Raw genomic sequence first — 141476 nt, 5'->3', positions numbered from 1 at the left:
TTTAAACAAACATGGTTAGGACTTGGATTTAGATTTGGAGGTTTGGATATTCAAAATGATATGGTTCGGGTTAAAGAAATACACACTGTCACACACAACAGTTCAATGCTCACTTTCCTATCACATGAAGCTATGCTATCCAACACAAAACATCCCACGAAACCATCTGTCAATTTTCAAGCCTGGAACTGTTATGTACTGCTATGTATTGAGCTAAAAGGAGTGTACAGGCATTACTTTGGCACTGTAAAATGCTGTAAAAAAAAAAAAAAAGCTACTTCCTCTTACTTTTATGTATAATATAAATGTGAATGTGTACGCTTCTGAATCTTTTGGTATGCTTATGTTATAGCAACTTTCAGAAGGACAGTGGCTCATTCATAAAATAAATTTCCCTGGCCATTCTGGATATTTTACTATACAAATCAAACTTCCAGAGAATGGCATACGTTGAGTAATTTTCATATTTTGTGCAGCCCACATCAGCCACTCGGCACAGTTGGTCATCACAGGTCAGGGCATCAGACTGAGGCCAGTGAAGACGGGGAAACGGAATGTAAGTCAAGATCTGTTATCTTACTTTGGATTTTAAGTTGATTTAGTTTACATAATGTACATAAAAGTTTCTATAGTTCTGAGAAATTCTTAGACACTCTTTTAAACCCTTTAACCTGATGCAAATGGTGTCTTGTGCAATGCTGAAGTTTTACAAGAGCGTGCTTTGTATTTAATGAAAATATGGAGCCTATGTCCCCTGAGGAGAGTAAATACAACCTGCTCTGTCAGGGGGTTGGCAGTTGACTGGTGTATCTCAGGCAGGAATCTCAAACTCCGGTCCTGCAGATTTCAGATGTTCCCTTGCTCCAACACACCTGATTCAGACTGATGCCTCATTAGCTGGTTTGAACACTAACCGCTTGTTTTCCTTTTCTCTAATGTTATTAGCCTGTTACACACCTTTTTTTAAACAAACGATTTCTTTGAGAGGTTTAGCAGTGGGTGTATCCCCTAAATGCAAAGCCAAGTAATTAATATAACTGCATTTTCTCTCATCAGTTTAGAATATAAGCTCCATCCAACGGAGAAAAGATGCAGCTGAGTTTGTTTCTGCTCATTCAGATGGGTAAGTGGATCTGCAGCAATGCTACAGCTGAACACTGTCTAGAATGTAGACAAAAACGATGCAACCATTTGTAATTTCAGAAACTGATATTTAATTTGTGGCAGAACTTGGAAAAAAAAAATGCTGAAAGCGAGACATTTGACTATTTTATGCAAAACATTAGCTCATTAGTATTAGTTGTCATTGTGAATGATAATCTGGGCAGTTTTGTTTTACAATCAGCTCCAATAGGTTTTTTTTTATGTGCTTTTAGGTCTGTGGTGTTTCGCCACATGTAAACTCTATGATTATCACGTTATTCGACAACAGAAGAATTGGTCTGAAGCCCAGAAACACTGCAGAAAGAAATACACCGACCTAGCCACAGTGTCTAACATGACAGACATGGACAGAGTCCTTGAGGTCCTAAAGATAAACAATGGAAAGGAAGCTTGGATAGGTCTGTCCAACCAAACAGATGGCAACAGGACTTGGCACTGGTCTCTACCTGGGATGGAGTTCAATGAAAGTGAAGTTAATTGGAAACCAAATGAACCAAATGACATAGGAACTGAAAACTGTGGGCTCATAGACGTAAATCTCGCTTGGTTAGATGTGCCCTGTCTGATACCACAATACTTTATCTGCTATAATGGTGAGAATAGTTTGCCTAATATGTAAATTCAGCACTGCACCACGTAAAAGTCTTTAATAGGCATATTATTTTATTTTCACATCTTTTCAGAAATTCAGTAACTGAACCAAGTAATGCTAAGATGAACATTTCTGTCACACTGGTATCACAGGTAGAGAATTTGACCTTTCCACAATCCATAAGGGTTTGTTGATGCCAGTCATGACGTTGCACACTTTTTTAACTGCTGTGTAGAAAAAACAAACAACATGTACATTACATTTGAGTTTGTCTGTTTACTCCACCGCAAGTAACACAACTGAAAAATTCCATCATTTTGAAGAAAATAAAAACTGGTGGGAAGCTCAGAGCTACTGCAGAGAGAATCACACAGACCTGATCAGCGGACTGCACCAGGTGAGTGATGAGAAACTGAAAGGAAAGAAGTATTTCATCGGTCTGTTCAGAGACACCTGGAGGTGGTCAGATGGGAGCAGCTTTTCTTTCAGACACTGGGATCCTCAGGATCAAAAGACGAGAAGCCCAGATGGGAGCGCTGACATCCTTGAAAACGAGAAGCAATGTGCTATGACCCAACTGGATGACAGAGGCAGGTGGAAGACTGATAAATGCAGTGAAAATAAACACTTTATCTGTTATGAAGGTAAGATGTTTTTCTATAAATGGAGACAACACTTAAGGTCTTCCCATTGGCCTGAGTTTGGAGTAATGAACTGAACAGAGTTTTGATGTTTTGTTTTGTTTCTGTAACTTCCACAACAGACAACGTGGTCCTGATCCAAAAAACGATGAGCTGGGAGGACGCCTTGTACTACTGCAGAGATTACCACCATGACCTGGTCACCGTCAGTAACCTTGACGAGCAGAGATGGGTCCAGGAGAAAGCCAAGGGAGCCACGACTCCTTTTGTCTGGACGGGACTGCGCTACACCTGCACCCTGGATTTCTGGTTCTGGGTCAGTGACGAGGCGGTCAGCTATAAGAACTGGGCCTCGGGTGAAGAGATGGATGAGTGTAACATGTCTGGAGCCATGGAAACGGGAGGACAACATAAGTGGTTCAAAAAGAATGATGCTGAGGAGTTTAATTTCATCTGTACTAAGTCTTAAATCCCTATCTGCTCGCTGGTACCAGGTTTGTTATTCATTTATTCTGTGTGTTTTGGGTTGTGTGTTCCTTAAATTTCTTTTCAAGTTGTCTGGGAAATGTAGAAATAATGAATCGAAGTGGTGCCAATTCAGTCAATAACTGTAGAGTTGAATTTATAGGTTAGGCTTTATTTTCCATGCGTATATGTTCTTATGTCATACGTGTGCCCTCTCAAAGCAATGAGGTAAAGTTGTTTGAGGGAAATGTACTGATGGATATTTAACTATAAATGTTTGCTAATGTTAGTTAACTTCAGTCTTATATTTCTCTGTTGCTTTTTGAGCAAGTTTACTTTATCCTGGATTATATATTGTATAAACAAGACAAAGTTCTTTGTGGTGTAAAGTCAGTTACAAAGTTTTGCATTGTTAGTGAAAACAATCTCTACTGACCATTAAAGATTATTTTTTCAAATAGTCATTTTATCTTTTTGTCAAAAGTGTGTACTCAGTCGGTCAAGTTGTTATTTGTATCTTGCGCAATTCCAAATTTGATGTGTCTTTGATCTTCAATAAACCTTTCAAGCATGGAGTGATGCTCTCTTATTTTAATGGAGCTGTGGCATACTATAGCCAAGACCTCCCCACACACTCCTCTGCATAGTCCTGTTGCTGCTCAGCTAAAGTGTATTTGTGAACAATGTCTCCCTCCTCAGGCTTCATGAAGAGCAGTGATGGATGAGGTACTCCGATTCGACAATGATTAGAAGTAATGTGCTCCATATTCTGCTCAAACAGAACAGGAATGGACCTCAAATAGGATAAAACTTTCTATAATGTTTTTTTTATGTCATCTGTTGAGTTGAGTTACCACCTTAGATGTGTATTTACATGAAACCTGTAAGTTGCATGAACAATACATCTTTCCTCTTTATACAAGCCATTTTGGAGGTCTCTTCCTGTTAAAAGGGAGTTCTTCCTCTCCACTGTTACCCACCACCACATCTATGCTCAGGACAGGGTAGCAATCCTTTTGAGTGGCAGTATAGATGCTTTAGTATCATGTGCATTATGACGGGCCTAATTGGGTACCTGTGGTAGCCACTCGCTGCAGGTGGGACGGACTTAAAATGGGCCAGTTCCCTCCCGCATCTCTGTCTTTGCCAACACCTTGCTTCCGGTTGGAAGATAGTGGCTCTGAATAGAGCAGCGCCAGTAGCAGAGTGCGTCGCGCACTCTCCCCCTCCCTCTTGTTGCATCATAGCTGATTGAGCTGTGACTAGAGTGACGTCACAATCAGCTGGCCGCTGCTGTTTTGTCTCTCTGCTGCTTCGTTTCTGTTTTGTCTCCGTTTTTGCTGTCCCGTTCCTACTACTTGGCTGGATCGCTTAATCTGCGTTGCATAGCCTCTGCCACGTGTCACCACTGCCAAAAATCCCATAGTGGTGGGATTTTTGTGTCACCGGGACAATTCTGACTGCACCGGCCCAACTTTAGCAGAAACAATGTCTGAAAGACAAATATATCTACACAATCTTAGAATAAGAAAAAAATCGCACATTATCAAAAGTGTTTGTACCAATGTGATGTGATTATTTTTCATGGCATTCCTTCCATAGTTAACTCACGATTAATCTCCATATTAAAAATATAGTTAGAATCAAATAAACACAAAATGTTTTTTATCTTTTATTTCTTCTTTCAAATAAAAAAGTGCATTGTACTTGACTTGACTTGTCTATTTAAAAAACACAGCACATAAAATGCCACAATGTGGTCTTAAAACTGAAGAGGTACTAAACAACAAACAGGGTCTAAGGACAGTTAAATGAATGAAAAACTGCAGTCATTAGATCAATCAGATTCAGAACTCTGAACTCTTTGTGACTTTTCTCATATTTATTAAGCCAATTCCTAAGGCTGTGATTAACCACGAAAAAAAAACGAACACGTTAATGTTTTTTTAATTAATCGCATCGCGATTAACGCGTTAACTATGATAGCCCCAGTTGTAAATATGTAATATTTTAACTGGTTGATGAAGTTTAATAGGGAAAGCATCTTGGATACTTTTCCTTTCAACTTTACACCTGAGCCGTGTTCCTTCCTCTGTCTTCAGGTTTTGCAAGTTTTTCATTAGAACAGTCTTCATCAACAGTCCTAACCTCTGCTTACAGTGGCACACTGAACTTTATATATGATGCTCCAGTTTGACCACTGATGGCACGCCACATATTTGAATTGTGAAGCACTGCATTTGCATTTCAGGATCTTAATCACTGACAGGAAAAGTGTCTTTAGACAGCAAAAGAAACTCAATGCCCTTTAGAAGACTTGTAATTTAATTACACAGAAAACAAACACACACACACACTGTATTACACAAGTCAAAAAGTGCATTTCAATGAAATCTGAAGGAATAAGTCACTTTTCACTGTGCAGAATTTCATATCCTAAAGTGATCAAATGCTCCTTGTACTGAGTTAGTAGAACTGTTATATCAGATTATTACATGATTTCATATTTCAGACTGTTTCACAGCCTTTGTGCATGCAAACTTCCTAAACTCATAAGCAAAAATTCTGAGATTTTCATAGCGACATAAAGCATTTCAAATAAAGTTCAAATGAGAAAAGAATTCAAATAAATGAGCAAGTAGAAAAGAAATGCAGATGCTTCCACACAAGCACAGTGCAACTCTGACTTCTTTCATTTCTGTGAAAATGGCACTGCAACACTGCGAGAATAGCTTTAGAACATGTCATACAGCATGTAACATATACATACACTAATACGTCTGTAATTTGAACCTCTTTGTTTAAACTTGAATAGATTTTTGATTTCTTTTTTCAACATTTCCAGTTTCTCTACCTTGGTGGGTTTTGATGGATCGTACAGATTCCTGCAGAGACTTTCCATCTCACTAATTAAAGCACTAAAAAAACTGGGAGGAACGCAACAAGCAAAAACATCGCCAAAGCACCTGGGCTGCCATCTGCTGTGACATCAATTGTTTTCAAAGGGGGAAACTGGGAGCATAAAGCAAACATGACTGTAGACTGTAGTCCTTAAACTCCTCATTACAGAGATTAATTTACATTTGAGAGTTTTGGTGCAAAGCCATAAGCATTGGTCAACAGACTATACAATATTATGGCCAAATGGAAAAGTGCAAGAGTAGCACACATCAAAAGAAAGTCCCAGGCCTGAACCTCGACCCCCACAGTTTTGAGATTTATGCCGCTGATACGCTGCATTTGTCATGGTTTGAGTCCCGTGACGGGAAGGGTCACAGAACCTAATGATTATGTATGAGGACACATTTCTGTCCTGATGGAAGTGGTCTCCACCAGGATGTCAGCGCTCCCATCTGGGCACAAAAGGTCACTGATTAGCTTAATAAATACGTATCTTCTGCCATCAGAACACTAAAGGAGGGCGTGTCCTTTTGTTAGAATCATGTTAGAATCCAGTATTTTTATAATATATTTATATAAATATATAAATATAAAATATTTATATAATATCCAGTATTATATAAAGCTATGCTTTATATACTAAGGCTTTCACTGATGCCCCATTTCTACCCATATATTGACAGGAAATTTTGGAGCGTTCCATACTATGGTTCAATACCACTATCAAAATCAAAGTCTTTTCGTAGAAAGTTCTCTTTTTGTGAGTTTCTGTGAGTCAGTCAGAGATCCATGGAGCCGTTCAAAGGGGCTTGATATCTTTGAACACCCCACCGAGACGCTGCCTGATGATTTTTGTTACACAGGGGACTGCAGATGCTGATGTGGGCCTTGAATTAGTGAACAAGCCGGTCTGTATGATCAGTCAGCATCCTGGAGAATCATTCTTCTTGGAAGAAAAATACCGAATGCATCTTGTATCACTTTCAATTCCACTTTCTGTCAGAGGAGCGTCCCAGGATCTTTCTTGGTTGTTACAATTGTTAATAAGGGCAGACCAATTAACATGGCACAAGCATTTGCATCATGCTGATTAAAAATCCTCTGGACAGTGGCACAATTGTAAATAGGTTTGTGCCATATTTTACTGGCATATTTCTTTCAGTCTTTCTGTAACAGCTACGCAAAATTTGGTTGGTGGTTTCTCTCGAAATCCACTAGGAATCATCAAATTCTTTGACTGAAGCAATCCGTTCTTGTTGAGACTTCTTCAACTCCTCCAGGTTGGGCTTTACTGGCAGTAGAAAGTGAGGACGTTCTGCTGGTTTCCTCGTATCAGCACTATGGGGCAGTGGAGGCCACAGGTCAGAGTGTCCAGCCAGGCCATGTACAGCGCACTGGGGCAGTCGCTGTGTGGCACAGGAAGGCTCCTGGAAAATCACACCACATTTACATGAACATTAAAAAAAATGGCACAACAAGAGCAAAGATTTGTTGCAAACATATTAAAAGAGTGCATGCTGTCATCTGATGAATAGATAATATATTGTATATGTTTGTATACTCACTTTAATAGTATCAGAGCAATATGCCATTTGAATATATGCTCAATTTGCAAATAATATGTTGATACTTCACAAGCCTTTGACAATAGGAACCTTTCTGATAATGTGTACTCACACAAGTACAAGAGCAGTGTGTTGAGAATTCCTCCGGATGATTTCATTCAGCTTCACTTTTCTCTCAGACTGTAAAAGGAAGAAAGCAAAGAGCGCATCACAAAAAGGAAAAGAGATGTTTGTGGCTTAAACGCATGCACATAGACGGTAGTGGATGACATCAAAATCCCTTTGATGTAAAACCACAGTGCAAAAGAATGATGCCTAAAACACACAAACACACCTTAAGTTTGAAGGCCTCCAGCTCTTTGTCAGATATTTTCCACGGAGCACTTTGCCTCAGCTCCTGCACTGAGACTCCTTCCTGCTGTTCATCGTACAGCCTGAAGGGGGCGACATTGTCCATAAACCTGCTCAGACTGCAAAGCAACAAGAAAAGCAAGTCAGTTTTCCTTAAAAAAAGGACGACATTAAAAAAAAGGCTAAAATGTCACTGAATTAGTCTGTTGCTTATTTCTTAAAACATTTAAGTGAAATTTCCAGAGCTGCGGACGTTACTTACATTAATCTTCTGATGAATATATTGGTTTTTATGTATTTATTGCTAAAGACTCTCATTGTCTGAACATGCTAAACAAACACTTAAGATAATAGTGCAGACATTTTGAAACTCTCCACTTAGAGATTTCTTTGTAGAATTAAAGCCACACTTACAATTTTTGATTGACATACTTTCACTTGACCATCGTACTTACTTCTTGGCTTGAGGGCGCTTCTCGCTGTCCGTCATGACTATAACATCATTAAAATCCAGACGAAACCTCTTCAGCAGAGCGATCATTCTAAAAGAATCAAACTCTTCATTGTCAGATCATCCTTACAGATCATCACTCACCCGGTTTATTTGTCCCTCATCCAACAAACACAACACAGTTAGGTGCACGTGTTATCATTTATCAGGCTATAAAGATTTATTTATTTTTGTTCACTTTGTATTCCTGTCTATATTCTCATTCAATGCATAATTTCCCCTTCTTATTCAGAAATTACTTAGCCTAGAAGCTACATAACTTAACATAATCTTCCAAACATTTTTTCTCCAGTTTTGAGAAATTCCTGAGTGGAAAAAACACGGAATCTTACTCATTGCGGCCTTCCTCCATGTTTTTTTCATCCCCCACGATGAAAACCCTGATCTTACATCTGCTCCAGCGTCTCCTCCTGGTGAGCAGGTAAGGCACCAGCAATGTCAGACCTTAAAGGAGAAGAAGGACGGTCAACATTAAGGCAAGGTCAAATCTACTTCAATTTATTTTTTTCTTTCTTTTCTTCCGGTCCATGAAGTGAGTCCGAAACTAAAGAAGTACATACAGGGGTTGTACAAAATAATGTTGACTCGGTGATAAATAACTTTTGCCGTTAATAACCAATTCGATGCAGAAGATCAGTTTTAATCCACTTCTCAAGTAGAACCTGTTGACAATGGGAAATGGTTCCTTATTTGCCACTCATAATCACACCAGAGACATTATATTATCTTCAGATGCAGTGACTGTTGGAGTAAAGTGTTCCACATCGCTGCTGTTCTCTTTTTAGTTGTGTAAATCTGCACATTATCATCCTGTAGCACGGCACCCTCATTGGGAAACAAGTGGACACCCAAAATGGATGAAGTAACCCTACCATGCAGTTTGATCACAGAACTGAAAGAATTCCTTATTCAAAGGATTCTTCGGATGTCCCCCATACTTAAATTCTTCCTATACAATGGAAAAATGTGAAGGATGATCAGTCAGAGAAGACAACATTCTTCCACTGTTCCGTTTCCTTCTTCCTGTGGTCTTTGCACCACTTTGCTGGGGGAAAAAAAAAGTTTCGTCGACGTCAGCCTTTCCAGGGTATCCAGCTGCATTGAGCTTTACTTGAACTGAGCAGGCGAGATGTAGATATAGCTCTGGTGTCACTTAAACATCTGTGGTTCTGTGATTTCTTAAAATTTACCTAATGAAATGAAATACAGGGTTCAAAGTGTCGCCTACTTCCTTCTTTTATTCAACTTATTCATTGGCCAACCCGTGTAACTGAGAATTTAAACCGTGTAAAACTTTTGAAAAACTGAGGTTTTATTTCATCAATCAGTCCCAACACTCTATGTTTATTACTACACTCTACATTACTCACCTCCATCATCTGCTATCCAGTAGACGTCAATGGTCTTCTTCCCTTGGTCGTTCTGAAACACCGTCTTGATCTGATCAGCGTTGCCTTTATCAGAGATGTCATCGGCTGAAAAATCCACGTGGAAGAGATTTATCAGGGAGGAGGAAATGCACCCTGAAGTCTGCCAGTGTAATAACGAATAAATCTGATGGTGGCAACACTGGGAAACAATACCATGATGCAATGTTCGGTTTAATCAAGAATCTAAACATGCCATTAACATTCTTTAGAGTGCATTTTTGTACCAGTAACATAACCAAGCATAAGAATTACTGATGGAACCTGGAACCCTCTCGCTGTGAGGCGGTAAAGTTAGTTCTCACCGGTTTCCTCCTCATGAGTTTGCTGGTCATCTTTTTCCACACATTCGTCCGATTCAAAGCCAGGGTTTACTAAAGGACACACATAACAGCATCAAACCTTTTTCCCTTTGGTTTGGTCAGGTTTATCTCGATATGTGGTGTTGTAGCGAGGGAAAAAGAAAATAAAAAAATTTCAGGATCGCACCTCCCAATTCAAAATCATTCGAAACATCCAGTCCATCCATCATCCTCAAGATGCACAGACAGTAGTTGGAGTCAAACGTGTCGCTGGAGAATGGTGAGAGAAGAAAACTGACTTCAGGGGGAGGTTTTAAAGAAAAGACCAAATCGGTCTGATCTTGTAATTACTTATATATTCATTCATTTCACATCTTAGCAGTATGCCTGTGGTTGGACTGCATTATGAAGAAATTGTTTTTTGTTTCTGCTAAAATTTCATCAGCAGACATTCTTGCTGCATTGCACATGGGAACGTATATAATAAAAATAATTGTTTAAGCTTTAAAATGCACAGTAAGTAATGACCAGCTTACTAGATGGTGTTGATATAATCTTCAATGCTTTCAGGAGCACTCTCCCTCCAGTTTGCCTTGAAGCCCAGGACCAGAGTGTTGGGTTTCAGCTTTCCAAGACCAGAGGCCTGATCCAAAAAAATAAGAAAAATTCCATGTCAGAGAAAAATAAAGCGAAATAAGACAAATCAAAACATCCTGTGTGTAGATGATCAATATCAACAGTCTTAAATGTTATTACAGCAGGTTTATTCAGAATGGACAGATTTGCACATATAATTTTCATGTCAACCTTGTAAACTCTGACATACATTCAGAAACTCTGAAGGGTTAATTAGTCTGACCTTTGTGGAGGAATAAGGCTGCCTCTCAAATAAAGGGCATACCTGCAGGAGGTGTTGAGCACCGGCTCTGAGGCTGTCGGCAGTGAAAGGGGTGTAAAACGATCGCACTTTCCTCTTGTTCATCCACTTAACCAGCCCATCTGTAGCATCCTGCGGTCGTGTCTTCCTGTCCTCCTCCTTGAAGCGTCGGGAGAATTGATAATGTCTTTAGAGATTCAGGAGCTTGAGTGCAGGACTTGCTCACATGTGCTTATCCTGTTTCCTTTTTAAAAAAGCGTATCGACTGTCACCTACCATGATGATGTCTCCACAGACCATGAGGCTAATGTGTTTTGTGAAGGCGCCAACAAAGTCCACCAGTGCAGGCCGCTGGTTTGGGGGCCCGGTCAAGGCGAGGCACTGTGGCCTAAAAGAGGACAGAAGAGAGCAAAGACTTCTGTAGAAATCTCCATTATCAGTTCTAATAGAAAATTCAAATAAGCACTATTCTAAATACAAGATGTAGTTAATATCTGTAATAGTATTTATGCTCAATATACCTAAGATATTAGATGACTTACCTAAAATTCTTAACATGATCCTCCACACCAGACAGAGAAACAGAGTATGACAAAGCCATGTTGTATGTACCTGCCTGGACTGATGAACCCCAGTTTACCTCTGTGACATGAGACAAATGTTACAGAAAAAACAAATGCTTAAGATTATTCTGACTTATTTCACTGTTTGAGCCAAGCCTGCCTAGCCTGTTGAGAACACACAGTTGGCCCTAAAAATGTCTGGAAGCATTTTTTGGTTGCAAGCTGCAAATCAAAACTGCTACAACACTTGGAATCAAGTTATGATCTATTACCCGTTTCATTTAATTTAATTCATGAATAAGTAACAAAGGAAGAGACCACACCAGTCCATGAAACTGCTTTGAGTTAATTGCCTACTTGCATCTAAATCCGCTGAAAAACAAGAGAGTTCTACACACACACTGTGTGAGATCTCACACAGATTGGAGGAACATATGTTCTGCAAGCTTATATTAATTTATAGAATTTTAGCTTGGAAATGTTTTTTTTAATTTTTTTAAGTGATGGTTTTTGACTCACTTGGCTTGTTGTAGTTGACATATCCAAACAGGAAGAAGATTATGCAGAAGGTGGCGAGAGCAGCCCACCAGGTGAAAAGGAACATCAGGACAACAGAGATCACTGCGCCAAACAAAGCCGTCCATTTGCTGTAGTAGTGAAATGACGGCCTCCATCCTAAAAGAAGCAACGAGAGGGTTCTGAGGTTGGCAAAATGCACAACTCAGTCCAACCAGAGAGCTTTGAACAATTTTGTCCAGTTGAGGCGATTGAAATGCAGGTACAGCCATTTCTTATAGAACTTTTAGATTAATCGAAATAGGATTATTCCCGTGGTCTATTAAAGATTATTAAGGCCGACATCTTACTCATCATACAGAGTAGGATACTAAGGTTTGCTAGAGCAATACACTTCCCATTGCAACATTATTAATAAAAGTACATTTTAAATGTTGCACTTGAGTTGTCTGTAGTTGTTGAGGAAAGGACGCGCAGATGTTGAGGAGAGGAAAAACGCTCTCATGTCATGTAAATTTATTCAGAATGCATCTTACTGACAAACCAATCTAAAATGATTGCTGCATCAAAAATAAGTCACCTAGTCGTAAATCGTTAGAACTACTTGTTATTGAATTCCAAATTCACTTTGTCGGCCTGCTATTTCTGTCTTCGTCAGCTTCACTTCCTGCTTAGGCTCAAGCAGCTGTGTTGCTTTTCATCCAGCAAGAAATATGTGATTGTGAGTTGTCACCCGACGCCAACTCTGTCTGTAAGTAACTCACCCGGGGAGTTTGTGATAGACGCATGGAAGCAGCTGAAGTTTATGAGGCAGTAGGAACACAGGAAGAAGTTGGAGATCAAGGCTGCGATGATGTTCAGTTCGGCTGTGATGACACAGAGGAGAGAGAGAGAAAAGGAAAGAGGAATAAAAGAATTAAAACAAACATCAAATGTAGAGCTGGAAAAAAATCATCAAGAAGCCTTTTTTATTGTATCACACACACACACACACCTATGAGAATGAAGGCTACAGCAATGATGTAGCAGAGAAGATAGGCTCGGAGTGGTTCATTGTTTTTCCCATAACCCTTTGCAAAGAAAATAAGGTACGGGTATATTTTGTCTTTGCAGAGACACTGAAAAATAAGACGGGAAAGAAGAAAGATATGTTTCATCATTTGGTTAGAAATCAGTACATTTGCTGCATGACTCTGGTCCTTTAGGTTATCAGTGTTACAACTTATATCCTGAAGCAATGTCCAGAAAATTATTGGATGCTGTTCTTTTGATCCATTTCTGAAACCTCAGCCTTGCTAAAAGAGCTGAAAAACATGTGGGAAGCAGTAGATAGTTTATGATGAAATAAATTACATGCGCTATGCTTGTGTTGGTAGATTCAGAAGTTGTCTTTTATGTCTGTTTGGTCAATTAAAAACAAGAATCCTCTGCATTTAAAAATCATTTAGGTCAAAGACTGATCAGAGTATACAGCAGCAGTCTCTTAAAAAAACTCTTTTTTTTTCAATTACTACCAATATCTTTTTTAAATGAAAGCTCCATTTAGTAATGAAGCAGGCAGCTAAGCGTGTCTCACCTGAAAGACCTTTGGAGCGGAAACAAGGAATCCGAGAGCAGAGGACAAGCTGGCTGCAAACACACCAGCAGTGATGAGGTAGGAGAAACCAGACACTTGCCCCAGGACCTGTTTAGAATAATACTCATGAAGAGCATGACACACTGGAGATGAGTATTTAAAAGACCATTTTTAATTGCAATCCACATTTAAAGATCACTTTATTCCATTGGCACACTTTGCAATTACAAGCAAACTGGCTTCATAAATAGAAATGACCTGTACCTTCACACTGTTGGCTAGCCCATATTCACAAGACTGTGACTGAATGCAGTCTGTGAAGTTCCATCCCCGGCTGCATCCAAGCCCCACACAACCATCAGTGATGTTTCCAGCAAAATAGTCACTCATTTTTCCAGAAGCATCCCGCACAACACATGCCCCTAGAGGAAAATGAAGAGTGCTGTTTAAGCAGAGGAAAACACCTCCGTCGTTGACTCTTATCATTCCGGTAAAAGTTTTCGTTTGTTACAGATTTTCAGACTTCTGCTCCCAGTCATTAAAAAAATAAATAAAAATCCTTGAAACAGATCAAACAATCCCATATTGTCAACTTTCCTCTCACACTCATGCATCGCCGCAAAAGTGAGTTACAGGCATTGTTAAATGGTAACCAATAATTAACCAGTCCAATTACGGGCAGATAAATGAAAGATTAAGTATAAATAAAGTAGGATAAATGGGTAACCTACCAATGGTTACACAAATTCCCAAGTAGCTCATTGTAGTCCAGAAAATTGCCAGTAGGGTGCCTTTGGGGATAGCAACAGCAGGGTCCTGGGAAAGGGAAATGATCGACATATCAGCAACCGTGCATTTCCTCTGAGTGAATGCAGCGTGTATCTATCAGTTTATTATCGTCATACTTTTAGGTCTCCAGAGATGTTGGCTCCGGACAAGATGCCAATGGCAGATGGGAAGAAAATGGAAAACATCTTGAAAAAGCTGCCTTCATCACCTCTCCAGTTTGGTGTCAGGTTCTCTATGAAGATGTCACCTGTAGAGAAGACCAGTCGTGAGTCAGGCATGCTTTCATGTGTCTGTTTCTATCTTCTTTTGTCTTGTCTTATCTACTGCATGTCTGCGATTGTTGGAAAGTTTGTCATATTCCATATTTCTGAGTAATAAACCTATTCATGTGCACATGATGCATGAACCCAGATTTATTCTAGTTATATATTATTATATTATATTATAAACTAATTATACTGCAGATGTCATGCAAACGAACATACTACCGCATTGTTTCATATCCTTTTCACAAATGTGCACACAACAATAATACGTGGACACCAATTATTAGAGAAAAAAAGGGCAATAAAGTTAAGCTTTTAATTTAGCATGAAAGTTTAATATAGATATTTCAGAGTTTTCTACTGAGTAATAACTCTATCAGGCTTCCCAAACGCTGCACTAAAAAACATACTTTACCTCTGTATCCAAATACGCCAACAGCTTGTTTCTCAAGTTTGGGAGGTATTACTGTGCCCACAAAGTAGTTTGAAAAGGAGATCAAGAGAACAAGAAAGAACAAGTTCTGCGCCTAAGAAGCAAAGGGAAATAGAGGAATAGTTTTGGTGAAGACAGCAAAATGTATTGATAATTTTTTAGGGAATAAAACAAAATGCATGGAGATGTGCTGACCTTGGATTCCCACTCCATTCCAGCCAGTGAAATGAGCAGAAGAACCGTGACAGTGATCACACCCACAATACGGACATCATTGGTGGAATCCACGATGACGACGTCGAATTCCTGCGTTAATCAACCAAACTGATCACAGACGGATACCGACTTGAGCTTTCAATCTGAGTGAAACGGTAGCGAGAGTGACTCTCGTACACCCTGACTCATCCACACATTTTTGAGTACTACGTGTGTTGAAATCTGTGTGAGTGAACTCTGAAAATAAAGATAGAGGTCCAATTTGAGAAAGCCCAGCCCTCTGTAAGCTGTGAATGAAAGGTTGCACTCTAAGGCTTGATAACTTTAGGTTGAGCAAGACAACTGAGAGATTCCATTGCTTGTCTTTTAACCTGTGATCACTTTTTAAACTTTTGTTTATGCTTGGATATTTTTATATGTGTGCCCATGTTTAATATTTCTAATTCCATATATTTCAATAGTTTAATGTAGCAGTTCCATTCATCCAAGACTATTTTCTCCTATAATTCAATCCAGTGATTGTAAACAAAATATAGTGTTCACTTGCTAAACTTTAATTCATGTAATTCATTTTTACATTGAATTTTTCTCATTTCAAACCCCAAATTGAAATGAGAAGAAAGGCCTACCCGCATTAGATCCCGGACCACCTCTGCAAAGCCGACTGTATTGAGTGCACAAGCCAGAGCATTGGCAAAGGAGAAGACCACCCCGATCGGTCCTCCAATTTCAGGACCCAGAGTACGGGAGATCATGAAATACGCCCCACCTGAAAAAAATGTTACATTCAAAAACAAGGCTGCTATCGCAGACGAAACATGAAAGTCAAACAAAGAAAAATGAGCACAGTCATGAAGAAGATGCAACTATAATGTGACTTGAGCAGCACGAGCAGCTGGTACGTGGGTAGTTGGAATGCTGACTGTGTGTAGCCTTACCTGAGACCACCCTCCCATTGGTGGCAATGGCAGAGATGGAGAGTGCAGTCACTGAGGTCACCGTCACAGACATCAGGATTATAACGCAAGTCAACACTGACATGAGAAGAGTAAAGATATTAGTCATAAATAAGGCGTGTACGTGCTCTTCAGAAGAGGCTTGGTTTTTTTTGCTACTTTGCCTGTGTTTGACAATTATTGTCTCATCTACAGATCAATTTTAGATTTAACTTGTGAGAAATTCCATGTTTTTTCACTCTGTGTCTATTTGTGTCTATGTCTGGTTGAAAATGTTCTAGTTGGAGCAACCAAGCGCACGCTGAGCCATATATCACAATAAGTGTCTGCTAATAATTAGAAGAAAAAAAAAACGAGTAAAATCTCATGGTGGAAGTTAGCTGTTTCCCACAGTAGAAAGTGCAAATGTGCATGACACAAAAGCCTCTTCCTCTTTCTCGACATCCTCTCCTGTTATTCTCTGTACTCCAGCTCAATTGAAATGCCTCATCCAAACAGTAGATATAAACTAAAAATTCGGATATGGCAGTAGTTGGTCATGGATTTCTGCACATGTCCAATTTACACTCCAATACAAAGAAAAATCAGGCTTGGGTTGACAAATCCTGGAACTTTCCTTCAAGTTTTTGTAGATTAAAAGCCATTCACTCATCCAAAATGCGTCATCATCTGACTTCTATTCCCACAGGTCCTTCTCAGGTTTCATTTAGGTGCTATCTAAATTCACATGGAATTTTTCAGTGATGTAATAGCTTCCTATCCTAAGATCAGAATCTTATCAGCATATACTTTATCATCTGTGGGTTGCAGCAATTTTCTGAAAGATGATCAAGGGATGCCGACGGGGAAACCACCTGTCGATATCTAATAAAGTCTCAGATGCCTTTTATTTATTTTTAAATTTCTCCCGGAATTTTTCAGCCTTTTGTCCTTTAAAGGAAAAACATTCTTTCCCTCACCCGCATTTCCAGTTTTTTACTCAGTACCTAAGATAATGCTCAATAGCAGCAGTGTGCACATACTGTTATCAGTCCACAGCAATGTAAATCATTCTGAGCCAGAGATAAGAGGGCAGGAGTAGAGCAGGAGTAGGGTAGGGAGCGTTAGAGGGGTATAAAAATAGACTGAAAAGGAATAAATGTGTGAAAGAAGAAGAAATGATGGTGTGACTCACCAATGCCTGCCTGAGAGGTGATCCATGACAAGCGGAGGAACAGGATGACCCCCCAAATATTCAGCATGCAACGAACCTGTGGCCAAAGTTCATTGAAAGTAGCCGTGCAATGTTTCTATGATGGTGGTAGATTCTGGGTGTTCTAATTCAGTTTATACATTTGCATGCATTTAACAAGTCTTAATCTGCAGTAGACTCAAATATAAACAAGCTCGACTCACCATGACTCCAATCATCCAGCCAAATCTAACAGGAGCTTTCTTTTGAGAATCTTGAGACTCTTCGTTTCCAATATCAGGCCCATGAAGGCTGCCCGAGTCTGTGTCGGTTGTTCCATCCACTCTGACCTCCACTTCCTAATGATGATATTATCACATGGTAATATAATACAGCTTGTACTTAATAAGGCCTCTTGATGAGGAAGCTTGCTCAGTTAAAGGTTTCAACTTGGGTCAAGTTGTTGTTTCCAAGGGTAGAAAACTTACCTCAAATGCCTTGCGGAGAGCTTCAAGAGATGGTCTGCTCCTCACCTGCTGGCGCGGCAGGGTACTGGCATAATTCTCCAGCTGCGGCACCAGGTCTATGGTGCTATACAGGGAAGGTCTGCGCAGCTCCGCCCTTGAGCCCCGACGCTCTGATGTACTGCCAGTCACAAGCAACAAAGCCATTTGAGGAAAATCCGAAACAAATAAATGATGAGACATAAAAGACAATAATGCGGCAAAGGCTGCAACTAGTTTGCAATCATAGTTTGCTGTTCCTTAAATGACCCATCGATGCTGCTGATATCTACTAACCTGATGTGATGGAAAATCAGTTAGCTTTTTAGACAATTAAAATTCAAAATCAGAGCAATTTACAAAAGACATTTCCAGCTGCATTAACTGACCCTTAACTACATTTTTTTCAGAAAAATGTAGTTAAGATAAGATAAGATAAGATAAGATAAGATAAGATAAGATAAGATAAGATAAGATAAGAAATCAGCCTAAATCTTACACACTGGATCAATAAATCTAGCTGAAAACTGAAAACAGACAGGCAGGTAACACAAACCTTGAATCCTCATCAGAGACAACAATGGTTGGAGGAACTCGGAGGTTAAGATCTCGTATGCCGTTGTCACGGAAGTGATGCGAGTACATGGGTGGACCCTCTTCATTGTTTGAGAAGCGGGCACCAAACCCGTTAAATTTGGATGTGACCTGCCCCATCCGAACACCTTACAGCCTCCTGTGCAGTAATGTGCTGAGATGAAAAAAGGTGGTACATTTTTTTATGCAGATTCATTTCACTTTGTTTGGAAAACTTCTCTCTCCCTCTCCATGAGCAATTTAATGATAAGAAATACAGAAACATTTGTTAGTATAGAGCTTTATTTTTTTGCATTTTTGTGCATGTTTTTATCTCAGTACTTGTCTTCTACTGCTGAAAAGAAGGTTTATAAGAACAGTGAACAATAAAAACTACTGAAATTGTCAAAAAGCTCCAAGAAGAACTAAATGGAACTTCAGAGGGGGGGCGGGGGGCACGATAAGCAACACACTTCACATTACAGTCATTTGAAATAAAGGATTTTTTTCTTCTAGAAATACTTATTTGAGTTGATTTGGAGGGAACTTTAGCAAGGTGAAGGTTCATTTTCAGTTTCATAAAAGGAAGTTTCCTTTGACTAATAACTGATGCAGGCTAGCTGCTGAGTCAGTCTTGAACGGAGTGTGAAAGTCTCATTTTCCCAAAAGAAAAAACAAGTTAGCCTGAAAGATGCTTGCATAAGAAACATTCACTTAAGCCAACCCACATAATGCTGTTTTTTTCTGTGTTTAATTATGTGATCATTTACTCCCGCATGGAGACCCCCTGAACTAAATGTTACAATATAAAGTATCGAATGTGAATTGGTCACAATACTGTGGTCACAATACTGTGATACAGTAAAAACAGTAAATACAGTAATCATTGTTATTCGTAACTGTTAATATAAGCTCAACTAATTCTGTACTTTTACTCTATGAATGCTTGTAGCAATAATATCTTTTTTTCTTTGCAAGGGTTTGCCTTAGATATTTTTTTTTTTACATGAAAACATTTCATCACCACAATAGTCCACAGAAAATTAAATAAAAGAGACAAAATCATCCATACTTACACTTGCTTTCTTTTGCTGATGAAGGAGCTGTCGTCAATGGAAGAAATGTGTGCTTTTTATCATCTCACTTTGAAAGTCTTGTAATTTATACCTTCAGTGAGGCAGGTTACATCTCCTCCCATGTACCTCATGTTCCTCCCTCCTCCTCACAGACACACGCGCTTGCACATCCCATCGTCTCCCAGCACACGCACACAAATCTACACTCTCTACACTTAGACTATGATTATTTCCTTTGTTTCATATCTGGTTTCCAGAAGACGTTCTCTGGGAATGTAAATCCTACTCGCACACAACAGCGGAAGTGGCGCGCTCTGGGTTTGGCAGGAGCAGTGTTTGGCGTAAACAGAAGCACGTGGGTAGTTAGTGGCAGCCAACATAGCTTTGTAGATTTTTTTAAGGTGAAAGTCATGAGCTCTGTACTGTAAACTCAAATGACAACATGTGGATTTTTCTTTGATTTTCAGCGAATATTTTCTGATATCAGAGGCTGTTTGGCTCAAAAGTGTTGCTAGGAATAAACTATATGACAAATGAATTTCCTCTTTTTTTTAAACATCTACATATATAGTCTATTACTAATATTTGAAGTTTCAAAGATCTTTTTACACACAAAGAGCATAAAAATTGCTGTTTTTCAATAAAGTGGTTCACAATAACTAAAGTTAAGGATGACTGGAGAGTTTCTCTGTGACTCAACCTACATTTTATTTTTCAGAATTGTTGACAATATATGGGATGGTGGTGTTGTCTGCATAAATAAGAAACAGGAAGGAACTCCTCTGCTCTCTCATCAACCATTATATACATCAGCATCAGGGTCCCCTATGACTTTCTACTCTTTTCTGTTATGCTAAAAACTTCTCAGCAGTGACCTCGTGGACTTCAGCGAATTGTGTTCCCAAAGACATCAAACACTGGCGATCAATATTTGTTCGAAAAACGAGCTGATAATTGTCTGGTTTTATGCAGTGCTGTGCATGAAAAAGATGGTGAGAGAAAGTGAAAAAGAATTCAGCTCCTCTGGGCCACATTTACAGGACACACAAACAGACAGTTGGCTTGTCTGCGCTTTAGAAATTCAAATACCCAATTTTAAGGCCTATGGTCAGATCAAAGCGCTGAAACAATGGGCTCCATTTCATTGAAATGGTAAAATCTAATCAACTGCTATTTTGAAAACAAAATGTGCTCTTCAGTTATTAAGATGCAGTCCTATTTTCCTTTTGGTCTGGTAAAAATAGACAATTTAAAAAAGACACTGGGGGACTTGTTTGAGGTGGAAACTTCTTGCAGTGTATTCTTCCAAGCGCGAGTGCCCTTCTATAATTAAACCCTGCTCTAATACCTTCAGCGCCATACATGCCATTGTGCTCTGGTCGAAGTCACTTGTTACACCCACACTGTCAGGGGGAAAAGCAAGGTAGGTGTCTATGCTGAGTCTTGATCTGAAATGAAATACTAACCATTTTCAGGAAAGCAGAGACTCTTCTTACTACAAAGTTACAACAGACTGTGCTGCTGTTGTCATGTTTTGTGGTATAGAAGGGTTTTTTTAGGGACTTCTTTTGACAGAATAGATGTACTCTTTTGTTTATTGACGCCTGCAAAGTAAGTTGAGAGTTGCTTGTGTCAACGTTCATGAAACATTGCTGAAAGCCACTGATGCTATGACTGATTATCATAATGACATTGTTGACCGTTCATACTCTAGGTGGGGTGACATTCATAAAGCGTAAAAGACACCTCAGGGGTCACAAGGGCAATCGGCGTGTGTCTGATGTCACAGTAAATAAGTGCAGTGACTCTGGATGTGACATTTCCAGGAATACATCATCCACACTGCTCCTCCCTACTGTCCCTGCTGTTTCCTTATCTTGGCTCTCCTTTTTCTTCCCTTCTTTCCTTGTGCAGTGTGCTTTCACAGGAAATGTCTGCTCATCTCTATGGTTACAAGCAAATAGGCCAGGGGACATCGCGACAATCGAGTTTCGAAGATATGGGTGATGTTCGACGAAAAGGAAGCACCAAAACTCTTCCTCAAAACAAAAAACGTGACACAGGACCAAAGCATCAACAAGACTCAAAAGCCCATCACCCTCTTCCCCACCCCTCTTCATCTTTCCCCAAAGACTCAGGTGTCCTCACCTATGTCCTCCCTTCACACTGCGACATCCTCTTCACTCACTTGCAGAGACTTAAGGAGGAAGAGCTACTGCTGGACTACACCTTTACCATCCAAGGAAACACATTCAAAGCTCACAGACTCATCCTGGCGGCAGCCAGTCAAACCCCAAATCTACTTCTGGGTTCAAAACCAAAGTCTGGGCTTGGAGTGGAAGAACTAGCTTGCTGTTTGACTCCAGTGGGGTTAAGGGCTGTTCTTCAGTTTGCATATTGCGGAGAAGTGGCTTTGGACTTGAGTAAAGAGAGGGAAGTAGAGGAGGTGCTGGATGCTTGTCAGCGTCTACAGATGGAGAGGCTGAGGGAGAAGTGCATGTCAGGGGTCAAAACCGCTGCCGCAGCGGAGCAAGAAAAGAGCCTGGCAATCATCAAGGACATGTGGGACAGAGAAGTAGGGTGTGATATAACAATACAAGCAGAGACTGGAGAGAGATACCCAGGTAAGCTACAGGGGCCCACATTCATGTTGAACCCAAACACACTACAACCACATGAATAACGTACCATTTTTAAAGGAGTCCAAAGGTTAATATGTTGGGCACTACTATGATAAGTTAGATGTCCACTTTAATGACGCACAGCAACAAGAAGAACACTTTTAAGCCCCGATCTTTCCCCAGTTCAGGTGATTCATTTTCAGGTTTAACAACTGACTAAAATCCCCTGAGAGAGATTAACAATCAGGTGATTTGCATTATGTAACCAATAAGACACACACACACACGGATTAGTTACAGATGAGACACGATGACAAAAACAAATGCATGTAACAGCAAAACACAACTGAGAAAAGTGCAATGAAAAACCTCCCTTAAAACCTAGATTTCTATGGGATTTCTAACGACAGAAAATCCATGAACATGCTGACCCACCTGGATGGTTGTACAAGCCCTACTCTGTCAAAAAAAAAGATCATTATCATTATTATTATCATTATTTGATCTGAAGGGCAACTACTGGCTAAAATAAAGTAGAGTTGTCCAGAGGTGGGCCTAAATTAACTTCTTTTCACGAAAAAAACAAAAACAAAAGAAAAAACAAGCTTTGTTATCTTGCGATAACTTAGTAAGTAACTCATGATCGTGAGATTACAGCTTCAAAATGCATTTTTGCAGGCAAGGCCAGTTAACCACACAAAAACTTTATACATTTTCTTATAAAGTCCCTATTCATTATCAGTAGGGATAAGCAGGGACAGCTGCAGCGTTAGAAAGTAAGCGGACAAGTGAGAGTCTGAGCACACAGCCGGCTTTAAATGCATCAAACTTTCAGCTATTCTCTTTTGCCAAAAACAATCAAATATGACTATGTTTTAAAAGGCAATATCAGGTCTTCAAATCAGAGAGTGCAGATATGAGTTGCTTGTTTATTTTTCCTTAAAAAATTGTTGTTATTTTGTTTTTTTTGTTATTGTTTGTTTTTCCTTAATTAAATCTTTTTAAATTAGAATCATTCTCCTGGAAAAAAGGGGAGTAAGTGCTCTTGTGTGGTTCTATGTCAAGCCCACGCCAAAAGAAAAGACCAGACCAAAATAATTTATTCACTCAAAGAAGGGATACTGGTTCTGAGATTCCTGACTATGTACAAGGGCCAAAAAAAACAAAACAGATGAGCCAACTAAGCAGCTAGTTTCGACGTGCTAGCAATCAAAAACATTCAATCCATTGGGCTGTCAGCCTCAGCATGATGGTCGCCAAGCTGGAGAAGCTTAAAGATAGCCTCTGCATGCTAATGCCAAACCAAGAGAGTATCTAAATCAGTGGGTCACCAGCTGGTCTTTGGTCTCTCCATGCTAATGCACAGCTTAGACAATATATATAATCCAGTGACAGGCTATGTTAGATGCAGGAGTTACCGCTCAGGTAGAATGAGTAGCCTCATTTGCCACTATCGGTCTCTGAGTTACCAGGCTTAAAGTGACAAGAGACATAAAGTGACAAGCGGTCCTGTACAGTGTTCACTTTAAGAACAATAATGTGGTTTATGAACATTTTGGTGTGTAACCCTATTGTAGAAAACACCCAAAGTGAAATTGTGTATCAATGAATGAGCATAATGTGTTCAGTTTAAAGTTTAATTTAGTAACATTTAATGTAAAAAAATACAATAAATGCAATGATATTCACAAATATGCCCTCATGAGAGTAGAGTTACATTAAGATTAAGATTGTTGTCATTTTGCAACAATGAAAGAATATTTTTTTCACGATGTAGTGCTGCTATGTAGCTACAGTAGCCCGAAAAGGACAAACCAGACTCTAGAATGCTTCTTGCAGCGGTCATAGTATCTCCAACAGGCTTAGGAGTTTAAAGCGACGTCGGGGAGATATTCAGATGGTTGAAGTCCTTCATATTTTCTGCTAATTTTTACTATATCTTATGGTCTGGACCTGTGGTTATAAGTACATAAATCTTATCTGTAATCACAGTTTAAAGCCTCGAAAATAAAAGAGCTCGTTTTGCAGCAGTTTAGCTCAACTAAACTTTATTTTATGTGATTTTCATCTTAAATCTGCCAGTGTCTAGGTGTATTGTAAGTCTAGGTGAAAGCTTGTTAGTCAGACTTTCGGAAAACCTATTGTATAACATTTAACACATTTAATCAAAATATTTTATGTGAAATCTTAGCACAATAATATAAATCGTGTTGTTCTTGTAGTGTCATATAAAGTCAAATATTTTTCCCTTCAGTGATGAGTGTATGTAATGCATTGCATAAAAAAGAACTGTCCCAGCATAACAATGTCAAAATTGAACAGAATTAGAATTACAGAAGTATGCGACCTCCCACCATTGTAAGCTTTTGTCAGTGCAGACTATGTTACACTTTGCAAGTTTAGAATAGTCTGTAATAGAAACCTTGTCAAGAAAAACTCAAATTTGACCACACTTTGATGTATGGGTGGTACATCCACTTTCGAGTTTCCCTTTCCAAAAATAGTACAGACAGAAGATTTCACCTGTTGGTTATACAGAAAGGGGAGGGTAGTGTCCCCGATAAAATAAACAAAATGAGTGAAAAAAATTTCCACTAAAATGTCATTCTTTTACTCATTCAAAAGGATTGTGTGGCCTTGGGTGAAAACTTGTATTACTTGTCCATGACACATGCTGATGTAGCATGTCCTGTGGTCAGAGTGAAAAAACGCCCCCTTACACAAGATTGGGATTGACATCTGTTGATAAATTGTCCACTTTTATTAATGATAACAGAGACGGTCAGAAAAGGACATTTTGATAAATGTCCACAGCAAATTGAGAATTAGTCTTTTGCAAGGACGACAGTAGGTGAAGTCATTCTTCATGGTTCGGTCTTGCTCTGCAGAAAGCCTCATTGTGCATGTATATATTTTTAGAAAACCTTCCACTGTCATCCATTGTTTAGTTCTGCCGAGGGCGCCTTTTATTCATGCTGTTTATCCAAGGCTCTTTGTCTTCAGCTCACCGTGTAGTGTTAGCAGCCGGTGGGGACTATTTCCGGGCACTGCTGTGTGGAGGCTTACGGGAGTCCAGAGAAGACAAGGTGTGCCTGCGAGGCGTGCCATCCTGGGTCATCCAAGCCATACTCTGTTTCTTCTACACGGGTCAGCTCAGGCTCGGCTGGAGCCAGATATGGGAGTTGACAGATGCAATGCTTCAGTTTCAGCTGGAGGGGGCGCTCTCGCTCTGCGTGGACTTCTTGCTGAACAGAATGGATGAAAGCACCTGCCTGGATGTGCTGGTCCTGGCTGAGACATATGGGCTGAAGCAGCTGAGGCAGGCTGCAGAGGAATGCTCTCTTGCCCACTTTCAGTGCATCTCAGCTGGGGAGAGGTTCAAGGACGTCCCCTTTCCTCTCCTGGATGGGCTGCTGGAGAAGGACTCATTATGTGTAGAGAGAGAGGTACAGTGGTACTTTATTTCATTATAACTTTATGAATCATCTTCTTTTCAGTCTTGGCCTACTGTAAGCATTTGTTCTTCTTTTCTTTTTTTGCATGTAATTGTGACTGTAGCAGGAAAAATATATTTTCACTTCTTTTTTCATGATGTAAAAGATTTCGGCAAACCCTAAAAAATCATTTTCACCCTAAGATTTCGGGTTTGTCGCTGATGGTGAATCGATAATTAGAGATAGTGAAAAAAACATTGTTGTAAAAGTAAGTCACCAGTAAGATTGTTACATTTTAATCCTGAGATCACAAAAATTGAGCCTTAAAATGAAAAGAAAAAAAAAGAAAAATAGAAAAAACACCCTCTCATGTAACAATGTCTTTAGTAATGAATGGTCTAAAAAAAAAATGTCTTAAGATAGCAAAGTTGAAGGGTCTCTTGGGTTATTTTGAAAACTTAGTGAACTTGCAAATTGTGGAACAGAGAAAACCAAGTAATTTAATGTTTAATTTTGTCGTTTATTTCAGTTTTTTGACCCATTGAGCAACATTCTTTAGCGTTGCTATAATATGTACTGAGTCTGAAAGAAATGACATAGAGATATCCAAGCAGACTAAACAGTCAGTTCCCCTCTGTAATTATGACTGGTGCTTTAATGATCCCACTTGTATTTTTGATATCTTTTCATAAAAGACGTGGCCCAAAGATGCACATCTTTAAATTCATCAGTACCTTTTCTTTTTCGGGAAAAAAATTGTCAGAAACATTTGTAAGCAAGGATTGTCGCAAAACATTTCAACACACCATTCTTATGTACCAGTCCTTCACAGACAACAAACAACCATGCACACTCACACACTGTCCTTTGTGAATGTGAATGTACTTACTTAAGATCCAGTGATACTTATTTTTTCATATTCGGGGCATGTGTAATATGTACATATATATACATACATATTCTCAGACTCACAATAGTGTCCCTTCTTCATCCCTAGATCACGGTGTTTAGGACAGTGGTGGGCTGGGTAGAGGACCACCCAAAAGAACGACTCGCTTATCTGCCCAGCCTACTCTGCCATGTTCGTATCCCACTCCTAAGCTACTCCGAGCTGCAGGAGGCACTAAGCTGCAGTCTATTATACAGGAGTCATGGGGCAAGGGGAACAATAGAAGCCCTCCAAAGCCTCGTGGAAGGCAATTACAGTGGTCCTGAAGGTCGACCTCGCACCCCAAACCAGGTTGGTGCATTAATCTTTGTAATTACATTGATTATTATACATCATATTTACTCTATTGTCATATGTGTTTGAGATTGTTGATTTGAAACACCACTTTCCTCTCTTTAGGTTCTGGTTTTGGTTTGTGGGGATACTGTTAATGAGGAGTTAACGAAGAGGGTTCCCAGCCGAACCTTGTGGTTCGCTCAACAGTTTCACCAGGGGCTCGGTCTCATAAGAAGCATACAGTGGAAAGCATTCACAAAAATCCCTCAACCGGCCCGGTTCAGACACAGTGTCTGTCTCCTTAACAACAAACTATATGTCCTGGGAGGACGTAAGTACTATGGATCACTGGATATCCTCAAGTCTGCCACAAGGTATGTTTGTGAGAGATAAAACCGGAATTCATTCAAAGAATAGACCCGCTATTATTTGATATTTTGTGCCAGTGTTTTCAAATATGGTCCAAAAACCTTTTTTTTTTATTGGTCATAAAATGTAAGATTGAATATCCTAATGACCTTAATGCAGAGTTTATGCTCGCTATTCTCAACCTTGTGGAAAGTGGCACTCGCCAAACATTTCACAATACCTGGTGCATCAGGTGCTTAGATGATGTTTTGGCCGGTCATGCACCTTTCAGCTTTTGCAACCTGCTGAGAATTGCATAACATAAGAAAAAAGTGGAGCCGGAGGGAAGATTGTGCAAGCAGGTCGGTTTCTTGCAACACTGACAGGTCGCACCAAAAGCCAGAAAAGTACAATTGTTAAAAAATGTTACAAGAACATCAAGCACTGCTTAAAGCTGAAGGAGAGACGCTGAAACTGTTTGGTTCCCTGTGTCTTTGCATAATGGGATTTTCTCTTGTGCTATGCCTGCCACATGGCTTTCATCCTCTCAGCAGTGTCACCTACTGTTTAAGATGGCGACTACCTTGAATTCAGTAGCCTCAAGCTCTCACATAAACAGCTATGTTGACGTCACAATTCAATCACGCAATGACGAACGCAGCAAGCATAATTGTGGCTTAACGGTACTAATGATTTAAAAAAAACAAGTAAATATCATTCAGATTTGAGCATCTTCTTTTTCCTTAGATTTGACGTGACGCAGCGTAAATGGGAACAACTTCCTGACATGCTGTGCCAAAGGGACAACTTTTCCGCTGTGTGCCTGAATGGGAAGATTTATGCTCTTGGCGGTAGCTGTGATGACAGGGAATATCTGGACGCTGTGGAGTACTACAGTCCTAAGGAGAACACTTGGAGGTACTGAGAATACCGACCACATCTGAAAGGTCAGGAATGTCTGAACTGTATTTCATCACCCTAATATCCCGCTGAGCATGACATTGATTTCACGAGGTCTGCGTACAGCAGCTGGATGTAGTATTTAACGTCTTTTCATTAGCACAAAAATTCTCCTAATTCTATTGGGGTTGATTTTCTTCAAGTTTAGACATTTAACCATAACATATAATTTCTCTATTAATAAAGAACTATTTCTGTATTTGTTCTTTCTGATAATAAAAAAAATCTAATAATACTCTGATAAATGTAATATAATAAAATAAAGTTTAATAATTACTCAGATATTTTTAATATACTACTCACTGCTAGACACCATCCCCCTTGTTTCATTCTGGAGTGTTCTCTCCCTGTAGGCTGGCTCACCGTCTGGACACAGCTGTCTGTGGTCATGCCGCAGCTGTACTGGACGGGCAAATCTACATCTCAGGTGGCTGTGACCCTCATCATCACTGCCTCTCCACCATGTGGATCTATCATCCTTCCCGTGGTTGCGTTCCCAGAGCCCCCATGAGTGTTGGAGCTGGACGTGCAGGTCATGTCATGTTAGCTTTGGGAAGAAAGTTGGTGGTCGCTGGAGGGCTGCAGCCACTCCAGATGGGCTTTGGAGACCAACTCCTCTGTGAGCTGTATGACCCAGAATCTGATTCTTGGTCCTTCTTTCCCGCCCTGCCTAAACCTCACCTGTCTTCAGGAGCAACTGTGCTCGATGGACGGTTGTATGTGGTAGGGGGGTCTTCAGCAGACACAGCTAGAGATACAAAGTTGGTGCATTGCTATGACCCGAAGAAGGACTGCTGGGAAAACCTGGGTGCCATGCCACACCCATACACTGATCTGGCTATTTGTTCCTTGCCACTCTCTAACCTGCTTGATTAAGTACGAGACGAGCTTTAGCATGATTTTGAATTGGCAATGAGGAATATATTTCTAAATAAAAACAATTTACAGAGTTTGTCTTCATCTGCTACGCATATCCAATATCTGTTCTGAGATAGGAAACATATACCGGAAGTCAATTTATCTTGTTTTGTATATTTTAGATCTAATGATGATGATATCTGACAGACATAGTCTCAAAGTACCTCAAACCACAGCTGTTGTCTGCACCACCTGAACAGCCTGAAGCTGGGTTTAAGGTTATGTGGCAGAAAAGAATCCACTCAAATACTGGATGGCATCTGAAATTGTATGGTCAGTAATGTACAGTAGCCTACAGGTTGAAAACAAATGGTTGACCCCGAAGGAGACATTTATAAAGGTTTCTGAAGGTTTCTGAAGGTTTCTGAAGGTTTCTGAAGCCCCCTGCCAGGAACTCCTGGGTGAAAGTCCATAATCCGCTACCTCCCCTCAAGCCTGTAGGCTTGTTTGCTGGTTTGTAATGCTGTGGGAGGCAAGCTGATACCCTTGAACTGAACTTTTGGTGAAAATGTTGAGATTATATGAATTGCTTCAAAAAAACAAATATTGGTAAACTGGAATGGTAAATGGACTTGTACTTGTATAGCGCTTTTCTAGTCTAACTGAGCACTCAAAGCACTCCACTACATGCCACATTCACCCCACTCACACACATTCATACAGCCTTAAGATCCGTCTTAAGACGTCTTAAGATACACATAACTACATGCTTTTTTCTAAGCATTCACACACATTCATACCCCCAATGATACACTGGGGGAGCAACGTGGGGTTCAGTGTCTTGCCCAAGGACGCTTCGACATGTATCCTGGGGAAGCCAGAGTCGAACCACCGACCTTCCGATTGGTGGGTGACTGCTCTTCCTCCTGAGCTACAGCCGACAGGAAGACATCAGCAGACAGTAAACACCCTGTATTATAAGCAGTGATATATGAGAGCTTGTGCTATGTTTATCTGACCTTAAAGTGGGCCCGTAGTACTATATTTGTAGTGTCTTATGTCTTCTGCTGCTTGATATCATGCAGTAAGGAACCGTATGAAAATGGTGCATAAACCTGATCAACCCACCCCCTGAAAGAAGCAACCCAGTGAGAGGCAGAGAAGGCAGGCCACATTTTTGCGTTCCTAAGAAGAAGTAGAATTTGCAGTATTGGATGTAATGCACATCGCAGGAAAAAGGCATGACAATATTCCAGCCTATTACAATTCAGGTGTTTTAGAAATATTTTTTTCAAATATTTACTTTATCAGTGTGAGTCTGATATCAAATCGTTGTGTTATCTTTCATGGAAATTGACCTGGCCATTGTCACAAGCATGTCACCCTGGATTTCAAAAAGAAAAATGATTGCAGTGATATCAGTTTATTCCAAAAGAATTGCTGTGATCTGACAATCTGGAGGGTGTATTTAAGGTTCTGAATGTCCTCTATATGCTGTGGTCACTGTGATGTTATCTAAAATGAAAAAGCTTTATTTTCTTCTTCATTTGCTCTTAATTTGACAAAGTTTGCAAAACAGTAAGAGAAAATTCCCGTGTTTTACAGGAAATATCCTCAAACAAGTTCGAGATGTAGACAGTACATTGTGAATATCAATTAAAATGAATGTATTTTTGGTTCATGAATAAATCAAATGTCACAGTATAAGTGAGACTTTTACCTGCGGCTTTGGAGCAAAAGATATGATTCAAAAGTGCAGACCTGGGCACATGTCGCAGATCAGCACAACATGTAAAAAACTGACATTTGAGTAGAAGCTCAAGAAAATTCCAAGAACCTGACATAGTACTAAATGCGTATCTAAAACTTCAATCAGTCGCTTCAGTCAGATGGTGGTAAATAAGATCAGACAACCCATCACAGTGAGTATTCTGCATTGCACCATAGTTTTGTTTGATTTACAAACAGCTTCCTGTCATCAGTGATAAACCTCTGCTAAAGTCACAGCTTTATGTTTAACTTGGGTGGATGCACAGATAAAAAAAAAATGCTACTTTGTTAAAGTCTTAAATCTTTGCAATAATTTTTGCAATAACTTTTTTTCTGTCAGTTTATCTCCTTGCATTTCCTTTTCTGTTTAATACGGATATTCTCAGAGGGACAATACCACACAGTTGTGATCAGTGCGAATCAGCTCTTTGGCCTATAATTTTTTACTGCTTCAGTGAATTCTCTGTTTCAAATGTGGTTCAAATATACAAACTCACAGTAAAGGAGGTCACAGAGGTTTTTTTTTCTACTTTCATGGAAATGAGAGCAGTGCTACTTGAACACAGTGGTAACCTAAATATTGCGTTTGATCTCCTGAGTCACAGAAGGAAATAATTTCAACAAAGAGGGTGAAAAAAAAAGAGCAGAGGAAGATTTAACAGAATCGTAAGGAAAAGAGGTTCAATGATTCCATCACTGATGATGTTTGGTTTCCCCTTACGCATATCATTGGCCTAACCGCCTGTCTGATCTCACAAAAACGTCAACATCAAAAGGTCATTTAATATTTGAAATATCACAGTATTTCATGCAAAAAATCAAATTTTAATGCAAAATTTTAAAAATAATAACTTACAACTTTTTTATTTATCATATCTAAAATCTATATCTATTATCTAACCCTAAATGCTCAAAAGCAGAAAAGAAAAATGTATGAAGTTTATAGAATTGATCAATTTATAAAAATGAAATTTCTACTAACTTAAAAATTCATTTTTTACATGAATACGAAAAGCTCAAAGGATGGTTAGATCTACAATATATTCTTCTGATAAAAAAATTCTTCTGATATTAGTTTTTGGCGGCATTGTTTTAACAAGAAAACATGTGATGTCGATAAGGCAAAGATTGGCTTTTGGAACCCTTTTTTAAAAGTTTATACATACACTAAGACTAGTTGTGGTTTATTTATAATGCTGACCAAAAGGCTGTTCACGTTACCTGCAAATAGAGCCCAAATTTTTATCTCTTTGCATTTACATGATCCAAACAATGTGAACTTTACTGGTCACATAGTATCTCATGTTTTTCTTTTTTAAAAAAATTCAGAATTGGAGGACTTTCAAATGTGCCCTGAGTGCTGTATGATTCTTTTTGGGTTTTAATATGATCTCAGCCTGAGGAGCCATATTCCTGAAACTCCTTAGTGATTCTCTTGGCAGCTATCTACTAATCTTCACAACCAGCCAGTCAGCAGATAGAGTCATGAAAAACTGCAGTTAAAATGATGAATGGGTGCAATGAATATATGCAACAGTGCCAGCCAGTGGAATAGCCCACAGGCAAGGTGTTTGACCTCATAACTATTTTGAGTGACATTTATGAGTAAGCCAACCTTTAGGGTTCATATTGTAATGGGCATGTGGTTGGAAGTATAGTGGATGAAATGGCAGAGCAGGGCCACAAAAAACGGGCCACAGTGCCATCGAAAAGTGTGACGCTCACGAAATACATTATTTCTGTGAAAGAAATGTGCTAAAATGGTCATTTCCAGACTCCTGGTAAGGATAAAAGCATTATTTAATTGATACACTTCAAGCTATTCAAGGTCACCAGTTGGAGGAAGTGTGGCGCTATGCTTCTCCACTGGGACTCTCCTTGCAACGGACTCTCGTTAATTTCTTTTTTTTTCTGTCGTGCACGGCCCAACATGGTGTCAGCGGTTTACATTGTAGTTTTTGGCTCCAGCACATTTCATATTTGGGTTTAAAAATATGTTTTTGGGAAAGTATTTCATTACCTAGGTAGATAAATTGATATAGTTTGATATATATTTTTGAACATAGGCACTTTGAAAATATATGGAGAGAGAAAAGACGATATACTTTGCCAAATGAGTAAATATATTCTGCTGAGCAAAAACTGAACTTAATAGAATCAACGGTCACCTGTCTCAGTCTTTGTCTTGTTTTTACAGGAACCTTATCTGTTTATGGGTTATCCGTCTGAGACCTGTTATAGATTTGTGGGGGCTCGTCCGGGATCGGCGACACCTGTCATCGCAGCATATGAGCATTGAATAACGCAATATGATTTGAGCCATAGACATCCCCTTGAAATAGTTTTAGAGTCACCTGTACTGAACTATGTCATTGTTCTCAGTTAAGAATATTTAACATTATACCTGAAGGAGATATTAGACTAAAGCAGGCTAAAGTTAGACAGTTTGCATATCGTATTTTATTCATGAGATGTCTTCCTTTTTGGCCATTTGGTATGTTTGTTATGGCACACGTTCACACATAATATCCTAAAATGACTGTGTTTATTTAGCTATAACGTTTTTACAGATACTTTGCAAATGACCACACTTGGAAGTGCCATTTTACAGACAGACAACTCTATCAATCCAAAGCATCTAAAACCAGAAAACACATTCCTTGTGGTGAATGTGTCAGAAATGTTGTGGATAGTTACGAGATTTCACTTCTGCATCGAACAGTTTGTTACACTTCCTGTAGTGCCAAACGTCTGGGTATTGTGGCAACAATGTCCTCCTTGTCCTCCACGGTTGCAACACCGTGTGGCAATCCACCCTGTGCAACACTCATGATGAAGTGGTATGGTCTCCACTTGAACCAATATTAAAAATTTTACAGGTTTGAGTTGTTTTTCTGGTGGCCCCGTTCTGAGTAGCTTACAGCTTTAGTTTGCTTGTTGAAGCCTTTTTATTTTCCATAACCTGACTACTACTGTAGGTTAAGCACCGACTGCTCATAAGTACCTCACATCACCCAATTTAAAAAAATAGAATAAAATCTCCTTAAACTTAACTGACTCAAAGTCAGAGCCATGGGTGAGCTTGTCTCGGAGGGTAGAGCGTCGACCTCAAACCACTTGTCAAAGTGCTGGTGTGAGATTCTAACTGGTGTGAGATTCTTCAGAAAAATAAAAACGTTGCATACTAATGATACATAAAGAAGTGCTATATGAGTGTTTGTGTGAAAATCCAACTGAAAAACACTTTGTAAAGTACTTGGCAGAACATTAGCATTACATTTTAAAAAAGCCACTATGGTAAGCATGGACCCTCTACTAAATATAACTACTATCTAAATTGTATAAATGGTAAACGGATGCCTTGACTTGTCGGTTTTATTGTAAGAGAAATGGTGCAGTGTTTCATCGGGCCTGAGTGATTGTTTTAATACCAAGTTACATGATGATATTTTGTAACACAGGCAAAGATCAAACAAAGTTTCATGTCAAAATGGAGCAAAACACCACATAAAATCAAATTCACTTTTGTTAACTGTTAAGTCATTTAAGCTATACTTGTAGTATTGCTATTTGTTTAGCACACCCCGGCCTATAACTGCTGCCTACCTTGATCAGCACAAATGAGATCTTCTTTTCCCTTTTCTCACCATTCACCTTGATGTAACTCTCAGAAGTGAAGAAAGAGTAAAGAGGCAAAATCAATAAAAACTACAGACATGGCAATATTTGTCAAAGAAAGACAAAAACGTAAAAAAAAAAAGTAAAAACTTTAAACACCTGACTTTTGATACATTCATTTTGGGAAATATTTAGATTATTTACCATAACTACAGAAGCACTTGACCACATGTATTAACTTTAAAGAGGAAAAAAGATAAAACCTTTAACAAGGTGATGCAATGCTTCCAACCCATTTAGAAGTCATCATAGACACGACTGAAAAAAATCAAAAAGTCAAATTTTCCCTTTTTGTACAGTGATCATCACACAGCCTGTGCTCTCCTCCCTTTAGATTAACCACAGGAAATCTTGCAATATAAACACGTTGGTTGGTGTTGAGTAACACAGAGCTGAGTGATGTCAAATGATGACAGGAAGGATACTTTGGTGAAATGTTTATTGTGAAATGTTCTGTTCATGCTGCTGAACATTACCTCAGTGACAGCATAACTTCATCATGGTATTTTTTTTTATATTTTTTTTTTTTTCAAGCTCAACAGGACACTTCATGAGCCAGTATTTCAAATGTCTGTGAGGATTTCCTCGTACAACAAAAAAATACAGTGGCAGACTTTGAAATTTTAAGAAAGCTTTATTTATTTAAAAAAAACAGCATCACAGAAAAAATATGTGCACAGAAACACTGTTACACGTTAGGCTTATATTTGAAAAATATAACTGTAACTCATAAATGTACAGTTTTTAGACTTACAAGAAGTAAATATAAATAAGTGTATTTGGGTGTCTGTTTTACATTAAAACCTTTCCTTGTTTAAAACCTTTTTAAGAAACATTTATAAATTTATATATATATATATATATATATATATATATGTACTGTATATATATATAAATATACACACATGTACAGTTATAAACTTGACTGGATGAACAACATGCTCAGTTAAACCCCAATACATTAAAGCTTAATGGAAGTACAGACTCAAAAATGATAATGTCTTTGTGAAGGCAATGCATATATTTTGAAATGTTGTCCATGTAAAACAGCCCAAGTGTTATTCTCGCTGTTCATCAGTTGCCAGCGTCTTGAGCTCAGGCTCTTTGTCGGCAACACTGCTGCTCCTGTCCTTGCTCTTTCCTCTGAATGGCTTCCCGAGTTTAACCGACAGCGTGTGTAGAACAGAGCTCTCGTCCCTTGAAGAGCTGCGGGTGAAGGTGGAAGTGGATCTGCTCTCAGAGTTGGTGGCCTCGAAGAGCTTGCCCATGAAGCTGAGCCCAGCCTGGCGGATGTGGGAGCTGCCGGCGAACACGTAGAGGATAGGGTTGACTGCGCTGCTGAAGTAGGCAAACGCTGTAACATTGGGCCGGGCTGTAGTAGCAGCCTTGGTCACTGTATCGCTTCCCTGCAAGCGACCAATCACCTGAGGGAGCAAGAGGAGAAATCAGAGGCTGGATTGGAAGAAGAGAAACCAACTTTGTCTGAAAATTTAGGCATTTTGGTCAGTCAGTAACAGTTTGTATCTTATGTAGTTAAATAGAATCACCTCAATTATGTTGACAATGTGATAGGGCAGCCAGAATATTGCAAAAGTACAGATGATCAGCATGATCAGGCGGCTGCCTTGTCCTCTGCGCTGGAACTTGGCACTCTGTAGGCGACATATGACTGAGGTGTAACAGGAGCTGACGAGTGAGAATGGCACCAGGCAGCCCATGATGGTCTCAAACAGGTACTGGAAGACTTGGTGCCCGACACTGTCCCAGTGGTATGGGATACAAAAGCTCAAGGTGATGTTGTTTTTCAGTGGCTTCTTCAGGTTACTGTTAGAGAGACAGAGGGAGATTCAGACAAATTGAAATGGAATGAGCCAGCAACTTTTCAAAACCAAAACCAATGTCAAGTCAAGTCACCTTTATTTACAATAGCACGTTTAACCGAAGTGCTTCACAGAAATGGAATACAGCAACCATAAAGGAAAAAAAAAACAGTAAACAGAAGAATTACAGAGGTGATCAAGTTGGGAAATGAAAGGGAAGGTTGAGGAAAAGAGACAAGGTTTTAACAATGATTTAAATTGCTCTAATATAGAGGTAAGGTTTAGAGGCAGCGGCTGTAAAAGCTTGATCACTTTTGTTTTTAGCCTGGTTCTAGTTTTGGCATGTGCATTTAAAAGATCAAATGAGTAAGTAAGTGAAAAGGAGACAAAAGTTAGCAAGATCTGAAGCAACTTCCCATTTTACAATGCCTATATCAAATTCATTTGCTCAAAATATTATTGCAATTCCTCAATTGCTTCTTTGTAGCTTCATACTTGAATGTTGACTCACGGACTAATTTGGATGCTGTCATGCTTCTATTTATTTCTATGCACTTCTGATATCTTTTTAAATGAGTGCAAAGCACATGTAATGAGTATCCAGCAGAATTTGAATGATGAAAAATATGAAAAAAGTACAACAAAGGGTAATTAGTTTCCTTTGTATGAAATGCTTGAGGTGCGTATGCTGAAGCAAATAAACTGAATCAACCAGTAAATCAGCCACATGTCAACCATCGACCTGTCATTTTTTTCACCTGAACCAAATAAATCAAATAAACTAAGCACACAAGGCAACTTCCGCTTGGTGGACATGTGCTGCACACAATGGTGGTCTGGAAGGTACAAGACAGTCTATTTAACTAAGTTTACTAGTAACAGGAGATCATCTCTTCACATCAGTTCTCATTGAATCAAGTTTCTAAACTTGCCAAGTTGGTTCCTCATTTCACTATCAGTGTATATTTGTCGCAATCTAATCCACCAGTGATAACTTCAGCTATATTTTCACATATGTAGCCCATCATGTAAACTCTTGGGTCAATAAAATATTTGCTACTCTTTTGTCGTTTCTTTGGAATTTCAATTAGGTGTCGAGTTGTGCTGTAAATTCTGGCATTCGAACAAAATGCATTTGCAGGAAAAAGGTGGCATAATTACCTAGCTGTATGTTAGACGAAGGTGGCAGTGGTTGATTGTAGATGTGCAAACTTTAACTAAAGCAATGAACCCAATTTTGATGCTAAAATTGTAATTGCATTTGAAGAGGTACCTCTGATGAGTGAGTCTGCTCCATTTCTGCACCAGTGACAATTAAACAGCAACTCAGTCAAATGAGAACAGTGGAAACTGGCAGACTCAACATCAGCACACAATACAAAAAAAACCTGTTCTTTGAAAACCACAAATGTAATCGCAGCATATATTGCCTAATCGGTTGCTATGGTAACATTATTACCTTGACAGTGACAGCTTTCCTGTCACAAACATGTCATAAACATTGAAGCTGCGGTGAAGGATGCCAAATAAAAAAAGATTTCACTGATAAATGTGTGCCAGAGTTGTATATCAAAATACAGAATGAAGCCAAAAAAAGAGCTGTTTACTGTATTTTTTTCCTCTTACCTCTTACCAAAAATAATGTAGTTCTCTTGTCTTTAATTAAATATATCTATCTGACGGCAGCTAACCAATGCCATGTTTATAGAAATGACTTGTTTCAATTTAGAGGGGGAAATGAATAACTAGTAAATAATGAATAATCAGCAAGCCCGTGAAAGTGTTTCAAGCTACTAAGACCTTCTCATTAAAATCCCTTTGCAGCAGTCATAAAAAAATTAGAAATACAAGGTTCCTGTGGGTATAGTTACAGTCTCACCTGCGATAGAACAGCATCGGCAGAGACAGGATGAACGCCATCACCCAGACCCCCAGCAGGAGAACCAGGAGGGAGCGCTTGGTTCGCATTCTCTGGGACACAAAAGGCCTTGTGACAGCCAGCCAGCGGTCCATGCTCATCAGACAGATGAGGTAGATGGATACGTACATGTTCACATTTGACAAGTAGTGCACCAGCTTGCATGCTGCTGAGCCAAACTCCCAGCCCCGTCCTCCAGCCAGGAATCGCAGGAAAAGAGGGGCACCGAGCAGGACAAAGGCATCTGCTGCAGCCAGATTCAACACCAACAAACAGGTCACGGAGCGCTTCTTCACTCGGCAAAGCACCGACCAAACGACAAACAGGTTCCCAGGGAAGCCCAGCAAAAACGCCATGCTCAGAATGACGATACCGACCCATGCTGAGACCGAGATGGGTAGAGAGAAGGAGTCAGGGGAGGATTGCTGGAAGGAGGTAGAGGTGGTGGAGTTCATGTTGGATGCCATTGATAAAACCTCTGGGGAATGTGAGCTTGCAATCAGCAGCTGTGAAACTGACACAACCTTTAAAAAGAGAGAAGGGCAGGAAACAGGATGTGGTGTCAAACATTTGTGAAATGTGAATAATACGACACAGCAGCACGATATTGTGCCATTTTTCAAAAAATTTCCATACTTTTTTTACACATTGAATTGGACACAGTGGGGAGCAGAACTGCAGTTCTACTCAGTTGAGTTAAACTTGACAGATTATGTTTTCAGCCATGTGTTTCTGTTGTCTGTTAATAGCCTTTCCAAATGATTCCAAGGAGATAAAAAAAAAACATATAATGAGCCAAAAAAACATGTTAATGAGACAAAAAAACATGTTAATGAGACAAAAAAACATGTTAATGAGACAAAAAAAAAGAGCTTTGAATAAACTGAAATATCAAAATAACAAGCAGCATAACTGTTCTTTTTCATACCTTACAGCTGAAATCTCACCAGTACAGATCAGAACATTTTCTGTTAGCCAAATAAACCTGAATGCACAACTCATCGGGAACTCTTACCGAATGAATCTTAATGATTAAATAAGTGCTTAATATTTACGGCACATAGAGAAAACAGAAGATCCTTTTAAAGCCTCTTTCAAATATGTAATCTTCAAACGCACATTGTCCACTGACACAAAAATGCTTTCTCAAACTCACTTTCACCCGATGAGCTTGTTTCGTTCAGTAGAAACGGTAAATCCACTCCAAAAAGATTCAGTCTCCCTTACACCTTGACCAAACTTCTCAGCTCCCCTGTCTACTCTTAAATCTGTGTGTAGAGAAAAAATATATATATTGAGTAAGAAGGGTCATGTGAGAGAAAAAGTCCATGACTCCAGGAAGCTAGACTGAGGTCACTGTGTTTGGAGGAAGTCATTGTTCATTCTACTCATTTAATTGTGCTACACTACACTGTCAGGCACTCCAATTCAATGGAGGGAACAAAATGTAACATTTCCTATTTGTAAAAAAAAAGTCAGACTTTTAGAAATAACTCACACATAATTTAGCACCTCACAGTAAAAGAGGAATGAAGGAAGGAGTAGCATGAGATGTTGTCATAAGGGCGAATCAGTGAGGGGGAGAATATTCCTGTAAACTGTGTGTAACTTGTTGATACAAGAGTTTTAAATCATACCTCTGCCTTCGACATTGTTCTTGTATCAGAGTAGCGATGTGTCAGACTTTTTGGCAGCTATTTTACAGCATGTAGCCTACCTATTTCCACATAACCTGTCTGTGTCAAGTTGAGTGTGTCGTGTTTTACTTCATTCTGTGCATTCATTCTTTCTACACTGAAAAAATGACAGTTCAGGCTTGCAAAGCCTGACTAATCGGTACCTTTAAAGAAAAAAAAGATCACCTAGTTCACCTCGTTCCTTTCTGTCTTCTGTCTGGTGCTGCCAACCACAAATCTTGTAAGAAATACATTTTTTGTTCAGTTACGTCCAGTTGCATTCGATCTGAGTGTCAAGGTTAACCGGTAGGCAGGATCCAGAAGGAGACTGAGTCAGACTGCTAAGTGAGGGACAAGTGATTGATTTACAAAGGTGCTAATAAAGGTATGTGTGCAAATGAGCTCCAGTATCCAGTGTTGTTTCTGTGATAGTTCTGGGTCTTTGCTTTTGGGAGAGGAGAAACCAGTTAAACAGAGCCTCTTGAGGTTGGGATAATTGTACTGATCACTTACTTGAGGCTGTAATTCTTGGACTGACTTTCCTGTGATATCCAGAAGGTTAGATGAACAGGATTGCGTTGGTGGTGAACTCCGAGCTTCAGTAAGACTGTGAAAAATAGACACAAGATTACTTTAGAGGTATTTTCCGTGAACAACTTGACTTAAACATGACTTAAACTAGAGAACACTTGAGTACTTAGCTGACGTAGAATCAACTGAAGCTGAAATAACAATCTGGCGCAGATCAGAGGAGAAACTGGAGTGTAAATGCAGCCGCCACACCCATGGAGCTCAGGAACACACAAAACAGAACAAAACACAGATCCTGACACTAAGTGTCACTTAGTCTCAGTATATATACATCAGGACAGTAATCAAAGCAGTAATAAAGAGTTCAAAAGTGGGATTAAAGGAGCTGGAAAGCAGTCACACTCATCTTCCCAAGAGCACTGTCCAATCAGAGAAGCGTGGTGGTTGCAGCATCATGCTGTGGCAATATTCGCCATCTGCAGGGCCTTAGGAATATGCTGTATACAATAAAAGGAATTATGGCTGATGCTAAATGCATGTAAATTCTTAAGGTAGACATGCTTCATTGTTCCAGAGCACGAGAACAGCCTTAAGCTTCCAGCTAATGCAACCTGGAGTGGTTTAAAGGAAAAATGACCTACTCCAAGCAAAGACAGCAATTTGAATCCCAGAACTACATGTCCCAAGCTCAAAGAGAAATATCCCAAGACATTTACAGCTGTAATTGCTTCATCCTCTACGCAAAAAATGTTTTGTCACACCCCCACATGGCAACAGCAATCCCTTACAGTGGCAGCCTCCTTCAATAGGACAGCAGTGGGCCCTACAAAATCTCCGGTGGAAGGGCTTAAAGAACATGAAGACTCTGAGGGGTTCACCTGGCCTCCAAACTCCTCAAATGTCAATCTGACAGGATCTGATGGCATCTGTGGGAAGTAAAATCCACAATGTGCAAAGGATGATTTTCTAATGTCCGAGTAACAGCCACTCTGAAATGTTCTTTGTCCACATTTTTACTGGTCGATGCTGTTCTGGCGGCATGAGGAACACATGCTCATTATCAAGCGGGTGGTGGTCATGTTGGGCTTGATCAGTGTAATTCCTGACTGTATTGGCCTCGCCCAAGAGGACAAAGGGCTGCCACATAGCAAAACCTGTTCTTGAACAGCTGGGGAAACAAAACTCAAAGCCTGATGGCAAACTCATCATTTAGACTTACAAGATTCCAATCAGATAAAGATCCAAGTAAGTGAGGATCTATTGCCAAAACCCTTATGTGTAACACAACAGGTCAGCTAAAGGATTTCATCAGGTGGTGACATTAAGATATTGTGAGTTCAACACTAAGTGAGGTAAACACACAGTGCATACCACTATGAACACTATATGAGTTTGATACATTGTATATAATTAATCCAGATATGATACAAATTATTTCACAGATTGAAACTCTTCAAATTCCTAGAGTTGAGGTGGTGGTTTGTGAGGAAATTATCTGCAAACATGTTCACCACTGCCCTCAAGTGGCTACAATATGAATAGATTAAACAATTAAAGGTCCAGTTTGCAGAGTGTAGTGACATCTGGTGACGTTCATTGTAAATTGTAGAAATAAGCCGAATACCCCCCCTCCTCATTTCCATCTCCATAGTGACCATGGTGGTCACAAAAAATGTGGAAGTCCTTCTCCAGAGCTTGTGTTTTGTGTCTTCTGGGCAACTGTAGTGATGCAACGGTTTAAGACGTCAGAGGGGGGGAAAAGGGGGGGTACCAGCATCTTTTGATAAAAACAGCGTTCATTTAAATATGGTAGGAACTCGATGAGTTCTCTTTTTCACATGATTCTACACAAACCAAAATAGAGTTGTGAATACTTTATAGCATTTCAGAATGACATTTAAGCTCCGATCCCATCCCTTCCTGTGCATATGTTTTTTTTTTATTTGATTTTGCCTCAGGAGCCTACAGGTGGAGGCTGGGGTGGTGGAGGGGCTGAAAAGCAGGTAGAAAGCAGATAGGAACTGCAGCTTGAATAGACCGCCAAGACTGGAGGCGTACATTTGATGATGAGTGGCATGGAGAGTGGGAGGCAGTTCCTCTGAGAGGCAGCGCAGCAGCTTGAGTTGCCTGCCTGAACTAGCTCGCAGGCATCTCTTCATTTCTGCCAATAGATTGCCCAAAAATGACACATGCTTTTCTACCCTTCGGCGCGTTATATCCTTTCTTGTACATTCTCACAAATGTTTTGTAACCCAAAATCCACTCCGAATTCTTTCCCACTGGCGACACTGTTCGTGGATCACATATAGGTGTAGTCCAGGCTTTTCTTCCATTACTTAGCTACTTAGCATCACCATGTAACATAGCAGTACATTGTCTTACTGGCGGCTAATTTGGCGCATCTTAAACAAAGAAGGAACAGCTAATTGGAACTCAACCATTCTTGATTAGTCAGAGTCATTTAGGAGATGTGTCTTAAAGAGGTGGAAGGAATAACTGAAGGTTACGATAAAAAATGCTCGGAAGGTGATAAAAGATGCTACACAATGTATATTATAAGTTTATAAACATTTTGTTATATGGGCTCTTTAAACATAACTTGGAAACCAAGAGAGAATTCAATTAAAAAAAAAAAAAAAGCATGCATTTTATTAGTAAAATGTAGTCTTTTAATGTCAATTCTCAACTCACCTTATAACTACTGCGCAAGCCACAGTCTTTCTGAACATTATAAGTAAATACTGCATGATGGATTGCGTTGCACAAGAAAAATAAGTGGAAACAGCAATACAGTCAAGATTTGGCACCATCCACAAGGAGTTTGCTGGTGAAGACAAGTCTGAGCATCATGGATTAAACACCACTGCTTTTTCTTCAGACCAGAGTTAGGCCCACATACCTTGATGAACATTAAACATCAACAGCTCCATTTCGCGGTGCCTCCAGGAGCAAACATGTCGAGTAACAGCACGAAGTTACATTTGATTTTGAGTTTGGGCGGACAGCAGCTGAATCATTTGCGGTTGTTGCTGCAGTTGATTGGCAGGAACTGACTGTGCATCAGCGATTGCTAAAAACCAAAACTTTTCTGTGATCGGACGGAAGGTAGATTTAAAACCCTGAATGGTTTACGGTTCCAGTGGTACCAACATCAGGCCTGTTGCCTCATGCATCCTTTATTTATCATTTTTCACTGGTTTGATGTTTGAGCTTGAGTTGGTGGCAGAGTCTTGTTCTTTGTCTTTCAGCATAACAAGGTCTGCCTCTTTGTCTTTTTCACGACTGTTCTGGCTGTTCTGTCGGCTCTTCCTGGAGGAGTCCAGCCCTGTGCCCTCAAATAAGCGAGCCATGAATGCAAGTCCTTCTCGTCTGATGTAGGACTTCCCTGCGAAGACGTAGAGCACTGGGTTGGCACAGCTGCTGATGAAGGCGATGGCAGAGGTGACAGCACGACTCCTTTGCCATATTTTAGCCAGTCTGGAAGAAGGAAATGTGAACAGAGCATTAAATTCAAGATCAATTATGAAAAAGAAACATTAATCTTGTTAATAATGTTGTCAGGATATACAAAAAAAAACATAAATTATTAACTTGCTATAGCCTATAAACCATTGCCTCTGTAAAGGTGGACTAACAAGTGCTGATTAAACTGCAAAAGCATCACCATGGTAACCCCAAAAAAAGGAGATGAAGTTGACCAACATGTTTTTAGTGAAATAATAATGAACCCCTCCAGCATTATAATTGCTTAGAATCTCCTTCACTGGACTTAATATTCAGTCTCCTGATTGGAAGTCCTGTGTCATATCCCACCACCACCCTTAACTTACATGTTGGCCTTTTTGGAGGCAGAATTGACCACATTTGGTCAAGAAGGTGGATATTGTTTCATCGCTTACTTTTCTTTCATAACACCTTCTGGACACACAGCCCATGTAACCTGAGTAGGATACAAAAACAGACATCAAATGTTGAATGAATTGAAATAACCGCATTACGAGCAAACTCTGCGCTCTGCAGCTCATCTTGCTTTGAAGAATGTGACATACTTGCACCATGTTGATCACATGGTAGGGCAGCCAAAAGAGGCAGAAGGTCAACACGATGGCCAGGATGAGCTTCTCACTACGAATGCGGCGACGGAATTTGGTCTGTCGGATCCGCCGCCAGATGCAAAAGTAGCTGACTAGGATGACTCCATAGGGGATTAAAAATCCAAGCACAAGCTCCAGGGTGTACTGCAGAATCACCTGTGCATCAAAAATACAGAATAAATGGGAGAGAGTACAGACCATTTGAGTTTTCTAGGTACTTATAATAAGATGGCATTAATTGAGTTCTTCTTGACTTACGTCACTGTTTTTATCGTGGTATGAGTCACACACCAAGGCCGAGGAATTCCTTTTCAGCCTCACTTCTCGGAAGAGAAGCGCTGGAATAGAGGCGACCATTACCAACACCCACACCACCGCCAGCACACGTACAACGGTCCTGTGGCCGACGATGGTGCCGATGCGCTGCGGCCAGAGGACCGACACCAATCTGTAGACACTCATCAGCATGATGAGCTCTATGGAAGCGTACATGTTGACCAAACAGAGGTAGAAGAGGAGCTTACACATCACACTCCCAATCGTCCAGTTCATCAAAACCAGGTAGACAATGAAGAACGGGGTGAGAGCCATCAAAGAGCCGTCAGCGATGGCTAGGTTGAGGATGAGCAGGGTGGTGACAGACTGCTTTCGGGCTCGTGCCAGGATGCTCCAGACGATAAACAGGTTTCCGGGGAATCCCAAGAGGAAGACGATGGTGAGGATTAGGGCACCCACAGTGGTGGCAGTCAGACTGTCGACAATTGTCCCATTAATGTTGTTTAGGGGGGTCGAGAAGTTACTTTGAGACATTTTTGTTCCCTGCAAGAGAGACGGTTGTTAAATGATTTTGTCAAGGGCTTCACTTATTGCATTTATTTCTCCATGCTAAGCAACCACCTAAACTTCAGACAGTTCAACTTCAACAGTTAAGATACCATTGAGACTGTGTTTTCAGCAGTTTCTCAAATTAACAAGATTATTTTGCAAATTCTCTCTTCGTGCAAGATTTTTAGAGATCTCTGACTAATAAAGGCCCTCGCCTCCACGTTTTATCTGGAGCATATATCCATTCCATGTATCAATGTTATGCAGAACAGAGTGGGAGTGTAGCGTGAGGGTAACAGGTTTTCACAGAGTTTCTTTCCATGACAAGACCAGACATGAAGGGTGAGCAACAGTCGCTAGTGCCGTCAGGATTTAAACAAAAATTCATATTTCCTGATGTGCTCTACAAGATGGATGACTCAAAATGTTCAGCACCATCACAAAACAAGGACGGAGGTTAACGTTTGGGTTTTGCAAGGAAATGTGAGCAATACAGTGAAGTAAAACAAAACAAGGCAGAGCAGCATGAAAATTGATACAAATGAATGGAACATTTGATAAGTATTTGGGCATCAGTTTGGAAAACTGCAATTGGTCACACACTGCCTTTATGAAAGTTGTTGAGGTCCTTGTTTGTTGACATGCTTTGTCACTACATCTGACAGCTACAGTTCAATGCTTTAAACACAAAGTATGCTCATTTGATAAATGATGACATAATGCTACATGCGACTGACGAGGAGTAAAAAAATCTTGTTAAATTAAAGCCTTCATGACCAGCTACAACCTTTAAATGCCTTTTTATCTCGATGACGAGAGTAACTGTGGCAGAAAGTATTTTTTCACTTCAGTGGTTTGATGGGGGTAAATTCCTGCGTGCAGCATCCACAATCTTGTCCCAGTCTTTTTCCAGGGGAGTGGAGGCTGTTATTTGAGCAAATGTAACCCTTTGGTCTATGATAAATGCTCACTGAGTGGTGCTGCATGTGCAGAGTTTTGATTTCAACCATCAAAAATGTGCAAGCCAAAAAAGTTGCTCAAAATATTTTTTAAAAAAAAACATCTTTTTGCTACATCTCAGAAAATCTAAATGTAAAAACTTGGATTTTTGTTCAATTTGTTGTTTTGCATGTGACTCATCTACACTGGGTGGCTGCTTTGTGACGTTGTTAAGATCCTTTTAGTTATTCTCAGTATTCTACTCAGAAGTGCTTTATAATCTGTCATCCCACATAGCAGACAGGTCTGGGCCAGATATGGCATCAAGCCGGCACCTCTGGCCTACTGCTGGCATGGCAAGTGGTAAGTGAACCGTATGTGGGCCAGATCTGGCCCACGTGTGGACCAGATCTGGCAAACTGATCTGGGCCAGTAAAGTGCCTTCATTCTTTGCAGTATGTGGGCCAGATGTAAGTGCATCATGTGGGCCAGAACTGGGCCAGATCAATTTTGCTACGTGGGATAATGCACTAGAAGGCAGTGTAAGGTTTTGAAACTATATCAGCAAGCAATGTTGTCATTGGGTGTCCCTTTATTTGGATGCAGCGCCACAAACACACCTTGCCACCAAATATGGTATGCTAACTACCTCTGAGTGAGTATCAGTCCGTGGCTGAGAATACACCTGAGATAAGTTCAAAGGGTTTGCTGAGATGTAGCTTGTACCCAGCTTTGCATCTGCATTAAAGAGGATGTCATAAATTTGAGTTTTCTTATTTTTTTTTTCACTTCCTCCATTTAAAAGACACAAAGTACCCAGAATAAATGGATACTCTCAACTAGGTGGAGTAGCACAGTATTGGCTTTGTTTGTTTTGGACTTTGATGAAGAAAATACCACAGCATTTCTAAACGAGCAGAGCATTCAGCTCATAATGCTCCTCTATTTATCCTAGGCTCATGTAGAAGGTTCATACTGTGCGCGCTAAAGCTATTTTATGTAACTGGAAGATTTTTAAAAAGTAACATGTCATCACTTGTTCTACATAGTTGGACTACTTATTTAGAACCACATCCTTCACATTTGATGTCATCCATCGCCCACAAGAGTACTGTCCGTACTCTTGAGCATATAATCAACGGTTCTCATCCAGATCTTGCTTTACCAGCTCGTTTGATTTTTCTTAGCCATCTGTGCTGTAATTATGGATGATCACAGGTAATTCAGGGTGTAATAGGTTGCAATGGTGGGCAAGCACACACACGGTTATATCACAGCTTAAAACAGAATGTTGACAGAACAGTCTTATTTGTTGAGTTTCGGCTTTATTAACAGTATTATTAAAAAAAAGCCTTGAGCCCCCCTTCATTTCTTCATGTTTTGCTTCCAAGCAGCCAGATTTTTTTGTTATCTTTTAATGTGGTCTTGAGCAATAGTTTCTCAGTCTTGGACATTGGCTGCTTTTTCACAAATTTTGAGTCTAGTCGCTGTATCATTCAATCATGAAAAAGGCACATAATTTAGGAGATGAATCAGTGTTGTGCCTGCATATGATAGACAACTTTAGAACCTATTTTAAATAGTATCTGCAGACACTTTGGTTCTTAAAGAGCTATTAGCTGAAAATTTGTCATATCTCAGCATGGTGTGTAGTGTGTCCTTTAAAATGCTGAAACTGGACGAGTGGAAGACAAAAGAAGAAGTGACAGGCCTAAAAAAAACTATCTGCAGCAGATTAGTAGCATTTGTAAGTGATGTCCTTAGGAAAAAATCCAACAAAGAACTGACATAGAGCCTTTCAGTGAACATCCACTGTTCATTGAAGCCTCATCAGAAATGGACTGAAAATCAGTGTCAAAAGCTCTTATGGAGCGATGAATCCTCCCCAGAGCCCGGACCTCAACATTATTGAAGCAGTGTGGGATCATGCTGACAGAGAACAGAACAAAAGGCAGCCAACATCCAAAGAAGAGCTTTGTGATGCACTTCAAGAAGCCTGGAGAACTATTCCTGAAGACTACTTAAAGACATGACAAGAAAGCTTGTCTAAGGTTCAGGCTGTGCTACTTTAAAGCCCATTGGAATTGTACAAAATGTTTTTACCTTACTCTGTTGGGTCATTTTGCATGTTTTAATAAGATGCTGCACCTATTGTCTGTTTTTTTTTTCTGTCAATATGAAAAGAAATGAGTGGCTGAAAACTTTTGCACTGCTCTGTATATTTAGTAGTGCTCAAATACGCTTGTGAACAAGATTCTTCAGAGAAAGAGCAAGAAATTCAGATTTTTACGAAGAACACAAGGAGGTCAGAGCTTGTAAAAAGTTTACTTTAAACATCTGACGATCGCATCTTGCATATCTTGCTTTTACTTGGCATAAGAATCAAAGGGGGGGGGGGCTGTTCTTTCAGTTGGTTTCTGAAGACGAGGAAAGATATGTGACCACATGGCTTGTGTTTACAGAAACCCGGTCAAACCACAATGGCAGTGCCATGACAGCAGCAGTACACAGTTAAACCGTCCTTATTGTGCAATCATCCAACGATGAAAAACAATAACCAGGTTGATGTGTCACTTTGTGCTCTCTGTGCGTCTGTTCTTTCGTTTGCTGGTACTGCGGCTACTGCTTTGATATTTCTTTTGCCATTATCTTTTGAACAAACGATGAACCTAAGGACTATGAAACCTGACTGACTGAAAAGGTGTGTTTGTGTGCACTGTGACTCAAAGGCATGCCAAGAAATTTGCACCTGTTCCGCATACAAAGACAAGCCACTCTTCCAGAAACTACACAAGACTTAGAATGACTGCATAAAGTGCACAGATTCGGTTACATCTGACACGTTCACGTCTAATAAAATCACAGCTGTCAGACGAACCTGACCATACATGACAACAGATGTGTTTCTGAAAGGCCCTGAAAATGACAGTTTCTGCTTCAAAAGCAGCAGCACAGCTCTAATTCCAAAGGCATGTTGCCAGTTGAAACCGCCATGGTGTGAGTGACAGAAACCAAAACACACTCGTGATAGAGAGACAAGAAAATGAGGCAGACTCACCCGGTCATCAACGGTAAATCACGGCGCAGGAAAGAGGGCTCACAGAGCTGGAAAAGATGTGAGTCTGTTGCAGATCTTATATTTTCTTCCTCTTCTTTTACTCACAGTTTTACTCCCCACCCACACTCTCTATCCCTCTGCCGCTCTCTGTGCCTCTTTCCATTGATTTTTTTGTAATGCTTGCTGTAACATGTTGTAAGAGAGGATAGGTGTGTCCCCATTACCTGGCCTGCCTCTGCTCTGACAGCCTGACAACGTCCTCACATGTCAAGCAATGAATTCCGACAGTTAACTGCTCACATCTCAGCTTTGAGTTCTCACAAACAGATTACTTTCCATCCCAGCTGTCAAAGATGTTGGTTGTTTTTTGATAGATATCTCAAAATCTTATATAAAGAGAAAATGTGGACAAATGGACCCCCAGTTGACACAACTACATTAGATATATGTCATTCCAGGTAAAACTTCCTGCTCTATCATAGATTTTCAAAATATCCCTGCGAAGACTTTCAGCTGGCAGGAGCTGGCATTTCATATTTTCTAAAAACTGTCTGATTGTTTTCATGTCAAGCGTCCGTGTGTATCAGTCAAACTGAGAAAACCATCTCTTTATGAAAAGGAAAGAGTCTTCCGAAACGTTTCCTGGTTCCACCGGTTATGAGTCCATTATGTCTAACAGTTGAAGTTACAAATCACACTGTCTTTACATAAGTTGCGAGAGTATAGAAAGAAGACTCTGGCAGGTAATTGAACCTTAGACTCATAAGAAACAACACTGGACCAGCTCTTTAGGTTCGGTCTGCTTGGGATTTCCTCTTTGCTTTTTGTGGATGATTTGGTCCTTTTGGCTCTCATTGAATGGAGACCTCCAGCAGGGACTGGGCAGTTTGCAGCTGAATATGAAACAGCCAGGATGCAAATTACTGCTCCAAGCCTCAGGCCGTGGTCCTCAGGCAGAAAAGGATAGACTGTCCACTCATAGTTGGAGTCGAAGCATCAGTTAGAAGAGTTTAAGTATCTCAAAGTCTTGTTCACAAATATTGATATAAGAGAATGGGAGATTAACAGGCAGACATCTATGGTGGTAAAAAGTCAAAGCTGTTGATTTGCCAGTCGATCTATATTCCAACGTCCACTTATGATCTCAGACTGTGGGAAGTGACAAAAACAATAGGATTGGAAATATAAGCGGCAAAAAATGAGCTTTCTCTGAGGGTGATTAGGTTCAACCTTAGGGATACGGTGCGGAGCTCAGTTATCAGAGAGGGGCTTGGAGAAAAGTCAATTGTTGTGGTCTGGGCATCTGGTCAGGATACCTTCCAGACGCCTCCTACAAGGAGATGTTTTGAACATGTCACAACAGGAGGAGTCCTTGGACTCGCTGGAGAGATTGTATCTCTCGGGTGACTTGGGAATGTCTCGCTGTCCCCCAAGAAGAGCTGGAGGAGATAGCTGGGGAGACGGAGGTCTGGGGATTCTTGCTCAGACTACTGTTAACATTTTTCTGTTATTCATCGGGTTTCTCTGCTGTGTTGCCTGCTTCAAGTCACTAGTTACTTCCTCTTTACATAACAGACATCACTCTCCAGTCAGAAAAATACTGTAAGCAATTACAGGTACAGACACCTAAAGTTCTGCTTCAGTACAGTGGCAAAGTAACTTTACTTTGTTACCGCTCATCTCTGCCAGGTTCTATAGGTCATAGAAGCCTTAAGTGTCTCTCTTTTTTATGTTCCAGATGTCAAAAAATCTGGAACTGTGTCTTTACGCATCAGCTGCAATGTTGCTTGATTCCTGGTGCAGTGGTGCATCATGAAAAGCCCACATAAGTCATGGAAGATCATTTACCCTCGCAGAGACCCCCAGCTAAATATTGTTGCAGACAGAGCAACCCACACCCCTAACAGCAGCGACCCTCCCCAACAAAACAGATGCTTAACAGAATGATGGGAATGGCTCATGGAACACAGTAAACTGCCTGAGGCCTTGACTTCACATTCAACACCCCCCTCACAGATCCCTATCCCATCGAGCATCTATAAGATTTGCCAGAGCAAGCCCAGCCCACAGAGCTCCCATCCCACAAACTAAAGGATTTGCTGCCAACAACCAGGTGCAAGACACCACAAGCAAGCGGTTAAAATGTGGCTAATCGATGTCTACCATGTGGTTTGACACAATCCTACCTTTTAAGCATTCTAATCCATGTCTTTTACAGGTTCTGACAGATGAATGACAACTTTAGAGTCTTTTCATTTGTTAATGTTTGTTTAGCTGTTTCGATGCTACCAGCAGCAGCAGTGTATAAAAATCCACTCTTGCATACAATATACAGATTGCAGATAACAGACTGGGCATGTTGCCAGGGTTCCACACATACTGATAGGGTTAGAGACAGCTCTAACTGACTTCATCTGTACGGCTCTGGACTTTTGCGGGAAAGCCTATATGTTCAAAATAAAAGAGGAGCGATACATTTATTTTTCAAAAACGCAAGCCACTAAGGCACTGCGATGCATTTTTTCATTCAGAAAAAAATCTGTTGTGCAAACAGATCAAGCGAGCTGGGCAACTCAGCCCTGTCAATCATTGTGTGAACCCGCAAGTAAAAGATAAGGACCAATGTGTTGATTAAGTGTATTTAGGTTTGTCAATAAAATTTCCACATACAAAACAAAACTGATGTAGGATTAAAAAGTGATGGATTCTCCATAACAGCTACGATGAACCTTTGGATCAAAACCAAGCGCAGGCAAAAGATGACAACAAGCCTTTTAGGCTCTTTTTCTGCCAAATAAACATGCAAGCAGGATGCGGTAGGATCTACAAAACCTCAAGGAATTCAGATTTTGTTTTTAACAGGAAAAAACAAACAAACATGACAAAATGTTCATGAACTATGTTGTTGGCGTTTTGTTTTTTTTCCCTCCTCAACTTGAGCTTTTGGAGACTTCCAAATTGTTTCATCGCATTTATAATTTTGGGAATAGTCCAACAGCCTTCCAGTCAGTCCAACTCCAGGATAAAGAGGTTGGGTGGACATAGTCTGCAGTAGCACCAGTGGATCAAAGACAAACTCAGAAACTCAGGCAGGTAGTATTTTAATCTCGAAATGACTGTGACAAAACATCTGATCCTCGGCTACTGAAGCTAGCTCTCGGGACGTGGAATGTCACCTCTCTGCTGGGGAAGGAGCCAGAGCTGGTGCGCGAGGCTGAGTGGTTCCGGCTAGATATAGTCGGACTCACCTCCACACACGGCTTGGGCTCTGGAACCAGTCCTCTTGAGAGGGGTTGGACTCTCTTCCACTCTGGAATTGCCCATGGTGAGAGGCACAGAGCAGGTGTGGGCATACTTACTGCCCCCCGGCTGTGTGCCTGTACATTGGGGTTTACCCTCCCTCCGCCTTCGGGTGGGGGGACGGGTCCTAACTGTTGTTTGTGCTTATGCGCCGAACAACAGTTCAGAGTACTCACCCTTTTTGGAGTCCCTGGGGGAGGCACTGGAGAAGGCTCCTACCGGAGACTCCCTCGTTCTGCTGGGGGACTTCAATGCTCACGTGGGCAATGACAGTGAGACCGGGAAGGGTGTGATTGGGAGGAACACGAGGACATCGGGGACAGTGCCTTTGGACTGGCAGATCGGGGTGGTGGTCCCCCTCTTTAAAAAGGGGGATCGGAGGGTGTGTTCCAACTATAGGGGTATCACACTCCTCAGCCTCCCTGGTAATGTCTATTCGGGGGTACTGGAGAGGAGGATCCATCGGACAGTCGAGTCTCGGATTCAGGAGGTGCAGTGTGGTTTTCGTCCTGGCCATGGAACAGTGGACCAGCTCTATACCCTCGGCAGGATCCTGGTTTTCTGTTAAACTTTCCCTGCACAGCAACTGTGGAAAACTTGATAAATATGTGTGGATGAGCAGTGTGCCGGCTTGGTGAAGGACTAATCCAGCTACTGCTGTCAATCACTACTGGAGTAGTTTGAGGTTTCATCCGGAGTTAGGGGACCAACCACCCTTCAACAGTAATTCTTCCAGCATGAGAGCAAAATATCTTCCACTTTGATTTAATATAGTGTAAAAACTCTCCTCTGGAAACAGGTTGCAGTGAAATGGAGAAGTAAACATAAGAGCACAGCAGTCCTTTTTAAACACTCCATGACACTAATAAACCCATTTCCGGAGCCTCACCCTCATGTTTTCATCTGTTAGCCATGGCTGACTTCCTTAACCATGTCTCTTTTTGCACAATCTCTGTTTCATCTCTCATCTGACACACACGGATAGTCACGTTTCTTAAAGAATGTGGAGAACCAGTGCCTGGTACAAACCCTTGAGAGTCTAAGGACATGAAGAGAGACTGAAACATCTTAGTTAATACATTTAAGAATATGTATTGACAAGGTACTCCATCATTTAATTCTAGCTTTTATGTATCAGAACATACAAAAGTGGTAAAATCAGATTTTAACTAAAGCTAAGAAAAACTGCAGAAGCAGAATGTGAAGTTCACCCCATGATCCAGTGGCTTGTAAAAACCATCCATAGCAGTTATAACTTGATTTAATGTATTTCTGTATTACATATTCAGTCTCTCACATTATAGTGGAGGAATGTTGGCCAACGTCTGTTGACAACATTATTTGAGTTCACTGAGATTTGTGGGTAATGCAATGCTTCTTAAGTTCTTGCCACAGGGTTATTGCAGCTTCTTTATTCTTTTCTTTCTCAGACATTCTGTTGTAGATTTGCTGCTGTGTTTAGGATCACTGTCCTGTTGTATGACCCAGTTTCAGCCAAGCTTTAGCTGTCGGACAAATGGAATACTTTGATATACCGAGGATTTCAGGTCCAGGTCCTGAGGCTGCAGAACAAGCCCAAATCATAAGCCCTCTACCACCGGACCAGCAAACTAACAAAACGTCTGCGTTTACAGAGCTGCTCCCTCTTGATATAGTAATCCAGTGAGACTACATTAAATGACCGTGTCATGATCCATGATTTTTCTGTTTTGATCTTCTAGTCCTTTAATTCTAGTATAGTTATTTGTGTTCTTTGTTGGTATTTTTGTTTGAACTCGTCGTCACCCCTCACGACATAAGGGTTGCTGATTCGATGTTTGCGTGTTCTCCCCGTGTATGCGTGTTTTCTCTCCAGGTTCTCCAGCTTCCTGTGATGGACTGGCGACCTGTCCAGGGTGTGCACACTCTCACACTCTCCCGCTCTATTCATGGTTTTCCTTTTTTTCCTTTTCTGGTTTAAACATTTAAACATTTTTAGTGTTTTAGTTCTGAGTTGGTGCTCTCTGTCCCTACTTTCTGTCTTCAATGTTTAGAGCCTATCATTACACTTAGATGTCCTCACAGTTCCCTTTGTCTTTTCCCCAGGTCTCTTCCACACTGACATGTTGTAAATCGGTCACAGCTGTACTCACTTCAGTCCGTTTGTATTTAAGCTCATTGGTTTTGCTCATTCTTTGCCATTGTGGCTGTCTCTGTTATTGTGTTACATCCTGTTCTGGGTTTCTCCATTGGCAGGTTGTTTTATTATTTAGTCTTTTGCGTTCCTAGTTTAGTGCTTTTTGTTTTTTTTCTGGCACAGCCGCACTTTCTGTTCCTTTTTGATAAAAAGCTCAATAATGATCCATTGCCTCTGGGCTGCTGCATCCTGCATCTGGGTCCTCCATTACATTGTCACTATCACAAATTTTAGTTGTTTCTTTTTAGTAAGTCCTCTCAAACTCTAGATTTGAAAGAGGGTATGCTTTTATTTTTCACAAGAGATGTGACTATTGAGCACTTTATCATGATTGCTACTGTTGGCTGTTTAATTCTCAAAAACTGGGACAGAAACCTTTAGCTTAGCTACTGTAAAACCCTTTTTTATGTATTGTCAGGTGTTGATTGATAAATGATAGTTTTTTTTTTTCAATTCTAAAGCATTTGATGTTCAGATTTGAACATCTATGAATAAACTATTGCAAGTACACCATTGATTACAGCACCTTGAGGTAAGGTCTCACCTTCCGCTTAAAAGCGTAGGATGGCAGCTTGAGTGTTACATGATGATTAAAGTAAAGAAAGAAAAGCCTGGACTACAAATGAGGTGTATCAGAGGCAAAGTGTTTTGTGGTAGGCAAGAACTTCCTCTGGTATGGGCTCTAAATACGCAGACCATAAAAATACTACAATGCATTAAAAGACAGGAGAAAACATGCAATAGAAAGCAGATAATATCCACTGTAGGGTTTCTATAGTTAGACTGTCAGTGATTTGACTGTCTGTGCTGTAGGATAATCTCTAATCTTTGAACTAACCCTGCTCCATCGAGCCGCAAAGAAAGAATAAACTAAACAACTTTCAGAAGTCAGTCACAAGTCTGAATAGACTCTGTACCTGCATCAAATAAATGAGTTAGTAAGAATTCAGCAGTTGTGGGTATTTTCCTTTTCCTAAACATGGCGGGCTGCAGCTCCTCGGCCCGCTTGAACCAGCTGCTGCCCTCAACTGCATCCTTTCTGCAGAGAGGAGATCCGCTCTGCAAAGATCCTGTCACAATTAGTAAGCCAGGCCAGCATAAATGCATGTATAGTTCTTGTGAATTTGTTCACAAGCAGGTCCTGAGCAGGTCTTTAACTCCTTTAAAGTGATTCATCTGTGATGATTAAAGCAAAACTTTGTCACACAGCAAATCACAGAAATGCTTGACTGGGCTTTTTCACTTTATAGTTACAGGTTATTACACACCTTCTCATACCTTCATAGCTGAGAGAATTATTATCAGTGGTTTAGCTTTCCTGTCTGCAACTGGCTTGTTTATGACTTGTCTCTACTGCCATCAAGTGGTTAAAATATGTTAAAATGATTGCTAGTGTGCCAAAGTTAAGAAAAGTTTGGCATCATGTCCAACATACCAGTACCAAATTCTATGCCAGCTGGCTTAAGACACCGAGAGTCAGTGTTCTCAGAAACGTGCCCAGGGGAAACATGTTGTTCCTGCTCACTTTAAATTTCACAATCAATACTTTTTAATGCAAAAACTTCTTACCAACATGTTCCATTTTACTTTAGCTCCACTAAAAGACACAAATGTAGCACTTGGCGTCAGTTTTTTTTTCTTTTTTTTCTGCAGAGTGATATTGTATTTGCCCTGAATAACACATGAAGCATGAATCTACCACAGCAGCTAACAACAAGTACAGCACCAACACCTGTTCTGTCAGTGCTTTATTCCTCTTTATTCACCTCAGCTAAGAACTGGCCTGCGCTTCAATGTCTATCATTGCTGAGGGCAGCTGTATTCACCCTTCTGTTCTCCCTGATCCCAGCACCTCTCAAAACAGCCTCTAGAATAACTGTGTCCACAGTGAATGGTGATGGGCTCTTTTCCAAGATCCAGACAAACCAAAGCTGTATATGTTCACATAATGGATTTTGAGAATTATGCGCAGAGAACATTGGTATCATTATGTTTTGTCAGCAATCTGATGATTCAAATGCTTTTAGATCCACATACATGTTCAATAATGACTAAAACTCTGAACATTCTGTTTATTTAAACTTGTCTATACCTGTGACCAGTTGCAGCAACAAGGTCTGTGTTAGAAACAGTTCAAATGTCCAGTTGGTGTCGGGTATGACTAATTTCAGTCACTGCCTAATTCAAACATACGCAGGTTTCCAGTCATATTCCTGCAGTTACATGAACAAGGTGTCTGTTCTAGTCAAACTGTTCCACCATTCCTCTGATTCATTAAATATGATGAATGGTTACAATTTAAATACATAAGTTGGCCTATGTACACTTACTATGTCCTCCTGTAGAATATTTACTCTGTGTCCAAACCAGCACCTGAACATATTTATTGTTTTGAACTATATATTAAGAATGAGTTGATATCAATGCTGGTTAACACTATATAATACAGCCTGTGATTAATAGTGTCGGTACCCAGTATTTGCTGTGTAATTTTCCTGAAATAATGGTGTCATTTTGTGGTATGAATGAGTGTTGTTGTTCACATGCCAGAGAACAAGGGAGAAACATTATGATTTTATTGTACTACTTTGGAGGACAAGAAAATTTAATGATATAATGATACTTATGTGAGTAGTAGGTTGCTACAAAATAAACCACTGCTGTTGACAGCAGACAGACAGGTTATCAGTAGACAACACTGAACAATAAATCTAAGAGCCAAAGTTCTTCTTAGAACAACTTGATAACCAAAGTTAATATGGCATATCAATTATTAACCGTACTGCAGATTAACAATTTCGTACAGATAAAAATGTTTTCCAAAAATGCAAATCAAAGTTTCATCCAGTTTGCAATGCAAAGTGTTTCCCAGGTGACAGTGGTAAAGCAGAACAGAACCCCCTCCTGCAGGGGGTTCATTGTGTGTCCTTACTGGCTTCTTTTAATGAATTAGTTCAATTCAATTCAGTCAGTTAGGTTGTTACATCTTAGCCGATTCAGTTAAGGTGTAATGGGATATATAAACTGAGATGCCCCATCTTGTTTAATTCAGCTAAAAAGTTACATGTAAAAGTGACACTGCACCGTCTGCACAGGCGTGCCAGCCGTCAAATACTGCCACCCAAAAGTCCAAGTAAGACAGAGATAAAACCTCATAAAATTCCAAAGGTCAAACATGGTTTGTTGATGTTCTCTGGTGTTGACATCAGATTTTATTTAGTTTTTAGCTTTTGCAAAGAATGTGCATTTCAGTTGTATTGTTAATATTTTGTTATTTTAAGATTTTGCCTGATATTAGTTAGAGTGGTAAACTGAAGTAGGAAGATTCAAAGGTCTGGACCTCTACACAAATGGATATAGCGTTATCTTATCATTGAAATTGTAACTTCTTCCTCCCCGCTCTGAGTGATGATATGGGACTTTCTTTACAGTTAAAGCCACAAGTCAGTCACAAATCAGTCATAAGACCTGAGAAGGGCCACATTAGTCCTCTCAGAATACACACACCCATGTGCATGGTCCTGTCAAAAGATAAGAGCTGTCCATGAGCAAAAACCTACACAGTATAGAGATGTAAGAACTGTATGCATCAGCACAAAAAGACAAATAAATGTAAGAATAAATACTAATCACAAATGCACTTTAAAAGATCAAATAAAGTATTATAAAGCCTACAAATATAATACGAACAAATGACTCAGGTAATCCCCTCTGGGGCTTTTTATAATCACATGCTTAAAATGCTTTTTAGCATCACATGCTTAAAAAGCACCGCATCCCTTTTTTAACATTTTAGCATCATCAGTTTTAGCATCACATGCTCAAAAAGTCCATGAACAAACCATGTTAATACAGATTATATCAGGACACACAGTGAACATGAATTATTACAAAAAGAAGTGAGAAGCACAAGATACAAAGTAAAGTAGAGTAAAGTAAAGACAGATAACTCGAACTTACAAGTCTCAGGTAAATTTTGATTGATTGCAAGAGAAGCTGCAGAGGAACATAATAACTCATCAAATAAACAGCAGATGCAGCTTTAACAGACACGCACCGTGCTACACACAGGTGCTGTACCTTAATTCCAGAAAAAAACAAATGTTTACGTTAAAATTACCACTAGTTTAGGAACTTTGGTATTGCAATTTATTCACCTTCTCTTAACAGAGGCAGAACGTGTTCAAGTATTCTTAACCTGTAGTGATGCCCCGACTGATCAAAGTGAAGTTTAAGAAAAAGAGGGGAAAGTAGTAAAACATAGACTAATCAAACTATTTCTTAGCAAGAAGTTCCTCCATTTGTACTTAAAAGAGCAAAGATGAAACAAGAGCAAAGATGAAGGATTACGTGAAGGTTCTGGTTCTGGTCTAGGTTGACCGGGTACTGGGTAATGGAATGTGCCCCTCTGTGATGGGTGGAATATCATTACTGTTGTTTCTTCTATTTGCTCGTTTATCAATGTGATGGCAGCTGAATGGCAGCACACAAATTTCCCTATGTACACAATAAAGTTTATCATATCATTTATTTCTGCAGATTTGTTGACTGCATGTTGACTCTTGAGTTCCACCGGATCATCAACGATGCATGTTTAGATTGTCCAGGATGGACTGCACTGCTGCAGGATGACTGACTGAATAATTTTTTTATATGCTCAGGTGTTCCACCGATAAGACTCAAAGGCACAGAATGAGATGCAAGTAAATGACAAATCCGTTAAATCTTATTAAATAACGAAGTTCCCTCCCCCATGACAGCTTCTGCTGCCATTTTCATTGCCTCCAATGGATTTTTGGCTCCCTTTGCTGCATCATGTCCAACAAAACCACCTTTTACTCCTCCGGCTGTAGCTATGGCTGCTACTGTCACACCAGCTGCAACGCCAGTAGCCAGTGCTACCTCTCCTCCTGCTACCATTGCTGTCGGCGCCCCCGCTAGAGCCGTTATCTTTTTCCCAGACTTCAATAATTCTGCAGGTCTCACAAAGCTTAGAACATGTTTAACCATGATTGCCACACCGAAAAAAGCCCCCAACAAAGCTCCCGTCGCTGTACCTGTCAGGCGGATCATAAGCTCATTGAACACTTCTGTTTTGGCCTGTTTTCTGACCTGTTCTGGGGTCAAGTTTCCTGATGACTCTCTTATGTGTTCTTCCTGTATTTGTATTCTTCTCTCCACACTCCGCAGAACGCCATTGGTGTAGTAGCGCCCGCTGTTATCCATGACCATCTCCTCTATTGTTTGAAGCAACGCCTGCAGCTGGAACTGGTTGCTCCTGTAGTTGTTCTGCTGTTTGTTTTTCCAGTTTACGTTATCAAAGACATGACACCGGCCGCCACACCTCTTCACCAGATCAGTCAATTTCTCATTCTGACTGACAAACTCTTCAATTTTCATCCCTTTGGGGAGCTGGTTGCCGTGAGTGAAGACAATCACGGCGTACTGTAACGCACCATCTGAGAAATATTCTAGTATTTTATTGACGACCTCCTGCTCGTGCTTTGAGAATTTGTCCACCCTAAGTACAATTAGAAAAGCATGGGGCCCAGGAGCGCACTCTGTGATACAACTCATTATCTCAGGCTCCACATCCTCCTCAGACTCGGTGTCAAAAAAACCAGGGGTGTCGATCAAAGTGATGTTGCTTCCATCGATGGACCTGGTCTCCGCTTGGCATTTCTTGGTCCCAGAGTTGGGAGTATGGTTTACCTCGAAAAGATTCTCTCCAAAAATGGTGTTAGCCAGGTAACTTTTCCCCGATCCGGTTTTCCCCAGCAGGACGATCCTCTTTGTGGTTGACGCTAGAGGAGAATAATGACTCTGATCAGTACAAGAGTTGGTTGTTTTCCTGTAGCAAGCTATTTCCATTTTACTTTTGAGGAAACAATAACGATTGCATGAAGTACGCTTTGGTTTAATTCAAGAAGCACTAATAAAAAGACTTGATCCACTACATTATTGCCTTCACATTCATTAAAAAAAAAACAGAGAGCCAGGTTTCCATTCATTAGTAAAACTCATTTAAGTGCTCCTTATAGAGATGGAAGAAAATAAATATGAATCAGGTAAAGGCTACGTTGCTAGTGGTTGTAATTTAGTAGAAGTTGTCCGAAGTTGATACAAACCTTGATGAGCACAAAAGGAAAATGGAGAGAACTCTTCTTCAGGAATAACTTGTAACAACTGGTGAGTCATGTTTTTTTTTATCTTTGTCAGGTCAAATGTGATTCACAAAGTTGTTTCCATACCACGTAATGTGCTGCAAGTCTCCTTTGAAACTTTTTATGCAATAGTTGACACTTTTTCCTTTTTCAACCTCTCCATTAACCTTCTCTTACACTCATCTTCTGTCTTAGGTCTCTTAGGGCTACACCCACCTTTGTCTTGATCTTGTTGCTGATAGTCATCTACGAATTCTTTGCATTTCAAAGCTTTCTGAACAGATCTGAAGACCTGAAGAGACAAGGATGTACAGGGTTTAACATCAGTTCCCGAATACATTCATCTGATAAAGACAAAAACATCAGTGCAACAATATAGGCTTGTTCAGTATATCGGTACTAAATTGGTACCGGGGTACTGAGGAATTTAAATCCAATGCTGCTCTTGGACGAGACTGATACTTTTTTTTTACATCTCCGCGTGACATCACCACATTGTATTTTGAACCGAGGCGAGCAAGCTGGAGCAAGCAGGTGAGCGAGCAGCATGGAGCGACTAAGAGAGATAAAGGAGAGAAAGAGAGAGAGAGACAGGAGCAGGGAGAGAATGGCAGCTGCTGCAACCTTCCCCATGCCGCAACTCGTAGATAAACCAGGTGCGCAAAGTGCTACATGGAATTACTTCAGCTTTAAAACCAAATAGCACGTTGAAGCCATTAACACCAAAGTACCACTGTGCAAACGGTGTCACAAAACATGTCTGGCCAAGGGTGGAAACACTTCCGACTTGGCAAAATTTAGGATAACTATCTTGCACTGCTATGACCTGTGCCTACTGACCAACCAAAGCTGTAAGAAAGCAGAGTAAAATGTCAGGAAAAAAAGCAGAAGAAATTAATAAGTCAAAATCAAGTTGAGTCGGCCGTTATTGTTACCAAACAGAAATTGCAGTCATGTCTGGTAACCTATGATTCAGAAGTTACCATCATACAGGCAACAAAGAGCAAATACAATGCATCTCACACGGTGCGGCATGCAATAAACTTATTAATAATGAAGTCTCAAGTCTTTAAGTTGAAGCCTGCATTGCTGTTGGTACCACATCAAAAAAATCCAAATCATCTGGAAACTAACTCTATAGTAAGCAAAAAAAGGACATCGTAAACTCTTCAGTTGGGAATAATTAGTGGCACCATGCATTAATTACCTCATAAGCCTCGTCATCATCGGGGTGGATGACAATGCGGACCAGGAGCGGTGAGCTGCTGGCTCGGTCCTGTTCAAATCTATTAACTTCCTCCAGTAACACCTTGGCTACCATGATGTCAGGAATACGAAGGGCAATCCCAGACCCCAGCACAGGAAAAGAGACAGATCCAAACCCTCTCCTCTCACAGGAAGTCAGGATGTTGTTGATGCCCAATCGCAGCACCTGTAAAAGGTAAACATCCAGTATTCTTCATGGCATGCACACATCTTAAAGGAAACATGCCCCATGCACTCTGCTCTCATGATAAGAAATTCTAACATAATCTCCCAGTAATTTCACCTGGACTGCAAGTCCATTTCCATCATCATCCCAGCGACAGAGGTTGAGGAAGAACACTGCATCAGATGGAAGTCCAGGCAACCCCTCCACCAGCACTGAGTCGCCAGGCATCGATTCATCTCCTTCTTCTGCTAGAAACTTTGAAGTCAGCTGAGGACCGACGATTTCATTCAAAATGTTACCAATTCGGGTAGAGAGGGGATTATGGAGAACCATGGGGGATACCACGGCATCAACCTGAAAGAAAAGCAGGACATGAGGTGCAGATTGAACAGCAAATTAGTCAGCGTACTGGTCTGTAGCCACAGTGATGTGAAATATGAAAAAAAAAAGAGGCGTAGCAATAAGTTGTCAAGCCAGCAACTGTGTGTTTGCATAACTTTATAAGGAGGAAATGGTGAATATGTGCAGATAGAGAACAGCATGATCTATTTTGAGAGATGTTTCCTGTCACATGATGTTTTAAAGTCAGACATCCACACCACTTTACGTTTTGCAAGGTATTTCTCACCTGTTGGGTCTCGATGGTCCCCTGAACAATCTCTACACAGACTCTGCCTCCAGGGGCTTCAGGAACTGCATCGAACAACTCTTGATCTGGACTGTCCTCACTGTGGGACTCGTAATAGCCATCAAGTATATCCATTTCAGTTTCAACTTTACTAATTTCACCAACAGCTCCAGAATCAGCCCTCTCCTCATCTGGGTGAAGCTGGGCAGAGGAGCATTCAGAGGTCAGCTCTTTCTGCTGGTCTTCCTCAGCACTGGGACTTTCCTTCAGGGAAGTCGATGGCTGATGGTTAGGTTGTAGCTCACAATCTTCACCACTTGATGAAGCAGTCGAGGCAGGAATGGACTGAGGGTCCTGTATCAAAAACACATCCCAATCTTAACAGTTTACTGTTCTCAGGAACTGATATGTGTCAGATCAGAAAAACCTTTCTGAAATGACTAAAAGAAATTGCGCTGACCTCTTCTGGAGCTGTGGGGGTGGTGCTGTTAGAGGGGGTGGGAGCTTCCAAGCTGCCCCGGACAGTGAACTCCAGACGACCATCTGAGAGCTCCACAGCATGTTTGCATCTCTTTAGGACTTCCTGCTGATCTAAAACAGAATGTGTCACATTTATTATTTCAAGCATTAAATGTGACCTAAAGAATACATTTATTCTCAGGTCATGCTGTACATAACTACCACACAGAGACAAGAATGAAACTAATCATTTCAATGAGTCGCGACAGTTATTCTTTAAAATGGCTGGTGTGGATACATGGAGTCATATTTGGGAAACAATTGAAAAATACTGATTTAATTTCCTCTTGGACACCGTATGGGTCAGACAACATATACTTTGATTCCAAGATATCTGTGGCAAAGCTCTTATAGGCCGATCAGCCACAACATTAGGACCATTAACAGGTAAAATGAGCCAATTTCAATTGAGCCTTAAACCCAAAGGCTTTAAGGATCTACTGTTAACATTCCAGTCACATGGGACAACCTCAGTGAGGTTTTTTTCACACCCTGACTGGTCAGAACATTTTTGGCAGCATTAAAAAGAACCTACTCCACACTTGGCAGGTGGTCATAATGTTGTGGCTAATCAATGACATTGTGTACACAGAATGTGTGTACAAAGGCGGACACATCATCCTTTGGGGGCACTGGGTTAGTGTGCACATTGTTTGCCTCATAAACAGGATATCACTGGGATACAAAAGAGTCTGCATTCAAAACTGAGAACATCTCTCTGCTTGAGTCTTTTTTGTAATGGTGTTTTTTTTATTTTGGTTTCTTCTTCTTTTAATCGTATGTAACAATCTTGCACTGGACTTAAACCATTTGTAGTGTTAATACAACAGCAACCCTGTTCAGTGTAGACACACACCACCTGTTGTGTAAAGTGTGTGTTATCGAATCTTAATTTTCAAGGGGCGGCTGTAGCTCAGGAGGAAGAGTCGGAAGGTCGGTGGTTCGACTCTGGCTTCCCCAGGATACATGTCGAAGCGTCCTTGGATACATGTCCCCAGGATACATGTCGAAGCGTCCTTGGGCAAGACACTGAACCCCACGTTGCTCCCCAATGTATCATTGGGTATGAATGTGTGTGAATGCTTAGAAAGCACGTAGTTATGTGTGTGAGTGGGTCAGCTAGACTAGAAAAGCGCTATATACAAGTACAAGTCCAAGTAATGAGAGACATACCGTGGCTGTCAAAGTGCAATGTATTGAACACTTTCAAATGTCTAATTGCGATTGTGTGGTGAAGGCCAACCTGTGCATTCTTTCAACCCATCCCCTGCCTTTATCTAAAGCCATAGGCCTCAAATATTGACATTCACGTCCATTTCTAATACTGTCTTCTCACCGCCTCCCTAACAGAGCTTCTATGAGTCACACTGACCTACTTTAAGTTTCCTCTACAATCAAGTTTTATGGACAAAAGCTGAGTTTACAATGGAGAACTGAAACGGCCATAATCAGAAATAAATACAAAAACATACATTTCTCGGTAAATAAATCAATATGCCAATAAATACTGCTAAAATTAAATAACGAACATAACTTTATGCTGCAACAAGTTAATGTAAACTTGTATTTTCTATTAATTTAACTTTACGTAATCACTCATTAGGGGATTCAGAAATTACGAAAGAAGTCGAGAAGTGACTATCCAATCTAAGCCAATCAGATTTTTAAAAAGTATAGATGGCTGAGTAAATAAACAGGGATATCAACACAAAGATTAATTAATGCAGGTGAATTAATATTTGCATGTGACATTATAGATTAATATCTGTTAGGTTTACCTTTGCTTTTACCAATTTACAGATGAATTCGTGGACATGAAAACCGGACTTTTCACTCACTAAACACTCACTCGAGTTTAGTTTCGCTTTTATTTTACAGCGCTTCCACACCAGTTTTGACTTGCTTTATGATTCATTGCGCAGTCTCGTTTCTAAATTAAGCACTTAAACTTGGCCCATCCGGTATTTATAAAGAGAGTTTTCAAATAAATGGGATTAATGTACCTACAGTTGGATGGACAGGGCTCCTCTTGGATAAGACAACCCCCGTCATAACATAATAAAAAGAGCAGATTCAAGTATGAGCTGAAAACTGACCGCATCTTTACGATACCTTTTTGACATCGGAAAGTTATACAGTAGACGTTATCGGCCACAGTCTCCAGTGGACCGCAGTCTCCTCCGCCGGATCTGCGTCGAACACGGAAATATTTTTCAACTTTCTTCAGCTGCTCCAGAGGCTTGTGGCACACAAAGAAAACGGGGTGCTGGTAAATATCACCCATCGTTCGTAGGCAAGGGGATTAAGCCAAGCTTCCGCAGAATGCACCACTTTGTTAAGTGAAGGATTTCCAGTTTCACAGCTCCGTGTCCGTTCCACGCAGAGCTGTGCAGATACTGAGAGCAACTGGAAAACAACCGTCAGCTGATGCTGTGGGTGGGACGGGCTGGAATCTGTCTGTCAGACCTTCATAAGCAACACTGTTAACCCTCTACGCGCAAATATTACTCTGTCCTTTTAGGTCAGGCGGTCCTATAGATCAAACTCCCTGTAATTCAATAAAAAAACTTAAGTATCGTGTCATTTCTTGCAGCAGACATCTAAGATATCAGTTCACAATCGTTGCTTTGATACACTTTTTTATTTAAAATTGCATGAATTATGAATTAAAAGTGTGAAATATTGAATTCTCAAATATAAATAACGATGATTGATGAACTAAAAGTCCGGTGGGCACTTAATCCTCAAACTGATCAATTGGATTTACACCATTTGACCCTGCAGATGTATTTTACATAATATAATATTTTACATAAGTCAGGAGATTCACGGTTTGCCGCAGCAAACAGTTGCAAGTCTAAAAGCATCACCTCAGCCAGCATGGTGTTCTTCCCCAAAGGGAGGACTGCTGTACTGCACTGAGGGCAGCTGTACTCCCCCTTCCTCTCCTCCAGGTCCCAGCAACCCTCAATGCAGATTCTGCAGTAACTGTGTCCACACTGGACGGTGACGGGTTCTTTTAACAGATCCAGACATACCGAACACCAGAACTGCGGCTCCTCTGCCATGTTTGGATGAACTGCACATGCGCAGAATGAGGGGCTTATTTAGTTTCGTTTTCTCAGAAGCTCTTCACTTGCGAACGGCTTTCCCGACAGCAACGTAACTCCATTCATTCCAAGAAGATGTTTGGAGGCTGTAGCTTTAGAGACAGTGTCCCATGATCTTCATTTTACTCAGTGATGTGCTTTTGTTAATTAGCCAAACAGGCGGACACAATTATAGAGTGGCAGTTTTTCCTGCTATTCTACTGCATAAATAGCATTATTGCTGTCTCAGTTTTGTGACATCAAAGCACTTGCAATCGTTTCGTGATTAATTTAAACAACATTGTGAAAATCCAATCTCAAATCTGTAATTTATTGAAGCTTTGAAACAAAAGAAAACTGCGAAATCTCCGATTTATCTGCTGAATTTTATCAAAGAAATTTGGAATATTATTGAAACGCCACTTTTAAACATGTGTCAAGAGAAAATGTGAAGTCGACATCGCATAGCACAGACTTTTATGTTACTGGGTTTATGTGCCATAAGGACGCTGCTTGCTCTGAAACCATTGTTTCTTTGCAGTAACCCTTCGTGCAAACATTCAGGCTTAGGTATTACTACACATACTCTAAGACAGGCCTTTGAACTCATGTCAATTCATTTATGATCAGCAGGAAGTATCCAGTGATTTCTGCTCACAGCAAGTTAGATAACAAAGTTCTATCATTACAGCAAATCTTTTTTAACATTACAGTGTTCTACATCTAACTTACCCACAGCTGAATTTGTTAGAAAATAGTGTGTTTGGTTCACTTTATCAAATAGTTTGAAAGATTGTCAGATTTAGCAAGAAATCAGATTTTGGCCCCTGCAAAACAGTTCACTCCTTGTACTTTTATGCAAAATTTTTCCAATCAAAATGGACCATTTTGTCCACCCATTGAGCCAAATTAAACCAAAGTCAATTCGACAACAACAGTGGCAAATGAAAAAACAGAAGAGCAGAAGGTCAGATGAGTGAGATAGTCCAGTTTTTTATATTCTTCACTAAAGGGAAAACAGGATAGGGAGGAAAAGGCTGAGCCAAACCAAGCTCATCTTTGGGCCAAGCAGCAAGAAGAGGAGCAGTGATAGAGGGAGAGCAGGTACCATACTGTAAAAGGAAGAGACTATGCCAGACCTGTATACGTTTTAAAAGTCAGATGTATAATGCATGATAATTTAAGTATTGTGTAAGATTATAATAGAAATGTGTTCAAAAGCTGGTTTTCCTTAACAAGAGGGAACAGATTAGGCACTATCATCAACATGATAGTGTAATAGGGCTTGGGTATCTATTTTAAATACTGAAGGAAATATGAAGCATTTGTATATATTATCCCTCTGTACCAGGACAATTCATTCCTTTTTATTCCTAATCCATGACTTGATGAAATTCATTCTCCAGTTTCACAATGTAACTAATTTGCAAATCATTTAGGATGAGGCTGATGTTCTCTGATACCAAAGTAACAAATAAACCTAAAAGTCATTATGATGTTGTTTTTGTTCCTTTAAGACTCTGAAAATGGCCAGATTTAAATAACAGAATTAAAAAGAATTCCAGGGGAGCATGCCCCTGAACCCGACTAGAAGTTCTGACTCATGACCTCAGTATTTTTTGGGCCCTGCATTAGACCTTAGGAAAACTGTTCCAATGGAAGTCCAGATAGATAGAAAGAAACTTTGGGGCTGGTTCACTGCCAATGAAACTGTTAGATTATATAATATAATATAATGGACAACCTTGGAATTCTTCCGCATAATCTAAACCATTAGCTGGATAGCTGAAAGGTAACTGGGTGTCCCAACAGATCATTGACCCCGATTACACTAATCAGAACTGAGTGGACTGGGTAAAGCAGGTTATGTCTTTGTTTGTTTAGGAATGGCTCCGACCAAAATCCAGACCTCATTACAATCATAAAAATAGATTTTGCCTCCCAGCAAAAGATGTTGTGCTTTTGTGAGGAAACCAACAAGTGCACCTATTCTACCAAGAGGAGTGGTCCAGTACCCACCAGATTTATCTTAGAAGCTTTGGGACGGCCACCAAATGTATCAAGGTCAAACATACTCAGAATTAAGAGACAGAGCTGCACTATCATGAAAAGTCAGATCCTCTGATAGAGAAGAAGCTCATGCAGCTGTGTGAATTATCTGGTTCAAATGAAGAACAAGCAAATCTTCAGCATTCAGAAAATGTTTTATCCCAAGATGTTTTTATTATAATACTGTAAGTCTTCTGATTGTGGACTTTTATCTAAAACTGTCAAATATTCAGCTGTTTTTTTCTTTTACCTATAAGACACGGACATGTGAAAAGACCCAATTTCGTGAATGATTTTATATAAATGTTTAAGATGAAAAGAAACCAACATTTCAGCAGTTTTCTTGTTTGTATTTTAATAACATTACAGGAATATAGCAGTCTTTGAACAGCAGTATACATGAAGACAATAAAACAGTGTTTCATAATGAAAAATATTTCACTCTGTCAACTTTTATGGAAACATATGCAGGAGCTGCAATTACAGAAACAGTAGCTCCTGCTGCTAAATGAGCCGCCATGTTTGGCGCTGCAGTTTCTCCTGCTGCCCCTGCTACAACTGGATCCATAGCTTTCAGTTCTTTAAAGATTGTAACAACAACAACCCTGCACCAACCATCACAGGCGCACCAAACAGAGCTCCTAACAACGTTCCTGTAGTTCCTATCTTAAGAGAATTGAACACAGTTTTCTTTGCCTGACTCTTTCTATCTTCCTGTGACATATATCCTGATGAAGACTGAATGCGTCTTTCCTCCTCTTGTATTAGTCCGTTCACCGTTTGTAGCATCTCATTGGTGTAGAAACCTCTATTGTTCACCATCTCTGTTATTGTGTTGAGCAGATTTCCCACCTGGATCTGGTTGTTCCTGTATTCATCCTGCTGGTTGTTCTTCCAGTATTTGTTGTCAACCACATGGCAGCGGCCTCCACATTTCCCCAGGAGATCCTGCAGATCCTCATTTCCACTCACAAACTCTCCAATCGTCATCCCGTCACGGAGCTGATCACCGTGAGTGAAGACGACCACAGCATATTTCAAAGCTTCCTCAGAAAAGGTTTCTTTTATCTTAGAGATAATCTGTTTCTCGTGCTCCGTAAATTTCTCCACTTTAAGAAAAATGAGAAAAGCATGAGGGCCAGGGGAGCACTCGGTGATGCACTTTGCTATCTCAGCTTTCAGGTTGTCCACATTCTTGCGATTGTCAAAGAATCCAGGAGTGTCGATCACTGTGATGTTTCTTCCATTAACCTCTCTGGTTGCACTCTGACATTCCCTTGTTCCAGAGTTTGCAGAGTCATTCATCTCAAACACTTTCTCTTCAAATATGGCTTCAGCGAAGCTGCTTTTCCCAGCTCCAGTTTTCCCAAGTAGAACGACCCTTAGGTCTGCTGGAAGAAGACAGTAATGATTTCAGATTATTTCATCTTCTATTAAATACATTTATATACACACTCATACAACAACACATATTTATATCTATTTATTTTTTTGTACAATGTGTAAAGTATTTTTCACACATACATTCAATATGAATATTTCATTAAAAAATTCAAACACCACACCACATTATTAATCAGGGTATCATTCGTTCTTTCTATTTTAAATTGCCAATCAAAAAATGAAAAACTGACTGGTTATTTAGTTTTTTATTATAACACCAAAAAACGAAATAAAATGCCTGTTTTTTCATATTTCACTTTTAGGCTCAGATCCAAAATACAAAATGTAAAAATGGGCAAACGTGGTTCACAAAGTTGTTTCCATTCCGCCTAATGTGCTGCAAGTTTGAAACTTTAAAAGAATGTCTAAGCTTTATTTTTCTTGTGCATTAGTTGACACTTTTTCCTTTTTCAACCTCTCCATTAACCTTCTCTTACACTCATCTTCTCTCTTAGGTCTCTTAGGGCTACACCCACCTTTGTCTTGATCATGTTGCTGAGAGTTATCGACGAAATCTTTGCATTTCAAAGCTTTCTGAATACATGTGAAGACCTGGAGAGACAAGAATGGACAGGGTTTAACATCAGTTCCCGAATACATTCATCTGATAAAGACAAAAACATCACCTGATGTTTATTCTAATAAACTCTTTCTAACCATAATGCTTATCTAACCATAATGCTTAACTTACACTAGCAGACTGTGTGTCTGCTAGTGTAAGTTTTTTCTAAGCTTCTTGCCTAATTCAATATCTGTTGTTGTTGTGAGAGTGATCAAAACCCATCCGTGGGTGAAACCTGTTGCCTAGTAGCCTCGGTTGGGCCAACGCAAAGCAATCAGAGTATTCAGGAGCTGTGAACGGGCGGTCACTCTCCTCTCTGAAAACACTTGCTGGTTAACTCTCGGTGGGCGGTCTCAGCCTAGTGCAATTAACCAACACATGAACGGCTGTGCACAACATAAAGTAAGGGGTGGTGCCTGAAGCGTCAGCCATTCTCGTGTGAAGACATTCTTGGGTAAAGACTAGCGTGTCTACCTGCTCGTGTCCACCGAGCAAGGCCACTGAACAAGGCAAACCTGTCCTACTTGCCTCATCCATGTCGCTCTGGCCTCACCACCTGCTTTAAAATGTGCCTCAAACCTATTCCCATTCCTGTTGTCTCCGGCTCGCACAGAAGGTTTCACACAACCAAACCACACAACCAAACCAAGCCACCGCAACCTTAACAACCTCCGCTCTCTAAAGCCCACTTCACTCTGTGACACACCCTTGTCTGTGGGGTTGTGGAATTGCCAATCGGCGGTAAACAAAGCAGATTTCATTATGGCTTATGCTAATCACCTGTCTCTTGACATCCTGGCTCTCACTGAAACGTGGATTAAGCCTGAAAACACAGCTACCCCGGCTGCACTTTCAACCAACCACTCATTTTCCCACACCTCTCGTACATCTGGGAGAGGTGGTGGAACAGGCATGCTCATATCCAACAAATGGAAATACACCCAACTGCTACCTGAAGCTGAATACAATACCTTTGAATACCACGCCATCTTGGTAACTGCACCGGTCAAAACCTATATGATTGTCGTATATTACCCACCAGGACAACTCGGTGACTTTCTAAATGAACTCGACACCTTGCTCTCTTCTATCTTGGAGCATGACTGTCCCACAATTGTCCTTGGTGACATGAACATCCACCTTGACAGTCCTAACTCTTCTGATTTTCTGTCACTAATGCACTCGTTTGAGCTACAACTGCTCAGCAGTCCTCCGACCCATAAAGCTGGCAAAGTGCTCGATCTCGTTTTCTCAAGAAACTGTGCCACAGAGGCCCTATCTGTCACACCTCTGCAGTTCTCTGACCACTATTTCATTCAGTTCAGAGTGAGTCTCCCGAGAAGACCATCTGCTTCTACCCCTATGGTTTCCTTCCGCCGCAATCTCCGCAACCTGTCGCCCACCCGCTTCTCCTCCGTTGCTGCCTCCGCTCTTCCAACCTCCAGCACATTCTCCTCCCTTCAGGTTAATGATGCCACGGAGTCCCTTTGCTCTACTCTGAGCTTATCTCTGGATAGTCTGTGTCCTCTATCCACCAAACCCTCCCGATCCTCCCAGTTTCACCCCTGGCTTAATGATACTCTCCGAGCGTTGCGCACCAATCTCAGAGCTGCCGAAAGGAAATGGCAAAAGTCAAAAGATCTAGCTAAATTCCAGGTGCTACTGTCATCATTCGCATCCAGTGTCACTGATGCAAAAAAGTCTTTCTACATCAACAAGATTCATAGTACTACTGACACCCGGAAACTTTTTTCCACCTTCAAAACTCTACTTAATCCTCCGCCTCCGCCACCTGCTACCAATCTAACAGCAGACACCTTTGCCTCATTTTTACTGACAAAGTGGCAGCTATAAGCAAACAGTTTACCGAACCTGGTACCACAAAATCTGCATGCAGAAGTCCTACTGCATCATTTTCCTCATTTACCCCTCTGACTCAGAGCAGTGTGTCTAAACTTCTCACATGTAGCCGTCCTACTACATGCCCGCTGGACCCCGTTCCTACTAATCTTCTCCAATCCATTGCTCCTACTGTAACTGCAGCAGTCACGCATGTGATTAATGCTTCACTGACATCGGGCACATTTCCTACCACTTTCAAACAAGCTCAAGAAACCTTCCCTCCCTCCAACTCATGTGGAGAATTATCGGCCGGTCTCTCTCCTCCCGTTTCTGTCTAAAATCATTGAAAGGGCGGTCTTTAAGCAAGTCAACGATTACCTCTCTCATAACAACCTCCTTGACCCAAACCAATCTGGGTTTAAAAGTGGACACTCCACCGAGACCGCTCTGTTAGCTGTGACAGAAGCCTTAAAAGAAGCCAGAGCGACAGCTAAGTCCTCTGTACTTATCCTGCTCGACTTATCGGCTGCATTTGACACTGTCAACCACAGTATTCTTTTGTCCATGCTCTCAAGCATGGGCATCACAGGGAGAGCACACTCCTGGTTTGAATCGTACCTCACTGGTCGGTCCTTCAAAGTATCCTGGCTTGGTCACACTTCTGCAGCGCACCACCTTGCCACAGGGGTCCCCCAAGGCTCAGTACTGGGACCTCTTCTCTTTGCCATATACACCAACTCACTGGGAAAGATCATCCGATCACATGGCTTCTCATACCAATGTTATGCTGATGATACCCAGCTCTATCTGTCATTCCCACCTGATGACCACACGGTCTCAGCACGAATCTCAGACTGTCTTTCTGGCATATCAGCATGGATGAAAGCCCATCATCTCCAACCTAACCTCCCAAAAACTGAACTGCTTGTCTTTCCAGCCAAACCAACCATACAACACAGCATCTGCATCCAAACCGAATCCCTATCTCTTGCTCCATCAAAGGTTGCTAGAAACTTGGGTGTCATGACTGATGACCAACTAACCTTCAAAGATCACGTTACCTTGGTTGCTCGTTCATGCCGCTTTGCATTACTAAACATAAGAAAGATCAGACCATACCTGACCCAACATACCACCCAGCTCCTGGTGCAGGCCATGGTCACCTCCCGCCTTGACTACTGCAATGCTCTCCTAACTGGTCTCCCAGCCTGTGCTGTGAAACCTCTGCAGATGATCCAGAACGCGGCGGCGCGTCTGGTCTTCAATCAGCCTAAAAGAGCACACGTCACCCCTCTGTTCATTGAACTCCACTGGCTACCCTTAGCCGCCCGCATCAAATTCAAGTCACTGATGTTAGCCTACAAAGTGCTTAATGGAACGGCTCCCATCTACTTGAATGCTCTTGCAAAGGCTTATGTCACAACTTGGTCCCTCCGTTCGTCCCAGGATTGTCGTCTAGCAGTGCCTACACCACGCCTAAGACAATCCAAACTCTTTTCATGTGTCGTCCCACGATGGTGGAATAACCTACCGAGCGCTACCAGAACAGGGGCGTCCCTGTCTATCTTCAAGAACCTCTTGAAAACCCAGCTCTTCAGAGAGCATCTCCTATCCTAGCACTTACCTTGTACTTCCCTACCCCCTCTATCTCTGCACTTTATCTTTCTGCACTTCTTTCTATGCCTACACCCTATCTCTACTCTGTCACCTCTGACATAGTCAGACTAGTGGTTTCCTTCTATGTAGTTTATTGTTAGCTTTATATAGCTTGTTAAATCTTCATTTGTAAGTCGCTTTGGATAAAAGCGTCTGCTAAATACATAAACATAAACATCTATTAAATCATCGGATTATGGCCTTAAAAGACAATTGTACATTGAGTTATTTTAAGGTGTCCACAATGAAAGATGACCGACTTGAAAGAACCGCTGAAAAGAAAAGAAAAAAATCAGCAAGAAAAATTTAGGATAACTATCCTGCACTGCTATGACCTGTACCGACTGAGCAACCAAAGCTGTAAGAATGCAGAGTAAAATCCATCCATTTTCTATACCGTCAATCGGGTAGCGGGTGGGCTGGACAGGTTGCCAGTCCATCACAGGGCCACACAGAGACAAATGAGACAAACAATCATGCACACTTACACTCACTCCATGGACAATGGACTATGGACAATTTAGAGTCACCAATTAACCTGACATGCATGTTTTTGGATGGTGGGAGGAAGCCGGAGAGAACCCACGCATACACGGGGAGAACATGCAAACTCCACACAGAAGGGCCCAGGCGGGGATTGAACCTGGAACCCTCTTGCTGTGAGACGACGCTAACCACCACACCACCGTGCACCCCCGCAGAGTAAAAAGTCAGGGGAAAAAAGATAAATAAATCAATAAGTCAAAATCAAGTCGAGTTGCCTGTTTTTGTCACGATCAGGCGTGTTGTTGCTGTTTGGTTTCTGAGTCTTAGGTGAGGGCGGGGCAGGTTTCCTGGAAGTCTGGGGTGGAACACCCTTTTTAAGGATCTGCAGGAGCTCCAGTCTTCACCAGATTATTTCACTTTCTGAGTAGTAATACGGCTCCCTCATATCTTCTCAGAGAAAGCCTTTTCTCAGCGTGACATTTTGTCTTTGTCTCCCACAGTCTTGCTCCCGTTTCCTGCGATAAACTTATTAATGCTGAAGTCTCAAGTCTTTAAGTTGAAGCCTGCATTGCTGTTGATACCACATCAAAAAATTCCAAATCATCTGGAAACTATAATAAGCAAAAAAAGGACATCGTAAACTCTTCAGTTAGGAATAATTAGTGGCACCATGCATTAATTACCTCATGAGCCTCGTCATCATCGGGGTGTATGACAATGCGGACCAGGAGCGGTGAGCTGCTGGCTCGGTTCTGTTCAAATCTATTAACTTCCTCCAGTAACACCCTGGCTACCATGATGTCAGGAATACGAAGGGCAATCCCAGACCCGAGCACAGGAAAAGCGACAGATCCAAACCCTCTCCTCTCACAGGAAGTCAGGATGTTGTTGATGCCCAATCGCAGCACCTGTAAAAGGTAAACATCCAGTATTCTTCATGACATGCACACATCTTAAAGGAAACATGCCCCATGCACTCTGCTCTCATGATAAGAAATTCTAACATAATCTCCCAGTAATTTCACCTGGACTGCAAGTCCATTTTCATCATCATCCCAGCGACAGAGGTTGAGGAAGAACACTGCATCAGATGGAAGTCCAGGCAACCCCTCCACCAGCACTGAGTCGCCAGGGAACGATTTCTCTCCTTCTTCCGCTAGAAACTTTGAAGTCAGCTGAGGACCGACGAGTTCATTCAAAATGTTACCAATTCGGGTAGAGAGGGGATTATGGAGAACCATGGGGGATACCACGGCATCAACCTGAAAGAAAAACAGGACATGAGGTGCAGATTGAACAGCAAATTAGTCAGTTTACTGGTCTGTAGCCACAGTGATGTGAAATATGCAAAAAAAAAGAGGCGTAGCAATAAGTTGTCAAGCCAGGAACTGTGTGTTTGCATAACTTTATAAGGAGGAAATGGTAAATATGTGCAGATAGAGAACAGCATTGTCTATTTTGAGAGATGTTTCCTGTTACGTGATGTTTTAAAGTCAGACATCCACACCACTTTAGGTTTTGCAAGGTATTTCTCACCTGTTGGGTCTCGATGGTCCCCTGAACAATCTCTACACAGACTCTGCTTCCAGGGGCTTCAGGAACTGCATGGAACATCGATACGTCAAGTGTATCTATTTCAGTTTCAACTTTACTAATTTCACCAACAGCTCCAGAATCAGCCCTCTCCTCATCTGGGTGAAGCTGGGCAGAGGAGCATTCAGAGGTCAGCTCTTTCTGCTGGTCTTCCTCAGCACTGGGACTTTCCTTCAGGGAGGTCGATGGCTGATGGTTAGGTTGTAGCTCACAATCTTCACCACTTGATGAAGCAGTCGAGGCAGGAATGGACTGAGGGTCCTGTATCAAAAACACATCCCAATCTTAACAGTTTACTGTTCTCAGGAACTGATATGTGTCAGATCAGAAAAACCTTTCTGAAATGACTAAAAGAAATTGTGCTGACCTCTTCTGGAGCTGTGGGGGTGGTGCTGTTAGAGGGGGTGGGAGCTTCCAAGCTGGCCCAGACAGTGAACTCCAGATGACCATCTGCAAGCTCCACATTATGCTTGCATCTCTTTAGGACTTCCTGCTGATCTAAAACAGAATGACACTCAAATAGTTTAACAGTGAACACGAACAGTTTTCCTGTACCTGCCAGGCAGTGCATTCTTTCAAACCACCCCCCTGCCTTTAATTAAAGCCATAGGCATCAAACAAATATTGACATTAATGTCCATTTCTGATACCCTCTTCCCACCGCCTCGTTAACAGTGTTTCTACTTGAGTCACACTGACCTGCTTTAAGTTTCCTCTACAATCAAGTTGTATGGACAACAGTTGAGTTTACAATGGAGAACTGAAACGGCCATAATCAGAAATAAATACAAAACCACGTAAATTTCTCGGTAAATACACTGATATGCCAATAAATGCTGCTAAAATTAATAACAAATATAACTTTGTGCTGCAACTAACATAACTAACTAATGCAAACTTGTATTTTGTGTTTATCTAACTTTACCTAATCCCTCATTCCCTAAAATAGATGGTTGACATTTCCCCGCCTCGGTTTTACATAAGTAAGCACATCCCTGCGTGCATCACAGCCACGCCATGTAAACGAGGCCTGTCGAAAGGCAGAGATTAAAGGAAATTATATTGATGGCAATAAAAGAAACAAGAAAATAGAGAGTGAACCATTTCATAGGAATAAACACGAGGATTCAGAAACTATGAAAGAAGTCGAAAAGAGAGTATTACATAAGCCAATCAGAAAATAAAAAATAAAAAAAGGATAAATGGCTGAATAAATACAGGCCGCCAGTCCATCACAGGGCCACACAGAGACAAACGAGACAAACAACCACACACACGCTCACACTCACTCAGGGCAATTTTAGAGACACCAATTAACCTAAAGCGCACGTTTTTGGACAGTGGGATGAAACCGGAGTATAAACAGGGATATCAACACAAATTAACGCAGGTGAAAATCAAATCAATATTAAATGTGACATTAGTTGTTTTTACCATTTCAGAGATAAGACTTCGTGAACATGAAAACCGGACTTTCTAGTCGGCACTGACTCAGTTTAGTTTCGCTTTCCGCGTAAGTTTACAATTTATTTTACAGCGCTTCCACACCAGTTTTGACCTGCTTTATGTTTCATTGCGCAGTCTCGTTTCCAAATTAAGCACTTAAACTTGGCCCATCCGGTATTTATAAAGAGAGTTTTCAAAGAAATGGGATTAATGTACCTACAGTTGGATGGACAGGGTTCCTCTTGGATAAGACAACCCCCGTCATAACATAATAAAAAGAGCAGATTCAAGTATGAGCTGATAACTGACCGTATCTTTACGATACCTTTTTCACATCGGAAAGTTATACAGTAGACGTTATCGGCCACAGTCTCCAGTGGACCGCAGTCTCCTCCGCCGGATCTGCGTTGAATTTTGAAATATTTTTCAACTTTCTTCAGCTGCTCCAGAGGCTTGTGGCACTCGAAGAAAACGGGGTGCTGGTAAATATCACCCATCATGAGGCAAGGTGAAGAAGCCAAACTTTCGCAGAATGCACCACTTTGTTGAGTGAAGGATTTCCAGTTTCACAGCTCCGTGTCCGTTCCACGCAGAGCTGTGCAGATACTGAGAGCAACTGGAAAACAACCGGCAGCTGATGCTGTGGGTGGGACGGGCTGGAATCTGTCTGTCAAACCTTCATATGCAACACTGTTAACCCTCTACGCGCAAATATTACTCTGTCCTTTTTGGTCAGGCGGTCCTATAGACCAAACTCCCTGTAATTCAATAAAAAAAAAATTAACTATCGTGTCATTTTCAGCAGACCTCTGAGATATCAGTTCACAATCGTTGCTTACTTACATTTACATCAAGCTACTGAGACACCAGTGTCACCATCTACAATCATACTAGTTTTGCAGATAATATTTATGTTTTAATAGACATAAGCTGTAGATGGCCTGCATGAAGTTAAGTTGAATCAAGGTAAGGCATTAGACCTCTGTCTTTAGGAATGGTTCCGACCAGAATCCAGACCGCATTACTATAAAAAAAATAGATTTTTTTCTTCCAGCATAAGATGTGTTTTTGTGAGGAAACCAACAAGTGCACCTATTCTACCAAGAGGAGTGGTCCAGTACCCACCAGATTTCTTTCAGAAGCTTTGGGACGGCCACCAAATGTATCAAGATCAAACATACTCAGAATTAAGAGACAGAGCTGCACTATCATGAAAAGTCAGATCCTCTGATAGAGAAGAAGCTCATTCAAAAAGTGTTTTTTCACAAGATTTTTTTATTATAATGCTGTAAGTCGTCCAATTGTGGACTTTTACATGAAACTGGACAATTTTTGTGGATGATTTTATGAAAATGTTTAAGATGAAAAGAAACCAACATTTCAGCAGTTTTCTTGTTTGTATTTTAATAACATTACAGGAATATAGAGCAGTCTTTGAACAGCAGTATATATGAAGACAATAAAACAATGTTTCATAATGAAAAATATTCCACACTGTCAAATTTTATGGAAACATTCTTTTTAAGCTTTTATCTTCTGGCAAAGTGAAAAATGACGATAATTACACACAAAACAGCCAGTCACCCACAGAAACCACTTAATCTTTATCAGCAAATGTTTTAAAAGAAATATTAACCAATTCACTCTGTAAAAAACGGAAATTTCAAAATGAAATCCCAAATCAACAGAGAATAAAAGGAAGACAGAAAATAAAAGAAGAAATGCCCCGACTATCAAGCTAACAGCAAAATGTTTTGAAGAGATATAAATCCAGTTAAACGTTCATTTAGGTATGTAAGCAAATAAAATCATTGCAATTTAATAACATAATCCCATCTTTGTTGATCTGTGATATTATCTTCTTTTTGCATTCTCTGATAGATTTTAATTTCAATAACTTATCCAAAACAAAAGCTCAGCTGCAGCCTAGCTTAATGGAGACTTATAGTCCTCCAAGCTTTGATATTTGCTTGGTATTTAGCAACTTTTTAATTGGCTCTGCAGCACACATACCAACAGCCTCTGCTGTGTTCTTTCCTGCCTCTACAGCCGAGTCCGCTTCATCAGCTTCATGATACCCAATATAACCTCCAACTGCTGCGGCTGCAAAAGCAGCAGCTGCTCCTGCTGCTGTACCAACTCCCACACCTGATGCTGTAGTTCCTAGAGCTGCTGGTAGAGTCGCCTTCACTGCCTTTACTACAACTGGATCCATAACTTCCAGTGCCAGGACAACTGCAGCAACCATCACAGGCACACCGAGCAGAGCTCCTAACAACATTCCTGTAGTAACCCCTGCAGCTTTCTTAAGAAAATTGAACACAGTTTTCTTTGCCTGACTCTTTCTATCTTCCTGTGACATATGTCCTGATGAAGACTGAATGCGTCTTTCCTCCTCTTGTATTAGTCCGTTCACTGTTTGTAGCATCCCATTGGTGTAGAAACCTCCATTGTTCACCATCTCTGTTATTGTGTTGAGCAGATTTCCCACCTGGATCTGGTTGTTCCTGTATTCATCCTGCTGGTTGTTCTTCCAGTATTTGTTGTCAACCACATGGCAGCGGCCTCCACATTTCTCCAGGAGATCCTGCAGATCCTCATTTTCACTCACAAACTCTCCAATCGTCATCCCGTCACGGAGCTGATCACCGTGAGTGAAGACGACCACAGCATGTTTGAAAGCTTCCTCAGAAAAAGTTTCTTTTATCTCAGAGACCATCTGTTTCTCGTGCTCCGTAAATTTCTCCACTTTAAGAAAAATTAGAAAAGCATGAGGGCCAGAGGAACACTCGGTGATGCACTTTAATATCTCAGCTTTCAGGTTGTCTATATTCTTGCGATTGTCAAAGAATCCAGGAGTGTCGATCACTGTGATGTTTCTTCCATTAACCTCTCTGGTTGCACTCTGACATTCACTTGTTCCAGAGTTTGCAGAGTCATCCATCTCAAACACTTTCTCTCCAAATATGGCTTCAGCGAAGCTGCTTTTCCCAGCTCCAGTTTTCCCAACTAGAACGACCCTTAGGTCTGCTGCAAGACAGTAATGATTTCAGATTAGTGCATCGTCGATTAAATACATTTGTATACACACACACACACATTCATATGTATATATATATATATAGATATATATAAATCAGAAATGGCTGTGTTATAAAACTGCTTAATGGAAACAAACTATGATATTTTGATAGCTTAAAGGGGAGACTGCAGACTCCCTTTCTCTTATTGCTGAAGGTTTTTTTTATAAACCATGTCTGTGAGACTAAATTCATGCATGTGGTTACCGTTTGCTTGCAGGTCGTCTGTTTTGTGGTGCAGAGAGCACACATTGGCCAGCATGGCTGATATTTTCTTACTTCTCCTTATTGCCTTCTTTTTATGTGTATGGTGGTCCCGCAATATTTCCTGAGCTCACAATATTAACTGTAATGTTTCAATTTGGACATTTTAGGGGTCTTGAAGGCCAGAGACATGCATGATGTTCAGCAGGCCCCAAAAGCCTGCAGTGTACAGTCACATCGTGCTGATGTGCTTGTGGTTCTGTGTTTATAGGTGAGCAAAAATGATGGAGGAATGTAAGAATGTAGTCTTACAGGCATTTAATGAGTGCCTGTGACTAACATACCAATAGTTATAGAATGTGACCTTCATGTAAGAGTTTTGAAAGTTAGATGCAGTACCTTTAATGAACCTGGCTAACCAGAAACTCATGGGTATAACCACAGACTGCCTGCTAGGATACGAGTTGTGTGAGTTTACAGTACATTATCAGTAATAATGTGTTCAGAGAGTTAGTTAAGTTGATATTTGTTGCATGCAAGCTTAATGGTGAGATATGTGCATGTGTCGTTCAGCAGATCTGAATAGCCTGCAGTGTGTTCTATGTGAGTAAAGATGTTTAGGCTCACATGCTAAATGCAAAATGTGTGATTAGTGTTTTCACAGACAGCTGGTCTGTGTCTTTGGTTTTTCCTTCTGACATGTCAGCCTCTAACTGCCCACCTTTAAGTATTCATGCCTGCTTCCAGTCTTCAACACGCTCCCTGAACAACAGCCCAACAGTGATCTACACTTTATTCCTGCCAGCAAGTGTCTTAAGTTTCCATCGAGTTTAGGTCCAAATGATTCTTTGGATACAACATTTTTACAGTGTTTTTATATATTTTTGTACAATGTGTAAAATATTTTTCACGCATACATTCAGTATGAATATTTCATTAAAAAATTCAAACACCACATTATCGCCTTCACATTTAGCAAAAAAAACAAAGAGCCAGGTTTCCATTCATTAGTAAAGCTAATTTTAAGTGATCTTTATAGAGACGGAAGAAAACAAATATGAATCAGGTACAGGCTACGTTGCTACTGGTTGTGATTCAGAAAAAATTGTCCTAAGTTGTTACAAACCTTGATGAGCACAAAAGGAATTTTTTTTTTTAAATCTTTGCCAGGTCAAACGTGATTCACAAAGTTGTTTCCATTCCGCCTAATGTGCTGCAAGTCTCCTTTGAAACTTGAAAAGAATGTCTCAGCTTTATTTTTCTTGTGCATTAGTTGACACTTTTTCCTTTTTCAACCTCTCCATTAACCTTCTCTTACACTCATCTTCTCTCTTAGGTCTCTTAGGGCTACACCCACCTTTGTCTTGAGCTTGTTGCTGAGAGTTATCGACGAAATCTTTGCATTTCAAAGCTTTCTGAATACATGTGAAGACCTGGAGAGACAAGGATGTACAGGGTTTAACATCAGTTCCCGAATACAAGTGTATCCATTTCAGTTTCAACTTTACTAATTTCACCAACAGCTCCAGAATCAGCCCTCTCCTCATCTGGGTGAAGCTGGGCAGAGGAGCATTCAGAGGTCAGCTCTTTCTCCTGGTCTTCCTCAGCACTGGGACTTTCCTTCAGGGAAGTCGATGGCTGATGGTTAGGTTGTAGCTCACAATCTTCACCACTTGATGAAGCAGTCGAGGCAGGAATGGCCTGAGGGTCCTGTATCAAAAACACATCCCAATCTTAACAGTTTACTGTTCTCAGGAACTGATATGTGTCAGATCAGAAAAACCTTTCTGAAATGACTAAAAGAAATTGCGCTGACCTCTTCTGGAGCTGTGGGGGTGGTGCTGTTAGAGGGGGTGGGAGCTTCCAAGCTGCCCCGGACAGTGAACTCCAGACGACCATCTGAGAGCTCCACAGCATGCTTGCATCTCTTTAGGACTTCCTGCTGATCTAAAACAGAATGTGTCACATTTATTATTTCAAGCATTAAACATGATCTAAAGAATACATTTATTCTCAGGTCATGCTGTACATAACTACCACACAGAGACAAGAATGAAACTAATCATTTCAATGAGTCGCGACAGTTATTCTTTAAAATGGCTGGTGTGGATACATGGAGTCATATTTGGGAAACAATTGAAAAATACTGATTTAATTTCCTCTTGGACACTGTATGGGTCAGACAACATATACTTTGATTCCAAGATATCTGTGGCAAAGCTCTTATAGGCCGATCGGCCACAACATTATGACCATTAACAGGTCAAATGAGTGACAATGCTGATCTTGATCAAATGCAAAGTTCTCCTAGAACAGAGTCAGTCCACATATGGTAACAGCATTTCCCTAAAGCAGCAGCCGGAACAACTGCAGGAAGAACTCAAAGAAGGTATCAACGGGTTTCAAAACACCCCAGATAGCGGTCTTATTGGAACTGATGCCATCTGTGGGAAGGGAGCTCAATTTCCAGAGATGTCATCCAAAAACCCAAAGGCCTTTAAGGATCTACTGTTAACATTCCAGTAAATTGGGACACCCTCAGTTGGGTTTTTTGGCAGCATTAAAAAGAACCTACTCCATATTTGGCAGGTGGTCATAATGTTGTGGCTAATCAGTGACATCATCATCCTTTGGGGGCACTGGGTTAGTGTGCACATTGTTTGCCTCATAAACAGGATATCACTGGGATACATAGTTAGACAAAAGAGTCTGCATTCAAAACTGAGATCATCTCTCTGCTTGAGTTCCTACATCAGAACTTTACCCAAACTCAAAACTTTTTTGTAATAGTGTTTTGTTTGTTTGGTTTCTTCTTCTTTTTATCGCATGTAACAATGTTGCACTGTGCAAGGCAGTGGAAATGGGCAAAAAGATTAACACCATGGGTGTTTTAAAATTGCAAATCAAAACTCCAAGAGTTACAAATAGGCTTCTATCTTAAACTATTTATAGTGTTAATACACCAGCAACCCTGTTCAGTGTAGACACACACCACCTGTTGTGTAAAGTGTGTGTTGACGAATTTTCATTTTCAAGTAGTGAGAGACATACTGCAGCTGTCAAAGTGAAATATGAAGTATTGAATTGTGATTGTGTGGTGAAGGCCAACGGCCTTTAGACACTCAAATAGTTGAACAGTGAACACAAACAGTTTTCCTGTACATCGTGCATTCTTTCAACCCATCCCCCTGCCTTTAATCAAAGCCATAGGCATCAAACAAATATTGACATTAATGTCCATTTCTGAAACTGAAACGGCCATAATCAGAAATAAATACAAAACCACGTAAATTTCTCGGTAAATAAATTGATTGCCAATAAATGCAAACATAACAAACATGACTTTATGCTGCAACTATCATTACTGACTAATGCAAACTTTGTGTTTATCTAACTTGATCTAATCCCTCTTTCCTTAAAATAGATGGTTGACATTTCCCCGCCTCGGTTTTACATAAGTAAGCACATCCCTGCGTGCATCACAGCCACGCCATGTAAACGAGTCCTGTCGAAAGGCAGAGATTAAAGGAAATTATATTGATGGCAATAAAAGAAACAAGAAAATAGAGAGTGAACCATTTCATAGGAATAAACACGAGGATTCAGAAACTATGAAAGAAGTCGAAAAGAGAGTATTACATAAGCCAATCAGAAAATAAAAAATAAAAAAGGATAAATGGCTGAATAAATACAGGTCGCCAGTCCATCACAGGACCACACAGAGACAAACGAGACAAACAACCACACACACGCTCACACTCACTCAGGGCAATTTTAGAGACACCAATTAACCTAAAGTGCATGTTTTTGGACAGTGGGATGAAACCGGAGTATAAACAGGGACATCAACACAAATTAATGCAGGTGAAAATCAAATCAATATTAAATGTGACATTAGTTGCTTTTACCATTTCAGAGATAAGAGTTTCAGAGATGAGGACATGAAAACCGGACTTTCTAGTCGGCACTGACTCAGTTTAGTTTCGCTTTCCGCGTAAGTTTACAATTTATTTTACAGCGCTTCCACGCCAGTTTTGACCTGCTTTATGAATTATTGTGCAGTCTCGTTTCCAAATTAAGCACTTAAACTTGGCCCATCCGGTATTTATAAAGAGAGTTTTCAAAGAAATGGGATTAATGTACCTACAGTTGGATGGGCAGGGTTCCTCTTGGATAAGACAACCCCCGTCATAACATAATAAAAAGAGCAGATTCAAGTATGAGCTGATAACTGACCGCATCTTTACGATACCTTTTTGACATCGGAAAGTTATACAGTAGACGTTATCGGCCACAGTCTCCAGTGGACCGCAGTCTCCTCCGCCGGATCTGCGTCGAACACGGAAATATTTTTCAACTTTCTTCAGCTGCTCCAGAGGCTTGTGGCACACAAAGAAAACGGGGTGCTGGTAAATATCACCCATCGTTCGTAGGCAAGGTGAAGAAACTTCCGCAGAATGCACCACTTTGTTGAGTGAAGGATTTCCAGTTTCACAGCTCCGTGTCCGTTCCACGCAGAGCTGTGCAGATACTGAGAGCAACTGGAAAACAACCGTCAGCTGATGCTGTGGGTGGGACGGGCTGGAATCTGTCTGTCAGGATCAAAAACCTGTATTTCAATAGAAAACTTAAGTAGCGTGTCATTTCTTGCAGCAGACCTCTGAGATATCAGTTCACAATCGTTGCTTTGATAAACTTTTCAAAAAATAAATTTGCATGAATTAAAAGTGTGAAATATTGAATTCTCAAATATAAATAACGATTGATGATGAACTAAAAGTGCGGTGGACACTTAATCCTCAAACTGATCAATAGGATTTACACCATTTGATCCAGCAGATGCATTTTACATAATTCAAAACTGACAAAACCAGTCGAGCAGGCCTATTCCAGTGTTCACGTGCAATTATAATTGGCAAAACTGTATCCAAAAGGTATGGAAGTTACCTGAAGTGGCAATGATTAGTGTTTAACATTTTTACAGCAATCAAACATCAGCTTTGTGCTGCTTTCTAAACATACGATACAATTAAGGCACCTTAACAAAGTATATAAATCGTGGTGTTAGTGTTTGACTAATTATCAGTCTCTTTTCATGTGGAGGATTCAATTAATACAGACATGGAAAGATTCCCCTCACATTATTACGCTGCTAAACACACGTCGGCTTTAATAGACATTTACACGTAAAGATTAATATACAATTAAGACTGATATGCGAGTGAATTTTTGGCCAATTAAATGAAAAATCCAACATATGTTGAGTATGCATATTTATTCATTTATTCCTCTTAAAAATTACAATGACAAAAACAACAATTTCTTCATGGACAGCTGCACATTAAAAACAAAAAAAGTAAAAAGGTGGGTTTTTAACACCAATGGTGGCAAGGAGAGCTGACTTTTTTGGAGCAGCTGCTTAATACAAATAAGTTCTCCAAAAAGTTGGCAACTCTGGGCCATAACACTGTGCGACTGGCTGGACACCACAAGGGAACATTTCAAATCAACTCGAGCTACTCACTACTGTGGAACGCACTCCTTGCTGAATACTGCAAGAGTTTGAATACTGGCGCAGATCAAACTGAATATAAGTAACTATATGTTGATTTAAACTGAAACACTGATCACAGTTCGCAGTTTCTGCTGATGCAGACATGTCAAAAATGTCTTCTGGCATGTTTAACTGTCCTGTTTGTAGGAAAATATTGACCCAGTTTACAGCCTTACCAAACAATGACCTCATCACCATAGCTTCATCACTTCTGCAGTGCGCTCACCGTTTGAACCATCATCTGTCAGCTTGAGGCCTGCATAGAGAGGCTGAGTGAAGCTGGTCTGCTCTCTGTGGAGCAGAGTCATCTTGTCAGAGATGCTATAAAAAGACAGCGCACCCGCCTTATAATCCAGGTACACTCCAATCCTGGAGGATGCTGGGCCTCGCACTTTTCTGAGAACGTCATTGTGTCGGAAAGCGTAACCACCTGGAAAGCACTTTAAACTCCACGACTTCTTATTCGTTCCAAACGCCGAGTCGTGCAACGCTTTGCTGACGTCTTTGTAAGCCACTGCCACCTCCCACAAACAACAGCTTGAGCTGACCTCCCAGTAGCATCGCTCAGACAGAGCCTCTCTGCACAGCACCTGCCTCACATCCGTAAACCTGTCTGAGTGATGGGGATATTGCTGCGCCCTGAAATGACTCGTCACCAGCCGGCCTTCCTGAGAGACGGACAGATATCTGTGAACAGTGTTGGTGTCCAGCGTTAAGGCGCGGTAGTCTGTTGGAAAAGCAAAGCAGGAACACAGGGCAACATTAATATCACTCATCAGCTGTTCAGTTCATTATTAATGTGCAGTAAGGAGATGCAGATGACTGAAGGTTGTACTCGCAGTGTAAAAACTCGTCTCTGGTCTTTGGTTTAGGTGGCAGTACAACACCTACAGCACAGACTGTCGACAGAGGGGGGGAAAGAAAAAGATTCTGAATCCCACACAACGTGAAAGAGAGCGCCGTTCATCAACTATAATTTCTCTCACATACCTCTGGCAGACATCTTAGGCCATGTCTTCGTTAGGAGAGCCTCTACGTCATCTTTCAGTTCGCTCGCACACTTGGCCGCCATTTCCATCGAGTGGCGAGGACGAACAACGGCACCGGGTGGCAAGTCTGGAGATTCACATGAGGTGGAAAGAGACTGGAAAGTCTGCGGGTAAGTAAGTCCGAGACAAGAAAAGGATTGAATAATACTGGAAGAAGATACTCGTCTGCTTAATATATGCAGTTTTTGTTCATTTGTCTAATTTTTTTTTTTTTGAAAGAGTGATACAGCAGACAACTTACAGACTCTTGCAGTTCTCATTTTATGGAAAAACATTTAAAACTGAGGACACAGACTGATATTGTCAAAAAGAAACTTTTCAGACCACCTCAGCATTAACCCCCCCCCCCCCCCGAGCTGCGCCTTGTCCTAAAGAAAAGTTACGACAGTTCTGCATGTAAACTGACAGTAAATGCACCGCCTGCCTGAATGAAATGGATGTGGTCGGTGGTTTGAGAAAGCTGCTCCAGGTCGGCGTCTCTTTCTCTCAGCTTGGCGATCTCGTCCTCCAGCTGCAGCTGCAGCTCTTCAGCCTGAGCGATGGCGATGTTCTCCTGGGACCCGATCATCTGCTTCGCTAAAAGTCGACTTTTTTCAATGGAGGAGATCAGCTTGTCTATGATGTCGTCAATAGAGTTCACTGCAGTCTGGCAGCCGCTCTGCTCACACAGACGCACACCAAGCACAAGACTTTTCTCTTGTAAACTGTCACTGGGGTTCATTTTTAACCATTTATCCAAAGCAGAAAAAGGCCACATTCATTTATTGCATTACTTAACTGAGTCAACACGTGGACTGAAGAAGCAAGCAGAGAAATTGTCACAGAGGCGTTAAATCTGAGCAAAACGGTCTACTTTTGTAAAAGAAAAATAGCAAATGGACTAATTGTGTTGGCCGTGTTCTGCTGTGCCGAGACGTTCAGGTCCAGCCACCGGGAAGCTACAGCATAAGCTACACGGTCGCTGATGTTCAAATATATAACCTGCCGTCCCATTCCACACCTTAAATTCCTTCAGAGCTTGAACCAGCTCATCCAGCTCGCGTTCCCTCTCCTGGAGTCTCTTCAGGACCTTCTTTCGGTTCACTACCAGCAGCACCTGAAAGAAATTGTTTGTGCCACAACTTGAATGCTGCTGGTTTAATCCGCAGAGAATTACTGGTGCTAAAAACTCAGATGGGGTTTTCAGAAGCTGTGAAAAAGCATGCAGGATTTTACGTTCAGCACAAAGAACTTCCTGTGTCATGTTCACTGTGCTCTGCTGGGTTTCTGAACATACCTGTTCGTCAGCTCTTTCTGCCGCGGCCGACACATTGGAATGGCGGCAGTGGTGCTCTATAGAGCACAGGCAGCAGATGCACTTCTTGTCTGTCTTACAATAGATGTCCAGCAGCCTGTGGTGCTGCGAACACATCTTCTCCTTTACTGGGATCGTAACTGAGACCAGCTGGTGAGTCTTTAACACGGAAACTCTGTAGTGAGGCTCCAGGTGAGCGGCACAGTACGACGCCAAGCACGTCAGGCATGACTTTGAGGCCTTGCTTTGTGTGGAAACGCTGCAGAAATCACAGGCCACGTCTGCAGGGTCGGCACAGGGAGAGCTCTGCTGGGCGCTCGCCCCCAGCAGCTTCCCCACAACCTAAAAAAGAAAAGAAAAACTCAATCTCAGCCTGCAGAGTGGGACTGTTTCATACATCACATATATGAGCTCAACAGTCACACTGAAGAACCTGTTATTCAAGAGTCAGACTCAGAATGTCAAAACATAAAATAAAACTATTTTTCTTTTTTTTTTTTCAGCCATGTGGAACAATCAAATCTGTCAGATAAGCTACAACTCTGTTCAGTTCAAGGGCTCTGAGGCACATCGACTATTCATTTCGCATTTTATCGACATGTCAAGGAGTTTGAGTTTTAACGGGACAAAAAAATAAAAAATAAAAAAGATTTGCGCAAAAAGACGAAGAAAAAGCAGCCCCCCTTGCAAATGTTTGCACCCATAAAATATTACATTTTCAAGCAGCACAATGCACATACTTGAAGCCATCAGTCCAGTAGCATTTATGGTTGGAAAGTAACTGAAATCTTGATGATTTTTTAGGTTTGCACAGAAATCTTCAAGCATATTTGAACCGAGACTTGTGTTGGTAGTTGGATGGAAAAAATGTACTTAAAACAAACCATTTAATTTGGTGAAACATTAATTAAAGCAGGTTTATTTAATGTTGAGAATACAGATACTAAAATAGAGACGATTTTAAATAAAAGTAACAAAAATTCAAGTGTTAGGCCTCATGGTGGCGGTGTAGCGTTACTTATCTGAGCTCATGAGTCTCAGTCAAACCGTTTTTCAAACAATTGCAAGTGTAAAAGCATCACCTCTGCCAGCATGGTGTTCTTCCCCAGAACAGGCCGGGGTTGGAAGACCTCCCTGCACTGAGGGCAGCTGTACTCCCCCTTCCTCTCTTCCAGGTCCCAGCAACCCTCAATGCAGACTCTGCAGTAACTGTGTCCACACTGGACGGTGACGGGTTCTTTTAACAGATCCAGACATACCGAACACCAGAACTGGTTGTTGTCCAACGCAACACCACGACCCAGCTGCTCCTCAGCCATGGTTGGACGAACCGCACACGTGCAGAGTGAAGCTTTATTTATCCTCTTCCAGGACGTCGACGTGACGTCATAATTGAGCATTCGAAGTTCTGCGTTGAGGGAAGACGTTGCTCTGCAATCCACCATGCAGTTAGGGAGGTGTGGCTGTGTGTTTGTGTGGTTTCAGGGGTTCCAGCTGAATCCTTGCTTTTTCTTCCGGTCACAGTTAACAACAGTAAACATTGAGGCTTATTTAGTTTCGTTTTCTCCCGGGAACGCAGGAGAAGCTCTCCACGTGCCAGTGGGCGGCTCTCCCTGCAACAATAACTCCATTCATTCCAAAAAGATGTTTGGAGGCTGTGTCCCACAACCTTCTTTTGACACAGAGATGCGTTTATGTTCATTAGCCCCACTGACATAAACAGGCGCACAAAGTGAAAGAGTGGCAGTTTTTCCTGCTATTCTACTGCATAAATAGCATCAAAGCACTTGCAATCATTTCCTGATCTAAAATAATCAAGTCACCATAACTTTACGGTCGGCTGCCAAGTGAGTAAACATGTCTGCCCTCAGGGGTCTGACGTCACACACAGTTTCAGAGCCTTTTGTCGTGACAAAGCTGGAGACAAAAGATTTGACTTATGTTAAGGGTTTGAGTCTATGTTTAAAGTTATTGTCAAGTTGTGATTGTGGGCTATTCGCACAACTAAATAAACACTTAAATTATGTTTGTCTTTTTCAGTTTAAAACGGGTTTAGCTGCCCCACTTTATCAAATATTGAGAACGTGGGACTGCGTGCTTTGGGTAATTTGGGTCAGACAGGAGGTTTTTGCATTAAGGGCTAAACAGACATTCATAAGATGTGTTGTTTCGAGTGTTCCTATCACGTTAAGAACTGCTCCTGCTACTGATTGAAAAAGTTTGTTAAAAACTTTGTTAAATGATTCAACACGTTAAAAATGTTTCTCTTGTGCAGGAAAGGAGTTATGTCTGATGTCTTTTTCTGATTTCTTTAAAAAATAATTTTCCTCCGTTTCTAGTAACATTGGAATTTCTGTTAAAGGTACTCCCTTTCACCCCGTTGTTTCATTTGATTTTTAAAGATTTGTGAAGGGGGGATTTTTACTGACCAATACAAGTGTGCCAGATTACAAAGTGTTCTGTCCCACTTCATCAAATCAAGGCAATATTTTCTAGGGATTTCAGAAAAGTCTCATGTGTTTATCTAAAATGTTAAATATCAGGATGAGCAGTAAAAGTCCAAATATATATAAATAAAAGATGAATAAATAGTTCCATATGGCCCAAGTTCCAAGGTGGCAACATTAATATCTCTTTCAGTCTGTTTCTGTGTCCTGGAAGTTACAGTTTGAATTAGTTTCTTAGTTTTAATTGGGCTAACAATACTCTCTTCAGTAAGAGGGTATGAACAGGCTGTGCAACCACAATGTCAGGGGATTATAGCTGAGTTGGAAAATAGTTTTGCTGCTTATAAATATCCTTTCTACAACACAGACATATAGACAGAAACTTAATTTGAAGCCTTTTAATAATATGACCAGCCAGTGCAAAACCCAAATGTTACTGAAGTACAAACAACCGGATCAGATAAAAGACAAAAAAGCTTAAAACTTCAAAACTAAAAACTGTCAAATATAATGTACGATTTGATTTTCAGAGAGATTACACATACTAAAAATCACTTTCATGATGTCAAAGTAATTATCACAATGTGTGAACAAAACATCATAGAAAAAATACCAGGAACTAATAAGTATTTGAATAAAAAAAATCTTAACATGATTCAATAAACCTTTGTATATCATCTCAAACTTACAGAAAATGCATAGAAATAATTGGAATTTCCATCTGTCAAGACATGATTTCCTTAAAAACAAATATAACACCATAGATGCTTTTTTCACATGTACAGTCATTGCAAAATAAGCTATTATGTAATGTCAAACTGATATCGTACATTTAACAATAAATCATTCATTTGACAGCTTCTGTGAGTAATATCAATGCTCCAGATTATAGAAAGAAAACTAACAAATTATCTCATATTATGCAACCTGGTTTTAATGTCTGGAGGAGTGAAAATCTGCAGAACAGAAGAAGCTTCATGTACATTATATTAAAAAAGAGCATTTTGCATGAAGACAGTTTAAGTGTTTTCTTCTACTTTAATGCTTGTAACAGGGTGTGTATTCAGCATTACTTTTGTTACACAACTAATGGTCTCAAAGGCTCTGCTGCTCATATAGTATATTAACTTAAGATATAAAAATTAGAGCCGTCAAAAATTATCTTGTTGATAAGAAGTTTACACTAAATTCCTCTTAAAAGCACTATTTGCTATGCCAGATTAATGGAGGCACATTCTGCAAATATTAGCCTCGGTGTGCCCCGTAGTGAGGCTCATCTCGTGGCTGGTAAGCCGTGATGAGCTTTCAACATCTATCTTTGAGAATGCTGAAGAATGTTCTGGACAGTATTTGTCTGGATAATTTATTGTGGAATGCTACAAGAATAGATATAAGATGCATTTGCATAAAGCAAGCGCACTGTCTCCTTATGTGTTGATGAAAATATCCCTTTATGGTGCATTTAGAAAATTTAACAAAAGTGGGATCATTTTACCATTATTCACGAGTTAACTACAGACAATCTTGTGTTAAATCACAGTGGAATTTTTAAAGCGATTGACATCCCTGATAAAACATCAGCATATCCCTGTTTTTTCTATGTATATTCTATTTGTCGCTTTGCTCCTCTGCACCCCCTAATCCTAAACTCTACGTGGACTCATTCCAGACAGCATCCATGGCTTTCTGAAATGCATCCCTTGTAGTTTCTGCTCCTACAACCGCATTATATCCCGTCACACCTCCTTTTACAATCCCACCCAAAGCAGCAGACACAATTGATGCCTTTTGTGGGGCTGTCGATGCCAGCGCTGCAACATATAAAAGTCCCTGTAAATTTTTACCAGTGGATGTAATCCCTGCCACACCAAGTAAAGCTCCTAAAACTGCGCCAGTTGCTGCACCTGCTAACTTGACCATTAACTCATTGAGCACATTGGTTTTAGCCCTCTTCCTGATTTCCTCAGTTGACACATTTCTTGATGCCTGCGTTATGTCTTCTTCCTGCTTCTGTATTTCTTTTTTCACTTCTTTCAGCATCTCATTGGTGTAACACTTTCCATCGTTTGCCTCACTTATCTTGTCTATTGTATGTAAGAGCTTTTCCACTTGGAACTGATTGCTCCTGTAGCGATCTTCATTGTTGAGCTTCCAGTATTTGTTATCAACAACGTGGCATCTGCCTCCACATTTCTTCACCAGATCATTCAGCTCTTTGTTTAAACTGACAAATTCCTCAATTCTCATTCCCTCATGTAGCTGGTCTCCATGAGTGAAGACAACTGCAGCATATTTCAGAGCGTCCTCAGAAAAATACTGGCAGATTTTTCTTACGACATCTTTCTCTTGCTCGGTGAATTTCTCCACTTTGAGCACAATGAGAAAAGCATGAGGCCCAGGAGCGCACTCTGTGAGACACCGAACTATCTCAGTCTTAAGGGAGTCCTCAGACCCACACGTGCCAAAGACACTGTGCATATCGATCAGAGTAAGGTTTCTTCCACTGACACACTTGGTTCTTGCTCGAGTTGGACTTCTTTCAGAAAGTGGAGAATGACTTATCTTGAACGCATCTTCCCCCAACACGGTATTAGCCAGGCTGCTTTTCCCAACGCCGGTTTTCCCCAACAGAACAATCCTTCTCGATGTCAACACTAGGAGACAAGAATGGTATGTGAAATGCATCCAGTTTGAGTAAATGTTGGAAATGTCATCACTTTGAGGCTTTTGCTTGCAAATAAGTAGAAGAACCACAGTGAAAGCCGTAGACTCAAAAGTGATCCACCCAGAGTTCTTACAGTTTACTACAAGCAGACGTAATGGACGTCATTTTAATCAGAACCAGTAAAGTTGTGATATAATTTATAGAAGATGTGAAGCTGACATCAACCCGTTGTGAATTTTGGGTAATTGGTTTGTTGTTGTTTTTTGTCCAAGGTCCATAATGGTAAGGTTGGAGGGGCCAAACGCAGGACTTAACTGATGGCAGGTAGGTAGGTGTCAGAAACTGAAAAACTTTATTCTAAACTAAAAAATGCCGTCTCGGAATGAAGGAAACTTTTTTTTAAAGAAAGAGGGGGGAAACTAAGGAGCATAATATATACTGGGAGGGGTGATAAGGGAACAGGTGGTAACATGATGATCAACTAAATGTTTTGAACATTTAAATCAGCAGCAAATGATTCTGGCAGTCATGGGATGAGGCTAGTTTTTAAAGTTTTTAAAGTTCAAAGTGTAGGGAAAGTGCAGCATGTTGCCAAGAGTTGACAAAGATATGAATTAAGCTTAACTCACCGTCCATGTTGTCAAACATGAAATCCCCGGAGTTACCCCAGCAGTTCGTGGCCGTTTTTGAGGCGAGGAATGACTTGTTTGTGCGGTGCTCTTGCTGTGTGTTATTGCTCCGGCTCTTTTGGCAGTTTGACCGTACTTTCATTTTCCACCGGTTTGGCTGGTTGGTTTCTATTATTCCAGTACCGATAGCTGGAACAGTGAAAAGTGTATAAAAAGTATTTGTGCATGAGGCAGGCTTCATTGTGACTTGATAACTCTAATTAGTCGGCATGAAAGAGTAGTTTCTGGTAAACATACCCGACAAAAGGTCGCTCATTCCTTACGTCTACATACACAGTTGCAAAGAAAGAAACTTGCAGATTGTAAAAGTGGGATGTGTTCTGATCATCCATGTTGTCATTCACTTACTATCTTTATTTGGCTACAAACAGGGAGGATATTAATCAGTGCTAATGTAGAAGATTTAATTAGCTGCTTGATGTCAAACATGATTGAGCTCCATGATTTTTTATTTTTTTTGCATTTAAGATTTTAAAGTGAGAGAATGAGCTTCTGCAGCATTAGGCCTCTTGATAAAACTTTCAATATTGTCCATATTAATGACTCCAAAGTAAAGATAAATGCTGTGCAAGACAGTTGCTGCATCCTTTCGTGCCTTTTTCGGGTGTGGCAAGTTTTCCATGAGTCAAGTTGAAAGGAGGTGCTTAGTTTGCTTTTATTGGCACCACAGATGCGACGCTTCTCGGAAATAATTAGAATGTTAAACAATGGAACAATAAGTAAGACCTTTGGCTTGAAGGTGTGCTGTAACAACAAACTGCAGGCAAACTGCAGCTCAACACTGCAGACCATCAAACACTTTGTGTGGAATTAAAAAAACACAAGCAAAAGTAGCATTCAGTACAAACTCTTCCACATTTGACGGCGTGCCAAAGTTCACCACGACTACACAATATCATTTAAGAGCAAAGCACTGAGCGCGTCTGAATGGCCATCACTTTTGCTTATGAATGTGTGTTGACGTGCGCTTATATGTGTGACGAGGGGGTTTTATCAATCTGAACATGTTAAATATTTCCCTGTGATCACAGACAGTATATTTACCGATTGCTTAACATTGCTGCGTTATTCTAGTTATTCTTAAAGTTCAGTCTTGATCCTGATATGAAGAATGCATTCATGAGTGGCATTTATATTGTCTGTGAGCTTTGAACCAAACAAAGCAGTCTCTGAATGATGAACCTGCTGCATTGAATAACTGCCTTGTCTGCAGTGAACATTTAATGCTGAACATGCATCAAATACTGTATATATATATATATAAAGGATTTAAACAAGTGAGAGGACTGTCAGGTGAATCTGACAGATGACCTTGTACAGCAGAAAGCCAGAGCAGCTTTTGTTTTGGCCTTGGCACAGACAGCTGTGTGTTCACTGATTCTGTCCTCACCTGTGTTCTGCTGGAGTGCTCCAACAGCAGAAGTTGTCCCACAAATACTGTTTTAATTTCTTATTTTTTCAGCCATTTAATGTTGTTGTTGCAGGCTGCTTTGAATTGGGTTTTTTTTTTTTTGTTTGTTTTTTTTAAATTGCTGAAGTTATCTTATTTTAATGTGAAATTAATTGTGTCACTGAAGTCACCTTCGCTGGCTGATATGCTTTCATTGATACACACAAATTAATGAATCATATAAATGAGGCTGCGTGCAAAGACATGTTTGGATATATGTAGATGAGCATGAATCAGCTCAGATGGCCCATATTCCAGCGCTTCATTGAGCTCCAGATCTACCATACAAGGATGAAAATTTGCAAGGGCATAAAAGTGAGAAATTAACTCATTTTCGGACTGGAAATGATAAACTATTAACTATTTTAATTTATGTGAACTGGACTGTGAACTGGTTCTTGTAAAGTGTGAACTTGCACAACACTGCAATAGGGGTTACTAAAATGAATGAAAATCAAAATATACATGGAGCTCCACATGTTCCTGCAATCAGCAATTAATATGTTGATTATCATTTCTCAATCTTATCCTAGCTGCCATAAATCCGAACCTTGACAAGGCATTCTTTTCAAAGGTAAAGTTGTGATGCAAAATCGGTTATAGAGATCAAATAGTGCCAAAACTAAACCAGAAAAAAAACATGGAAGCTCATTTTCATTACAGACACAAATGAATACTTAAAGATGAGCAAGTTAAAGAAGATTTGAATGAGATGTTCAGTGATACTAACTCAAGGAGCAAGTGTGAGCGTGGATGGTTGTAGGTAAATGGTTAATAGGTAAAAAAGACACACGTCTAATAGTATCACATGGAATACACAATGCAATTTCTTAAGTAAATGAAAAACAGAATTTAGATCTTTGACATGCAGCCAAGCCTGTTCTCATGACTTGTGTTTGTGTGATGCATTCATACCATTTATCTGCTGAGAAACAAGTCCGACAGGTGGAGAAAGACAGCGAAAGGCACGGTCACAGCCTCCTGGGATCCGTTTTGATCTCTGCACTCATCTGTTTGGTTCAAAGCGTGCATTCTGGATAACTTATATGTTTTAAATTGCTTTGTGTGCAAAAATGGGATCCGCCGAGTCAAAACCTGAGAGTGATGAAAATTGTTCCCAGTCCATCCCTGATGGTAAGTCACTGTTATTCATTCTATGTTGATAGTGATAATATGCACAAATGACAACACGGATAAAGGAATAACATAAGTCTGTTGAGAGGATTGTTGGCAATAAGTTGATGATGTTCAACATTCACATTTTTGTCAGATGAAGTTAACATTTTCAGGTTGTCTTTTTCTGTGAAGTCGTGTTTATTTTACCAAGATCCAGTTGTTCAAATTACACTAAATTAAAGTAAAGAGTGTTCTCAGTCTTCCAGTGAAAAGAAAAGAAAAACTACTTTCTTATCTGGAATGAGTAACATCTCTACATGAATTTGAATCCCTACTTTTCACCCAACTGAGTTTTTATGTAAATGCTAATTAAGCAACAAAAGAAAATACTCACAATAACAGATGATACTGTGATCATTTCACAGTGAGAAATGTATCAAAGTGAACTTAACTGAGCTTCTCTGCCATTCTGCTTTGGTATTTATTAAACTCAAAATGAGTACAAATGATGCAGTTGCTTTTTTATCATCTAATATCACTGCCCCAAAGAAAAGCAAAGCAAAGTTTATCAATCATGTTTTAGATGTTTTTTTTAAAAAACCTTGAAAAATTTGTGTTTTTCTTTTCCTTTTGGTTTTAATATTATTTTGTGTGCAAACTAAATTATTAATGTTATTGGAAATGCGACATACAATGATACATATTTCAACACTGTTTTGAGGCGTAAGAGCACATCTCTCAGGGGTCGAGGCTGTTTAAGGTGTCACACGTCAACATGTATATCATACAGTTATTCTTGTGTTACAGAGTTTTCGAGAAGGATTGTGATCTTGGGTAAGACTGGAGCTGGGAAAAGCAGCCTCGCCAACACCTTATTCAAAGAGAATGTGTTTGCCGCCGACGATTCACCCGAATCTGGAACAACTGAATGTCAAACTGTGTCAAGATGTGTCAATGGAAAAAGTATTTTCTTTGTTGACACCCCTGGACTTTTTGACACAAAGAGGCCTGAGGAGGAAATGAAGCCTGTGGTAGCGAATTGCATCATAAAATGTTCTCCTGGCCCTCATGTTTTTCTTATCGTGCTCAAGATAGAGAAATTCACCGTACAGGAGAAGGAGGTCATAGAGACGCTGAACAGTTATTTCTCAGAGGAAGCTTTGAAATATGCCACAGTGCTCTTCACTCACGGTGACCAGCTGCCTGAAGGAATGACGATCGAGGAGTTTGTCAGTCTGAGTGAAGAGTTGAATAATCTGGTGAAGAAGTGTGGCGGCCGGTGCAACGTCATCGATAACAAGTACTGGAAAAACAACCCACAGGATGACTATAGGAGCAACGACTTCCAGGTGAACAAGCTGCTCAACACCGTTGACAAGATTATTGAGGCAAACAACAAAAGTTACTACACCTCTGATTTTCTACAGGCAGTGGAGAAAGAAATAGAAGTGGAGCAAGAGCTCATTAAAGAGTCATCTGCAAACCTCTCACCAGATGTGATACTGGAACAGGCCAAAACTAACGTCAGTGGAAAGCTGTTGCAAAACACTGCAGGTGTAACATCAGGGGTGCTGTTGAAAGTGTTCCTAAGTGGAGCACTGAAGATAGTGACAGAAGAAGCCCCTGTATTAGGTCTAGGAGCAGCATTAACTGCAGCCATTGCAGCAGCTGCTGCAGCAGCAGCTGCAGAAGTACCAAATATGTTAGATGCACTAGAATAAACTGTTTGTCCCTTTCTGTTCATTTAATGCATTCATCATACAATAAATCAAAGGGTAACTGGGCACTGATACAAATCCTGTCTAACTCATAAGTTCCTATAATGATAGAATGACTTCAGTTATATCTACACAATGAGATCTGAGGATGATTACTTTTACTTTGTTTATTGTTTTTTGTCCATGATACCTGCAGTTCAGGACCTGAAGGATGTGTCGTGACCATTGTTGTACTTACTCTGTTAAACTTGTTCTTGTACGTTTGATGCATATTTACACATTATGATTCCTTGCCTGATGTCTTCTTCCATGTTGCCATGCTTCCAGTCTGCACAGGGTATATAATTTATGGGATATTCATTGTGTGTTTTATTTTATTTTACAAAGTAAAATTGGATATTGGATATTCCAATCAGAATATCATTTAAACCTCAGTATGACCAATAAACTGTAACTTTCAAGTCATTTTTGGTTCAGTTCATTTTTATTTGTCAAAGAATCATTTGTTCAACAGTAAATCATCTGATTCCTTATAAACATCTAATAATACAATGATAATCCATTCAAGTCAAATTGAATGAAATAATGTGAGATCATTGTCAACTTTCACCAGTGCTGTTTCTATGCTATGATGCATTCTGACCCCTGACTGAAACTCTTCAAACTGATTATTTCTGTGTGAATACATTTTTACAAGAACTTCTAACATAACTTAGATTGTACTTAGACATAAAGGGGATTGGATATAGGTCTATAATTAGCTAACACCTCTGGATCAAGAGTTTTAATTCAAAGAATTGTTTATTCACAGCAACCTTTGTGGTACAAAGCCTGTCACCAAGGACAGATTGATCAAATCCAATATGGAAGTGTTGATTAAGGGGAAAACATCTATGAACATTGTGGTTGGTATTGGGTTAAAAATATAAGTTGATAGCTTAAGAGAAGATATTGTTACAGTTAGCTCAATACTAATGCTGGACAGAAACAGAAAAATAATAAATACAAATAAATACATGTTTTCTAAAGGTACTTCTAAAGCTGCTGTACTTGATCATACGGGAGGAACTCCATGAATCTTCTCTCTGACAGAATGATTTAATAAGTAAAGGAGCTCATGAAGTCCTCACTACTGAGTTAATGGAATAAATTGCACAACAGAGCTAGGACTGTTTTGCATCATTCAAAACTAATTTTATGAAAACTACACAACAGGGTTGGGCATTTTGGGTAGTGTTGTGCAGATCAGTATTAAATATCGATCCCAAACGTGTCAGTTTTAGGATCAATACTTTCTTAAAAGTATCGATACATTCCCAAATCTGCACTTATTTCATGTTAACAGGTACTTTTTCAAAGCAGTACATAGTTATGTAGCCATTTACAGGACTTAACCCTACATGCGTTGTAGGGTTATGGTACATTGCCACTTGCTCATTCTACAGGTCAGTTGCCATGATCTAAATTTACTATGCGAGTTTTTAGCAAATCATTTTGTTTGAATCATCATTTCTCATCTCTATTACAACTGAAAATGCTCTATAGATAAAGAATAAGAAAGATAATCCCAGTTTTGGTGTCATTGAGTGGCTATAGTTTGAAACACTACATTTAAATTTACTTCTTTTAACACATTAGGCTTTGGAAAAATGATCAGTATTGGTATCAGTATCGACAAAATCACCTTTTGTTTTAACTTGGAATCGGATCGGAATGAAAGTTAGTGGCATCCACATCACATCACATCTCACACTATTTAACTTTAGCTATAACAAAACCAATCGTTTTTCGTTGTCTTTCCATCTGGTCTTTTTGCTCCTGAAGCACAACATTTTTGTGACACTTGTAGCTTTATAGCTTGAGAAATGAAAACAAGGAAATATCTTAAGGCCTCCAACACCCTAACACACCCTATCTTGCAGATGCTTTCACTTTATACCAGTTCTACTTGTACTTGAACAACATATACTATGTCCAAGCTTTTTCACTGTAACAGTGACAGATTTTACTTTTTTTGTATCTGCTTCATTCTGTACGAGTCAGATTCTATCCCAGATTGGTGGGTGATGGGGTACAGCATCAATAAACTGACATTTAACGAAAGATGAAGAAAATGACATACAAACATTCATGCTCAGACTTACAGCTATGACTAATTTAGAATCAATAATAAATCTGACGGTGGGAGCATGCAGGAGGAGCTGGAGAAAACTCCAGCAAGATAGGCCTCAGCTGACCAGCAGATTTGAACCAACAGTGTTACATTATACTGTCCACAAAGTTTCCAGCCAAGTCTACAAAGCCATACCTTTTTTCCTGAATATATAAACCTGTAACTATATTAAAATTTGTACAGATTTTAAGTGATGTCAGTATGTCATGTGTGAATTTTGGTAATGTCTGTTATGTATTATAGATGTTATAGATTGAGTTGCTTAATGCACCTGTCCTCAGTGTGTTGATCATACCATCAGCTCTCTGCCAGAAAACAAGTCAGACTGGTAGAAAAAGAACAATGCGTGGTGCAAGTCAGAGCCAGAGCACGAGAGAAAAGAGTCACAGTTGAGACGTCTCGGGATTTTTTTGCACAGACTTCTATTTGACAGCATGGACGGTAAGTTAAGTCGTTCCTTCCAGCCTTTGCCAAATACTTTTATTTGAATAGAAATGATCAAAGATTATGATTTTGTGGCATTTAGAAAATGAAAGCTGCATGAACGGTTTTAAATATTTGTCATTTAACTATGATCAAAAGCATACTGTTAAAAGTTTCAATTTGAAACTTTCAAGATTTCGCTACTCTTGGCTTATAATGTTGAGAAAAACTACATATATTCTCATATATCTACTAGTTTGTTTGATACAATAGGTGCATTATATAAAATATACAGGTTTTATGTTTGCAATTACAGGAAACTCCTCAAAATGATTGTTTAAGATTATATTGATGCATATTTGTCACAATTCTATTTTTTTTTACTGCCTATTTAATTAACCCATTGTCAATTGATATGAACCAGATACGTGTGACTTCCCACATCAACAAAATGTGCTTGTTTGAGAACATTTTGTGTGTCTTTGTTGTAACTTTGACCCAATCTTTTCTGCCGCTCAGCTTAAATTATTCAGGCATAACCTCGTGCGATACTATGCATAACTGAGCAGAGTACATCCATGAAGAATGGGTTACCAAAAAAATGTCATGCAAATTCACTGATCTACTGTCAATATCCTCCCTTTTTCTTTCCTTTTTAGTGTCAGACACATTGAGGATTGTCCTGCTGGGAAAAACTGGAAATGGGAGGAGCAGCCTGGCTAATACCATATTTGGGGAGACCACATTCAAAGTGAACCGTTTTAATGAAGTGAACAAATGTACGGTTTCTCAGGCTGAAACCAGATGTGTCAGTGGGACAAACCTCACTTTGATTGACACTCCTGATATCTTTGCCCCAGGAAGGTGTGACGAGGACATGAAGCCTGAGATAGTGAGGTGCATCATAGAGTGTGCTCCTGGACCTCACGTCTTTCTGCTTGTGCTCAAGGTGGAGAAATACACAGAGCAAGAGCAGGCTGTCATCGATAAAATATGTCAGTATTTCTCAGATGATGCTCTAAAGCATGCCGTGGTGGTCTTCACTCATGGTGACCAACTCCCTGAAGGGATTAAAATAGAAGAGTACGTTGGCCAGAGTGAGGAGTTGAGTAATTTGGTGAAGAAGTGCGGAGGTCGGTGTCACGTCTTTGACAACAGATACTGGAAGAATGACCAGCAAGATGATTACAGAAGCAACCAGTTCCAGGGGCTAGAGCTACTCAAGACCATCGAACAACTAGTGAAGGAAAACTCTGGAGGATACTACACCAATACAATGATTCAAGATGTGGAGAGAGAAATTCAAAATGAGGAAGAGTGCATCAAGCAGTCATCAAAAACCATGTCACTGGAAGAAATCCGAAAACAATCTAAAATCAATGTCATTAGGAAGAAGGTGGAGGGTGCAGCACAGTCATGGAAAAAGGGTTTTGTGTGTTTGGCAGTCACAGGATTTCTAGCTACGGTGTCGGCTGTTGTGATGAAAAGCAGATTTGGGGTGTCAGTAGCGCTCACTGACTTACAACAGCTAGGACCAACGTTAGGAGAGGGAATGTTGGGCTCAGCAGTGGCAGTAGGAGAGGCTCTAACAGCTGAGGGAGCTTTAGGAGCAACAGCGCAGGTAGTCGAAGAAGTAGTCGAAGAAGTAGTCGAGGATGTAGTCGAGGAAGTAGTCGAGAAAGTAGTCGAGAAAGTAGTCGAGAAAGTAGTCGAGAAAGTAGGAGAACAAGTCGAAGCTTTGCAAAACACATATGAGGTCATTTTGAACAATCTTCTTTCTTTGTTTGAAAGAACTTACAATCCTTTCAATCCCTTTGAATGAACACAGCAGGAAGATCAAATGAGGGAAGTAATGTTGTGTGTCACACTTACTGGTTTTAAAAGTTAAAAAGGTGTAACTAACTGGTCCACTTTGCCTTAATTGTTGAATGCCAAAAGTGTGTTCTCTTCAAAGCATTTGTTCTTATTTTTCACTCGGCTGTATGTGTTCTGGAATAATAAAAGGTGGTTTGGTGGGTGAGCATACCTTTAATGCCGCGGCAGGTTTTATTCTTTTAGGCACAAACAGCGAAATTTACAATTTTGTGGAACATAGATGAGTTGGTTGGGAATGTGTGACTGCTGGAGTGGGACTTTAAAGATAAACTTCTGCCAACAGCATACACAAAATATGCATGTTTGTAACGCTTTGGTGTGAATAATAATGTCTGTGTTCCAAGGATTTTTGTTTCCACTCAAACATTTTTGATTTGTTTACTTTAAAAGCAGCAAAAAGAGCAGCTGTCGTCCTCCCACTGTGACACAGAATGTACAATGATTACTGTCATCATGACATCTTTATGTATCATCATGAAAATCTCATTAAAATCTTCTTTAACTTGCTCATCTTTAAGTATTCCTTTGTGTCTGTAATGAAAATGAGCTTCCATGTTTTTTTCTGGTTTAGTTTTGGCACTATTTGATCTCTATAACTGATTTTGCATCACAACTTTACCTTTGAAAAGAATGCCTTGTCAAGGCTCTGATTTAAGGCAGCTAGGATAAGATTGAGAAACATGATAATCAACATATTAATTGCTGATTGTATGATTTTCACTTTAGTAACCCCTATTGCAGTGTTGTGCAAGTTCACACTTTACAAGAACTAGTTCACAGTCCAGTTCACATAGATTAAAACTGGCAATAGTTTATCATCTGAAATTTATTTAATTTGATTTCCAGTCAAAATTAACTAATTCAAGATCATTTCTGACTTTTATGCCCTTGTGAATTTTCATCCTTGGTAGGTATGGAGCTCTATGAGCGCTGGAATATGGGCCATATGAGCTGATTCATGCTCATCTGCATTTATCCAATATCTTCCAAACAACCAAGATACTCAGAAGTAAACTGTGAATAAAGGAATCATGTCTTTGCACACTGCCTCATTTAAATGATTCATTCAATGAAAGCATATTAGCCAGCGGAGGTGACTTTAGTGACAGTGAACTTCACATTGATATAAGGTAACTTCAGCAACTTGTAAAAAAAAAAAAAAAGCAATTCAAAGCAGCCTGCAACAACAACAATAAATGGCTGAAAAAATAAGAAATTAAAACAGTATTTGTGGGACAACTTCTACTGTTGGAGCACTCCAGCAGAACACAGGTGAGGACAGAATCAGTGAACACACAGCTGTCTGTGCCAAGGCCAAAACAAAAGCTGCTCTGGCTTTTTGCTGGACAAGGTCATCTGTTACAGATTCACCTGACAGGCCTATGGCTGTCCTCTGAAACTGGCTTTTGTTTTAGCGTGCCACTTTTTGCCGGTTTCTATCACGCTTTGGGAGTGTTGCTGTGCAGTTCTGCACATTTTTAACCACGCATCTGTAACTGTCCTAATGCAGTTTTCTTTTAGCTGTATATGCAGTATTTGATGCCTGTGACTGGTGCAGAAATCCTTGCAAGGTCTGATGGCTTCTGCAGTGGAACATGCACCCACAGGTGTGTAAAGGTACAATTCAGCATTAAATGTTCACTGCAGACAAGGCAGTTATTCAATTTATGCTGTAAATATATAATAAGATACCAAATGTTCAATTAATCGCTGAAAATAGTGACAAACAAAGTCAACACATACTGGTGTAAAAATGAAGAGTTAGCTGTTATTCTGCTGTATGAAGCCTGACCCAGTTACTTATAGGACGTCTCCAAATTTTAAAAAACAAACTGAATTTATGAAGTGCCTGCAGTTTGTTGTTACAGCACACCTTCAAGTCAAAGGACTTACTTATTGTTTCATTGTTTAACTTTCGAATTGTTTCCGAGAAGCGTCGCATCTGTGGTGCCAATAAAAGCAAACTAAGCACCTCCTTTCAAATTGTTCTGACTCATGGAAAACTTGCTACACCCTAAAACGGCACGAAAGGGTGCAGCAGCTGTCTTACACAGCATTTATCTTTACTATGGAGTCATTGATATGGACAATATCGAAACTTTTATCAAGAGGCCTAATGCTGCAGAAGCTCATTCTCTCACTTTAAAATCCTAAATGCAAAAAAAAAAAAATAAATCATGGAGCTCAATCACATTTGACATCAAGCTGCTTAATTGGATTCTTCTACATTGGCATTGATTAATATCCTCGCTGTTTGAAGCTAAATAAAAATAGTATGTGAATGACAACACAACACTCACTCCATCCTGACACTTTAAAAAACTATTTTAAATGTGCTCATTCCTTCTAAATCTTTACGTGGATGAACACATCCCACCTTTACAATCTGCAAGTTTCATTCTTTCAAAACCAGAACATATCTCTTTACTTGAGTTTGTTGTATATACATACTGTATATATATATATAGTATTTATACTTTTCCACCCAGCTGCCACATAAAGAGAATACAGGGAAGACACAATAATGTCATCATGTACTTTTTTTTTTTAAATTACAGCTTTTAAGTCTTTAAAATCTTTAGCAATAAATCAGAATAAGAAGCTGAAATGACCTTTGACCATATTAAGTTCTATCTAACTTATAGTTTGAGAAGATTTCCAGGATCTCTTTTTGTGTGTGTTATTCTTGGTTGAGTTGCCAGTGTTATCGTCCCCCTGAACCTTGTGAAAAAGATAAGTACAATTATGAAATAAAAGTCCAATGAAATAAATAAATATGCCATTAGAATTTTTTTTTTCAAATTAAATTCAGAACCACATTCATTTATTCAAGTATCTTTTAAAAAGAAACAGCATTTTATAGATTCCCACCTCATGCATATGTACTAGGATGAGGACCATTCAACTGTGCATGTGGCTGTACAAAATTAACAGAATTGACTCTTTAATGACAACAGAAACTACTCTTTCATGCGGACAAATTTCAATTAACAAGTCACAATGGAGCCTGCCTCATGCACAAATACTTTTTATACACTTTCCATTGTTCCAGCTGCTGTGCTGAAACAATAGAAACCAACCGGCCAAACCGGTGGAAAATGAAAGTACGGTCAAACTGCCAAAAGAGCCGGAGCAATAACACACAGCAAGAACACCGCACAAACAAATCATTCCTCGCCTCAAAAACGACCACGAACTGCTGGGGTAACTCCGGGGATTTCATGTTTGACAACATGGACGGTGAGTTAAGCTTAATTCATATCTCTTGGCAACATGCTGCACTTTCTCTACACTTTGAACTTTAAAAACTTTAAAAACTAGCCTCATCCCATGACTGCCGGAATCATTTGCTGCTGATTTAAATGTTCAAAACATTTAGTTGATCATCATGTTACCACCTCTTCCCTTATCACCCCTCCCAGTATATATTATGCTCCTTGGTTTCCCCCCTCTTTATTTTAAAAAAAGTTTCCTGCATTCCGAGACGGCATTTTTTGGTTTAGAATAAAGTTTTTCACTTTCTGACACCTACCTACCTGCCATCAGTTAAGTCCTGCGTTTGGCCCCTCCAACCTTACCATTATGGACCTGGGACAAAAAACAACAACAAACCAATTACCCAAAATTCATAACGGGTTGATGTCAGCTTCACATCTTCTATTAGTTATATCACAACTTTACTGGTTCTGATTAAAATATCCCAAAACCTGCCTTGACGTCCGCTTGTATTAAACTGTAAGAACTCTGGGTGGATCACTGTTGTGTCTACGGCTTTCACTGTGATTCTTCTACTTAAAGTGATGACATTTCCAACATTTACTCAAACTGGATGCATTTCACATACCATTCTTGTCTCCTAGTGTTGACATCGAGAAGGATTGTTCTGTTGGGGAAAACTGGAGCTGGGAAAAGCAGCCTGGCTAATACCGTGTTGGGAGAAGATGCGTTCAAGATAAGTCATTCTCCACTTTCTGAAAGAAGTCCAACTCGAGCAAGAACCAAGTGTGTCAGTGGAAGAAACCTTACTCTGATCGATATGCACAGTGTCTTTGGCACGTGTGGGTCTGAGGACTCCCTTAAGACTGAGATAGTTCGGTGTCTCACAGAGTGCGCTCCTGGGCCTCATGCTTTTCTCATTGTGCTCAAAGTGGAGAAATTCACCGAGCAAGAGAAAGATGTCGTAAGAAAAATCTGCCAGTATTTTTCTGAGGACGCTCTGAAATATGCTGCAGTTGTCTTCACTCATGGAGACCAGCTACATGAGGGAATGAGAATTGAGGAATTTGTCAGTTTAAACAAAGAGCTGAATGATCTGGTGAAGAAATGTGGAGGCAGATGCCACGTTGTTGATAACAAATACTGGAAGCTCAACAATGAAGATCGCTACAGGAGCAATCAGTTCCAAGTGGAAGAGCTCTTACATACAATAGACAAGATAAGTGAGGCAAATGATGGAAAGTGTTACACCAATGAGATGCTGACAGAAGTGAAAAAAGAAATACAGAAGCAGGAAGAAGACATAACGCAGGCATCAGGAAATGTGTCAACTGAGGAAATCAGGAAGAGGGCTAAAACCAATGTGCTCAATGAGTTAATGGTCAAGTTAGCAGGTGCAGCAACTGGTGCAGTTTTAGGAGCTTTACTTGGTGTGGCAGGGATTACATCCACTGGTAAAAATGTACAAGGGCCTTCAGATGCTGCAGCACTGGCATCGACAGCCCCACAAAAGGCATCAATTGTGTCTGCTGCTTTGGGTGGGATTGTAAAAGGAGGTGTGACGGGATATAATGCGGCTGCAGGGGCAAAAACTACAAGGGATGCATTTCAGAAAGCCATGGATGCTGTTTTGAATGAGTCCACGTCGAGTTTAGGATTAGGGGGTGCAGAGGAGCAAAGCGACAAATAGAATATACATAGAAAAAACAGGGATATGCTGATGTTTTATCAGGGCAGTCAATTGTGAGTTAACACCAGGTTGTCTGTAGTTAACTCGTGATTAATGGTAAAATAATCCCACTTTTGATAAATGTTCTAAATGCACCTTAAAGGGATATTTTCATCAACACCCGAGGAGACAAATGTGCTTGCTTTATGCAAATGCATCTTATATTTATTCTTGTAGCATCCAACAACAAATTGTCCAGACAAATACTGCCCAGAACATTCTTCAACATTCTCAAAAATAGATGCTGGAAGCTCATCACGGCAAACTCAATCCCAGCAAGCCACAACAGAAGGGCATATTGACCTGACTGTAACATTCTTTCAAGTGTGTAACATTCACATGAAAATAATCTTACAACATCTGGCAGGGTTTTGAAGAAGAACAAAGGACCCTTCTCTTTCTCCATATTAGCTTACCAGCCACGAGATGAGACTACATCCTTTCTTAATTTCCCTCACTACGCGGCACACCAAGGCTAATGTTTACAAAATGTGCCTCCATTAATCTGATGTAACAAATAGTGCTTTTAAGAGGAATTTAGTGTAAACTCCTTATCAACAAGATCATTTTTGACGGCTCTAATTTTTATATCTTAAGTCAATATACCGGATATGAGCAGCAGAGCCTTTGAGACCATTAGTTGTGTAACAAAAGTAATGCTGAATACACACCCTGTTACAAGCATTAAAGTAGAAGAAAATACTTAAACTGTCTTCATGCAAAATGCTCTTTTTTAATATAATGTACATGAAGCTTCTTCTGTTCTGCAGATTTTCACTCCTCCAGACATTAAAACCAGGTTGCATAATATGAGATAATTTGTTAGTTTTCTTTCTATAATCTGGAGCATCGGCATTACTGACAGAAGCTGTCAAATGAATGATTTATTGTTAAATGTATGATATCAGTTTGACATTACATAATAGTTTATTTTGCAATGACTGTACATGTGAAAAAAGCATCTATGGTGTTATATTTGTTTTTAAGGAAATCATGTCTTGACGGATGGAAATTCCAATTATTTCTATGCATTTTCTGTAAGTTTGAGATGATATACAAAGGTTTATTGAATCATGTTATGATTTTTTATTAGTTCCTGGTATTTGTTCCATGATGTTTTGTTCACACATTGTGATAATTACTTGACATCATGTCAAGTGATTTTTAGTATGTGTAATCTCTCTGAAAATCAAATCGTACATTATATTTGCCAGTTTAGAATTTTTAAGTTTTAAGCTTTTTTTCCTTTTATCTGATCCGGTTGTTTGTACTTCAGTAACATTTGGGTTTTGCACTGGCTGGTCATATTATTAAAAGGCTTCAAATTAAGTTTCTGTCTATATGTCTGTGTTGTAGAAAGGATATTTATAAGCAGCAAAACTATTTTCCAACTCAGCTATAATCCCCTGACATTGTGGTTGCACAGCCTGTTCATACCCTCTTACTGAAGAGAGTATTGTTAGCCCAATTAAAACTAAGAAACTAATTCAAACTGTAATTTCCGGGACACAGAAACAGACTGAAATAGATATTAATGTTGCCACCTTGGAACTTGGGCCATATGGAACTATTTATTCATCTTTTTTTATATATATTTGGACTTTTACTGCTCATCCTGATATTTAACATTTTAGATAAACACATGAGACTTTTCTGAAATCCCTAGAAAATATTGCCTTGATCTGATGAAGTGGGACAGAACACTTTGTAATCTGGCACACTTGTATTGGTCAGTAAAAATCCCCCCTTCACAAATCTTTAAAAATCAAATGAAACAACGGGGTGAAAGGGAGTACCTTTAACAGAAATTCCAATGTTACTCTAAATGGAAGAAAAAAAAAATTCAAGAAATCAGAAAAAGGCATCAGGCATAACTCTGACATTCCTGCACAAGAGAAACATTTTTAACATTTAACATGTTGAATCATTTAACAAAGGGGTCAAACTTTTTCAATCCGTAGCACAAGCACTTCTTGACGTGATAGGAACACTCGAAACAACACATCTTATGAATGTCTGTTTAGCCCTTAATGCAAAAACCTCCTGTCTGACCCAAATTACCCAAAGCACGCAGTCCCACATAATCACTATTTGATAATAAAGAAGGGCAGAAAAGAAAAAGACAAAAATAATTTAAGTGTTTATGTAGTTCACAATAAACACAATCACAACTTGACAATAACTTTAAACATAGACTCAAACCTTTAACATAAGTCAAATCTTTTGTCTCCAGCTTTGTCACGACAAAAGGCTCTGAAACTGTGTGTGACGTCAGACCCCTGAGGGCAGACATGTTTACTCACTTGGCAGCCGACCGTAAAGTTATGGTGACTTGATTATTTTAGATCAGGAAATGATTGCAAGTGCTTTGATGTCACAAAACTGAGACAGCAATAATGCTATTTATGCAGTAGAATAGCAGGAAAAACGGCCCACTCTATCATTTTGTGCGCCTGTTTATGTCAGTGGGGCTAATGAACATAAACGCATCTCTGTGTCAAAAGAAGGTTGTGGGACACAGCCTCCAAACATCTTTTTGGAATGAATGGAGTTATTGTTGCAGGGAGAGCCGCCCACTGGCACGTGGAGAGCTTCTCCTGCGTTCCCGGGAGAAAACGAAACTAAATAAGCCTCAATGTTTACTGTTGTTAACTGTGACCGGAAGAAAAAGCAAGGATTCAGCTGGAACTCCTGAAACCACACAGCCACACCTCCCTAACTGCATGGTGGATTGCAGAGCAACGTGTTCCCTCAACGCAGAACTTCGAATGCTCAATTATGACGTCACGTCGACGTTCTGGAAGAGGATAAATAAAGCTTCACTCTGCACGTGTGCAGTTCGTCCAACCATGGCTGAGGAGCAGCTGGGTCGTGGTGTTGCGTTGGACAACAACCAGTTCTGGTGTTCGGTATGTCTGGATCTGTTAAAAGAACCCGTCACCGTCCAGTGTGGACACAGTTACTGCAGAGTCTGCATTGAGGGTTGCTGGGACCTGGAAGAGAGGAAGGGGGAGTACAGCTGCCCTCAGTGCAGGGAGGTCTTCCAACCCCGGCCTGTTCTGGGGAAGAACACCATGCTGGCAGAGGTGATGCTTTTACTCTTGCAATTGTTTGCCACAGCAAACTGTTTGACTCAGACTCATGAGCTCAGATAAGTAACGCTACACCGCCACCATGAGGCCTAACACTTGTATTTTTGTTACTTTTATTTAAAATCGTCTCTATTTTAGTATCTGTATTCTCACCATTAAATAAACATGCTTTAATTAATGTTTCACCAAATTAAATGGTTTGTTTTAAGTACATTTTTTCCATCCAACTACCAACACAAGTCTCGGTTCAAATATGCTTGAAGATTTTTGTGCAAACCTCAAAAATCATCAAGATTTCAGTTACTTTCCAACCATAAATGCTACTGGACTGATGGCTTCAAGTATGTGCATTGTGCTGCTTGAAAATGTAATATTTTATGGGTGCAAACATTTGCAAGAAACCGTTCTGGAAAAGTTGTGGCTGCTTTTTCTCCGTCTTTTTGCGCAAATCAGTTTTGTTTTTTTTGTTTTTTTTGTCCCGTTAAAACTCAAACTCCTTGACATATCGATATAAATAGCCCTTGAACTGAACAGAGTTGTAGCTTATCTGACAGATTTGATTGTTCCACACGGCCAAAAAAAGGAAAAAAATAGTTTTGTTTGACATTCTGAATAACAGGTTCTGCAGTGTGACTGTTGAGCTCATATGTGATGTATGAAACAGTCCCACTCTGCAGGCTGAGATTCAGTTTTTTCTTTTCTTTTTTAGGTTGTGGGGAAGCTGCTGGGGTCGAGCGCCCAGCAGAGCTCTCCCTGTGCCGACCCTGCAGACGTGGCCTGTGATTTCTGCAGCGTTTCCGCACAAAGCAAGGCCTCAAAGTCATGCCTGACGTGCTTGGCGTCGTACTGTGCCGCTCACCTGGAGCCTCACTACAGAGTTCCCGTGTTAAAGACTCACCAGCTGGTCTCAGTTACGATCCCAGTAAAGGAGAAGATGTGTTCGCAGCACAACAGGCTGCTGGACATCTATTGTAAGACGGACAAGAAGTGCATCTGCTGCCTGTGCTCTATAGAGCACCACTGCCGCCATTCGAATGTGTCGGCCGCGGCAGAAAGAGCTGACGAACAGGTATGTTCAGAAACCCAGCAGAGCACAGTGAACATGACACAGGAAGTTCTTTGTGCTGAACGTAAAATCCTGCATGCTTTTTCACAGCTTCTGAAAACCCCATCCGAGTTTTTAGCACCAGTAATTCTCTGCGGATTAAACCAGCAGCATTCAAGTTGTGGCACAAACCATTTCTTTCAGGTGCTGCTGGTAGTGAACCGAAAGAAGGTCCTGAAGAGACTCCAGGAGAGGGAACGCGAGCTGAATGAGCTGGTTCAAGCTCTGAAGGAATTTAAGGTGTGGAATGGGACGGCAGGTTATATATTTGAACATCAGCGACCGTGTAGCTTATGCTGTAGCTTCCCGGTGGCTGGACCTGAACGTCTCGGCACAGCAGAACACGGCCAACACAATTAGTCCATTTGCTATTTTCCTTTTACAAAAGGAGACCGTTTTTCTCAGATTTAACGCCTCTGTGACCATTTCTCTGCTTGCTTCTTCAGTCCACGTGTTGACTCAGTTAAGTAATGCAGTAAATGAATGTGGCCTTTTTCTGCTTTGGATAAATGGTTAAAAATGAACCCCAGTGACAGTTTACAAGAGAAAAGTCTTGTGCTTGGTGTGCGTCTGTGTGAGCAGAGCGGCTGCCAGACTGCAGTGAATTCTATTGACGACATCATAGACAAGCTGATCTCCTCCATTGAAAAAAGTCGACTTTTAGCGAAGCAGATGATCGGGTCCCAGGAGAACATCGCCATCGCTCAGGCTGAAGAGCTGCAGCTGCAGCTGGAGGACGAGATCGCCAAGCTGAGAGAAAGAGACGCCGACCTGGAGCAGCTTTCTCAAACCACCGACCACATCCATTTCATTCAGGCAGGCGATGCATTTACTGTCAGTTTACATGCAGAACTGTCCTAACATTTCTTTAGGACAAGGCGCAGCTCGGGGGGGGGGGGGGGGGGGGCTTAATGCTGAGGTGGTCTGAAAAGTTTCTTTTTGACAATATCAGTCTGTGTCCTCAGTTTTAAATGTTTTTCCATAAAATGAGAACTGCAAGAGTCTGTAAGTTGTCTGCTGTATCACTCTTTCAAAAAAAAATTAGACAAATGAACAAAAACTGCATATATTAAGCAGACGAGTATCTTCTTCCAGTATTATTCAATCCTTTTCTTGTCTCGGACTTACTTGCCCGCAGACTTTCCAGTCTCTTTCCACCTCATGTGAATCTCCAGACTTGCCACCCGGTGCCGTTGTTCGTCCTCGCCACTCGATGGAAATGGCGGCCAAGTGTGCGAGCGAACTGAAAGATGACGTAGAGGCTCTCCTAACGAAGACATGGCCTAAGATGTCTGCCAGAGGTATGAGAGATAAATTATAGTTCATGAACGGCGCTCTCTTTCACGTTGTGTGGGATTCAGAATCTTTTTCTTTCCCCCCCTCTGTCGACAGTCTGTGCTGTAGGTGTTGTACTGCCACCTAAACCAAAGACCAGAGACGAGTTTTTACACTGCGAGTACAACCTTCAGTCATCTGCATCTCCTTACTGCACTTTAATAATGAACTGAACAGCTGATGAGTGATATTAATGTTGCCCTGTGTTCCTGCTTTGCTTTTCCAACAGACTACCGCACCTTAACGCTGGACACCAACACTGTTCACAGATATCTGTCCGTCTCTCAGGAAGGCCGGCTGGTGACGAGTCATTTCAGGGCGCAGCAATATCCCCATCACTCAGACAGGTTTACGGATGTCAGGCAGGTGCTGTGCAGAGAGGCTCTGTCTGAGCGATGCTACTGGGAGGTCAGCTCAAGCTGTTGTTTGTGGGAGGTGGCAGTGGCTTACAAAGACGTCAGCAAAGCGTTGCACGACTTGGCGTTTGGAACGAATAAGAAGTCGTGGAGTTTAAAGTGCTTTCCAGGTGGTTACGCTTTCCGACACAATGACGTTCTCAGAAAAGTGCGAGGCCCAGCATCCTCCAGGATTGGAGTGTACCTGGATTATAAGGCGGGTGCGCTGTCTTTTTATAGCATCTCTGACAAGATGACTCTGCTCCACAGAGAGCAGACCAGCTTCACTCAGCCTCTCTATCCAGGCCTCAAGCTGACAGATGATGGTTCAAACGGTGAGCGCACTGCAGAAGTGATGAAGCTATGGTGATGAGGTCATTGTTTGGTAAGGCTGTAAACTGGGTCAATATTTTCCTACAAACGGGACAGTTAAACATGCCAGAAGACATTTTTGACATGTCACTTGGCATCAGCAGAAACTGCGACCTGTGATCAGTGTTTCAGTTTAAATCAACATATAGTTACTTATATTCAGTTTGATCTGCGCCAGTATTCAAACTCTTACAGTATTCAGCAAGGAGTGCGTTCCACAGTAGTGAGTAGCTCGAGTTGATGTGAAATGTTCCCTTGTGGTGTCCAGCCAGTCGCACAGTGTTATGGCCCAGAGTTGCCAACTTTTTGGAGAACTTATTTGTATTAAGCAGCTGCTCCAAAAAAGTCAGCTCTCCTTGCCACCATTGGTGTAAAAAAAAACCACCTTTTACTTTTTTTGTTTTTAATGTGCAGCTGTCCATGAAGAAATTGTTGTTTTTGTCATTGTAATTTTTAAGAGAAATAAATGAATAAATATGCATACTCAACATATGTTGGATTTTTCATTTAATTGGCCAAAAATTCACTCGCATATCAGTCTTAATTGTATATTAATCTTTACGTGGAAATGTCTATTAAAGCCGAAGTGTCTTTGATTTGATATAATTTGTTAAGGTGCCTTAATTATATTGTATGTTTGGAAAGCAGCACAAAGCTGATGTTTGATTGCTTTAAAAATGTTAAACACTAATCATTGCCACTTCAGGTAACTTCCATACCTTTTGGATATAGTCTTGCCAAATATAATTGTACGTGATGAACACTAGAATAGTCCTGCTCCACTGGTTTTGTCAGTCAAATTAAGTAAAATATTATTTTATGTAAAATAGATCTGCAGGGTTGGAGAGACTGTCTCTCGGCTGGCCTGGGAACGCCTCGGGGTCCCCCCGGAAGAGCTGGAGGAAGTGGCCGGGGACAGGGACGTCTGGGTTTCTTTGCTCAAGCTGCTGCCCCCGCGACCCGACCCCCGGATAAGCGGCAGATGATGGATGGATGGATCTGCAGGGTCAAATGGTGGAAATCCTGTTGATCAGTTTGAGGATTAAGTGTCCACTGGACTTTTAGTTCATCATGCATCGTTATTTATATTTGAGAATTCAATATTTCACACTTTTAATTCATAATTCATGCAATTTATTTTTTAAAGTGTATCAAAGCAACGATTGTGAACTGATATCTCAGAGGTCTGCTGCAAGAAATGACACGCTACTTAAGTTTTCTATTGAAATACAGGTTTTTGATCCTGACAGACAGATTCCAGCCCGTCCCACCCACAGCATCAGCTGACGGTTGTTTTCCAGTTGCTCTCAGTATCTGCACAGCTCTGCGTGGAACGGACACGGAGCTGTGAAACTGGAAATCCTTCACTCAACAAAGTGGTGCATTCTGCGAAAGTTTGGCTTCTTCACCTTGCCTCATGATGGGTGATATTTACCAGCACCCCGTTTTCTTCGAGTGCCACAAGCCTCTGGAGCAGCTGAAGAAAGTTGAAAAATATTTCAAAATTCAACGCAGATCCGGCGGAGGAGACTGCGGTCCACTGGAGACTGTGGCCGATAACGTCTACTGTATAACTTTCCGATGTGAAAAAGGTATCGTAAAGATGCGGTCAGTTATCAGCTCATACTTGAATCTGCTCTTTTTATTATGTTATGACGGGGGTTGTCTTATCCAAGAGGAACCCTGTCCATCCAACTGTAGGTACATTAATCCCATTTCTTTGAAAACTCTCTTTATAAATACCGGATGGGCCAAGTTTAAGTGCTTAATTTAGAAACGAGACTGCGCAATGAATCATAAAGCAGGTCAAAACTGGTGTTGAGGCGCTGTAAAATAAAAGCGAAACTAAACTCGAGTGAGTGTTTAGTGAGTGAAAAGTCCGGTTTTCATGTCCACGAATTCATCTGTAAATTGGTAAAAGCAGAACGGTTTTGTTGTTAATTTATTATTAACATTACATGCATAAAGAGCAGTGGTTTAACAGCAGAATACATCAAGGCAATAAAGCAGTGTTTCATAATAGAAAAATATCACTGTTAAACCTTAAGGCAACATTCTCTTTAAACAGCTGATGCTCTGGTCAAGTGATCTTTATCAGTCTTTGTGTGATGCATAAAATAAGTGACAAAGACAAAGACACAAGCACACAAAAGTGTCAAGTACAGAAATCAACTAATCAATGAATCTGTACAAAACCACACCTGGCAAAGACTGAAAGCTGTTAAGATCCCCCTTAACTTCCATATTTAGACGGAACAAATGAGCTAAAAGAGACAATGTACCATAAAAAAAAACTGAAACAGCACAATCGAATCCCAAATAAGCACAGAATAAGATGAAGACAGAAAGTAAAATAAGAAATGCTCTGATTATCAGGCCGACAACATTTATTTTTTAAGGGGAAAAATATCCAGTTAAAGTTAATTTAGGTATGAAAGCGGGATAAAACACAAATAAATGAATAAATGTGTTGTTTAGGTTTCCAGTAGTTAAAGTATGACTTGTATTTCTTAGTCTTCATGTAAACTTAAAGTATTCCTTTCTCTAATCACCTTAATGAAAGCTCAGCTGCAGCTTAGTTTAACAGAGCCCTACTGTCCTCCATGCTTTGATTTTCCTTGATATTTAGCACTTTTTTAATCGGTGCTGCAGCACACTTACCAACAGCCTTTGTTGTATTCTTTACTGCCTCGACAGCCGAGTCTGATTTATCAGCTTCACGATACCCAATATAACCTCCAACTGCTGCTCCTGTAAGAGCAGCAACTCCAGCTACGGTACTGCAACACGCTCAAGATGACGCTTGTCCTCCAGCTGCCACCTCCACTACCTCTGCGACAGCTGTTCTCATAGCTTCCAGTGCCAGCGCGAACTGAATGAGGGAAAATCCACAGACCGTTACAGATAAGAAGTTTGATGTGGGACATGATGTGATGCTTGTTCTCTGTTAAAAAAATGTAACGACTGATTCTTATGTATAATCCAGTATTTTAAAAACATCTTTTCATACCGCATCAGGCCCTGTGACAGAACCTTCAACATTGTTGTCCATAGTAATAATATTATATTAATGGAATATGTGATGTAAAACACCTGCTCCACCTTTTCGTGCCTTTTTGGGGTAGAGCAAGATTTTCACAAGTCAGAAAAATTGAACTTTTTTTTGTTTGTTTTTAACAGCAACACAGAAACTCCATGAAATGGAGTTACAGAAGTAAAACCATGAAAAGCAGAGGTGGAAAGTAACAAATGACATTAACTTGCTTTACTAAATCTATCATTTCACTGAAGTATGTTTTATCTCATTGTTGCCTTCCTCTTAAGGTTTTTTGGGCACATCCAACAAGGAGGAGGCCCCACAGATGTCTGGGTTTCCTTCATGAAGCTGTTGCCTCCCTGACCAACCTCAGATAAGCAGAAGATAATGGATGGATGTTTTGTCGCATTGTTCTTTGTTATATTATAGAGAATGAGAGAACTTCCTGAGGCATGGCTAATCCTCCTGGACCTCCTCAGAGGCTTGGAGTGAAGTGGCCTCCAGCCCTGGCTATTGCATAATCGCTTGAGCTCAGGCCATAGCATAACACCTACAGACCCCTGCCCAGGAACAAGAACTAGAACAGGACTTATTGGACAGGCTCTGCCTTTGCGCTGAGCAGAGACTGCAGGGGCTGCAGCAGCGTGGACCTTGGCCCTGACATGGGCTCTGACACTGTCTGAGCAAATAATGCTGCTAAAGTCCAGGGAACACAAGACTCATAAAGTAGACTCATAAAGTATCAAATTTTTATAAGTAACTTTTCTGCTATCTATGGAACTGATAGTAGTTTGAGCTTGAATGAAAATGTCTTTTCAAATAATCAGTAAAGCAAAAATCTACGGTGACTGTTGATGGAGCCAGAAATAGCTGCAGTGAGCCTTTTGCATGCTAAGCCAGATTCATTAACCTCCTGGAAGAAAAAAAGCAAACATCAGAGAAACATAACTGTGAAACTTATTTGAACCAAAGACAAAAAACTGAAAACAATTAAAAGGAAGCAGACACTAACTAAATGTACAAGAGAAACTGAACAAAAGCAAAAAACACCAACAAGTCAAGATCAATCCAAGTAAACCAGTAAAACAAGTTCAGGAAAATGAAAGCCACAACACTAACTGAATTAGGGAAAAGCCACAGACTGTTACAGATAAGAAGTTTGATGTGGGACATGATGTGATGCTTGTTTACTGTAAAACAATGAAACAGCTGATTCTTATGTATGATTCAGGATTTTTTATTTATCTATTTATCTACCACATCAGGCCCTTTGACAGAACCTTCAACATTGTTGTCAATAGTAATAATATTATATTAATGGAATATGTGATGTAAAACAGGGTTATTCAACCCTGGTCCTCATGACCCACTGCCCTGCATGTTTTCAATGTTTCCCTCCTCCAACACACCTGATTCAAATGAATGGCTCCTTATCAGGTCACTGCAGAGCTTGATGACGAACTGATCATTTCAATCAGGTGTGTTGGAGGAGGGAAACATTGAAAACATGCAGGGCAGTGGGTCATGAGGACCAGGGTTGAAGAACCCTGATGTAAAACACCAGCTCCACCTTTTCATGACTTTTGGGGTAGAGCAAGATTTTCACAAGTCAGAGAAGATTTTTTTTTTTATTTGTTTTTAATTGCAACACAGAAACTCCATGAAATGGAGTTACAGAAGTAAAATAATAAACAGTAAGACCTTTGGGTCAAAGATGTGCTAAAATAACAAGCTGCAGGAACAAAATAAATTCAGATATTCAGATGTTTTCTTAAATGTTGATTAACTTTATGAGTGATAAAAAGCCTTCTAAGTACATCAGAATTGTAGCTTAAAATGTATAACTGAGTTATTATTAGTGATTTTTTAAAAATCATTAATAAGGGATTTCAGGGGGAATTATGTGGGAGAGCAGAGTGTTGACACTGCTCGAATAACATGTTGTTTAAGGTCAGAATGAACCCTGTCTAGATAATGACGAAGATGCAGTAGCGTCCTCAGACAGCAAGCGCCGAATAGAGATTGGATTTGGGCCACATGCACACTGAATGATATAGAAAGGTATAACAGGATGTCACAAACTGAGGTCATGGGGAATTTATGTGTATGCTGAAATGTACATGTCTCTGTGACGGTCTGTTCAATAAATTCCCCATAAGAGGCTGACACGACGAGTCCGACTACTCTTTTGTCCACAACAATTATCTGGTTCAAATGAAGACCAAGCAAATCTTCAGCATTCAGAAAGTGTTTTATCCCAAGGCGTCTTTATTTTAATGCTGTAAGTCTTCTGATTGTGGACTTTCACATAAAACTGTCAAATATTCAGCTGTTTTTTTATTTTACCTATAAGACACGAACATGTGAAAAGACCAAATTTTGTGGATGATTTTATATAAATATTTAAGATGAAAAGAAACCAACATTCAGCAGATTTTTTGTTTGTATTTTAATAACATTAAAGGAATATAGAGCAGTCTTTGAACAGCAGTATACATGAAGACAATAAAACCGTGTTTCATAATCAAAAATATTCCACACTGTCAACTTTTATGGAAAAATTCTTTTTAAACTTTTATCTTCTGGCAAAGTGAAAAATGACAATAATTACACAAAACAGCCAGTCACCCACAGACACCACTTAATCTTTATCAGTAAATGTTTTAAAAGAAATATAGTCTTCACGGGACACATCTTTTTTGGTTGTGAGAACCCAACTTTCCAAAAACAAAGAGGAGCTGAAGGGCTCTTCAGGAACATTTAGTTAATGTTTGTATTTCTTTATGTATTTTATAAATGTAAGATAACTGTGTAAATTCTCTTTTAGGAGATAAATGTGACGGCATATTAATTAAAAAGACCAAACATACAAAACACACATTTAAAGCATTCGGCCACACGGGGGTGCTCTAATTTTACCTATCTGAGGTCTTGGGTGTGAGCTTCAGTTCCACTGCAACTCCACCACACACTGTTTTTACACAAAACAGTCAATCACTCACAGAAACCACCTAATCTTTATCAGCAAATGTTTTGAAATAAATATTAACAAATTTACTATATAAAGAACTGAAATTGAACAGTGAAAACCAGACTCAACAGAGAATGAAAAAAAGAAATGCAGTTTCTGTGAAGCTTCCCAATAGTTAAGGTATGTTGTGAATTTCTTGGTCTTAATGTAAACTTTTAACAGTTCCAAAAAACATTCCTTCTTCTCATCAGTTTAATAACATAATCCCATCTTTGTTGCTCTGAGATATTATCTGCTGATTGCATTCTCTGTTAGATTTTAATTTCAATAACTTATCCAAAACAAAAGCTCAGCTGCAGCCTAGTTTAACAGAGACTTTTTGTCCTACATGCTTTGTTTATCCTTGATATTTAGAAACTTTTTAATCGGTGCTGCAGCAAGCTTACAAACAGCCTTTGCTGTGTTCTTTCCTGCCTCTACAGCCGAGTCCGCTTTATCAGCTTCAAGATACCCAATATAACCTCCATATGCTGCTCCTGTAAGAGCAGCAGCAGCTTCTGCTACTACACCAACTCCCACAGCTGACACTGCAGTTCCTCCAGCTAACGCTGCTGCCACCTGCACTGCCTTTACTACAACTGGATCCATAGCTTCCAGTGCCAGGACAACTGCAGCAACCATCACAGGCACACCGAGCAGAGCTCCTAACAACATTCCTGTAGTAACACCTGCGGCTTTCTTAAGAAAATTTAACACAGTTTTCTTTGCCTGACTCTTTCTATCTTCCAGTGACATATGTCCTGATGACGACTGAATGCGTCTTTCCTCCTCTTGTATAAGTCCGTTCACTGCTTGCAGCATCTCATTAGTGTAATAACCTCCATTGTTTGTGTTCACCATCTCTGTTATTGTGTTGAGCAGATTTCCCACCTGGATCTGGTTGTTCCTGTATTCATCCTGCTGGTTGTTCTTCCAGTATTTGTTGTCAACCACATGGCAGCGGCCTCCACATTTCTCCAGGAGATCCTGCAGATCCTCATCTCCTCTCACAAACTCTCCAATCGTCATCCCTTCAACGAGCTGATCACCGTGAGTGAAGACGACCACAGCATGTTTGAAAGCTTCCTCAGAAAAAGTTTCTTTTATCTTAGAGATAATCTGTTTCTCGTGTTCTGTAAATTTCTCCACTTTAAGAAAAATGAGAAAAGCATGAGGGCCAGAGGAACACTCGGTGATGCACTTTGCTATCTCAGCTTTCAGGTCCTCTTCATTCTTGTGATTGTCAAAGAATCCAGGAGTGTCGATCACTGTGATGTTTCTTCCAATAACCTCTCTGGTTGCACTCTGACATTCACTTGTTTCAGACTTTGCAGTGTGATTTATCTCAAACACTTTCTCTCCAAATATGGCTTCAGCGAAGCTGCTTTTCCCAGCTCCAGTTTTCCCAAGTAGAACAACCCTTAGGTCTGCTGCAAGAAGACAGTAATGATTTCAGATTAGTGCATCTTCAATTAAATACATTATACACACACAAATTTTGTATACATATATATATATATATAAATATACATGTATAAAAAAATCCAAAATGGTTGTATCCCAAAACTGCTTTATGGTAACATAAAACTATCATGTTTCTGTCAGTTTTTTCATATTCAAACTGACTCTTTTTTAGTAACTGCAGCCTCCCCTTTTCGTATTGAAGCAAGGCTTTTTTATAAACCATGTTTTGGAGAACAGAGAGTGTCCACTTACATACCATCAGAGCAGTATTTGAGCAGATGAAGAAGCTTTTTTGAACCCACACAAAAAATTTCTTTCAAGTCACCCTCCACAATTCCAAATCTGTTCTTGCTCCACTCTGATTGTTGCTCTTCTGTTATTCAGTTTACATCATTATTCATTTAATTCAATTCAAAGAACTTCATTTGTCCTTTAGGGACAATTTAGGGCACATAGAGCAGTTATATACATTATACACAATATACACACAGTGTGCATTATACACATAAGGGGATGGTCTTGGGCAGTGGAGTCAGAGTCCTGGGCAGAGCCACTCAAACTCTGGGAACAGTGTGGGAAGGGTCCCGTTGGAGCTTGCACGCTGTCATCAGTGTTTCCTGCTCTAACAGGGCGTCCAATCATACTAGAGCAGACTTTCACAGTGCTTTGCAGACAGGTCCTGAGCTACAGGCTGATGGCATGAAACCAGCTGGTTGTGGAGAAGGTGAAGACACTTCCAATAAAGTAGTAATAAAAGGACCTGTGGGAGTTCTTGTTGACTCAAAAAACTGTTGAGCTTCCTCGAGAGATACAACTACTGCAGACATCTTCTTAGAATGTCCTCGGTATTAAAGTCAAACTTTAGGGTACTCTGAAAAACTGTGCCTGGGTATTTGTACTTCTCCAGCATCTCTCCTGTCTGTCTGTAGATGATGCTGCCAGCTTCTGCAGCCAGCTCCCGCCGCTTGCTAGTGAAGATCACCACCATATTATTTGCTTTCTCCACATTTAGCTTCAGGGAGGCATTGTCACACCACTGCTCAAACTGAACACTGCACCGTGGTGATGTTAGGCACCAGAGAGCAGAGACGGGAGAACTGTGTCATCCACGTACTTTTGGTGGTGCTCAGGGTGGGTGGCCCTGCAGTCATTGGTGTAGAAGATGAACAGCAGAGCTGAAAGTACACAGCCTTAGAGGGAGCCATTAGAGGTATGGGGGAGGTCGGAGGAGGTGCTGTTAACCAGCACTCTCTGTGTCCTGTTGGTCAGAAAGTCTATGATCCACAGAGTTAGATGTTAGCTGGTCATCCAAATGGAAGTGGAAGCGGGTGGAGAGTTTCACTGCCAGGATGTGTGGTAGCATATTGTTGAATCCAGATGAGAATTCTACAAATCGAAGTCTGGTTGTGGTGCTTTAGTTCATGCTTTATGTGTACCATGTTCATAACATAAAGCTTTGCATCATCAACCCCTTTGCCCGCCTACTATGCTAACTTGAGACCACTGTGAGACCATATGTCATAAATGAGACATATGGTCACAAATATATGGTGACCATATGTCTAACTTGAGAGGAACCATGAAGGGACCAGTCACCATGACGATGTAATCGTTTATCTCCATGGCGTTGATTACTAGCAAGCAGAGCTATAGAGTATATACACTCTATATATATACTCTATAGCTCTGCTAGCAAAGTAAGAGCCATAGGTCTGAGGTTATTTAGAACCTTAATTGAGGTTTTTTTGGGGATGGGGACCACAGTGGAGTTTTTCAACAGCTGGGGAAATGTATGCTGTCCATCGATCTTTCTAACAGGCGCTGGAACATGCCCCCGAGTTGCATTGCAAAACACCTCAGGAAGCGGGCACTGATGTTGTCTGGGCCAGGTGCTGCGCTGACCTTTGTCTATTCTAAGGCTCTCTCCACTACATCACTGCTGAAAGAAAGTTCTATTTTCTCAAACCTGGAGAAGAAGGAGTTGAGATCATTGGGGAGGGATGCAGGACCTGCCCCCTGAATGTTTCTGTGGATGGTAGGAGCAGTGTTCACTGCAGTCGTGTTTTTGAGCACCTCCCAAGCTGAGTGGGGGCTTCCCTGGGGGAATTTCTCCCCCACCCTGTTTTATACCTCAGTTTGGCTTTCTTTATGGCCCGCTTTACCTCCCTATTAACTTCCTACATTTCACACTCTGTACAGGTGAAATAAAATAATTTTCTACCATTTTCTTTTTATTCTGAGTTTCTTTGAGCTCTTCCTTACTACCGGGATGAATTCTAGTGCCAGCAGGATAGTGTGGTGGTCAGCAGCGCTGAGAGGAGAAAGCGCAAGTGAGAGTCTTCCCCTGGCAGGTGGTACAGATGATATACTGCTGAAATTTTTTAAAAGACTTGACAGGTGAACAGTGGTTGAAGTCACCCAGGATCAACCTCGGAGAGACGGTGGAAAAGAGTTCCAATTTGTCAAGGGTTTTCTTAATGTGTTCAGTAGCTGCGTTTGGATTTGCTGAGATAAACTCTGCGGAAAGTCCTAAGAGCGGAGTAACCAGGGCCCAGAAGAAAAAAAAAGTAGTCGGACACTGGAAACATCGACAATGTAGTATGATAAACATAATCAAACATCTGGAAGGTTATTGGGGAAAAAGGGACGAGGAATACACAGAATAAACAAATATACAGACAACCTGCTCTACAGGATGGTCTGGGCTCAAAAATACGTTTATAAATGAAGGCTGAGCGCTGCCCACATGAGATGTTACTTTAACTGCATATCATGATGAAACTTTTTCTGCATCGTTTGTAGTTTTCATTCTTCAAAGCCCAGGTCACATAAAAAAATGCTGGAGGGTTTGAAAACATGAACAAAAGCATGAATTTATACCTACTCGTAATACAGTATTGGAGTCAGTTATTACCAGTGATACTTCGTCTTAACAAACCTGAATTGCAAGAATGTGTGAAAACAGGGTTTCTGTTTTCTTTTCCAGTAAATTTGGACTTCTTACTTTTGGTTTTGGATATCTTTACAAATGGCATCTGCTGATTTATTCATTCTAGTCAGAAAAAGCAGAAATAGTCGTATGATAAAGCTGCTCGGTGGGAACATAAAACTACCATGATACTGTGTGGGGAGTGTTTGCCATATAAAGATATATAATGAACATGGAATAATGAGCATTCAACACCCCACCTTTCATACTTGAAGTGTATTTTCATTGTTTGGAATTATTATCTGTTCATTGCTAACCTGACATGCACTGTGCTCACAATATTAACTGTAATGTGTCAGTTTGGACATTTTAGGGGTCTTGAAGGCCAGAGACATGCATGATGTTCAGCAGGCCCCAAAAGCCTGCAGTGTACAGTCACATCGTGCTGATGTGCTTGTGTTTCTGTTTCCAGGTAAGCAAAAATGATGGAGGAATGTAAGAATGTAGTCTTACAGGCATTTAATGAGTGCCTGTGACTAACATACCAATAGTTATAGAATGTGACCTTCATGTAAGAGTTTTGAAAGTTAGATGCAAAACCTTTAATGAACCTGGCTAACCAGAAACTCATGGGTGTAACCACCAACTGCCTGCTAGGATACGAGTTGTGTGAGTTTACAGTACATTATCAGTAATAATGTGTTCAGAGAGTTAGTTAAGTTGATATTTGTTACATGCAAGCTTAATGGTGAGATATGTGCATGTGTCGTTCAGCAGATCTGAATAGCCTGCAGTGTGTTCTATGTGAGTAAAGATGTTTAGGCTCACATGCTAACTGCAAAATGTGTGATTAGTGTTTTCACAGACAGCTCCATGGTTTTTATCTGTCCATGGTTTTTACTTCTGACATGTCAGCCTCTAATTGCCCACCTTTAAGTATTCATGCCTGCTTCAAGTCTTCAACACGCTCCCTGAACAACAGCCCAACAGTGATCTACACTTTATTCCTGCCAGCAAGTGTCTTAAGTTTCCACCAAGTTTGGTCCAAATGATTCTTTGGATACAACATTTTTACAGTGTTTTTATATATTTGTGTACAGCGTGTACTGTATTTTTCACACATACATTCAGTATGAATGAATGAAGATAAATTCAAACAGAAACATTATTCCATCAATCTTGTATTTTATACATAATCAACGTGAATCTGTTTGATCTACAAACTGTATATGTGTTATCAGTGCAGCTCAGCTGACATATTGGTGTTGTGCATCTTATGTGTTTGAAAGTTTTTAATTAAAGACATTTTAGCTCTTCATGTTTTCAGTCATTCAATCTACACAAAAAAAAATTAATTATCTCTACTCACCTGCCATGATTTTATAAATCAAAGTGAAAATCTGTTAGAACTTGTTCTCTGCTCCTTTCTCTGCTGTGAGTGTAGCTCATCTGTTCAAATCACTTCCTCGAGATGCAATATATAAAATAATGCTGTTTTAGAGGCGGAGCTGGTGTCAAACTAGATTTTATGGGCTCTGGTTTGGTTTTGTCTTGTTTTTTTCTGGGTTTTGTTCTATTCTCTTTTCTTGTTGTTTAGTCATGTTTTTTAGTTATGATTTATGTCACATGTTTTATCTTTGTCCGTTTCTGGAATCTGTTGTCTTTCCTTGTTTTCAATCAGGTTTCTTGTTTCACATTTCTCACTCATAGTTTCCTCAGCCTCCACGTTCAGGTCACTCACTCATTGTGTTCAATCTTCTCAGCTGCTACCTTTCAACAATCAGTTCTCTTCAGTATTTAAGCTCTCTGTTCTCTCATAGTCACTGTCAGAACCTTGCTGTTACCACCACTTGTTCCATTTTCATTCGTTTCTGGTTTCTGATTTGTCTTGGTTTTTTTTATTTTATCTCCATTTTGTTTTTATGTACTTCTGGTTTGGCCTCACCTTTTGTTTAGGTTTGAAATAAATCAGTTCAGTTTCCTTCAGCCTCTGATCATTCAACACCTGATCATTTGCTGCATCTGCATTTGGGTCTTTCATAAACACTACCTCAAACCATTTCAAATATAAACTATAAACCTACTTTAGCAACTGCCTGCAAAGCTGATATCAGCTTGAAATTACTTTTTAAAGGATGGCTTCAGCACAGCTTCGTTAAAATGGTATTCTCCTGTGTTGAGTGCACGCCCTGTTGCCTGACTTATGTTGCTCTTGCAGATGTGTCTGTGGTGATTAATTTGATCAGTCATTCTGTAATATTTGCTTATCCTTAGCATTTAATCATCTTTACATCAGCGAGCTGTTGTGTGGTTTCTGTCAAGTACCGTGGGACTCAGGACGCAGATGCAGGGTCGTGTGGTTCCAAGTGGTTTTATTAGGGTGGTAACACCCACACCGAAATCCCGCACTTTCCGACAGCCCACCATTCCGACAAGGCTTTCCGTATAAGGAAATGTGCGGTACTCAACAGGTGAGTCCCTTCTTTCGGTTTATGCTACTTATATGTTTAACACATGTTTACAGATAAGTCTTCGACCCAAAAAAAAACAACACAAAGTCTCGGCAACTGGAGGAGGAGAAGCAGACCGTGGTGGTTTTCAATCACACACTCCAATGCCACTTGTTTCAACTTCCGAAAATTTAATCCAGGAAAAAAAGGCTTACAAACATGGACCGAAATGGCTCCATAATACGCACAAGAATCCAAAAGAAACTAAAGTTAACTACAAGAAAGCAAATAAACAGCATGAAGTGGTCAAAATTGGTTTTACGCATGCCTATGTGCGTCTGTCACATGCGTCTTCGGGCTCCCACGTTGGTTTGTGGATGAAAGCCATATGTTCAGCTGTAATGTCATGTAAAAACAATCTCTACATGACATTTACTCCCAGGTGTGACCAGTTAGGTCCTTAAGATATCAACAGGCTGTATAAAGCCTTGCGCAAAGGCTGTGTGTTTGTGCCAAATGCGCAAAGCCCATCCGCGCTTCCCATAATTGGAGCGAGTACTCATAAATCACGTGAATAATATGAATAAACGTTTTTTACTGCATTTTGTTGTGTTTTATACGTTCTATGCTGTCATTTCTCTCTTCTCCTATTGGCAAGGCAACGCAAAGTGCTCGCAACTGTGTCCTGTGCAGTAGCCGTGATATCTGTAATTGCAATTATTACTTTTGCATATGATGACAGCGTGCAAAAGACGCATTGGCTCTGTGGACAGCTCACTGACACTGTAGTTCTGCTTAATCAGTTTTAGTCTCGCCAGAGTTACATTAATATCTGTAGCTTTATATTTGAAATTCGGGGGGTTTTGATAATAGATTATTAAAGTTTGTTTGCGAGGCTGTGGCCTCTGCATGTGCAGAGTTTGTGCGCCAAACTGTGCGCCGGCATATCATTAGTGCAAAATGTTTTGGGTAAAACATAGGCTATTAAAAGGAACTGTCGGAATGACGGGACGTTTGATAAAAAAATTAAGTGTCGCCATTCCGACAATTGGAGGCCAATGTCGGAATGACGAGATGTCGGAATGGCAGCATGTAACCGTTTTATTATAATAAACAAACACATCACAGCAATGCAGGGCTATGGCAGCGCAAACGAACGGCTATGAAAATCCTAAGCGCTCTCCTCCGTATCTATGGTGATAGAGGAGCGCACCTATGAAAATTACAAAACATAAAATCTCTCCAAACTGGGAGGAAAACAGAAAAGCTATGAACACTAACAAAAGACACAAAAGACACGCTCTCCTAATGAGGTGGAGTAAAACAAAAGTCGCACTCTTTACAAAAACAGAGGCACTGTGAACTGTAACGATAAACTTATAAACTCACCTTCAATGATGGCAACTATGAACGCTCCGCTAATCGGAGGCGGTTATGGAAAGTTACAACCAAAAATCACTCCTTGAAACGGAGGTAAAAAACAAGGCTATGAAACTTACCGTGTTGGACTAAATAAACTAAGGCTACGGAACATGAATAAATTACAAAACAAGACAGCACTGCAGGAGATTTGCTCACTGCAGGCTCGTGGAACTATGGATCATGAGACAAGACAAAGGGCTGGTAATGTAGCTCAAAAGGAGACAACATACTGGCCACGAGACAAAGGAAACGCAGACTATTTGAACACATGAGGGACCAAGGGGAACAGGTGGAAACACTTGGGAATCAGGGAAGACAATGAGACGCATGACACGGGAGGAAGGGAAAGTTACCTGAAACGAGAGGACAAGATTAGTGACTTTTCAAAATAAAACTGGAAATGACGAGCCAAGACATGAAACAGAACGTAAATCGTGACAGTTTCCTCCTATTGTTTTCTTCTGGATTGTTCTCAGTAGGTTTGCTTCTTATCTTTCATAAACCTTTAACCTATTGTTGTTAAGTGAGTGCTTTGCCTCAGGTTTATACTGCAGGTAATTGAATAAGTGTCATGCTGCCTCCTGTGTTGGGTGTTGGGAGTCACTGCCTGATCTGTATGTAACACCCACTAAAATGAAAACTTCCAAATAACTCATTGTCTAATATACCGTGTTATTCATGCCAGGGATCCTGGGCATGTTTTGAGGTCCTTGGTAGCTGGAATGTGACCACCGCTTGTGTTGCTGCAGCTGTGGTTTAGGCTACAGGAATGCTGCTGTTTTGCCCTACATTCATTCTTCGTGCTTTGGATCTTGTTATTTTTCATCAGTGGGGGTTACATGAGTGCCACAGGAAGGGGCTCTATTATAGTTGAAATGGGTACAGCGCCACCTATCGTACAGGGGTATGACATGCCTTTTGCCAGTGATTCGATTTATTTACCGCCATATATCCAAGGATAATTAACCTTGCTCAGATATGGAGCATAACCCAATTATAGCTATAATCCAGTTAATCTCATGTAGACAATATGCATGTTAGCCTTCTGACTTCATTATTTTTGGCTTGACAGAGCAATCTGAGTTGGTGCGGGTTTTCCTCAATCACTCACGTTGCACTTGGGCGGAGTGCAATAGTCCCTGGTTACACGGCTGAATAGTCCAAGCACTGTTACCGCAACAGGTGACAGGCGCTTTGGCGTGAGCGTACGCACATTGTTTGAGACTGGGATTGGCCTGATTTTAAACCTTTGGAAAGAGGAATGTATTTTTACCCACCACTCGATTGTTTATTTAACAGATTGACTGGTGTTTTTTTGTGATTTACCCTAAAGTAGTTACCATATTATTTAGTTTTGAATTTGCTTTCTGTTTCACTGTTGGTGGGAGGCCTTTCTTAGCTGTTGATCTCCACAGTATTTAGTGTTGATCAGTAGCTTGAAGGGGCTCCCTGTTATCCCCATTTTATTACAAAGTGTTTTCTTGTTTCAGAGGCAGAGCTCCCAGAGGTGGTGGTCTGGATTTTCTTGTGGCAGCATCTCCTTGTAAAAGTTTCTAATCACCTTTTTAAATAAGGAATATTCCCTGAGTGAAATTCCCAGGATGGCATTGTTGGTCTTGAATTTAGCCTACTTTACTGGAATAGCTGGGCATGTCACACAAGTATTATTATTGTTGGTAGTAGTAGTAGTAGTAGTAGTACTAGTAGTAGTAGTATCATATTATTTTCCAGAGGTTTGCTTACTGGACCTGTTGCCTCCATGACTGACCTCAGATAAGCAGAAGATAAAAGATCAATGTATGTTTTGTAGTATTGTCCGACACTATATTTTTGCGAATGACAGTATTTGCTGAAGCATGACTAATCCTCCTGGAGTACTGTAAATTAAGTGACCAGGGGGTTGGAAGATCCCAAAATCGTAAGGAAGGGCTCCAGCCCTGGCTCCGGCATAAATGTTTGAGCTCTGGCCATGGCATAGCACCTACAGACCCCTGCACAGGAACAGGGACATAGAACAGGGACATCTTAGGAGCGCTAACTTAGACCGCTCCTAAGAAGCTCTTAGCACTAAGAGCTTCTTAGCGAATCTGGGAAACGCGGCCATTGTCTACAGGCTCTGCCTTTGCGCTGGGCAGGAGCTGCAGCAGTGTGGCCCTAACATGGGCTCTGACACTGTCCCAGCAAGAAATGGGATTAACTAGAAATAGCTTGTTGGGTCCAGGTGTGGACACTGTCACAGTCCATATTACCAAGAAGAGGTCCAACCCAAGGAGCAAAAAGGCGTGAAAGACATAGGTGTCAGAACCTAAATGTTTATTATGTACAAACTAAAAGCAGCGCCATGTGCTGGAAACAAAACAAACAAGAAACAGAGCTGAGCAGAAACCACAAAAGTACAGGGAGTGCTACAACAGTGATCTGGAGAATAAGGAAAACCAAAGAGCGCATACAGTATGCTGGAATGGGTGATTAGGTGAGTGGAAATAGGTTGTAACATAGTGATCAAGTGACAAGACAAAGGCAACTGAGTACATTGAAGGATAATGTCAGGAAACAGCAGAGAAACCAAAATGAAAAACTCGCTTGAACCAAAGACTAAGAATTGAACAGAATTCACAAGAAGCAGAAACTAACTAAATGTACAACAGAAACTGAACTAAGTCAAAGAACACCAACAAACCAAGAACAATCCAACTAAACCAGTAAAACAAGTTCAGGAAAACGAAAGCAAACTGAATGAGGGAAAACTATGATGTGATGCTTGTTCACTGTAAAACATTGAAATAACTGATTCTTATGTATCATTCAGGATTTTAAAAACATCCTGAAAAAATATTTTCTACCACATCAGGCCCTATGAGAAAAACTTCAACATTGTTGACCATGATAATAATTATGGACAACAATGTTGTTATATCAATGGAATATGTGATGTAAAACACCAGCTCCACCTTTTCATGCCTTTTTGGGGTAGAGCAAGATTTTCACAAGTCAGAAAAGAGGAACTTTTTTTGTTTGTTTGTAACGGCAACACAGAAACTCCATGAAATGGAGTTACAGAAGTAAAACAATAAACAGTAAGACCTTTGGGTCGAAGACGTGCAAAAACATTAAGCTACAGGAAAAAAAAAATCAGATAAAGATTTGTTTTCAAAAATGTTTATTGACTTTATGAGTGATAAAAAGGATTCTAAGTACAGCAGAATTGTAGCTTAAAAGGTAAAACTGGCAATAATCAGCCAACCTGGGAAAAGAAACATTATCCATATAAAACACCTGGACACTGAAGTTTTTAGTGAACACTTCAGTTAATAAACAGGAGTATGTGTTGACTTGGTTAACCACTGTTTTTAGCTATTAATGAATCATTTGGAAACTTGCTGTCTACGTACAGCAGCAGAATATGTATGAGGAAATGACTCAAAAGAAACTACACAGCCTACGGCATTGTTCCAAGGAATTTATGAAAAGGCTACACCCTATAATAGCTATAATAGGTTAGAGAAGTAGATATGAATGTGGTTTAACTGGTATGGACAACCAAGGAAAAAGAAGGATTTGAATGCCTCAAAATTCTTTCACTTTCACTGTACTGTGATTTTCTGCTGGTTGGCCAGTTGGTTGGTCATTCTCAGACAGTGATGTGAGTCCAACATCTCACCATGAAAAACTGTAACACAAACTGTTACAAATTTAAAATCTGCTTAAGAATAGATCCTGCAACACAAAAACACCTTGTAGACACGTTAACAGGGTTTCATAAATTGATTCTTTGCAAAATGGGATTTTAAGGGTTAATGCTCTCACCAAACCCAACAAAAGTTTAATCTGTCTGCCTAAAACTGCTGATCTTTTTTCTTAGAGTTTATAGATAATATGATTTCCAACTGTGGAATTGCCTGAAAATAAACTATAACAACAGAATTGAAGAGACTGTGGAACATTATGATGTGTTTGAGCAACAACTGTTTTCTACAGAAGAATCGGATGGAACAGGCTTTAGCTACAGATTGAATTATTGTCAGCTGAATCAAGTCAAATTAGTTTGTTCTTTTGTAGATGTTACTTACAAAAAATGACAAATTACTGACAGAATACGCACATAACCAAGTGAAAAATATATATAATATAATAATATACATTAGCCTATAGTTTGAGGGTTTGTAGATTTGACATGAAGATAGTCATACACTAAACATGGCATCCAAAATGTGAAATCTTTCATGGGTTTATTGGAACCCCTCATTTGAAAGTCTTTCTCTATTTGACTGACTGAAATGACATCATTATAACTAATGATGTCATTTATGCAAATGTGTTAATCTGCATCACTTGAGAATTTGGCTTATTTATTTACTTATTTATTTATTACTCTTTGGCTCCCCCTACAGTTCTGGGACATAATGCTGCTGTCCTAAAACAAACTTGTTTAAACCCTGTGCATGTGAAGCGTTACACTTGAATTGGTTGTAGATTTTTGTTGATTTGAAGAATGACAGAATAACACTTGCAGAAGCTACAATTAATGTCCAGAGACAAAGTTATCTGTTATTTGTTAATGTTATTCTAAAAAGAACAAAACTGTACAACAGTTTTAGTTCTGATTTTCATTTGTGAAGGATGTGTGTGAGTGTGTATGTGTGTGTGAGTACGTATGTGTGTGTGAGTGCGTATGTGTGTGTGAGTGCGTATGTGTGTGTGCGTGTGTGGCATCAATATATGCGTAACATAATACTTATTGTATCCTTCCTGTTACCTTCAAATTTACTAACATCTTTTACCCTTGGGGTTCAGAAAATTATTAGAGTTAATATTGTTTTCCAAGTTTGAGTGTCCAGTACTTTATGTTTGTTTATTGACTACTTAAATAAATTTAAATTGACTACTTAAATTTTTGGTGTTTTAATGGCTTTATATTATATCTATATTATAAATATATATATTTTTATATCTATATTATTTGGAATGAAAAACAATTTCTGTTATCAAGAATAGTTAGAGACATCGTGGCTGGAAATATTGCCCTTCCAGTTTCAGCAGCCCAAAGGTTTGCTGTTGCTTCACCTTTTGACTTGTACACTCCGGTCAAAATGAGCATCCCAATGTAGGCTTGCAAGTGGGTCACATCCAAGTCTTTCCAACTCTCCCTATATGCGCGGCTATCCTCTAAATTTATCATCTCAAGTACATCCTTTTCGATAGACGGTGTAATGAATAGCTCAAATGCTGATTTTATGTCTTGGACATGGCTGACAGCCTTTCTGGTGGGGCCTGGAACCATTTTGATTACATTAGCAGCACTAAGTCTACCCTGTTGTTCAAGAAGTGAGGAGATAGATCATACTAACTTTCCATTTTTGGAAGGCAGTATGTTTGTTGGTGGTTGAGAGACAGGAGGGTCAACACTGAAGGTATCAGTGACATCGGCGACCTTGAGTGTCATGAAAGGTGCCTAACAAATGAAAAAATAAATGTATTATTATCATTCTCATCAGAAGAAGATGCCTCATAATCAGGGTCCTCCTCAACATCATCCTCTGTCTCCGATACATTCTCATCCACTGTCCTGGTCAAAGAGTTGTGACAACACATCACTGACACAAACCATTTCTGAGAAGACATGCAGTTTGTGAGAGCACACAGAAAACCAAGAAGACTGCTGTGCAAGCTTTTATAAGTTTGCTCTACCCCTCATGTTGTGTGGACTAAAACTGTCTTCACGGGAACCATAAGTTCCCGCCCCCAGCATTGGCAGCTGGGACAGAGTCTGAGCAAATCAAGACTGGTTCCCGCAAGAAAGAGGTGAAATATGTGGGAACGTGAGAGCAGACAGGTTTCGAAGCTTGAATTCATCAACAATGTTGCAACCTAGCGAGGGAACAGGCAGAGACATAAAAACCCGCACGCACACACACACCCCCCACATACACACACACACACACACACACCACATACACACACGCACACACACACCCCCCACATACACACACGTACCACAAGGGTTAGGGCCCTAAAACTTTCTGAAGATTAAACAATTGTTTGTTATAGTGTCGTCAATATCATCCAAAAACAACCAGAACCAATGTGTGTAACTGTTGATATTTCTTATATGTTTTACACGGTGAAAAACAGCTTGGGGTCAAATTGACCCCGAAGAACACTGATGCATACAAGCTGTATACAGGAAATTCAAAACATGTCTTCTTGTTAATTTTATGTTTACCCAGTTGTCCCCAATAAATAAGGAAAAGTCATGAAATATTAAGCAACAAAAAAAAATGATGTCAATAATTTATTTAGAGACGTTAAACATTGAATGGGGTCAAATTGACCCCAAAGGTAATAGAAGGGGTACATACTATGGTTCTATGAATTGAAAGCATTTTAAAAGGCTGCAAACTTCCAAGATTTTTATATGAAAACTTTAAAAAACCACCAAAATTATGACTGGAAAATATTTCATTTCAATGTCAGCCTGAACCAGACCTGAAGTGGCTGATTGAGGCTTCATCCGGGAGGCAGAGACAATCAGAGTAAGGTTCTAACTTTTGTTTCACTCTCTGACATAACACAGATGTGCGTGCTGCTTTTGTAGTGATGTAATGGTGAGTGAAATTTAAGGGTTGAAAAAAGATACTTAGAGTGTCAGTCATGAACACAACAAACGAAAACTCTTTCTCAGTTCCTGGCAGGATTTAGTTCCTGGTTTGGGTTAGAAATCAAAAACCAACTGATTTTTGTTAAAAAGCAAAAAATCATCATGGTTCAAACTAAAAAACTTTCTTTGTACTTTGTCTCAGACACCATTTTAACACCTCACATGCACCTGCTCTCATGAGCACCAGAGGTCACATGTTCTTTGAATGTAATTGTTATTATAGTCAGTTACTGTCTGCATGACCAAATTACCCATGTAGCCATTTCTGAGAGGAGATCTCCTCTTGATGTGCCCCATTTAGCATTTCATAAAGAGCTAAAACATTCAGAGATGCCCGTAGATGTAATTTTTAATCAGTCTAATAGTTTGTACAAATTACAAGGGAACCTTTTTTACATTTTCAAGAAAAAGGACTTTGTTCACACGGTAAGTGACGAGGAAGAAAAACAACTTATAAACTGTCATTTTTTATCAAGCATTTTATTTCCAAATGTAATATGTTAAAGGATACATACATCTAAATTATCAAACAACTTTGTTAGATATTTGCAGAGATGTCAACGATAGCTGCGCAAAGTTCTGTGATGTAATTCAAAGGAAGGTTCAGGTTTTTCACGTTTGCTGAGTTTCTGTGTGTTTGTTCTCCAGTTTGAGAATATGAGAGATTTGGGGTGTTCGCTCTTTCTTACTTCTTCTTAAGGTTAGTGTGTAACCCAAGAGACACTTGTTGCCTGGTAACCACATTAAAGCCAATTAATGTCATAGTTGATGATAGTAAACAGTGAACATTCCATCCGTATGTAACAGAACTCAGAACTCAACACATCAGAATTCTAGAGAACCACAGAGCAGATATTTCAGATCATCATCACTGAGGATCAGTCTCACTGTGACTTTGAGGAGAAAGATACTTATTGCAGTTACAACTTGTACTTTGACAGATCTATGATGGAGTCTTCACGGGTCTTTTTTGGTTGTGAGAACCAAACTTTCCAAAAAACATCAAGCTGAAGAATGAGTCTTGGAACCACCCACTGATTTGATTCCATCCAACCTCTTGCTGCATATTCTAGCTGTCAGTCAGATCTGTAAATGTACATAGCTGTCTGTTAATCTGTGTTATGGAGTACTAAACTATTATCATGATAATTAATACCTTTTTTAGAAAGCAAACAACGATTAATCATTCATGAGACTTTGGAAGGGTTTTAGCTTTTCATGTGTCAACAGAAAATGTGAATTCTGAAATAAGAAACAGAGTTGCACTGTCATGAAAGTACATTTCTCCATTCTCTTGCCCCTTTCCAAATCACTTAGTGTTTCTGATACACATTCATAGTCAATGCATTTCTCCTGTTTGTCCTTTAAGGTTCGTGTTTTTGGTTACATCTTTCAATAATGCTTCATACATATATGAAATATATATATATGTCGTTTACATTTTTCTGATCCTGCCGTGTCAGGTTATGCTACACTTCGACATATGTCCTGATGAAGACTGAAAGCGTCTTTCCGCCTCTTGTATTTGTCTGTTCACTGCTTGCAGCATCTCATTGGTGTAGAAACCTCTATTGTTCACCATCTCTGTTATTGTGTTGAGCAGATTTCCCACCTGGATCTGGTTGTTCCTGTATTCATCCTGCTGGTTGTTCTTCCAGTATTTGCTGTCAACCACATGGCAGCGGCCTCCACATTTCTCCAGGAGATCCTGCAGATCCTCATTTCCTCTCACAAACTCTTCAATCGTCATCCCTTCAGGGAGCTGATCACCGTGAGTGAAGACGACCACAGCATGTCTGAAAGCTTCCTCAGAAAAAGTTTCTTTTATCTTAGAGATAAGATGTTTCTCGTGCTCCATAAATTTCTCCACTTTAAGTAAAATGAGAAAAGCATGAGGGCCAGAGGAACACTCGGTGATGCACTTTAATATCTCAGCTTCCAGGTCCTCTTCATTCCTGACATTGTCAAAGAATCCAGGAGTGTCGATCACTGTGATGTTTCTTCCATTAACCTCTCTGGTTGCACTCTGACATTTACTTGTTTCAGAGTTTGCAGAGTCATCCATCTCAAACACTTTCTCTCCAAATATGGCTTCAGTGAAGCTGCTTTTCCCAGCTCCAGTTTTCCCAACTAGAACAATCCTTAGGTCTGCTGCAAGAAGACAGTAATGATTTCAGATGAATGGTTTTGCATGTATTTAACTGCTTTTGTAACGCTATACACACACATCAGCAAGAAATCACTGAGGTGTGTGTGCGTACACCTGCCACCTCTTCCAACAATGCAATCACACTCGCGGTTAATGAGCAGATTGTTTCCCTTCTGTCTGTGTATTGACAATCTGTGTATCTTTCATTCATTCTATTTCAAAATTGTTAAAGCTCTCATGCTTAACAGCAAAACATCTAATCACGGCTCTGGCTAACTTTGCTTCGGGTTTTTTTGTTACTGCCGGGTTCATATTTAGGTCACCATGTCTGTTCCCAGCCTGCCACACTCATCCGGGAGCCAGAAACAAAACCATCAAACCAATCTTTAATTCCGCCAGTTATGTGTTTTAAGTGTCTATCTGAGTTTGGGTCCAAACATTTCTTTGTTTACAACATGTTTGCAGTTAATTCATCTTTTTTACACAAATACATTCAGCATGAACATTTAGACTGATACATTATGCAGGAAGTGACACCAGCCTTGATTTTTGATACGCAGTCAATCCAATTCTGTTTGATCGTAAACGATATTTGTGCTTTAATGTACTTCTGCAGACATGCTACTCTGATTAATATTATTTGCTCGATAGTTTTCAGTTTCTCTATGTTTAAGCAGTCATTAGACTTTCAAGCTGCACAGAAAAAGAAACGATGAGTCATCTCAACTCACCTGCCATGATTTTTAGAAATCCAAGAGAAACTTTGTTGGAACTTGTCAGATCTCGTGTCTCGACTTTCATTCAAGTCACTTTGTCAAGTTACAGTGACCAGGGAAAGACACTGAAAAGCAAATCTTAAACTGTCCAATCTTATGAGTGCTGCATACGGTTTTAGAGGCTGAGTAGGTAATGAATTACCAGCGAGAGTCATAAAAGCTGACACTCCCTCCACATGTGAACATTAAGATACATTATAGGCTACTGCTGCAAAGCTAGGGGTTTAAAACTCCTTTTTAAAAAAACTAAGCCACATCACGGCCCCTAAGATGGTACTTACACTGTGTATGAAGGCAAAAGAAATCATCTTACCCTTTAAGATATATCAGTGTGCTCATGGAGCTTATGAACATTCATGGCATTGTGTTGTAGTTCTGTCTCTGTTTCTTGGTCATTGCGCTGTTGCTTTTTCATAACAACACAGCCTGCATGAGAGGTCTGGTGAAACATTAACAGAAGCATATCTTTATTCCTACCTGGTTGTAATGTTGGTCAAACAGACTTTGTGCTTTCTGTTCCACGAAATGACTTCTTACTTTTGGTTGTCTGTGTACGTGACGCACATTGATTTAACCATCACAGCCTGAAAAAGCAGAAATGGTTGTATGTTAACGCTGCTCGGCGGGAACAAATTTACGTTGACACTATAAATGATTTATCTGGGGGGGGTTTCACATTAGAACAGAACCTTTCCGGTTGCCTTGAGCATTTGTCAAACCATGTTTGTGAGAACTTGCATATCTTTGGAACAAATATCTTTAGTCCAAATGAAGAAGCCCATTTTTAAAATTGAATTTGTGTTTGTTTGACACAGATTTAAACAGCTGGTTATCAGATGTTTCACCTGGAACTATACCTTCATGTAATAAGCTCACAGCTGGATAATAGGTCTTTGGGTTTGTAATAAAGAAGTTGCGATTAAATCATTCTAATCAGTAATTACAAAGTGATATAGTCTGACATTAACAAACTAAACTTGTGAGGACATCTCTCCAGTTTGCTGTCTTCCTCTGTCTTTTATTTCCTGCTGATATAGTACTTTGTTTATTACAGCCATGCGTAACATAGCCTCGACGAGAGCTGATTCATTCTGAACCAGGTGAACAGACCTGATGCATATTTTCTCTATACACATTCTAAAAATTCTCCTCAGTCTGGGTGGAAGCATGTCTTATGATTTCAGGCAGCCTGGTAACACTGCAAACACTTAATGAGAAAATGATTCAGAGGTTTTGTAAGTGAATTCTTATATGTGTGTTAAAGTTCAGATGAGGTGAGGGGGACACTACCTGCTTTGTACTTGTGTGTACTTGATGTTCGGCTTTGCATATGCAAACTCTTTAGAACAACAACCCAAACACTTCTGAAAGTATTCCAGGTTTTCACTGGGACTTATTTCTATGAAAAGACATATAAGCATTCACTGTGAGGATTTTAATATTCCAGTAATATTCAGTTAAGGGTGAACTGAAATACATACACACCATCCAGAAGATCATGAAAACGATCCACAATGTTACACAAAGAACAAATAGACAGGTTGTTCACACATGCCTGTCCTCAATGCTTCTACACTGTTCCCAAACATTCCTTGTGCTCCCAGGGGTAACCCAGAAGGAAAAGTGCCGTCTGGTCACGTGATTTAAAAACATCTTTCCCACCTGGCTACATCTGTATGAATTTTCTCCAAACAAGCCTCATGGGGACATGTGGTGGCTCTGATACTATTTGCTGAGTGAGTTTCTGTGGACCGAAGTGTGTTTGTTCTCCAGTTTGAGAATATGAGTCTTCGCTCTTTCTAACTTCTTCTTAAGGTTAGTGTGTAACCCAAGAGACACTTGTTGCCTGGTAACCACATTAAAGCCAACTAATGTCATAGTTGATGACAGCAAACAGTGAACATTCCATCCGTATGTAACAGAACTCAGAATTCAACACATCAGAATTCTAGAGAACCACAGAGCAGATATTTCAGTTCATCAACACTGAGGATCAGTCTCACTGTGACTTTGAGAAGAAAGATACTTATTGCAGTTACAACTTTTACTTTGACAGATCTATGATGGAGTCTTCACGGGACACATCTTTTTTGGTTGTGAGAACCCAACTTTCCAATAACAAAGAGGAGCTGAAGGGCTCTTCAGGAACATTTAGTTAATGTTTGTATTTCTTTATGTTTTTTATAAATGTAAAATAACTGTGGAAGTTCTCTTTTAGGAGATAAATGTGACGGCATATTAATTAAAAAGACCAAACATACAAAACACACACATTTAAAGCATTCGGCCACACGGGGGTGCTCTAATCTTACCTATCTGAGGTCCTGGGTGTGAACTTCAGTTCCACTGCAACTCCACCACACACTGTTTTAAAAGCATGACCTCTGCCGGCACGTTGTTCTTTCCCAGAACAAGTCAGGGCTGGAATATCTCCCAGCACTGCAACTGTACTTCCCTTCTCCTCTTCCAGGTCCCAGCAACCCTCAATGATTTAATCATCAACCAAAAATCTATTTAAACTTAAATTGCTTTTGTGAAAAAGTTGTCCCAAAGAAGCGAAATCGTGCTTATAATTAAGATCAAAGTAATTACAGAATCAGAAACAGTTTTATTGTCAAGTAGGTTTACACCTACAAGGAATTTGTTGTGGTGTGCTGGAAATATTTAAATACTTCAAAGGAATTACATATATGATAGAAAATAAGTTCAGAAACTTCTATTATTTGTAGTAGTAGTAGTACTCAGGAGCATATATTAACCTGCCATCCATTAGATACTTCATCAAAACTGATAAAGCCCCTGGAGCAGACCAATCAGCTCCTGTGGCGTTTCAGCCTCTGTTTCACAGATATTATGTTTATACCAAAAGCGAGTAGCAAGATTTGAGTATTATGCTCCAACTGACACAAAATTGTTTTCTCAAAAACATAGAATAAAACACACATTGGATGTTTTTCAGACTGGATCCACACATAGCACATGTGTGCAGTAACTTAAGTTCCAGTTGGAAGCTTGTGTACACCCAT

The 141476-nt window shown here is 40.2% G+C and overlaps 14 protein-coding genes across 15 annotated transcripts in view; 3 read left to right on the top strand and 11 right to left on the bottom strand.

The window, feature by feature from the left end:
- Positions 1-7036: 7036 nt before the first annotated feature.
- On the bottom strand, positions 7037-17641 carry slc12a10.1 (solute carrier family 12 member 10, tandem duplicate 1). Of its 2 annotated transcripts, none has more exons than XM_072376614.1 (25): positions 17507-17641; positions 17286-17361; positions 16094-16189; positions 15785-15924; positions 15135-15245; positions 14922-15033; positions 14357-14487; positions 14183-14267; positions 13716-13873; positions 13452-13559; positions 12870-12993; positions 12640-12741; positions 11879-12034; positions 11339-11438; positions 11073-11184; positions 10821-10955; positions 10456-10562; positions 10107-10189; positions 9923-9991; positions 9561-9665; positions 8523-8634; positions 8135-8221; positions 7663-7798; positions 7441-7508; positions 7037-7190 (listed from the first exon to the last, which is right to left on the bottom strand). In XM_072376614.1, exons 1-25 carry the CDS (start codon positions 17519-17521, stop codon positions 7052-7054), a joined length of 2667 nt encoding a protein of 888 aa, XP_072232715.1. In that variant the 5' UTR covers positions 17522-17641; the 3' UTR covers positions 7037-7051. The 2 variants fall into 2 exon arrangements, with proteins under 2 accessions (XP_072232715.1, XP_072232716.1); XM_072376615.1 differs by having other exon boundaries at positions 9561-9720; positions 9963-9991; positions 17507-17620.
- Positions 17642-21420: 3779 nt separating this feature from the next.
- LOC140281885 (kelch-like protein 33) lies at positions 21421-28976 on the top strand. The gene is made up of 6 exons (XM_072376387.1): positions 21421-22058; positions 25059-25501; positions 26487-26729; positions 26838-27088; positions 27810-27980; positions 28376-28976. Exons 1-6 carry the CDS (start codon positions 21434-21436, stop codon positions 28896-28898), a joined length of 2256 nt encoding a protein of 751 aa, XP_072232488.1. The 5' UTR covers positions 21421-21433; the 3' UTR covers positions 28899-28976.
- A 6266-nt stretch (positions 28977-35242) lies between these two features.
- Positions 35243-39336, bottom strand: ltb4r (leukotriene B4 receptor). Its single transcript, XM_072376231.1, has 4 exons — positions 39223-39336; positions 38028-38590; positions 35876-36152; positions 35243-35752 (listed from the first exon to the last, which is right to left on the bottom strand). The coding sequence occupies exons 2-4, from the start codon at positions 38531-38533 to the stop codon at positions 35387-35389; spliced, it is 1149 nt and encodes a 382-aa protein (XP_072232332.1). The 5' UTR covers positions 38534-38590; positions 39223-39336; the 3' UTR covers positions 35243-35386.
- Positions 39337-42907: 3571 nt separating this feature from the next.
- On the bottom strand, positions 42908-49360 carry LOC140282116 (leukotriene B4 receptor 1-like). Its single transcript, XM_072376689.1, has 5 exons — positions 49190-49360; positions 44626-45186; positions 44323-44523; positions 44173-44213; positions 42908-43750 (listed from the first exon to the last, which is right to left on the bottom strand). Exons 2-5 carry the CDS (start codon positions 45175-45177, stop codon positions 43450-43452), a joined length of 1095 nt encoding a protein of 364 aa, XP_072232790.1. The 5' UTR covers positions 45178-45186; positions 49190-49360; the 3' UTR covers positions 42908-43449.
- A 9431-nt stretch (positions 49361-58791) lies between these two features.
- Positions 58792-65822, bottom strand: LOC140282191 (uncharacterized). The gene is made up of 7 exons (XM_072376766.1): positions 65521-65822; positions 63350-63480; positions 62890-63243; positions 62379-62615; positions 62037-62261; positions 61046-61121; positions 58792-60469 (listed from the first exon to the last, which is right to left on the bottom strand). The coding sequence occupies exons 1-7, from the start codon at positions 65690-65692 to the stop codon at positions 59385-59387; spliced, it is 2280 nt and encodes a 759-aa protein (XP_072232867.1). The 5' UTR covers positions 65693-65822; the 3' UTR covers positions 58792-59384.
- A 349-nt stretch (positions 65823-66171) lies between these two features.
- Positions 66172-70116, bottom strand: LOC140281699 (GTPase IMAP family member 9-like). Its single transcript, XM_072376193.1, has 4 exons — positions 70107-70116; positions 69176-69937; positions 66279-66487; positions 66172-66186 (listed from the first exon to the last, which is right to left on the bottom strand). Exons 1-4 carry the CDS (start codon positions 70114-70116, stop codon positions 66172-66174), a joined length of 996 nt encoding a protein of 331 aa, XP_072232294.1.
- A 245-nt stretch (positions 70117-70361) lies between these two features.
- On the bottom strand, positions 70362-78203 carry LOC140281698 (uncharacterized). The gene is made up of 6 exons (XM_072376192.1): positions 77900-78203; positions 76496-76626; positions 76072-76389; positions 75561-75797; positions 75219-75443; positions 70362-70541 (listed from the first exon to the last, which is right to left on the bottom strand). Exons 1-6 carry the CDS (start codon positions 78072-78074, stop codon positions 70362-70364), a joined length of 1266 nt encoding a protein of 421 aa, XP_072232293.1. The 5' UTR covers positions 78075-78203.
- A 1011-nt stretch (positions 78204-79214) lies between these two features.
- Positions 79215-80916, bottom strand: LOC140281697 (GTPase IMAP family member 7-like). The gene is made up of 3 exons (XM_072376191.1): positions 80862-80916; positions 79588-80604; positions 79215-79219 (listed from the first exon to the last, which is right to left on the bottom strand). Exons 1-3 carry the CDS (start codon positions 80914-80916, stop codon positions 79215-79217), a joined length of 1077 nt encoding a protein of 358 aa, XP_072232292.1.
- Positions 80917-86532: 5616 nt separating this feature from the next.
- On the bottom strand, positions 86533-90074 carry LOC140281485 (E3 ubiquitin/ISG15 ligase TRIM25-like). The gene is made up of 7 exons (XM_072375917.1): positions 89838-90074; positions 88738-89097; positions 88462-88557; positions 87886-88119; positions 87403-87565; positions 87252-87311; positions 86533-87139 (listed from the first exon to the last, which is right to left on the bottom strand). Exons 1-7 carry the CDS (start codon positions 90072-90074, stop codon positions 86604-86606), a joined length of 1686 nt encoding a protein of 561 aa, XP_072232018.1. The 3' UTR covers positions 86533-86603.
- Positions 90075-92833: 2759 nt separating this feature from the next.
- Positions 92834-94586, bottom strand: LOC140281487 (GTPase IMAP family member 7-like). Its single transcript, XM_072375919.1, has 2 exons — positions 94497-94586; positions 92834-93856 (listed from the first exon to the last, which is right to left on the bottom strand). The coding sequence occupies exons 1-2, from the start codon at positions 94513-94515 to the stop codon at positions 92853-92855; spliced, it is 1023 nt and encodes a 340-aa protein (XP_072232020.1). The 5' UTR covers positions 94516-94586; the 3' UTR covers positions 92834-92852.
- Positions 94587-96952: 2366 nt separating this feature from the next.
- Positions 96953-108256, top strand: LOC140281695 (GTPase IMAP family member 8-like). The gene is made up of 7 exons (XM_072376190.1): positions 96953-97140; positions 97930-98824; positions 101432-101454; positions 102096-103153; positions 104845-104918; positions 106364-106551; positions 107172-108256. The coding sequence occupies exons 1-7, from the start codon at positions 97080-97082 to the stop codon at positions 108215-108217; spliced, it is 3345 nt and encodes a 1114-aa protein (XP_072232291.1). The 5' UTR covers positions 96953-97079; the 3' UTR covers positions 108218-108256.
- Positions 108257-111105: 2849 nt separating this feature from the next.
- LOC140281486 (E3 ubiquitin/ISG15 ligase TRIM25-like) lies at positions 111106-114738 on the top strand. The gene is made up of 7 exons (XM_072375918.1): positions 111106-111342; positions 112058-112417; positions 112598-112693; positions 113036-113269; positions 113592-113754; positions 113846-113905; positions 114018-114738. Exons 1-7 carry the CDS (start codon positions 111106-111108, stop codon positions 114551-114553), a joined length of 1686 nt encoding a protein of 561 aa, XP_072232019.1. The 3' UTR covers positions 114554-114738.
- A 6209-nt stretch (positions 114739-120947) lies between these two features.
- On the bottom strand, positions 120948-122039 carry LOC140281694 (GTPase IMAP family member 7-like; the record flags this gene model as incomplete). Its single annotated transcript, XM_072376189.1, has 1 exon — positions 120948-122039. A coding segment is annotated over one exon (1092 nt), but the record flags the coding sequence as incomplete, so codon positions are not given.
- Positions 122040-136984: 14945 nt separating this feature from the next.
- The window catches only part of LOC140281693 (GTPase IMAP family member 8-like), a 12181-nt gene continuing 7689 nt past the window's right edge, over positions 136985-141476 (bottom strand). Inside the window, exon 3 of the mRNA XM_072376188.1 lies at positions 136985-137676. Coding sequence (XP_072232289.1) covers positions 136985-137676 — 692 coding nt within the window. The remainder of the gene's footprint in view (positions 137677-141476) is intronic.

Source organism: Leuresthes tenuis, unplaced genomic scaffold (assembly GCF_036924035.1).
Source record: "Leuresthes tenuis unplaced genomic scaffold, fLeuTen1.0.hap1 SCAF_22, whole genome shotgun sequence".
NCBI lineage: Eukaryota > Metazoa > Chordata > Actinopteri > Atheriniformes > Atherinopsidae > Leuresthes > Leuresthes tenuis.
Note: the sequence above shows the minus strand (reverse complement) of the source record. Positions and strands in the feature narration are given on the sequence as shown.

What these genes read in the sequence shown, in the direction of transcription:
- LOC140281697 (XM_072376191.1), bottom strand. Translation starts at nt 80,916, where the DNA reads ATGCTGGCCAATGTGTGCTCTCTGCACCACAAAACAGACGACCTGCAA. An exon ending in AGACGACCTGCAAGCAAACG is followed by an intron (nt 80,605 to 80,861) that starts GTAACCACATGC and finishes ACTGTCTTGCAG; the next exon opens with CAGACCTAAGGGTCGTTCTA.
- LOC140281698 (XM_072376192.1), bottom strand. Translation starts at nt 78,074, where the DNA reads ATGATGGGTGATATTTACCAGCACCCCGTTTTCTTCGAGTGCCACAAG. An exon ending in GGACCATCGAGACCCAACAG is followed by an intron (nt 75,798 to 76,071) that starts GTGAGAAATACC and finishes TTTTTCTTTCAG; the next exon opens with GTTGATGCCGTGGTATCCCC. An exon ending in ATGATGACGAGGCTCATGAG is followed by an intron (nt 70,542 to 75,218) that starts GTAATTAATGCA and finishes TTGTCTCTCCAG; the next exon opens with GTCTTCACATGTATTCAGAA.
- LOC140281699 (XM_072376193.1), bottom strand. An exon ending in GTTGTTAGGAGCTCTGTTTG is followed by an intron (nt 66,488 to 69,175) that starts GTGCGCCTGTGA and finishes GCGCATGTGCAG; the next exon opens with TTCATCCAAACATGGCAGAG.
- LOC140281695 (XM_072376190.1), top strand. Translation starts at nt 97,080, where the DNA reads ATGGGATCCGCCGAGTCAAAACCTGAGAGTGATGAAAATTGTTCCCAG. An exon ending in TTCCCAGTCCATCCCTGATG is followed by an intron (nt 97,141 to 97,929) that starts GTAAGTCACTGT and finishes CTTGTGTTACAG; the next exon opens with AGTTTTCGAGAAGGATTGTG. An exon ending in AGTGGAACATGCACCCACAG is followed by an intron (nt 104,919 to 106,363) that starts GTGTGTAAAGGT and finishes CCATTGTTCCAG; the next exon opens with CTGCTGTGCTGAAACAATAG.
- LOC140282116 (XM_072376689.1), bottom strand. Translation starts at nt 45,177, where the DNA reads ATGTCTCAAAGTAACTTCTCGACCCCCCTAAACAACATTAATGGGACA. An exon ending in ACCACGATAAAAACAGTGAC is followed by an intron (nt 44,524 to 44,625) that starts GTAAGTCAAGAA and finishes TTTGATGCACAG; the next exon opens with GTGATTCTGCAGTACACCCT. An exon ending in ATGTGATCAACATGGTGCAA is followed by an intron (nt 44,214 to 44,322) that starts GTATGTCACATT and finishes TATCCTACTCAG; the next exon opens with GTTACATGGGCTGTGTGTCC.
- LOC140281885 (XM_072376387.1), top strand. Translation starts at nt 21,434, where the DNA reads ATGGGTGATGTTCGACGAAAAGGAAGCACCAAAACTCTTCCTCAAAAC. An exon ending in CATTATGTGTAGAGAGAGAG is followed by an intron (nt 25,502 to 26,486) that starts GTACAGTGGTAC and finishes CTTCATCCCTAG; the next exon opens with ATCACGGTGTTTAGGACAGT. An exon ending in GACCTCGCACCCCAAACCAG is followed by an intron (nt 26,730 to 26,837) that starts GTTGGTGCATTA and finishes TCCTCTCTTTAG; the next exon opens with GTTCTGGTTTTGGTTTGTGG.
- slc12a10.1 (XM_072376615.1), bottom strand. An exon ending in CAATGGGAGGGTGGTCTCAG is followed by an intron (nt 15,925 to 16,093) that starts GTAAGGCTACAC and finishes CATTTTTTTCAG; the next exon opens with GTGGGGCGTATTTCATGATC. An exon ending in GATTATATCAACACCATCTA is followed by an intron (nt 10,190 to 10,455) that starts GTAAGCTGGTCA and finishes ACCATTCTCCAG; the next exon opens with CGACACGTTTGACTCCAACT.
- LOC140281486 (XM_072375918.1), top strand. Translation starts at nt 111,106, where the DNA reads ATGGCTGAGGAGCAGCTGGGTCGTGGTGTTGCGTTGGACAACAACCAG. An exon ending in AAGCTCTGAAGGAATTTAAG is followed by an intron (nt 112,694 to 113,035) that starts GTGTGGAATGGG and finishes CTGTGTGAGCAG; the next exon opens with AGCGGCTGCCAGACTGCAGT. An exon ending in ACCACATCCATTTCATTCAG is followed by an intron (nt 113,270 to 113,591) that starts GCAGGCGATGCA and finishes ACTTGCCCGCAG; the next exon opens with ACTTTCCAGTCTCTTTCCAC.
- LOC140281485 (XM_072375917.1), bottom strand. Translation starts at nt 90,074, where the DNA reads ATGGCTGAGGAGCAGCTGGGTCGTGGTGTTGCGTTGGACAACAACCAG. An exon ending in GCCTAAGATGTCTGCCAGAG is followed by an intron (nt 87,312 to 87,402) that starts GTATGTGAGAGA and finishes CTCTGTCGACAG; the next exon opens with TCTGTGCTGTAGGTGTTGTA. An exon ending in CAGAGACGAGTTTTTACACT is followed by an intron (nt 87,140 to 87,251) that starts GCGAGTACAACC and finishes CTTTTCCAACAG; the next exon opens with ACTACCGCGCCTTAACGCTG.
- ltb4r (XM_072376231.1), bottom strand. Translation starts at nt 38,533, where the DNA reads ATGGCATCCAACATGAACTCCACCACCTCTACCTCCTTCCAGCAATCC. An exon ending in CCGATGCTGTTCTATCGCAG is followed by an intron (nt 36,153 to 38,027) that starts GTGAGACTGTAA and finishes TCTCTCTAACAG; the next exon opens with TAACCTGAAGAAGCCACTGA. An exon ending in ACATTGTCAACATAATTGAG is followed by an intron (nt 35,753 to 35,875) that starts GTGATTCTATTT and finishes TTGCTCCCTCAG; the next exon opens with GTGATTGGTCGCTTGCAGGG.
- LOC140282191 (XM_072376766.1), bottom strand. Translation starts at nt 65,692, where the DNA reads ATGGGTGATATTTACCAGCACCCCGTTTTCTTTGTGTGCCACAAGCCT. An exon ending in CCCCCACAGCTCCAGAAGAG is followed by an intron (nt 63,244 to 63,349) that starts GTCAGCGCAATT and finishes TTTTTGATACAG; the next exon opens with GACCCTCAGTCCATTCCTGC. An exon ending in ATGATGACGAGGCTTATGAG is followed by an intron (nt 61,122 to 62,036) that starts GTAATTAATGCA and finishes TTGTCTCTTCAG; the next exon opens with GTCTTCAGATCTGTTCAGAA.